The 144,179-nt window shown below is 39.3% G+C and overlaps 4 protein-coding genes, 1 long non-coding RNA gene and 1 pseudogene across 5 annotated transcripts; 4 read left to right on the top strand and 2 right to left on the bottom strand.

Annotated features, from left to right (window-relative positions):
• The first annotated feature begins 23,607 nt into the window (after positions 1–23,607).
• Positions 23,608–24,754, top strand: LOC136774125 (uncharacterized). The gene is made up of 4 exons (XR_010822730.1): positions 23,608–23,654; positions 23,754–23,903; positions 23,969–24,103; positions 24,466–24,754. It is a non-coding gene; the product is annotated as an uncharacterized lncRNA (long non-coding RNA).
• A 30,022-nt stretch (positions 24,755–54,776) lies between these two features.
• LOC136784612 (uncharacterized) lies at positions 54,777–56,199 on the top strand. The gene is made up of 3 exons (XM_066745448.1): positions 54,777–54,872; positions 54,924–56,028; positions 56,120–56,199. The coding sequence occupies exons 1-3, from the start codon at positions 54,777–54,779 to the stop codon at positions 56,197–56,199; spliced, it is 1,281 nt and encodes a 426-aa protein (XP_066601545.1).
• Positions 56,200–75,176: 18,977 nt separating this feature from the next.
• On the bottom strand, positions 75,177–76,649 carry LOC136784485 (uncharacterized). Its single transcript, XM_066745192.1, has 5 exons — positions 76,583–76,649; positions 76,315–76,458; positions 75,963–76,142; positions 75,701–75,903; positions 75,177–75,629 (listed from the first exon to the last, which is right to left on the bottom strand). The coding sequence occupies exons 1-5, from the start codon at positions 76,647–76,649 to the stop codon at positions 75,177–75,179; spliced, it is 1,047 nt and encodes a 348-aa protein (XP_066601289.1).
• A 5,124-nt stretch (positions 76,650–81,773) lies between these two features.
• On the top strand, positions 81,774–82,629 carry LOC136784408 (uncharacterized; annotated as a pseudogene).
• Positions 82,630–83,028: 399 nt separating this feature from the next.
• Positions 83,029–115,579, bottom strand: LOC136784337 (uncharacterized). The gene is made up of 6 exons (XM_066744958.1): positions 115,480–115,579; positions 115,191–115,404; positions 114,903–115,116; positions 114,554–114,826; positions 83,178–83,358; positions 83,029–83,117 (listed from the first exon to the last, which is right to left on the bottom strand). Exons 1-6 carry the CDS (start codon positions 115,577–115,579, stop codon positions 83,029–83,031), a joined length of 1,071 nt encoding a protein of 356 aa, XP_066601055.1.
• Positions 115,580–128,338: 12,759 nt separating this feature from the next.
• Positions 128,339–133,912, top strand: LOC136784251 (uncharacterized). Its single transcript, XM_066744856.1, has 4 exons — positions 128,339–128,399; positions 129,468–131,101; positions 131,225–132,488; positions 132,585–133,912. The coding sequence occupies exons 1-4, from the start codon at positions 128,339–128,341 to the stop codon at positions 133,910–133,912; spliced, it is 4,287 nt and encodes a 1,428-aa protein (XP_066600953.1).
• The last annotated feature ends 10,267 nt before the right edge of the window (positions 133,913–144,179 follow it).

Here is a 144,179-nt window from a genome sequence, read left to right as displayed (position 1 = left end):
TCGACCGTGCCGGTTTTTATGGACTCGTTCTGATGCGAGCAGTCGATGACGAAGAGCGGCCCGTACGTCAAAAAGTCCGTATAGTCGAGCATGGGTCTTGCGAGTTTCTCACCCGCGTAATAGGAGGTGAAAAACTTTACATACATGTCGTAGAGGACGGAGTAGCGGGATTTCGTGAAATCAGTGTCGAGACGATCGTACGGATAAGATTCGGAATTCAGATAGAGTTTGACATCGAGTACTTTGCAATGACTGAATTTGAGCACATCCTCGTGCTGATTACTCTTCTTGTTCGTTCTGAACGCCAGAATGACGTATCGCGGCTTCTCCAATTGCGTGGACGCTTTCACGGACCACGTGTGTCGCTGCGACTTGGGCAGAAGCGGATACTCGTAAAGTTCCCAGGCGCGAAAAGCGAGTGACAGACTCTTGTCCTGCTCGACGATACTGAGAAATTGGAGTTTCGTAATTTCGTTCAGGGTCACATGGGGTATTCTCCATTGCACTCGTAGCAGCTTGATCGACGAATCGGTGATTTTCACCGATGAGTAAATGGCGTTTGTATCGTCGCGCGCGCGAATGAGAACGAGCTCGTGACGCGCGTTAACGACGACTCGTCGATAATCCTCGCAGAATCCCAGCAGCATTTTCAGGGGCATGCAAAAGCTGAAATTCTTAACAGCCGCCTCCTTTTTCAGCCGGTCTTTGCCCGTTGCGACGAATCATCCGGAATGACGTAGACTGGCGCTCTCCACGGTGCTCAGGGAAACGAGATTCTTCAGAGTGCTGGTAATACCGACGTTTCTGCATCGGTTGATCTCGAAACCGTTCAATTCATAACGGATCTCGTCGAAGAGAAAAGCCGCGGAATTGCAGTCGAGCGTAACTATATCCTCGTTGTTGGCGCTCGCGTCACGCGTGCCCTCCACCAGCTGACCCTCGACGTAGAGATAACTCTCGCACGGCAGGAGTATCAAATCTTGCTGCTGTATGGGAATGCGAATCTCGTCGCTGTTCGCCAACGAGGCGTTCGCATACGGATTGTAGGCATGCATCTCCATTTTGGTGATGCGATTGTCGTAGGTCAGCGGTGCGGTGACGTTCAAGGGATCTGCCATTGTTCCACTATGTACCTTCGCCCAATCTCTTCACGGTGAATCCCAATGATTGTAAAAATTCTATATTTCTTCTCGTTAGCAAGAAGCTCCTCTTGTCGCGATTTTCACTCCGATGAACCGGTGTATTCGACTCCACGTAGGACGAACGACTAGCGAACGTTTCATCCAGTTTCATCGCTTTATAATCCTCGTTACTTTTGTAAATTAACATTTTTCTTAATGTGCAATCTTATGGTAATTTCTTCACGTCCAAAGTCTACGAGACGATCGTCCTGATCGAGGATACGTAACGTGAGACGGTCGATTACTCTGACGATGACCGGTAGATAAATGACGGTTTTCGGTGTCTCCGAGATTTTATAGCCCGGTGGTACGCTGGGAAAGAACTCGTGAATAATGTGTCGGGGTTTACCGTTGGTGTATGCACCACCCGCAATGTTGCACTCGATGCGTAGAATATTTGTTTTCACAATGTTCACGGTTTCGTCGGATTCAGCCTGGGCGTTCGGTTCGATCACGCGATTCGACGAGAAGCCCAGTAGTGAGCCAATGTTATTCGGTTTTCCAAAGACAATCGAATATTTACAGAATATTTCACTCTTCAGTGTATTGTTATTCGCTCGTAGAAGAATAACGCTGTCAATGTCGTCTTGAATTTCGTGTCTCGCAGAAATTTGAGCCTGCAAATACTCATTTATCGCACTCAATTCGTAACAGCCTCTGGGTATCGTCAGTACCTTATCGTTATCGTAGTAGATCTTATTATTCGTCTCGTCCACATTGGCTATCGAGTTGTACGTTTGCATGTCCACGAGACCGATCTCGTACCGATCGTCTTGCAGATTGATCGGGGGAAAGAAATCTGAATTTAATACTGATTTACGATCCGATAATGTCACGGTGAAAGACATTTTTTTTTTTCAAAGTATCTGTTCTCGCAGGAATTTCACGCACAACTAACCGCAATTGCTTTTATCGTACGATTGATATCGATCATGATTGTAGTAGATTGTAACGTTAGGACCAAAGTAACGCACACATTCTTTCGGCGGTTTCAAATTTCCAAAGGAATCGAAATATACGACGATGTCGTTACGCTTGACGTAGGCTACCCAGTGGGTACCAGGGCCGCATTGATCGTCGAGATTCACGATCGCGCACTCGTTGCACCGCGGCCCGTCGAGCGGCAGAGATGTGCGCATAAAGACTCCACGGAAGTATGGTATGCGTCGGCAGATGCGTGCCAATTGTATGTTACTAGTAGCACCAGAATCCGGAAGGAGAGCTTCTACATTGCGACGAAATTTCCCCTCATTCATTTTCTTCCTCTTATTCGACCGTTTTTTTTTGTTGTTTTTTTTTTTTCCACCTCCACGGTTTCCCTCTCCGACGACTCGCTTGTACGGTCTCAGATAAAGACCTCGGCCTCTCTCGCGCGACGCTTCCATCGCGCGATTGTGACGTTGCATTTCCCGCAATCGTTCTCTCTCAGCTTTTGCATGGTTTACAGCCGTCGCTATACCCGATGCTCCACCTGCCAGTGCTCCGACTGCACCTAGCAGTGGGAGTATAGGTATTATACCGCCCCGTTTCCTCGGCACTCGAATTCTTCTCTTCCTCGTAGTAGTACCAATTTTTTTCTTGTTGTTGTTGTTGGTCTTTTTTTTAGCCGCTACTGCTTTCTTCATCGCGACAATATTATGTAATCCCAAGCCAAGTTTACGCTTAGCATTCATCGATGCCCATACGGCTGTGTCGAACGCGCGTTCACCCAAGGTTGCGTCTCTTGCGGTAGTACGTTCACGCGCTCTCCTCGCTAGCACTTTATCCGCCTGATGACGCTCCGGTAGATCCTCGTTGTGCCAATATGCTAAGTCGTGATCGAGGCAGGCCTCGTCCAGCGGATTTATACCACGATCGCCGCGCTCCAATCTTTCGCGAAGTCGAGTACCGGGCCCGCAATAATTGTAACCGGGCACGTGCAGCTCAAATGGCAATTTTTTCAAGACTTTATTGAAGAACGATCCAGACATTTAGAGCAACTGCTTCTCTTGCTGACAAACGTAACAGTCTTTCATCCGTCTCGGTGGTCCGTCGTGGTGAGTGGTATTAGGTAGATTGTAGTGTTGCAAGCAATATTGATATTGCTGCACATCAGAGTCCGCGCGAATGTGCCGAGGTAATCTTTCCCACACACTCGCGATACTGTCTGGAAAGTACTCCAGCAATACGATCTTCGGTATGTGTTCGAGCTGATGATTCGTCAAGTTCTGCAGGGAATCGACGACGACTAGCATGAACGCCATCGTAATGGCAACTGACCGAATAGTTCCGTAAATCGTGAAATATAAATGAACGATACAGCTGTTCCCGAAGGTTAATAGCGAGGATGCATTTCGTGAAGCACGTGCCGACTATTCGCGTGACAAATTTGGATGCTCACGATGCTACCACGCAAATAAGAAAACGCCACGGATCGCTATTACCATCTACGATACGCTGCATAGTTTGCGGACCGTCGAATTGCGGTAAGACAAACGTGTTGCTGAGCCTCATTAAGAGTCCGCACGGTGTGAGATTCGAGAACCTGTACGTCTACTCGAAGTCGCTGCAGCAACCGAAGTATCGATATCTGGAGCAGCTTCTGCAGGACACGGAGGAAATTGGTTACTTTCCATTTTCAAACAATTACGAGGTTGTGAACGTCGCGGATGCAAAGCCGAACTCCATTCTCATATTCGACGATGTGGCCAACGACAAGCAGGACAATATAAGGGACTACTTTTGCATGGGTAGACATTCCAACATCGATTGCTTCTACCTCTGTCAGACTTATGCGAAAATACCAAAGCATCTGATACGAGATAACGCAAACTTGCTAATAATATTTAAGCAGGATGGAACTAATCTGAAGCATATTTTCAACGATCACGTCAACAGTGATATGTCGTATGAGAAATTTCTCACATTGTGTTCGACCTGTTGGAGTCGCGATTACGGTTTCTTAGTAATAGACAAGGATAGCTCTCTGAAAAACGGTCGATATCGCAAAGGTTTCAACGAGTACGCCACGATCGAGTGAACGGCCTTGCGAGTGTCAGGCCGGTAAGGTTTCACGATCACGGCATTAAGTGTTAGTTTGATAGTGGAGTGCAGGCCGTTCGGATCACCGTGTCAGGTTGGTTAAAACCCGTGTCGGTTCGGGGAAAGCTGTTGTATACAGCATCGCAACAGGTCGGTTAAAAACCGTTCAATTCGAGGAAAGCTGTTGTATACAGCATCGCGATGGATGAAAAATCGCTTCTGAAGAGGATCGCCAAGACGAGCGAGGTCATTCGCGACAAGCATCGTGCCTTGAAATCGGAGAAGGCGATAATGGAGAGCAGTTTGAACGAGACATTCAAGCCGATAGTCGATCCATTGAAGAAACTCGTTTCTCAAACGGAGGATAACACAAATAATAATAATAATTCGTTTGTCAACTATAAATTGAAGAGGGGAGCCTACTTCACATCGACACCGTATAAACGAGCAAAGAATCTTAGTAGTAGTAGTGAAACTATTACGAATCCATTGGATTTCATGACCGACGACGACGACGACGAGTCTTCTATAACCGATCAAACGTCGCCCGATTTGAAAAAAAGTTTGCTAGAAAAATTAAAAATTGATGAAAAAAATGAACCAGGCTTGTTTGAACATGTCTTTCAACATATTCGATTTCATCCGATCCCTGGCAAGTATATTAAATTACTTCTGACCGATAGGGATAACTTGATTGATCGTGCATTTGGACCTCTTTATAAAAATGAACAACTGACGCTTGGGAGATGTAAATTTGATATTAGTCATGAAGGAGATATTATTCTCGATAAGACGTTATACACCGGTACAGTAGGTACTTATGAACTAGTTTTTATGAGAGAACCCAATCGAGCTATTATAAAACCCGAAGATTTGGAACAATACAAGAGTATTCTCAATCAAACTAAGGCGCATAAACTGTTAAACGATACTTTAAAACAAACCAAGGGTAATAAAGGTGTAAAATATACAGAAATTATGAAACCATTGCTATTGGGAAAACCAATGTTACCGCCTGATCGGTTACCATCAACATCAGGCGCAAGAAAATCGTCAACGTCTGACGCATCAACATCAGGCGTCAGTAAAGCGTCAACATCATCAAAAAAAAAAGAGGGTAAAGGTCTTATGCGTGTCACCGAAGGACCAATCAACTACGTACATTGGAACGATCCGAATGAATTGATCGAACGTTTGAGACTTTTGATCGCATCGGTGGCTGCCGGTAATACGAGTCATCACAACGAGATACAGTCGATAATCGAGGAGTTGCGCGACGAGGATCTTATCGTATAAAGAAAGTTGCACGTTACATTCTTACCTCAGTGTAATATCAACGTCTTTCGGTAGTACGAGGTAAAAAAAAATTAAATGTCTGATTCCTGCTGTTGTGAAATTTACATTTGTTTAACATACATCGTAGAATGTATACTCTCGACATTACGAGCCATCAAAAAGAGGAATAACGAGCAACAACAAGAGACTGAATTTTGAATAAAAAAAGTGACAGTAGTGCATTTGAAATGTCGATAAATATATTTGGAATTGGACTGGATGGTGAGAGTAGGAAACACTTTCACGAACCAAATTTAGAACATTTACTGCTCGAATTTAAACAATATTTGACAATAACATTGAATAAACATAATGAACAATTTGAGAAAAAGATGGACCAAATTTTGCAAACAATGTGTGAAAAAATTGGTGAGAAATTGAGTAAGCAAGATCTGATACTTGAAACGGACGGAACTATCAGTGTTAATTTATAAGAATCGTCGAGCAGGAAAAGAGTCTGTCTATTTTTTTTTTTGAAAAAAAATGAGCAAAGAAAAGATACAGTTGGTGGAGGAGCTCCATGCACCGGCGAGGATAAATTTTCCACGCAGAAGAGTCATTGTGCGTGGCTTCGACGATCTCTGGCAGGCCGATCTTGTTGATATGCGCAATTACGTCGATGCGGGTCACCAGTACATTCTCACTGTAATCGATACCCTCTCGAAATACGCTTGGTCGGTGGCATTAAAGACCAAGAGCGGCAGAGAAGTGACGACGGCAATGACGAGAATCCTAAAGACCGGCAGATGTCCGAAAAATTTACAGACCGACAACGGCAAGGAGTTTTACAACGGTGATTTTCAGGCGTTGATGAGGAAACGCGGGATAAATCACTACTCGACCTACAGCGTGATGAAAGCGTCGATAGTCGAGCGTTGGAATCGTACGTTGAAGACGGAAATGTGGAAACGATTTACGCTGAACGGCAATTACAAGTGGCGCGCTATGCTGCAAGAGTTGGTGGATGCGTACAATGCGCGAAAGCATCGTACCACGGGAATGCGTCCCGTGGATGTGAAACTCGAGCATGCAGATAAGCTACTCAAAACAGTATTCAGTCACATCAAGGTCGCAGGTCGTTCCAAATTCAAAGTCGGCGATTTCGTACGAATTAGTGAATACAAGCAGATGTTCGCCAAAGGCTACACGCCCAAATTGGACGACCGAAATATTCGAGGTGGCGAAAGTGCAGAGGACCAATCCCGTTACGTATCTCCTCAAGGATTCCAGGGGTACGGAACTGTTGCGTGGATTTTACGAATACGAGCTTTCGAAAACTTTCAATCCCGATGTGTATCTGGTGGAGAGAGTATTGCGCAGAATGGGCGATAAAGTGTTCGTTAAGTGGCTGGGATTCGACAGGACGCACAATTCCTGGATAAATAAGAACAATGTTTTATAAGAACAATGTCTTAAAGGAACTTTTATTAAGATGTATCATTACAAAAAATATATGTATTCTTAAAATAAATAAATAAATTATTCTTTTAGACTATAATGCCCCAGGGTAGAGTCGCCGCGGTGCCGGGTGTAACGAAACGCTTGTCGTCGTACGGACTGAGGGCGACCTTTCTCTGACTGATCGAGAAAACTCGGTGCAGCTTCGATCTAATTAAATTTTGATTGCGAGATTGTACGGTGAAATTATCCAAACAATCCTTGTAGTCGTCAAATGTTATATTTCTATCGATAACGTAACCTTTGACACCTTTGGCTTTTTTGGTAATTCTCGCACAGTCCTGCACCTTGAAAGTATACATTTTTGCCCTCAGTCCTACGAACTCGGTTATGATACGACCATTGTTCTCATCCTTCATCAAACCAGGTATCTTTTTGTTGACGTGCGGCAAGTCATACGGATTGTCGTCGGGATAATTGCTGGTGTCGAATCGCTCGAGATCGCGTTTCATGTACGAGTAAACGTCGTCGCATTCCACGCTGTATATCAGACTGTCCGTGTCGGTATACATCGCTCTACATTTACCGCCGAATGTAGGAAGCATATAGTCATAGTGAAATTCATACAAGCAAATTTTTGAAATATCTAAAATACTCATTCCCACGTAAATGGGTTTATCAAATTTCGTGGACAATTTCGACAATTGAATCGCGACCAAATTCTCGTTGAAAATCGCGAGACTGTGAAAATTCGGTTTGGAAATCAGGCTTTCCGCCCCGTATCTTCCCTCCCACTTGGTTGCGAGCCTCAAGTCAACTCTATTCCTCACTTTCTCCATTGTTTTACCGAAAACCGCGTTGTTCATCAACTTGAAGAGATTCCTCTCAAATTCGTTAGTGGACGCGGTGCGCAAACGCGTGTTCAGCTCGATGTAATCGCGTAGCCAGGTGGACTGCTGAAACTTTAAACCGCGATGTATACGCTTCAGTATGAGTCCATTACGCATACATTGTTGCAGAGCGCGATAATGTATTACGTAACGAGTCTTATCGTTTAAAGTGGTCAGCAGCTTCTCCTGGCTCGCGCCCGGCGGCTTCTCGCGCACCATGCAGAATGGTAGGTCCGCGTATTTGTCGTGAAGCTCGCGCGGATACTCCAAATCGACCTCCAAAATATAACCCTCGGATGATCCGTGGGTATAGCGGAGACATCGAGATTGGCAGCGTCCTCCATCCATTGGAATCCATGGGTGGGCAGCGGCTGACACATTGCCCACCCATACAGATTGTTTACGTCGTAATACATGAGATATTTCGACGGTTCCGCCGGATCGTAGTCCCGCATGTACCGATTGTTGGCCCTCTCGTAACGATGGGAGCACTGACTCAAACCACCGCGTATACCGCGCTCCACGAACAGCAACATATCCACGTCCGTGAAAAGCTCCAGCCTGATTCCCGTATGCTTCAACATCGCGTCCCAGGTGAAGCCCGGTAGCGTATAATAATGGGCTGGATCCAACTCATAATTTAGCATGCAACTATCGCGAAAACTTTCGAAAACGTCGGCCAACAATAGTACATCGGTCTTCAGGTACAGGTCACTGTACTCCACAAGTGTGCGCATCTGGAATTTGGTCCATACCTCTACGGCATGATTGTATGCTTCCTCGCTGATATCGCTGTCGGTCAGTCTGTTGCGAAACGACTGGCGCGGTGGTAAAGCCGTCTCTTCCAATCTAGCCGCGCTATCTATATAGTCGTAAGGAAAAATACCTTTTCTCGTAAGCAAGTTAAACTGCTCGACGCTTAAGTCCGAAAATTGTGACCTCAAATTTGTCAGCTGAGATTCCGCCAAGTACGAGCTCAATTTGTCCAGACTGGAGGCCATAAATTTGAACGAATCGATAAATCTCAGCCGTATATTATAATTTCGCAGATATTTGGTGAATGAAATGTATTTTTCCTTATGTACAGGCAGCAGATATACCGATCCCTCGTACAAATTAGCGATCGTCTCGAAAATGAAATGTGAATCATAGCCGGAAAAATTGTGGAAAATCACTGGAATTACATGCGAGTCTTTGAAATTTAAATTACAATTATTGTGAGCCGGTCCTGTGTATCTGCCGGTCAGATGATCATGATCGCGAATTCGTAGTTGATTCGGAAGAAACGGCTTTTTGCATATATGACAATTGGGGTCATTATAGTGACGCGATCGTTCGGTAAGACTAAGATCACGCATGGGTACGATAGTGTCCAGTTTCTCGCTCGCGATGCGCGCAATCACTTCGAGCTCGCGTACGAACCATTCGATGCAATCGGCACCCCGATGAGCATCGTATCTCGAGAGTGACGCATCGCGAGCACTTTTTAAATAATAGCCTACACTTATAGGTTCATGCTTCTGATAAATATCACTATTGTTCGATTGTTCAACTTTTGATAAAATGCACTCGAGATCCGCGTATACGACGAATGGCACTCGTTCCCCATTTTTGATGTTCTTGAAGGAAACCCAGCGATCCTCGGACTCTCTCGGTAACATTAATCGGAGATTATCGTTGAGCCGCGAGCAATCCTGCTCATGCGACTCCAGCCTCTCCACTGTGCGAAAGTAGTGAAGACATCTAAAAAAATAAAAAAAAAATAAAACATATGCAGTTATATTTGTATCATTATTAATACATACCGATCGCATATATAATGTGCAATTTTGTTCTTGGTGAATTGGCTTCGTACCAATCTCGAGAGATTCCTTATGGACATGAAATGTCCTGCTCCCTGTTCATCGTTGACGAGAAGAAGATTGGCATGCCTCGATCTCTTCTTCTTCGTCACCTGAAGAGGTACGATTTTTGCATCGATATCATTCTCCAAGGTAAAGATGTTGACCGACACGTCATTATCCGTCTCGAATTTCGGGATCTGTTTTAGCGTAGTCGGAAAGGTTAGGCTACCGACGTCTAAAACCGTCCGAAAATGTGGATAAGAGGACGTACGATTTGGATGAGCCGTAGGTTTTGCCGGATAGAGTGCCGCCGTCACGGACCATGCGAAACATGCATTATCACTAGTTTCTAAATTTATCAGAGCTTTCCTACTTGTGATAGCGGATGGCAGATTAATTTTACTACCCGCGTGCAACGGGTTAAAACGATTAATGTTAACTATTAAATAATGAATTTTGTGCAAAGCCCATCCACTATCACGCTCTTGAAATTCACTTAATTTTTGCATAATAACGGCTAAAATGTTTTTCCTATACCAATCACTAAAATTATCAGTCTTGTACAATGTAGCATTAGTCGTGCTAATGTTTTTATCATCACTATTGTCCTTAAAGATGAATTGTCCGTTAAATACACAGTTAATCTTAACACTATTTGCACTTACAAATACCTTATCTATACGCGTACGCACTAATACTTCCGCGTCTACTAAAAAATCCTTAGGCTCTATATAATTACTATTAACTACCATGCCGCTGCATATTCGACTTCGAAACGCCGAATCAAGCTCCTCCCAGGTAAGTCCTTGTACGTCATTGCTACAACCAGCCCCTGATTTAATATAATTCAATTCTCTCTGCGCTCGTAGCAACAGACACTTTATACACGCGATTTCAGCGAAATTCTTTTGACGCGTTCCAACGGGCAAAGCTCGATCCGCGTTGCTCAATCGTCGAATATGCTCGCGACAATCCAGTACCCACGCATCGTACTCATTCGCACTATTAATTGTAAAAAATTTTCTTCGCAATTCAGTCGACATTTTGTGTGTGTTTCTTAAAGAAATGACTCTGTAATACGGTGAACAACAATAAATTAATAATTGCGAATGCGTCTCTCGCGAAGAGTAACGCTTATATATATATCGAATAGAGAATGGAAGTAGGGGTATCTACACATCCCATTGTTTCATCCGAAATGCATACTGACATTGATATACATTGTTTTTTTTTTCAGATGTCTTTTATTCCTTTATATATTGATCATATACAGATTTCATATAGTAGACATTTTGCAGTGAACATATACCATAATGAGTCATACATTTGGGTAACGGTGGTTCGAAATTTTTACTCCATCCAAGACTAAATTTACCCCACTTACACTCCTTCGCATTGTATATATTTTCTAAGTTGCAAATTTTTCTCAACCAATCATATTTCTCCCGTCCTTTCACGAAAATCCAATCTTCATCGTATGACGTTACATACTTTCTTATTACATCTTTATGCTTGTAATAAGGTGAATGACCGTCGGTCCAATTGAATCCATGTCGATTAAAATAAAGCCAACTTTAAAAAGAAAAAAATCATATACAAAAATTACATGTAAAAAAATAAAATAATACTTACTCATTCTGTTCTCTCTCGAGATCGCTCAACCAAGCTTCTTGAAATGGTGGTGAAAATACATTGTGATACACTTCATTATCACGCAACACCGCAAATTCTTTAACTATAAAAGTTTTGTCGGTCAATACAAAACCTTGAAAATCAACGAATGTCGGTGTCATTATCGTCGTCGTCGTCGTCGTCGTCGTCGTCAATCGCTCGATGCAAGAATGAACGATCTTTTTTTTGTCGCATTTAAGAAAATTTTTTTCCCCCTCCAACAGGGGAACAAATAACGTATTAAAATTTAATGTTTTTAAAAGGAGGGGATAATTTCTAAGAAATTTTTTTCCCCATTGTTACCTATAGTTTCTTCACAGTATAATACAATAGGGAAAAAAATATCTTCTAGAGATTAAGAAAGAAAGGACTTCTTATCAAATGTAACTTTATATTTTAAAGAAACGATAAAATCTTTCTCTCTACGGAGATATTTCTTCGAATGTTTCATTTCAGTTTTTTTCTTCATCGAGAATAGCACGAGCGCAACAATGTATAGAATAACTCACATAATGGATATAGAAGGTTTCTTAGTTTATAAAAAAGAACTTAAATATAAAGATATAGCTATAATTGATTGAAAAAGTAACCAAATTTCTTACGCATCGTTTCGTTTGCGTGACAGTATGAAAAATCTTAGTGAGAAAGACAAAAAAACTGTGTGGTATTTGCTCAATATGGTTCATGGTATAAAATATAGTGATACGGGATTCGAGAAATACGAGCAGGAGGATGTGGAAGATTTTATTAGAGGTTGCCTAACGTGCGAGAATCCCGTAGTAGCCTACAAGGGAGGGAACATTGAAAAAAATCTATTGAATAGGATGAATGTGGATAATATTAATTTAGAAGTGTATGGTTGTCCTAAGTTTAAGGATTTAATTAAATTATATGATTTTGAAAAAACTCCGTGCAATTTACACGTTCGAGAGAAGAACTTGGACAATGAACGTATCCACTGTCCTTACGAGGAGGTGTCAGTTTTTGCCAAGTGGATAAAAGTAAATATGTGATTCTTTGAAAACTATTTAGAGAAATAAAGAGGAGAACACAAGTCCTCAATTCTTCATTCAATCTTATACCGTTGTCGGTGCTGCACACAGGAAAAAAAAAAAAAAATGAGCTGCGAAAAGTGTAAATTAATCATGATTCAAGAGGATATTGTTCCTCTTTCACCCACTCTTCCCAGAGAATTGACAGAGGAATACGTCAATCGAATTAACGATTTTTTCAATCGTTACTTCGAAGAGTATGAACGGAAACTGCATCTTTATTTGCATAAAAACTGTAAGTATTTATTTTTTACATTTTTTTCATAATTATTGTTTGTTTCTTTGTTTTTTTTTTAAATAAAGTGAAGAAAGACGAAGAGAAACAGGCTGAGGAAAAAGATATTGAGTTAAAGGAGACGAAGAAGGAAGAGGAGGAGGAAAAAAATATTGAGTCAAAGCAGACGAAGAAGGAAGAGGAGAAAAAAGTAGAGGAGGAAGAATGTAAGTATTTATTTTATCTTTTTTTTACCTTTTCATAATTATTATTACCTGTTTGTATTTTTAAAATAAAGTGAAGAAAGACGAAGAGAAAGAGACTAGGGAAGATATTGAGTCAAAGGATATGAAGAAGGAAGAAGAAGAGGAGAAAAAAATGGAGGAGGAGGAGGAGAAAGATATTGAGTCAAAGCAAACGAAGAAGGAAGAGGAGAAAAAAGTAGTGGAGAAGGAGGAGGAAAAAGATATTGCTTCAAAGCAGACTAAGAGAGAAGAAGAGGAACCACCACATTTCTTTTTCTTTTACTATTAAATTATTTTATCTAACAAATTGAAAAAATATCATTGTAAATTAACCTCTACTATTTCTTTTATCAAATAAATTGAAAAATATTATTGTAAATATACCTTTTACTAATTCATCTGGAGTTAACGGAAAGAAACCTAATACGTATTGAGAAATGGATATAAACTTCTCTCCGCATTGATAATGAGATGTAAACTTCATCCGAAGTGGAGAGAGAAAGCTAATATGTATTGATAAAGATATGTAAACTTCATCTGGAATACGTAGAGGAGAGCACTCTTCACTTCAGTCTTCAGTGAGACATCATGAGCTCCACACGACCAATAAGCTTACCTGACAAGAAACTAACATTAAAAGATTTAGAAAAAAAATATTGCAAACCAGTGGCAATAGTAAGGCCATTTCGGCATAATGAAGAGCAGCAGCAGCAGCAGCAGCAGTCAGTTCTAAGAGGGTATCGCTTGATACTTGAACAGCAGCAGCAGCAGCAGCCACTGCGGCGACCACATTCGCTGCCCGTAGCCCTGCAGATGCCGCCCGCAGCGGTGCAACCTGCAGCGGACCAACCTCCAGCGGAGCAACCTGCAGCGGAGCAACCTGCAGGGGAGCAACCTGCAGACTCGCGTAGGAGGCAATTGTTATTACGGTTACGTAATATGCAGCCTATGTGAGCTTGTGGGTTGTATGACAGACAGTCACCACCACCAAATCGGTAAGAGTTAATAAAAGTCAAAGACTAATAAAAAATATAAAAAAAAAAAAAATGGCTTAATAGCGAAGGAATCTCGCATTCACTTTTTCTCTCGCAGCGATTTATTAAATCGTAGTACTACTTTTGTTCGACATAGAGTGCTTTTAATGTAGTATAGAAGCTACTTAAATAATTTTTTTTTTTTAATTATAGATGCTGTTGCTGTTGCTGTTGCTGTTTTTATTGGAATTCTACAGGACGTACAATTCCTGGTTTATTTATATATTTTTATAAGTAAATTTGTATTTCAATAAAGAGAGTTTTTTATGCCGAAAGGCTTTTTCCCTTACATTGGTGTTTCTTCAATTACCTCTCCACCAATCCACTGTACCCTGTAATATAACTATTGCAAATAAAAAAGAAAAAAAAAATGAAAATCATAACATAAAACCCTTGAAGATCTCCATTCAACCGACATCGGACGATGCTTCGACTGAAATATTCCAGGGGGATCTACAGCTTGAAAACTGTTCTGAATGTTGTCGTGTTTTTCACATACGTCCCAACCACTTTTCTGAAGTTAAGGTCACGTAGGCTCCGCTCTTATTACAGAGCGGATGGTAAGTATCTGCGACGATAGATATACAAATGAATATGACGATCGTCAAAGATACTGTAACATAAATAAGGGGGAGCGATCACTGCATCGCTCTCTACGAATGTACTTTCTCTCTTTCTCTTTCCAGTACTAGTCCATTACGCATACATTGTTGCAGAGCGCGATAATGTATTAAGTAACGCGTCTTATCGTTTAAAGTAACCAACTGCTTCTCTTGGCTCGCGCATGGCAGTTTCTCTCCTTCTCTCTCTCTCTAAGGCGTTCACTGCTTAACGTAAGAGGGGGGAGGCCACTTGTGTACCCATGTGACGTCTCCCCTCTTACATGAAATTCCTGTAGTGGATCTGCGGATGGGTGCGTTCATTCTAGTTTGTGCATTTGAACCGAAAACTATCAAGGATTCTTACTATTATTTTTAAAAAAACAACAAAATGTACGAAGATATTTACGCACATATGTACGATTTTATTTGGTATCTTAAACGGATAAATCCGGATAAGAAACTTTTGGAGCAAATTAGAGACCGTAAGTTACAACAAATTAAATAATATTTTTTTTTTTTTTTGGTTATAAAAAAATAATATATATATATTTATTTTTGAATTATCCGCTTACAGTTTTAAGGGATAAAATTATTGAGAAGGAGCACAAAAAATATATACGTGAGGGAATTAAATTCAGGAATGCTCACTGGGAAGAAGAGGTGACACGAAATTTAAATTTCCAGGAGGATTTCGATTTCTACGGAATCCGTTGGATGCAGGAAGGAGTTTGGGGGTCACCCAACCTCCAACACGAAGACCCTGATGATGAGGAAGGGTGGCCCCCAATTAGGAGCGATAAATATATTATTAATTTTTTTAATATTTAATTATTATAATTTTTATGTGTATATTATTAAAAATTCCAAATATTGTTCATTTCATAACCTCAAAATTCTATTTCTCTTTCTCTTTCTCTTTCTCTCCTTCTCTCCTTCTCTGCGTTCACTGCTTAACGTAAGAGGGGGGGAGGCCACTTGTGTACCCTACGAGTTTAACGTCGGGGGAACGCGATAATGCGCACAACCGCATGCGCACAACCACACGAGGAGAGGAGGCAATTCCCCTACTTCCCCTACCCCCGCGGGACCCCGACCCCCTCGCCACCCGGTCCCAGAATGCTTACAGCTACTCTACTATAGATATATACATATAATAGTCGAATATTGTAAGTTTTATGTCGGGACAATGGGAACTCAGTGAAGCGTGTGCTAATCGGCTTAGTTCCGCGCGACTGGGCACTCGCGGTTTCCCCTAGTTTCCCCCTCAATAGTTTTTCTACACGTAGATTTCCTATGTCGAAATCTTCCGTATTAGAAATTAAAGATGATTATTTCGGCTCGAAATAAGACCGGAATATTCGACTAGAATTATCCGTATCTTATAACAGATACGGAAAGGCTATAAACACATGAAATAATATGAGCATAAATCATTAATGCTCGTTGCGATAATCCTATCTGAGAAAACGTTAATTTCGATTAAATTCGACGATTTAAATATTAATCGCAAGATTCGAGAGCATAACCACGGTAGAACTCCGAATTGCCAAACAAAGGATTTGGGCTGGAGACAATAGGAGTTCGAAAGGAAACAGATATGGAAAATAATATGACTCGAATTAAAATAAATTTAAGCCGAATTTGCGAAAGGCTAATTCACCAAATTCTAGCTTACATCTACCTTATGCGGGTATTGTGATTCGCGCCAAATAATGAGACTTTAACTCCGATAATTCGAAGTCGAATTTGTGAAAGGTTATTTCATCAAATTCTAACTTCTGTGGGCCACACGTTGGGCGCCAAAATTTGCTACACTACAAAAATTTTGGCTGACCCTTGGATATTCGTAGACTGTAACTCAATCGAAACCGAAAACGTAAGTTGGGCGCCAGGTTCACTAAAGAACCACTGTACTGTAGTGATCGCAAAATACGGTAATCGTCAAACTATAATACCAACTAGCTCAGTGAGTATAAGGTTAGGATTGCGTAAGCGGAGAGTGGGTGAGTTCCTGAAACGTAAAAAAAAACGGAAGGATTTGGCAGTTCGGGTCAAAGTACTACACACTATATTCGATAATAAATTCTCTATATTTCCGTAAAGACATCGCTGTATATGTCATATCTCTTAGCGCATAGATCGTTCTTCGTATTCTATAAACTATAATTACGGATGGCCTGGAAGACGGTTTTTCGGAGCGCTCGGGATTAATCCAACGAATTTCTCTACTAAGCTACTAACTAATAAACTAAAGGCCTTCTCAAGGCAGGTGTTTCTCCTGCGACCTTTTACCAAAACGTAACGATACTTTCTCGAGGAGAACCGAACGGAGTAGCTCCTTTCGGGGAGAATTCACCTCCGGGGTTCCTTCCAACGAGAAAAACGAACTGTAATCCCACGAGGTGATCGAACGAGATAGCTCCTTTCGGGGAGAATTCGACCTCGGGATGCACCCCTGGTTAAACGCGACAAACTATACTAAACGTAACGAAATCCGAATATGACGAATATCCCGAACACACTTTACAACCGAATTCGATCCACTAAGCGCATATCCGAATTGTCGGAAACTACAAGACTTTAACACGGCATTATATACACGGTATTCGATAAAAGAACTTAACGTAAATTACATATAAAATTATATACATTTCCCATCCGGAAGCCCATAGATGACTTGGTCCTCGAATTAATTGCGAATCTCAAAGTGTTCTCGACGATAGACTATTGTTGCAATTGTCAATTTATGATTCAAACTCCCGATTCACGCATTGTGGGAGCAGGTTTAACTCGTAATTCGTGGGTTTTTGGCGGTTTCACGGCTCTCAAGCGCGTTTTCCGAATATTACTCGTAGTATACGGATTTCTAGGAGATGGTACTCCCGCTAACCTTTTTCGTCGAAGCTTATGAAGGCGGCTGAATCCCTCGACGGGAGCAAAGTAGAGCAGAGCAGAGCAAAGCAGATCGAGCAGGGCAGAGCAGAGCAGAGCAGAGCAGATCGAGCAAGGCAGAGCAGATCAGAGCAGAGCAGGTCAGAGCAGGGCAGAGCAGAGCAGGGATGAGTAGAGCAGAGCAGAGCAGATCGAGCAGAGCAGACCAGAGTTGAGGAGAACAGAGCAGAGTTAAGCAGAGCAGAGCAGAGTTGAGCAGAGCAAAGCAGAGTCGAGCCGAGTCGGACCCAATCGAGCAGAGTAGAGTAGAGCAGAGTCGGAGCAGCTTCCACACTTTTCTAATCCCACGATACGAGTCTTAAATTCGCGTCTGACCTCTTCCAGGACTAAAGTACGAGTTTCGCCAAAATCGCGTCCGATCTACTTCAAGACTAGATTACGAGTGTCGCAAAAATCGGGAGACACCAGCAACGAGCTGTTGGTCCCTTACCCCCAATTCTTAATAACTCTAAATCTAATTGGCGGAGCCGCGGAAGTTATTGGTACCACCAATCAGACCCAAGATCCGACTTCTTCCGAAAATTCAACTTGAATATTCGGGAGCCGCGGAAGGCCGTAGTTCGTTAGGCCCATTTAACACACGACTTATGGGCCACGATCGTTACTCTACTTTTATGACCTATCACTCACCGAACTTTATACTGTGGTTCCGATGATAGGTAGGCCAAGCGTATAGGACATGATATTATGGCCTTGATAATATGACCATAATATGTCTCAATGTTCTATAGATAGATATATATATATATCTTTTTAGTGAACATGTACTATCTTAAAATAGTACATGGTCACAACTCTATCCTCCCACGAAAAAGAGACCGAATCGAGGTCGAACACCCCTCACCTCACTAAACGACGATACGCGAGGACGTAACTGGATTCGACGTAAACGTCAGACGGATTCGGTAGCTCCTCGTCCCAAGTGCTACGTGAATCTGTAGTAGTCGTAAGTCGGCATTTTCAAAAACGAAAAGAAACGCTATATTCGAGATGGGCTATTTACACGATAATATAACGGTAGCTTAATACTAAGCGGTATACACGGTACTGCAAAATATCTGTACAAAATAAGCGTGATACGCACTGTAATGTTCTATACTAGACGAAATTATCTACACGGTACTGTACGGAATCGAAAAGGTATACACGATAAAGAATATACTTCATACAAAACGTAATCGTAATCTATACTAACTGTAGCGATATACACGATACGAATCGAAATCTGTACAAAAGCAAACTAAAGTAATACGATACGGAGTTCACCGAAACTCAGAATCGTAAGAAAACGTAACCTAAAGAAGAGAAAGTATATACAAAGAACTATACGAGAATCCACACGTAACCAACATAATATACTGGTCGCAAATACTATTTCACGCAATTACGCTATCGAATCTCGAATACTCGCGAAAAAGAGGAAAAAGAAAAAGAAAAAGAGAAGCTCCAAAAGAAGAATTAATGTCTCGAAATCACCGTATTCCCAAGTTAGGATTCCCGTGACCCTGGTAAACCTGTAAACGGTAGCTACGGTAGGGAAGAAAATGATATTAGTTCCCGATGCATGAGTCCGAGGTTGGTGATGTTCCGAGAGGTCGGTGTGTCTGTCAGCATCAAAAATAAAATGGACTCTAAACTCGTTACTGTTCATATACATGTCTTGATCTGGAGAGTTCGAAGGAGAGAAGACAATTATATACAAACAGAACGAAAGATAGTCGTCATAGGACATGGAACGTCACTCTCTACTTGATTGTGAGGTTATCCTGTAACGGACGGTAAACTGGGGTCGTTAAATCGGCAATAGTTCGGGAGATAAAAAGTAAGAGCGATAAGTCCCAACACAACAATGAAAGGAAGGGACGGACAAGATTACTGAGACAAAACGATACGCGAAGCTTTACGAAACGATACGCAAAGCTCTACGAAGCAATACGCGAAACGCTACGAAACGATACGTAAAACTTAATCCAAACGATATGCAAATCTTAACTATAACGGTATCAAAAATTGAACTGTACGCAAAATTAGAGATATCTTGGCGGCGTTCGCACGAAAATAAATTTGGCCCCATGAGCACGAAAAGATACTCTAAATCTCGAAACTGTAACGGAAACGAAACTTAATCCTAGCGACATAGAGAACAGCGAAAAACTGAGACAGGTACACGGAAGGGTAAACGAAAAGCTTGAAGTTACTCAATTGTCGCGGGATAAAAATGACGTAAGACTCTACGAAACGCACGACAGTAACTCACTTTTCTTTGGTTCGTCAGGTCGGTAAAAAGGTTCAGTTAGATGGGTTAATCCCGGAGCCCGTTTCAAAATCGGGATTCGTTCGTCTAAGAACGTTTTTAACTGCTCGGACTCAGTATCGGTGAGAACACGGAGAGCATTGCAGCTATAAAAATTATCCTGAGCATCCACGAAGCGGTAGTAGTGACTAGGATCGTCTCGGTAACTCCACGTTCGATCCTGATAATTAATAACAATCCCGAATTGTTGTAAAGCATCAATACCAAAAATAAGGGGTACGGCCAGAGACGGAAAGAAAAGCGTAGGAACGACTTGGCTACGACCTTCTATTTGATACTGTAGTGGGTAACATTGCGATAGATTTTCGCGATGTCCATCGGCAGTCACTATCGTAACCGGAGGAACCGTAGAAGCATTAACATCGGCCGACGAAATTTTTAAAAGACCGGATTTACCAATGAAAGTGCGCGATGCGCCGCTATCAACTAAAGCTAAGAAAGAGTGGCCCTGAACTCTAATCTGTATATACAAAAGGGCGGTAGTTAGCGAGTATATTTTCTCGATACCGGACGAGAAATCTCGCGAAAGGCGACAAGAGTTTAAGTTGACCGCAGGAAATTGTGTATGCGATAATCTAGTGGTTGGACACAAGCCGGTATTTATCGTGTCCCGGGTACGTTTCCCGTACACTTAGGACAATTGCGCACCGTAACTCCCTCAAGACCGCATCGGTGGCAAAAGAATCGCGAACGAGGTTTTGGACACTCCGAATATCGATGTCCACGTTCTTTACAATTCCAACACGCGAAGTCGATAGCGAAGGACGACTGTGGTTCGATAGGTTCTGACACGAACGGATTAGTAATCGTTCCCGAACTCGACGATATGGAAGGTGCAGGTGACGGTATATCCTTCACGGCTTTTAATTTCTTAGGTTTCTCCTGTGCTATCAGTACAGGTTGCTCCTCAGCAGCCATGGCGGTACGCGTACGTCGAGCGGGTCGTCTGAAAGCTAAATCGGGAAAAAGAGAATGTTCCGGTAAGGGTGGTGCTCGATACCGGCTTTGACGAGCTAAACTACTCTGGATCTGGATAGCGCGGGATTCTAATGCATCGAAAGAGATGATATTATTGATATCTATAAGCGCTTGGATGCGTGGGAGCATGTTCGTATGCGCCCAAATGATCCACTCTTCTTCCGACATGGGAGGTGAAACTCGTTCTAATAATACCCGAATACACGTGAGGTAATGGTCTACGGGTTCATCTTCCGCTTGTGTACGTTGGGCTATTTCCACCCGCAAAGATACCTGAAGCGAACGAGCCCCGAAACGCGAACGAAAGGCGCGTTCAAAATGTACCCAATTCTCCCAATCTCGTTGGTGACTCCGAAACCAGTGGAGAGCCATATCCGACAAAAGCAAAGGAAGGTACTTCAATAATTCCGCATCCGGAAGGTCGAAAATAATGCGAGTTTCCGCGATACGCGCTAAAAAAGCTTCTACATCTTCACCGGACTTGCCGCTAAACGAAACGTTCATTCTTTTCAATGTAGAATGTAATTGGTTGAATTGCGCGGCATAGTCCCTATTCGCGAGAGGTCGAGGAAAACGCGGTGTCTGAAAGTGACCTCTATTAGGGCGGCGATATATTTCCCTCGGCTCTTCCGCTTCGGGGAAGTATTCTTCCCTTGGAGCAGGAGCAGTCGGGACTGCGGATGTAGTACGCATCTGCAAAACCACATCTCGCAGCTGACCAATCATGTCGTGCACGTCCCGTTTAAACTCGTCGAAATCTGCACGAGTGGGAGTGGACGAACCTCGCGGAGGTGAAAGCGACCGATCTCGAACATCCCTAGACTCAAAGGGTGCATGGTATTCTTTCCTACGCGTCCCGGCACGAATGGAGGTATAAACTTCCTGCGAAATTGGCGTAGGAGTGTCTGGTCGCGTAACCCGAACTGGATTCGGTATATCTTCAACTAATTCTAAAGGTTGTACGGTAATAGCAGCTTTCTCCAAAAGCTGGGAAATATCCATAGCTGCACGCGTAGTTTGTTGAGACTGGGTACCCGGAGGAATACGCGGTAATGCCGAACTCTTTTCACGCGCAAAGTGCTTTCGAAGCCTCTGACGAAGGGTGGGTAATATGCCCTTATCGTCTAAACGATATTGACTGAGGATCTTCCGAGCCTCCTCCTCTGTTAATTCCTCTATCCATCCTAAATTACCGAAAGTCGCGGTGGCCATCACTAAAATGAACGCGAAAACCGAAAAATAATTACTAGAAAATGTCTATTTCCCGAAGAAAATCGAAGGAAAAGCAACAAAAAGATTTCCGCGTACGCGTTACCGAAAAGGAATACACACACAAATGGGTAAAACACAATTTAAACCATTAGTAATTCCTGAAAAGAAAAGGCAAGGTATACAAAAAATAAAGAAAATCCTAATTGGGAATCGAAACGATAATGTTCTCGATTTTATTTATATTCGGAGGATTACGGAAATGCAGCTCTGACTAATGTACGGAAGTCAAACCTTCCCAAAACAAAACAAAATAAAGTTAAATATGGAATTACTAAGTGTAATTCGCGACTAAATAATTTAATAATCAATAATTAATAATTAATAATTAATTTATTAATTAGCAGGCGCAATATTCCGTAAGTGTCCGTTATCCAAGTTCCCCTGAAAGTCGCGAAAAACAAAGGGAAAAATGCTAAAGTAATTTCGTAAAGATATCAAGAGACACGGTAGTGTCTCGACGGCACGTACAGAAAAAAGTAGATAATGACATGTATATACGGCCGTCGAGGCACTACTCTCTTATACAGCAAGTTTGGCTGTCCTAATTTTCAAACCGATTTTTCTTTGTGAATAATCCACTATCATGATTTAAGCAAAGCTTTTCTTAAAATGGTTTTGAACGAGCTTTCATTTAAGCCCATAAACATTAAAATCGGTTCACGCAATCCAGAGATCTCATACTCTGTTAGCTATATATATGCCGAAGTTGAAATTCTTCTCCTTCCTTTCTGTATGTCTCGGGCTGATCTGTATGTCTCGGGCTGAAGTTGGCTGCTATATTCACCTGCTATATTCAATACCGGCATAACCCTAAATTTCGATCGATTTCGATAGAACTGTCAAAATCAAAATTACTCTGTTGGGATAAAAATAGTATGATATAATTCAAAGTGTAGATAATTAAACAAACTAAAGGAATAAATACATGAAGGAGTCTGATGGAGAATCAGATAAGTAACACAACATTGTAAAATATATTAAAATTTAATATTTTGTGGTACTTTGTGGGATTTTATTTCAGGTTATAAATAAAATATTTTCCTTGTATGCACCTCTGATTTGAAGTCATACCAGTGCCAAATGCTCTAACAATTCTTGGAAATACCCTGTTATTGAAGAATGTAGATTAACGAAAATTGTAAATGAAACAGAAGGATGAGGTTGTTACGTTCACTCATAACCAACACACATGGTGGTGTTTCAACAACAATTAACATAAACGTTTTTAAGAAAAGTAAGTACATTGTGAAAAAAATTAGTTTAATTAAAGCAAAGTTATATACAAGGTATCCTTTCATAGTTTGCAATTTGATACCAGACCAGTGCCAAATGCTATAACAATTCTTGGAAAAATGCAAGCACCAAAAAGTACTACCATAGTTAAAGAGGAATCAGTTACAGTTCCAGTGGATATTACTACTTTTTATAATAAAATAGATAATGAAGATAGTGCTGCCATGTGTTGCTGGAAAACAGAGCTTTGGTTTAATGCAACTACGGAGTACTGGTTGAGCAATGGAATCAGTAGTTTGAAATGTGATTAACTGTTGATGACTCAATGATATGTCAATTTACTAGCGAAAGAAAAAGATAAGCCAATTGTTCATTATCACATGGTAAAGTATGTGTAACTCATTCAACCGCTTAAAATGTATGTAATTAAAAATTAATTGTTTATTTATTTATTTTTTAATTCAGCTCAAGCATGTATTAAAATATAACAATTACTTTGTTGAGTCTCTCTTTCCAGATGTACTTCAAAGGTTATTGAAATACCCTGTTATTCAAAAATGCAGGTTATTGCAGATAAAACAGATAAGGATAATCTTGTTACATTCACTCATAATTAAGACACACGGTAGTGTCTCAATAGCTATAAACATAAACATTTTCATGTAAAGTAAGTACATTGTAAAAAGAATTTGTTTAATTAAAACAAAGTTATATATAGGCATTATTTCATAGTTTGCAGTTTGATGCCAACCAGTGCCAAATGCTATAACAATTCTTGGAAATACCCTGTCATTGGAGAATGCAGATTAACAAAGGTTGTAAATGAAACAGAGAAGGATGAGGTTTAAACATATGCTAAACATCCAGGTATGGAAATCAATAACAAAATTCATGTTTAAATTTTTCTTTTCTTTAAACTCATATGGATTTCAACTGTCCGATAGGTTATATCATATATAGAAACAATTTTCCATAAGACAATAAATCTTTCTTATTACTACGATTAAAGAAAAGCAGATAAATATTTTCTAATCGTTATTTAATATTCAATTATAATATAAAAAAGTATTAAAACCATATATTTACCTACGCTTCCCCAATCAGAATAGAAAGAAATTATTATTATTACCAAAAAAATTATTCAAATTTAATTTTTTATAAGAATAACATTGATTTTTATAATATAATATGTAATATATCTTTTGGTACTTAGTGAGATTTTATTTCAGATTGATTTACAATAACATGTTTATTGTGTCATTGTGCAGGGTTAAGCTGTAATATTTAATACAAGAAGTCAGAAATGATTCCAGTTTACCATAGAAAGAGCCATAATGCAAAGTTAATGTTGAGAGTTAAACCTAAGGAAAAGGTGGAGAAATTAAAAAATTAATTTGGAAGCCAATTTTTAATAGCGAAAGGCTTGCAGGTGATTTTGGGCATAAACCCTTTGAAATATATAAGTCAATTAAATCATAATTTTAATGATAACGTCATCTAGAAATGAAACAATGAAAAGAAGTCATCATATTAATATTTTCCGTGCAATAGAATTTACAGTGAATAACTTTGCGAAACTGAAAGCAGTATATCCACAAAAGAGTGGCTTCCATTGTATAAATTGGTGTATTTCCTAGTTTATATTAATGAAAGGAAAATATAAATGGTACTAGTGTGCTGGAGAAAGTGCCATAATTCAAAGTTGATATTGACGGTAACAGCTAAGAAAATGATGGATAAATATGAGCTAATTTATAAGAAAATCCTTAAGAGTGAAGTGCTTGCAGGTGATTTTAGGCATACAACTTTGGAATTAGAAATCACATAGTTGATGAAAATTATAATAAATTTATGTAGATGTGTAAATATGAATAGAATTCATGATTGCAATATTTTACATGTGATCAGGCATATGGTGAATAAAATTAGGAAACTGAAAGCTGTATATTTAATAAAGAGAGGCATCCATTGTATAAATTGGTGTATTTCCTAGTTTATACTAATGAAGGGAAAATATAAATGGCACTAGTGTGCTGGAGAAAGTGCCATAATTCAAAGTTGATGTTGAGGTTAACAGCTAAAAAAGTGATGGATAAATATGAGTTAATTTATAAGAAAATCCTTGAGAGTGAAGTGCCTGCAGGTGATTTTGGGCATACAACTTTGGAATTAGAAATAACATAGTTGATGAAAATTATAATAAAATCATGTAAATGTGTAAATATGAAAGGAATTCATAATTTCAATATTTCACATGTAATAGAACATACAGTGTGTAACTTCAAGAAACTGAAAGCAGTATACCTAAAAAACATAGACTTCCATTGCATTAACTGGTATATATTTTACAGTTTATATTAATGAAAAGAATATATAAATGTCACTAGTTTACCAGGGAAAGAGCCATAATGCAAAGATGATAGTGAGATTAACACCTAAGAAAAAAGTGGATTTAAAGGTAAATTTAGAAACAAATTTTTGAAAGCGAAAGGCTTTAATGTGATATTGGGTATATGATGTTGAAAATATAACTCAAACAGTCATTGAATCCTATGTTAAATGCCTCTAAAAGTGTAATTATGATAAGAACTCATCATTGTAATAATTTGTATTATATTTAATAGATTAATAAATTAATATCTCGAATTGAAGCTTTACATTATGGAACGATGAGAACATTGGAAAATGTTTTATTAGATTGAATTAGTTAAAAGAATTTTTAGTTTTAATTCCTATATTCTTACAAAACGTTATAAGATCCCACAAAAAACAAGCTTTGCTTGTAAAAAAAGGACGGCAAGTACATAAGTCGTATCTAGTATGATTAATATATAGTAATATAAAATATTTTAATTAAAAAAAAGTAGTGAAATCCAAATGTTAGGCAAGTATAAATTTTTTCCATGGCGAAAATTGAAATTTAGAAAAAAGTAAATAGTAATACAAAAATTACTTGCCGGGCCCGTAATATTCATGTGTAAGTTGCTATCTTGCAATATAAGCATTGCTTCTCGTAAGTTAAAAATGTGGCTATTTAATACGATTGCATACAACGGGCCTGGCAAGTAATTTTTGTATTACTATTTACTTTTTTCTAAATTTCAATTTTCGCCATGGAAAAAATTTATACTTGCCTAACATTTGGATTTCACTACTTTTTTTTAATTAAAATATTTTATATTACTATATATTAATCATACTAGATACGACTTATGTACTTGCCGTCCTTTTTTTACAAGCAAAGCTTGTTTTTTGTGGGATCGAAATAAAATTAAATTCGCTTGGCGAATATATATATATACATATAATAGTCGAATATTGTAAGTCCTATGTCGAAACAATGGGAAGTCAGTGAAGCGTGAGCTAATCGGCTTAGTTCCGCGCGACTGGGCACTCGCGGTGTCCCCCTAGTTTCCCCCTCAATAGTTTTTCTACACGTAGATTTCCTATGTCGAAATCTTCCGTATTAGAAATTAAAGATGATTATTTCGGCTCGAAATAAGACCGGAATATTCGACTAGAATTATCCGTATCTTATAACAGATACGGAAAGGCTATAGACACATGAAATAATATGAGCATAAATCATTAATGCTCGTTACGATAATCCTATATGAGAAGACGTTAATTTCGATTAACTTCGATTATCTGAATATTAATCGTGAGATTCGAAAGCCTAACTACTGTATAACTCCGAATTGCCAAACAAAGGATTTGGATCGGAGGCAATAGGAGTTCGAAAGGAAACGGATATGAAAAATAATATGACTCGAATTAAAATAATTTTAAGCCGAATTTGCGAAAGGCTATTTCACCAAATTCTAGCTTATATTTGCCCTATGCGGGTGCTATTATTCGCGGCAAATAAGACTTTACTCCCGATAATTCGAAGTGGAATTTGTGAAAGCCTATTTCATCAAATTCTAACTTCTGTGGGCCCCACGTTGGGCGCCAAAATTTGCTACACTACAAAAATTTTGGCATACCCTAAGATATTCGTAAGCTGTAACTAAATCAAAATCTGTAACGTAAGTTGGGCGCCAGGTTCCCGAAAGAACCACTGTACTGTAGTGACTGCAAAATACTGTATTCGTCAAACTAAAATGCCAACTAGCTCAGTGAATATAAGAGTAGGATTGCGGAAGCGGAGAGTGGGTGAGTTCCTGAAACGTAAAATGCAAAAGGATTTGGCAGTTCGGGTCAAATCACTACATACTATATTCGATAATAAAGTGTCTATATTTCCAAAAAGACATTGCTGTATTTGTCAGACTTCATAGCGCATAGATCGTTATTCGTATTCTACAAAACTATAACTCGAAATGGCGTAGAAAACGGTTTTCCGGAGTGCTCGGGATCAATCCAACGAATTTCTTCACTAAACAACTAACTAATCAAATAAAGGCCTACCCAAGGCAGGTGTTTCTCCTGCGACCTTTTAACTAAACGAAACTATACTCTCGCGAAGAGAACCGAACGGAGTAGCTCTTTCTGGGAGAATTCACCTCCGGGGTTCCTTCTGACGAGAAAACGAACTGTATGACCACGAGGTGATCGAACGAGGTAGCTCCTTTCGGGGAGAATTCGACCTCGGGATGCACCCCTGGTTAAACGCGACGAACTGTACAAAACGTAACTGAAATTCGAAACTGAACGAATATCCCGGTCACTCTTTATACCCGAATTCGACCCATCAACTATACTGTAAGCGCATAACCAATTTCTCGGAAAATACAATACTTTAATACGACATTATATACACGATAAACGATAAAAGGACTTAACGTAAGTCATAGATAAAAATTATGTACATTTCATATCCGAAAACCCAAAGACGACGGTGTCCTTGAATTACTAGCGAATCTCAAAGTTTCTCGATATTAGACCATTGTTCCAATTTCTCATTTATGTCCCTAATTCCCAATCCACGCACTTTGGGAGTATGTTTAACTCGTAATTCGTGGTTTTTGACGATTTCACGGCTATTAAGCGCGTTTTCCGAAGTTTACTCGTCATATAAGGATTTCTAGGAGCTGGGACTCCCGCTAACCTTTTCCGTTGGAGCTGGAGAACGACGGCTGAGCAGGATAAAGCAGAGCAGAGCAGAGCGGAGCGGCGTCGAGCAGAGCTGAGCAGAGCAGATCGGAGCAGAGCAGAGCAGATCGGAGCAGAGCAGATCGGAGCAGAGCAGAGCAGAGCAGGGCAGAGCAGAGCAGGACAGCGCAGAGCAGCGTCGAGCAGAGCAGGACAGATCGGAGCAGAGCAGATCGGAGCAGAGCAGATCGGAGCAGAGCAGAGCAGAGCCGGGCAGAGCAGAGCAGGACAGAGCAGCGTCGAGCAGCGTAGAGCCGAGATGAGCAGAGCAGGTCGAAGCAGAGCAGAGCAGAGCAGCGAGGAGCAGAGCAGAGCAGCTTCCACAGATATTCACTACGTCTTTTCCGGAATACGAGTTGCCGAAAATCACGTCCGATCTTCTTCAGAACTAAGTAACGAGTTGCCGAAAATGCGTCTGATCCTTTTCAGAACTAAGATACGAGTGTCGCAAAAATCGGGAGACACCAGCAACGAGCTGTCGGTCCCTTATCCCCAACTATTCGTAACTCTAAATCTAATTGGCGGAGCCGATTAAGCTATTGGTACTACCAATCAGATCCAAGGTCTGACTTCTTCCGAAAATTCAACTTGAATATTCAGGAGCCGCGGAAGGCCGTAGTTCGTTAGACCCATTTAACATATGACTTATGGGCCACGATCGTTACTTTACTTTATGACCTATCAATCGCCGAACGTTATACGGTATTTCCGATGATAGGTAGGCCAAGCGTATAGGACATGATATTATGGCCTTGATAATATGACCATAATATGTCTCAATGTTCTATAGATAGATATATATATATATCTTTTTAGTGAACATGTACTATCTTAAAATAGTACATGGTCACAGTGTGTACACTACAAATTTTAATTGTGTTGTTTTGATGCACATATGTGCATTAATTTCTTGTAGTCGTTTCCGATCCAGTTCAAAGGGTGTTATTTCTATAACACACTACGAAATGTTTAATTTTACACATTTTGAAGCGAAAAATATTTCCTAAAAAGTGAGACTCGTTTACATTTACACTGTATGAAATTGTCTCTGACTCTCTTTCTTTTATACTTTATACTATTTCAGCTTCATATAGATTTTCAAATATACGTGTAAATTAACACACATTGCTACTGGCATGAAGATCCTATATCTCACAGAAGTATGTATATATATGTATATATTGGATATATAAGTGTATATATATAGTCATGACGTACCTTCTAACTGAACTATATAATTTTTCCTTGAGAAAAAACCACAACCTCTGACAGGATTCGAACCTAGGACCTTGTAATTACTATCCCAGCGTTTAACCCACTCGGCTATTTGCTCCTTAACAAAGTATAAGCTTATAATTGAAGTTTTAAGGGCGCCCCGTCATAACGAACAGATTTTGGAGTATAACTCCGATATTTTTCAAAATATAATATGTTAAAATATTAGAAAATACGAAAGGTTTTGTGCAATTTAGGGCAAAAAATCTTTTTTTATTCCAGAGATACGAGCGGTCAAATTTTGCATTTTTGCTGTTTTTGATAAAAACACATAATCTTTGAAAATTCATATCTCCTAAACAAATTAAGATAGAATATTCTGGCTTAAATTAAAATACTTAGAAAGATTCATAATATATCAGAAAAATATAAGAAAAATAGTTTGTTATAAATTTGTAACACCATTAACAATTATAATAAACATTTAAATTAACTTATATATTGCCACAATCTGACAATTTATACAAAAATCAAGAATGTTCCTTGGGATGTTTTCTACAGATAGAAAAATTAAAATATGTATACGCTTATGATTTTCATAGTGAAAAAAAAAACGATTTTATCACGACGCGATCTGCCAAAGCTTCTGCCTGTGCGCGTCGTGATGCAATCATTTTGTTTTTCACTATAAATAAACACCAAGAGAGTATATTCATTAAAATATTTTTATCTATAGAGAACATCCCAAGGAACATACCTTCTTTTTTTTATCATTGTTAGAGTACGGCAACATATTTGTTAATCTAAATGTTTATTATAATTGTTAACCCTTAAACCGGACACACTCTATTCGGTACCCTCGAACCGGACACATGGGTCCGTTTGCATTAACATCATTTTAAGTGATATAAGATTACCAAAAAATCTATAAAATTTTTATAGGGCTTTTTCAATATCATAGTTAGCTATTTAAATCATTTTCATATTCAAAAACTAATTGCGTAAATGAAATTTAATTATTAATAACATCTGAAAAGAGCATGATCAAAATGTTGTAGACAAAAATGACCCCTGTATCCGATTTGAGGATTAACGGTGTTAAAAATTTATAACAACCTATTTTTCTTCAATTTTTCTAATAAAATATGAATCTTCCTAAGTACTTTGGTTCCAGCCAGAGTCCTCTATAGGGGAACAGCACATTATTGTATATCACATATAATACACTTATAGTTTACAGTGTTGTGATTAATAGCCCAGCGTTTAACCCACTCGGCTATTTCCTCCTTTACGGAATACAGGCTTGGAATTATATTAAACTACCCACCTTAGAACACACTCATATGTGTAAAGTGCAAAAAATCTGTTATTTCAATTTTCAGGTATTTTTTCTAAATGAATTTTTTTAGTTGTCACATAAATAGATATTATAATTGTGCTTACTACACATTGAAAGATAGCAACCTAATCTTAATAACCCATTAATATACAGGGTGATTCTCTAACGGCGGGACATAGGAGATTCGTGTTAGTTGACTATAGCGCTCAGGATGATGGTATCTGAGAGCGCTGATTGGTCAATATCATGTAGTGCCAACATGAAATGGTCCGTTACCAATAGATGAATAAGAAAAATGAGACCCATTCGCCATTTTGGAGTGGAGAAGTGTTTACATGCTAGTTGTAGCAGAAAGAGGTGTGAAATGGAAAAATGTCAAATAGTGAGGTTATTAAAATAAAAATGGAAAATAATGAATGGAAAGTAAGAATATTCGAACTTTCCATTCATTATTTTCCATTTTTATTTTAATAACCTCACTATTTGACATTTTTCCATTTCACACCTCTTTCTGCTACAACTAGCATGTAAACACTTCTCCACTCCAAAATGGCGAATGGGTCTCATTTTTCTTATTCATCTATTGGTAACGGACCATTTCATGTTGGCACTACATGATATTGACCAATCAGCGCTCTCAGATACCATCATCCTGAGCGCTATAGTCAACTAACACGAATCTCCTATGTCCCGCCTTTAGAGAATCACCTTGTATTGTAAAAGATAAAAAAACAAAGCTGACTGATAATATTAAAGTATAGGACAACTTGTATATGAGGCAACCCTTAACGAAAGAGCAATTCTAATGAAGCTAATTATTATTGTAATAAAGATTTAATAAAATTTTATTGAATGAATTAAAAATATTATAGCTTTATTATTTGTTAAAAATGAATATATCACATAAAGAAATATTTATAATTTAGTATTGTAAAGCATTTATTAATTTTAGTACAAGTAAATTTTTACAATTAACTTTATTGCATAATAGTTGGTATTCTAAAAATTGTGAACAATTGGAGTAGGCCGGTGGGTAGCTGCGATTCCAAGTGAAATATGAGGCAAAGAGAACTGCAATTATCTTCGTTGAATTGGGTTCTTCAATTTGCACCATTATTTTTTGGTCTGCTACTATGTAAGCATTTGAGATATTATTGTCAAGAACGAACACAACTGCCCGGGGTGCTTCGGATTTGGTAGTAGAGAGTGAATGTGCTGAAGTCACACACATCGCCTGTAAATTTAATACAATATAGTAAAATAAAGTCAATTGTTTTTGTTAGTCCTATTTTTAATATATATACATACCTCTTTTATTAAAATCAATGGTTTGATATTTTTTGATTTAAATTTAGTGGACAATATATCATTGTACAAGGCAACAAATATTTTCAAATTATTTATTTCTGTAGCCTCTATACTATTTTCTAAATTCACATAATTTGCTAGTTTTTTAATTGTTTCATTAATTTTATTATAAAGCTCTTTTTTCTTTAAATTCTTTAATTTGAGAAACTCGTACAAAATCTGGAAAAATAATTATAAGCAAATGAATGGAATTACGAAAAAAAAAATACATATAATTTAAATTTATATATAACCATTTTAGAATCACCAAGTGAAGGATGTTTATTAATAATATCCGTGATGCGTTCAGCTTCATTTTCAATCCACGGTCTACGATTAGGTAGTGTAGTTTTCAGCAATTTTTTAATATGCGAAACATTTACGCCTTTAGTATATTTTTTTTCAAGTTCTTTTAATTTATATTGAGTGTCTGTTTCTAAATTTTCCATGCTATAATAAAATATAAAATAAATTAGTATTCATTATACTTTTTAAGTCCTTAACTGTCAGTTGCCAAAGATGTTTATTTGTTTCATGTTGCCCCAATCCAAACAGTCAAAATATTCAAAATGCTAGATGCTCATAAATTTATTTAACTGATGAAATTATTACTAAATGGATTACCTAGATGTTACAATATATTTGTATATACTAAAAATGATTTTCTGAGTAATAAGAGCACTACCTTTAGTGTAAATCAAAATACTATAAATTGTTTATCACTTAGAAGTTCCATCAGTTTATTAAATTTTCTATCAAAAATTTTCAATAATAAGGTAGTTTGAAGTAAATTTAGAAAAACAAACAACTTTGAAGGTGGAATTTAAGGAATTAAGAATGATATTAAAAAGCAATAAATTGTATTAATAATTCAATTATGTTACTAGACAAATACTCACAAATCAGTATGAACTACTGAACATCTGTTTGAGGGTAATTCAGACTTTCTATTGTCAGATTTTCGTCCCCGACTAGTCTTTCCTTTAATATTCCTCCTATGATTCCAGATCCAAATACTAAGAAGTAGTTGCACCAATTTCTACAATTTGTGTAAAATTACATAAATAGCAATTATTAAGTTACATTAGTGGCATTTTGTAAATTTGCTACAGGTTCCAACCATTTTATTTTCTTCCATGATGGAAAATAATTGCTAGGATGTATAGCAAAGTTTGTAAATACTGTTATGTAAGGCAAATATTAAAATATAAATTATACTTACACATCCACCCTTGTCTACTGCTAGTATTGGGTGGGCCTGAATTATTTGCTGCGCTAAATTGGAATAATCTCTCCTTTTTGGTGCTTCATTAGTAGTATGCCATAGAAACGATCCCCAATGAGCAATAAAATACTTTCTATTTTGTGGGGTTATACCATCTTCATCAAATCGTTTTTTTAAATCAAAAGAAAATTGTGGCAATGCCCCATATATTGAAATGGAACTATTTTTTTTAATATTTTCCTTCTGCGTAGCCTGTACAAAACAATCAAAACAAAACTCAACTAGTTTATTTCATGATTGTGTTATTAGCAATGCATAGTAATATTTTGAAACTATGTTGCAGACTATCAATTCTTTTTCCACCATCGAAAGAAATTTGGTTTTGTAGCCTCCATTCCAGAAGACTATTGAGTTTTTGAAAAAATGCTAACATTCTTCTGGCATGGAAATCTGAGCGTTACATTTCCTTTCATGGCAAAAACAGAAAAGTTGGAATCTATAGGAATATTTCAAAAGGTTGCTATACAGCGCAGTAAACACCTCTTATATTCTATTAGTAAAAACTGTATGGTTCAAGAAAGGTATGAACGAACCTTTCGATAACAATTTTCAGGCTTTCATTAATCCTTTGTCCGCAATGATTAGACTATATTCAATGCTTTATACACAAATATGCGTAACAGTTTCTTAAAATTGGATTTGTTTTCTTTCACTGTTCCATTGTACCTATTCTTATAAATGTGGACAAAAGTTGAAAAAAGCTAGTAAATAATTAGTAATAGCTCTTTTGAACAAACTTCTAAGAGCATAAAATTTATATATTGTCTAGAAAAATCAAGTAGGTTATAAAAGTATTAAAACCTTTTTGAAAATTTAATGATTATGCTGTGCCCTACAATAAATCTTTAAACTATTTTATGTGCAACCTACCTTTTCATCAAAGGAAATTTCTGAAAAATTCTGCGACAAATATTCAACGTCTGAAACACCAGGAGACATTAAAAACACGTTCACTTCACTTTTATCTTCTATTGTGTCATTTTCAGTAATTTCACGGAATATTTTATTTTTTTTCTCTTTAATTTTAAATATTATATTTTTATTTTCCATCGCCTTGTTTAGAGCGATATCTGCTTTTCTTAGCTTACGTAAACAGCTTTCTAACATTTCTTTATCGGACTTTTTTTCATTTACATTATAACTTATTTTTTTTATAAAATTATCATTTTCAATTATACAATATATTGTTTTATTCATTTTACCAACAAGTATAAAATTCTAAGTTGATCTTGAATTTGTATACTGTAAGAATAGGAAACATAAATTGAATCAAATCAAAAATATGTTGGTCACACTGCCGCAAGGGGACCATTAATGCGCAGGCGCGTGAGACTACACTTGCTTTTTGGCCTTTAAATTAAAGTCTTGCGCACATTATAGTTATTTGTATTAGCTGGTATATAAATCTCTAATAGTACATTTACTATCATCATTGAAAAGTTCCAAAATACATTATTTATATTATATAACAATTGAAAAATCACCAATCAAATTGGTGGTATTCAAGCTAAGAGATTAAAAAGCAGTTGTTATAAAGGTTTACCCTGTTCAATAATTAATAATCGAAAGAGTTATGAATGAAGAACTTCCATTTTCCTGCAACATGTGTTATTTTGCATGTGCGACGAATAAACAACTAATGGCACATGTTGTTAGATATCATTCGAACGATAAGAAATTTAAAATTAAATGCACGGAAAAAGAATGCGGATGGACATACACCAAATGGAAATCGTTTTGCCAACATCTACGTAGGAAACATAAAGTAGATATGAATGACATGAATTCATATGATAATTTTAATACTGCAGCAGGAAATTATAATTATAATGATAATGATGGTAAGAAAGTAATAATCGCACGTATATATTGGTTTACCCATTTCGGAGGGGGCTGAAACGTCTGTAATTTGAAAAATTCGATATATTACATATTCACGTGACATTTCGAATAATACCTGTTATTAAATTCCTTCAAAATGAGTACGAAATAGAAAAATGTTAATAAGATACAAAAAACACTATTTACTGTTGTACTTTAATATGAAATTATATATATAGGAATAGATGCAGATGAAGTTACCGCAGATTTCAATAAGAAGGAATGGTTAGCACAGTATGCAGCGCAATTTATAAATAAATTAGGGAAGAGAATAATGTATCTAGCAAAACAATGGAAAACATTATTGATTCCGTTACAAATTTAATAGACATTTATGCATCCATACTACTGGTAATTACTTAGATTTATTCTTTAAAATGAAAAACTGGATAATTAAATTAGATTCAGTTTTCTATGAATGTTATTTTATTCTGATAAAGGTTAAATTTTAGTGTTAATAAAAAATAAAATTGAATATAAAAAATCTTCATATAATTAATAGTTTTCACAATTTTTGAGAATATTCTTTTAATTATATTAAATATAGTCATTTGCCAAAGAAATAGGATGTAATTCTTTATATGAAGTGCATCACTTATGCAAGCAAGACAATAGATATTAAAAAACGTATTATCTCTATAACTATAAAAGGTATTATAATTTTGCATTAGGCCTATATCTGAATATAATTAGTAGAAAAAGAATGGAAATATCTTATGCACAAACTCTATAAACTTTTATATATGTAATTACAAGTCTTCTTGCATCTTAGTTCTAGTTCATTTTATCTAACAGACTAATCGTATATATAAAACTTTATTAAATTCTTTTTAGAAAAAATGAAATGAATGATAACATTTTTCTTGTCTTTTATAGCAACAAATTAAAAAAAAGCAACAGTCAAATAATTATGGCATAAAATATGAAGATGTCGAGTCAATATTCAAAGAAGAATACCCAGCTTATATAATATTTTCGTCAGTTTGGACTAAGAAAAACTTAGATACATTTCTTATTGAGAAATGCAACATGGTCCCTTCGGTAGATCTTCCAATAGCTAAAACTGTTCACACAGTGGAAAAAAAAAACATTCAGCACCAACATTAATTAAGACAACATGCAATGCTCAAATAATATCATTAATAGATAATTTGAAAAATCTGCTGAATAATAAGGTAGTAGAGAATTTGGCCTAATAATAATATGACCTAATAAGATTATCGCCTAAAAACGTTAACTTCACATTGGTGTTGATTAAATCGTCTGAATGTCTAAAATCGAGGAGCTGGCAACGTTGGACTGGATGGTTGTCATTTGGTTTGTGTGCGTGAGTATCCATGAGTTGGGATGGGTATAAGATGGAAATTCAGGCATACCATTTGACAGAGCAAAATCTGAAAACTGCAGATTTAGGTTGGAAACATTGCGATAAAGTGACGTGATTTCGTAAATGAGGCTGAGTGGGCTGAGTCAAGAAATTGTGAAATAGAAGTACATACACGTGGTTTTGACAGCTGGTGCAACCTGTGCATTAAGAGTGATTAAGAGTGAGCCAAAATGGTAATAGAAGCCGCCGACAAAGCCAAATGAAGTGTTGGTTTCTTCTGAGTGTTTATCATTATATACTGTGTTAAAAATTCTATAGCCAAAGAGAATCTCACTGGTAATTCAGAAGGAGAAACAGTTTCCATGGATTCACTGAATCATTGTGGTTTACGGTTCCTACTGGCTATGAAAGATTACAATTATATTATGAAGTTTTTGCTACTGTAAGAGCTCACTTTCAAATGCAAGGGATCTCGACAAATATAAACCAGTTTGAGCCATCCATTCAGAGTCCAAAGATGAAATGTTACAACTGATAACATGTTACGCCATAGGTCAACTAAAATGGTCTGTGCTTAAGTAACCAGGTATTTATTGGTGGATAAGGAGTAACATAGTTTTCAGATGATGCGTAGAGATAATAGCCAAAGCAGCTTTCCAATAAAATCAAAATCCAGTGGACGCAGCAATTTATTATTTGGCCAAGGAGAAGAAAAATCTTGTTTGGTGTCTTTCTACGAGTCAGAGAGAGCTACGAAACAATGCCAGCATTCATGTATAATAAATTTGCTGAGAATGGTGCTGGTGAACCTTTAAGAGGGGACGATATGGCTTCACCAAATATAAAGAGGATATTGTACGAGGAATTTTTAGGATGTGAGAAGGAAGGACAAAATAAGGATATGCGCTAGGTCCATCTTGATTGTTTCCTGCGTAACAAAGGCCCTCTGAATATCGAAAGACCATTCGGGTTATCTAAATGAATTGCTGTTAACCAATGTCTGTACGTTCTATTCCCAACACAATGATTAATTATTTGAAATTACAAAGGACAAAAGATAAGAAATCATATCTCATTAATCACTCTATTACAATTTATTTATTTAATGTTTTGACTAATATACTGTTTTCACAGTGTTTCAGCAAATCCAAACATTGTCAAATGTTATGAATATTTTGTGTATAAACCCATTGCTTGTCATACAATATATATCGTCTCAACAGCACAAGATAAGAAGAAGAGTCATTCCGTAGTAATTTCTGATTTTAGTTATGGTACTGTAAATAATGGGCTGCTGGATGAACAATTCATATTGGAATATAATATGACGCTACTGGAACAATACACAGTTATACTTTACCACTGTACACGCACACTTCAAAGCTGCGGTTGTCCTGCTGTAGTATTTACAGTCCTATCCAAATTGCCTAATGAAATAGTGCATAATAATAGCGAGAATAATTCAAGTATGTAATTTTCCTAATTGTTCATGCCGTTATGACGTGTTTATTTTATATTATGAATTTATTTTAATATTAAATTACAGGCGTGCTTAATAGTCCCAGTAAGATCAAAGTACAGGATTCTATGTCAATTCTTCTGCTTCGAATTTGTAATCCCCATGCAGAAATGGATTAGAATTATTAAAAGAAAGAATTGTTATTCAAGTATTATTTAAATAAGATCTGAATGTATCAATTTAACAATTTGGTTGTGATTTTTCAAACTTGTTATATTAAAGCATTTCCTTTGCTGTTTTAGGCCCAATAAATTTTAAATGTTTTTGACTTCCAGTATTCTGTTTGAATAACTATCCTGCATTAATAAATGAAGATGGATGAAAATCTTTTATATTGGTTCTAAGTAGATTACAGGATAATGAATTAACCTTTCAATATAATTTTCTTTTCTTCATTTAGATTACGTTGATATATTATACTGTCAATTATAAAAGATTTATCGCAATAGGTACTTTACAAACGAAGGCACATGATATACTTCTTTTATTTGTACAAATAATGATGTTTATAAAAATATCAAGGCTCGCGAATGGAATCATTTTAAAAAGCTTTTATATATATTAAAACATATTCAAGAATGATTCTTTACTATTCTTGACATATTTCTAGGTTTAATAATGCTGGCGCCAAATTTCTAGCAACCGCTAATTTATAAATATCTGCCTTCTCCTCAAATTTTGCATAATTTCCGTATGCATCCATTTCATTGTAATAGCTGGAAACTATCATTGGACGAAAAAAGAACGTCTTCTGCCTCCAGCAATGGTATTAGGTCAGTCAAAAGAATCAGCCAAAAGCTAGGAAAATGAAAAATAAAGCTTAGTAGTCGTATTAAAATATACAAATTGTTTAACGAAACCAGATAGAAATATCTTACTATTTAGGTGTTACATTTGTAAGATTATTTACCTGATATGGTTATGTGCGAAAAAAGGATTTGGAGCAAATTTGAAATTTCCCTCTGCCTATCCCTTCTCTAGTTCTCTGGACGTTGGAAGGAGACGGGGGTAGGAGAAGGAACGGTGAGAAGTAAGATTTTGAGGAAAAGACAGTTGGCGTTAGGTTCTTGTAATAGAGAGTTAGATTGATTGTTGCTGGTAAAATTGGATTCGGCTTTTCTTTAATCCTGTCATTTTTATTTCGAACCTTCACAAAATCCCAAAGTATGAAAAATCCTTACACATTGAAACCAAAAGGGCGACCAATGAACTTGTTGCATCCTTGAACTCCCCATTTTCATTCTTTTTTTGAAATTCACAATATTTACCTGGAATAAAATAAATTTTATAAGTCAATACAAAATATACTCCATTTGCGTTATTTTTTGTATTAGTTAGGTATAAATTTCACCAACCTAAAAATGTGATTCTTTAACTAGCCAGCATACAGGATCTTAAGTTCTCAAGTAAATCATGACATTCCTAATCGCCATTATCAGTATAATGCCTCAAGAATTGATCAGCGTTATAAGTAATAAATCTATTATCTTGCGCTTTCAATGCTCAAGTAAGAGCATTTTCCATTTGTCCTTGTTTAATGCATTTAAATCCCTGGATCTTGCAAATACTAGTAACTAATACAAATTGTTTTTATATCTATTAATTGTCAGTATCAAAAAGCAAATTAAATTAGTTACCAACATGATTCATGTTATTATCCTTGACAAAATCTATTATTTTAGATATTCCAGATTTACTTCCCATTGACAGTGATTGCAAATGAATCTCTAATCTTGCTTTGCCTTGCTTTTCACAATGCATCAGGTAAGAAGCAGCAAACCACCCATTCTCATTCATGCTTTTTATCTTTTCTATGATCGGAGGTAAATTGCTTATTATCAATGCAAGGGTAATGATATCTGCTAGCCTGCTTGCCTGCCATTTCTCTGCTACTTTGTTAGCATGATGAGACAGTTCATGAAATTTACAACAGGTTAATGAGTAGATTAGTTTAGCAACCAAAAGCTCAAACCAAGTTTCTGCATACTCAGCAAGCCCCAGTAAAATTGTTTCATCCCTTAAAGCCAGTTTCATTAAAACTTATAGATTTCTATATATCGCATATGCTTTAGTATTCAAATTGGAATTATGATCCATTTGCCATAGTTGAAAATGGGCAGTGAATTCATTCATTGAATAACCATCATAAACATCATATACAGGCATTCATTTGAGTATGCTTATAGCATTGTTAAGGTCCGGTCTTACGAGTCTCGATTAAATTAACATGGTGTAATAAATGTCACGCGGAATGTATATAGACTAATTCATAAGATATATTCTACGTTACATGTAATATAGCATAATTAACTTAACTGTGACCTGTAAGACCGGGCCTAAAACCTGCGGCCGTATTTATAGACGTCACTCACACTCGACTTAGGTTTGGATACTATAGTTTACGTGACATAAACTGTAGCATTTTAGGGTTCCTTAAGTTCGAGGGGTGTTTATAAATACGGCCGCTGGATGATCATATCTATAGTGCTGCTCCAGCAAAGCACAAACTACTTCCAAATGACCATGTAAAGCACAGTCCAAAACTGTCTTTCAATAATTAATATTTTCCAATTCAGCATCTATTATATTTTGTGCCGAAACGAATACAACTGCTCTTTTATTTCTAAGAAAGTGAAATTTGATCCATCTCAAGAATTTTGTTAATGTCACATTTCCTGGTGTCACATCCAAATAAAGAATTTCAGTTAGATGACAATTACATTGAACTCGTAATAAAATTATCCAACAGGAACATTTTATAATAGTAAAACAATGAATATTAATAAATCAATTATTATTTAGAAAAGGTATATAATTGTTAAATATTTGAATGTATACAGACATACATCAAATAGATTACACAACCTTATCTTTTTGTGTATAAACGTGAACATCTACATTACTTCAAAATGGCAAATTGTTGAAATATTTCAAATTTATTTTTGCCATAATTTATAGGCGGAACTTAAGTTCAAGAAATAGATTAAGACCGGTAAATTCTACAGTCATGTTACACATATTATACATTTCAAAATGATCTAAATTATAACTTTTAAATATGAATTTCGACACTTGTATTGAGTGCAAACTTTTATACATCTAGGAGTAATACCAATAAAAATTATTCAAATTAAAAGCTAAACAAACCTGAATTATTAATATTTGAATCACCTATATTTCAAAAAATTTCAGGTGTATAGTTTAGAGATTGTTCTAAAAATTCGGCAATTTTTCTCTGCAGAATTATATTATCACTATCTAAAATGAAGTATCGTTCTAAATATACCCAAGCATTAGCTAGCCATTTTGATAGCTTATCAACAGTTTGTTTCTGCACACAAACGCCCCTTCTTAAATGGTTAAACGTGATTTGATAGTTTTTAATTATTTGTACAATTGTATCTGAAAAAGTAATAAAATATTTATGTGTGTATATATATATATATATATACAGGGTGTACCACCGAAGGCGCACCAGCCTCGAAATGACCGTAAGAGGACGGATAGCGCGTGGTGGGGGTCGACGCATAACATTGGACGGAGTTAGATAAAGCGCGAGTAATAGATGGAAAGGCAGGGCTATACGCTCCTATACGCTTTGCCTATGCCTTCCCCCCTCCCCCATCAACGCGACACCAATAGTCACAGTCTCTCTCTCTCTCTCTCTTCTCTCTCCCCGCGCCGTTTCCATTTCTTTATTTTCATTTACCCAGGAGGCGTTTTCGTCCTTTTCTTCTATCAAGTCAATTCTTGCGGATTACTAAACACATTAATTTTTAGCATAAAATTGAAAAGCGTTAGCAATCTTTCTCACACCACCTTGAGGTAGATAGCTAGGCGCGTTTTTTTTAAAGTGGTTTCCCCCGGAGGCCTAATTCACTGAATAGAGCTAGCCTATAAATTCTCAAAACATCCCCCTCTTTGTTGAGAACAGAGGTTAGCTCTTCGACATCTTAATCCATTCGACTACTTTTTGTGGGGACACATAAAGCGTTTAATGGAAAATCAGCGTGAGGGTAGAATGATGGAGGTTCGTAAAGAAATCATTGCGGCCTTCAGAACAATCACGCCGGACATGGTGAGACGAGCAACACGCAACATAATTCGAAGAGCTAACCTTCGTTCGCAGCAAAAGGGGGGATATTTTGAGAATTTCTAAGCTATCTTTACTTTGAGTTATCCAGTGGATTAGGCTTCCGGAGGAAACCACTTAAAAAAAACGCGCCTAGCTATCTACCTCAAGGTGGTGTGGAAAAGATAGCTAACGCTTTTCAATTTTATGCTAAAAATTAATGTGTTTAGTAATCCGCAAGAATTGACTTGATAGAAGAGAAGGACGAAAACGCCTCCTGGGTAAATGAAAATAAAGAAATGGAAACGGCGGGGAGAGAGAAGAGAGAGAGAGAAAGAGACTGTGACTATTGGTGTCGCGTTGATGGGGGAGGGGGGAAGGCATAGGCAAAGCGTATAGGAGCGTATAGCCCTGCCTTTCTCCATCTATTACTCGCGCTTTATCTAACTCCGTCCAATGTTATGCGTCGACCCCCACCACCCGCTATCCATCCTCTTACGGTCATTTCGAGGTTGGTGCGCCTTCGGTGATACACCCTGTATATACAGGATGAGTCAGATAATTCGCAGCAGGAGGCGTCAAGCGGAGATCCTCTTGAAACCTCGTAGTGAGGGCTAAGCGCGCGAAAAATCGCGGAGAGAAAGAGAAAGGATGACTGATCGGAGAGATAGCGCAACGCTACTCACGTTTCTTCTCTGTCACTCCTAGTAGTCTCTGGCCGGGATTCATAAACAGAACTTGAGTTCAAGCTCACTTTGAAACCTATAAGGTGTGTTACGTAGACTATAGATTATACCCGTCATAAGCTTGTACTTGAGCTTAAGTTTCATTTATGAATCCCGGGAACTGTCTATGCAACGAAAATACACAAAATTCATTGGTTGATCGCTGCTTCTCACTCGCTACTGTTGCCTCTCTCTCTCTCTAGCGACCAATGAATTTTGTCAATACGTCTTTCATAAAGAGAGACTACTAAGTTTAACAGAAAAGCAACTACAGTAACGTTGCTCTGTCTCTCTCTCTCTCTCTCTCTTTCTCTCTTTCTCTCTTTCTCTCTTTCTCTCTTTCTCTCTTTCTCTCTTTCTTTCTTTCTCTCTCTGATTGCTCATGCTTTCTCTATCTCTCCGCGGCCAATCGCGCGCTTAGCTCCCATTACAGAGCTTTAAGAGGATCTCCGCCTCTTGCTGTTAATTATCTGACCCACCCTGTATATTAAGGTGTCCGATACAATAATTTTTTGTTTTCGATTCATGTCTGTAAATTTGATATAAAATCTATTAAAATTGGATGAAAAATGAGCCTTAGTGATATAGGTAATCAAAACAACTGCCAACGAAGGTTTGAAAATTACAATGGAATTCACGATCGAAATTACGTATTTTGACTACTTATACAAATTGTAAGTTTTTCATTATTCAATTCTTTAATATCATAATGTATATACTTTACCACTCAGGTTTTTAGAAAATGTAATGATATGAATGATTATTTTTACTTGTTTACAATTTTGTTTTTATATGGGTTAAGATTATATATAACAACATTTTGCAAGGAATATGGATTAATAATGTATCTTGCATAATTTCTCCTTAAGGCTCTCGATATCGCACCTTCTCTGACTCTTGAGATAATAGAATATGCAAATATTACGAATAATTTTTTAGACATTTTTTATTACATGGTTTTTAAAGATCTATACTACTTGCAGCATAGTAATAATTTTTGTTTCATATTTATTAACTCTTAAAAGTAAAAAAATAAATACACCGAAAGCGAGATTTTTCAATATACAATAATAATTCATTTTCATCGTAAAACGTTGCTTTAAGCTGTACACTGAGAGAATAAAAATTTAAGAATTTCGATAATGGTTTGCCAACAATTACACTCGATTGCAAGATGATAATATTTTAATTTTTTTAAGTATAATAATTGTTAAAATAATAATTATTACAGTGTAAATCACTTAATTCAGTGACATTATCTTTACAACAGACAATAATTATCATTTTGCGATTAAGTGGCTAATTGTTTTCTTTTTTTAATACACGTATGTATGTGTGTCTATAAACTTACACATTCTCGCTTCTATATCAATGTGACGATGTACACGGAGCGAATTACGTGTATAATTGGAGGTGTGCACACATTTGTTATGTAAAAACATGTTTTTAATTATTATTAAATAAAAACAAATAACTACCATGTTATCCACGACGAAGTTTATGTAGTAAGTGTTTAAAAAATTGGGAGAACTTAATGATTTTTTGTCAATAAACGCCTTGTTTTCAAATTATACTATTCTTACGAGTACCCATATAGTACGAAGTGACTTAAAAGATATCTTTTATCTTTTTTTTAGTCAGACGACTAAAAGATGTCTATAAAACAACTTTTAGTTAAGTGTGCTGTATGGGTAGTGGCTGAGCCGAAGAAAATAATTATATTAAAACATTTTATATCGCGCTGGTAGAACGACTTAAGCGAACAAAATTTAATTCTAATACTTACAGAAAAATTTGTGCGCAGGTGGCTTGGTACCTATCATTCCTTTTAAATATTTATGGTACCTTTCTTGGGCATTATTCGTTCTATCAATTGATTTATAAACCGACAATATCTCCGGAGAGGTTTTAATAATCCATTGTCTTCTATAATAAATTATAAATGGACTTATGATTTCGAACAATTCTTCATATTCCTCAGCTTTCTCACATAGATTAACAAAGGCTTGTCGAATTAAAGTCGGTGGTAAGAAGCATAGATTTATAAATTTTCTGATAAGCCGTTTCAAAATATTGCCATCATTTATATCCAACTCTTCCAATTTACGGTGGATCTTCAATTTTTTCAGTTGTTTTCTAATATTCTGTAAATGTTTATGTAATTTAAATTATCGGTATTTCTATAAAAAGTATAGCAAATCAATGGAAGATGAAATGTAAAATTAACATATGATATGGTCGAAACTTTTGAAAACATCAAAGTGAAAATTTACCGAACTTCAAAATTGTTTATCTCCGATTTCTGATAATTATCGAAATAGATTATACAAGAGAATATATCATATTTCAAAAAACAAATATTCATTTCAATATTTGTAAATAGCCAAAGGTTTTTAAAATATTGTATAAATACTATATTTAAAGGGTAAAAAATGAAAGTTTTTGTTTAAGGAATGTGAAACGCAGTTTGTACAGCTTTGAAATATTTTACACTTTGCACTCGCAAAAAATGTTTTATTTATTGTACAGTGTTTCTCTGATGTTTATAATTTTTGTGATTTTTTAGATTATTAAAAATGAAATAACTTGTTTAATAATAAAGAGGGATAATTCTTTAAAGAGTAATTCGAAAGTTATTACAGTAGTGTATTAAAGACTATTAATTTTAAATATTAATATCATTAACGGGATCCCTCAAGCCCTCTGTAGCCAACATTACGGAACGAAAAACGAGGGAGAATTGTCCAGCGTTATTTTTCGACCGATTTCAATGTTTTTGGGCTTGTTGGAATCGTTAGGTCTGGCACCTCGTCATAAAGAAGCCCGATTTTTCGATTTTTTTTGCGTTTCAATATTATTAATGCGAATTTTTAAACAATTTTTTTTTCATTTTTTGGAAAATAAGGCTTTTTTATGTCAAGGTGCGAATCCTAACGGTTCCAACAAGCCCAAAATCATTAAAATCGGTCGAAAAATAACGCTGGACAATTCTCCCTCGTTTTTTGTTCCGTAATGTTGGCTACAGAGGGCTTGAGGGATCCCGTTAATCCCTTCAATAATGCACAAAATTATGAAGCAATCAAATTTAAAAAAATTCTTTTTGAGGTTTGTACTCGTATAAAAAGTTTAAAAAAAATCATTACATCAGTTGAATCACATATAATTAAAAAGGCTTTCAAATAAAAATTCAAATGCGATTAGGTAGACTTATGTTGTATCATATTTTGAACCAGGGAAATAAAATTGTTTTTGGAATGATATAGAAAATAATTTTTAAGACCCTCAGTTGACAGATAATTATGTCTGAATTGATATCTGGCAGATGTTTACTTACACGCAGCAAAAACTTAAATACTATACATTTGTTTTTAGTATTATTGCCGAATTTGATAATAATCGTGACCAATAATATCGAAAGAAAAAATTAATTATAAAATTAAAAAACTCTTAAATATTTGCACTTACATATACAAAGTGAAAATAACATCCTTTAACGTCGCACATTGGAAATACGTCTTGTATTGAATTTTGTATTGCGACTTCATAATCACTCATAAAATTTACTGGGGACATTTGCGGGGCGAAATGTCTTTTTATCATTTCGAATGTTTGGACGTACAATCTTCTTCTCTTTTTTGACATGATTGCCCATGCAATGGGGATAATCTGGAAGAACCATTAATGACCAATTAAGAAATTTGTATTTATAGAAAAATTAATTATTAATTAAAACATTCAGCTTTGCCAAATAACTTTAATGTTAATACAACAATTATGTATATAAAGTAGTGTATTTGTTGCATGATGTAATTCAGCATAGTTTAAAACTATCTATTTTTTGAAATATAAAAAATTTAAACCAGAATATTGTTTTGAATATTAATTTAAAATATAATCATCATTTTAACCTGAGGAGATTGAAGACAAATACTCTTATGTAACACCTATTATTTTTTACAAATTTTACGTTATTTTCAACCAATCCCATAAAAATGGAAAATAATTTTTAAAATGTCCACCGGCTGTTCAGCATAAACAAAGAACCCCGAAGAATAAAAATTTATAAATGGAGTATTTCATTGGGTGCATCCAGAAGCATAACCGCTTAAGGAGGCCTCAGTGAGCATTTTCATCTGATTGGCGAAACTCAAACTTACAACCAATCAGATGGGATTGCTCAGTAAGCAGCTCAATGAGCGGCCCAGTTCTGGATGGCCCTATTAAAAAAAATATGTTTAAAATTGTAAAGCACGGACATTAATAACAAAATTATTAATGTTTTAAGGTTTTTTGAAGGGGTTAGACCATTCTAGAGACGTTCCAAATAAGCATATTTTGTAATTTTTTTTTAGCTAAACTGTTTAATTTATTAATTTTTCAAAATAGCATTTTAATTATACAAATAACATGTACAAAATAAAATTATGGGTGTTGTGTGTCTGTCTGTCTGTGTGTGTTCAATTTTCTAAATCTTAAAATGTCGAAAGTACATCATTTCTCGACTGACAATATTTATTTTACAGTAAGTTACGGTTGGAAAGGTAAATCCTACAATTTATTATCTACAATAAAAAATATTAAAAATTTCGATTTCATATTTAGCTTATGCAGAAGAATGTTAGGTTTTTTAATATATATTTATATTTGACAAAACGGCACATTTCAAAACACAAATGTAGATAAGTTTAAAGTAGAAATCAAAAGATAATCTATAATAACAAGAAAATTATGTAACTAATAAGAAATTAAAAAGCGCAAATATTTCTTAGCTGTCTTTGTTAATGGATTTTCTAGTGTTAACCGATCCATGAAGCAAAGCTATCGGATTGTACAACTGATGATACCCCTCGATTGAAATAGTCTTTAATTGTTTATATTATTTGTATAAAATCCAAACCTACAACACTTTTTGAAATATTTATTCCAAGATAATTTAATAATTTTTGTACCGTGTACATAAAACTGTAGGAATAATTGCAAACGCGTAGTGAAAGGTGTTTGAGTTGGATAAAAATATCATTAAGAAGGAAAAGGGAGAGAGGTTGCTGATCGGAGGTGAGTTGTGTAATTATAGGATAGTAATTTAAAATATGTAGATAATAATTAGCTTTTTAGAAAATGATATATTATTGGCAACGCCCTGATATAATTAGTTTTAACGTTTAATGAAATATAAAACGGACAGGTTTTGAATTATGAGTCAAAAAAATATAAATTTGTTTGACAAACAAATTTGGTGCACTCTCCGCTGTCTCACCGCTTTTCTTCACCACGAGGAATCAGGAAAATCATTCTTGAAACTGAAATCACTGTTTATAGATTTTTTATTGTTTCCTATCTCTCTCTCTCTCTCTCTCTCTCTCCTCTCTAGCTGAACAATTTCATGTCAATCAGGTTATACCAGTAAAAAATAACTTCACATATGTATGTATGTTTGCAATAAGAATGTAAATTTCTTTGTAACAAAATTTCCACTGTACTTATGAATATAGATCAAGTAATAACTAAATAAACCCATGCAGCACCAAGTGACTTAAATACATCTTTTATGTCTTTTAGTAAATTAGACGACTAAAAGATGTCTATAAACAACTTTCAGTCAATTGTGCCGTATGGAAAAGTTACATTCTTTTGAAGTTGCGTTAAAATAATTTTATAATAAGTATAAAATAATAAAAGATTATATCTCTTATTATTAAAAATAATACGACTTTCGTTTTAAATAAAAATTGTTTTTTTTTTTTATTAAATATAAAATGAACTCTACCTTTTCGTAGCGTTTAGTCATGACCGTCAGCAACTGATAAGCGCCTTTTACTTGTGGTCTGGTTTTATAAGTTGCGTCAACAAAAAAACACGTTGCATCCTCTAATATGTGCTCGTTGAATTTTTTGCAGCCAAATACAATGGAAATGTTATCATCCTTCAAATTGTCGACATACGTAAAAATGTCTAACTTATATTTAATATTGTTAGACTTGAAATTTAACATTTGTTGCCAAATTTCGTTATTATTTAAGAGGATATCTATTTCGAAAATATCTTTAGGTAAGGGAGGCCTACATAGCTCACACCATTTTCGCAAACTATACTTTATTTCATTAAATGACAAACATTGTATTTCATTGTGAAAACTGAAATGAAAAATGACATAGAGATTATGTGATGGCTCACTTCTAAAGAAGAATATACTTTTTGCAGTATACATTAAAAAAAATTTTTTTTTCTTAACCTTTTAGCTTACAATGACGTCTCAGAGACGTAGTAAGTTTACCATCCCAAACATAAACAAAACGTCTCAGTGTGTAATCGTAATTATTTATGAAACATCTTGCAAAGTTAATTGTACCGTTAGCGTATATATACAAATGATAAGACATTTGCGATTTCGAATGCTCAGTCAATTTGTTTATTACCCTACGCGTGACCAACCTTGATGTCATTTTTGGCATACACAGTTAGAAATTAAATCATAAGGCAAGGGATTAAAGGTCCCTTTTAACCTAATGGGGTCAGTCGGCCGAATATAATCTTGTGCAATTTTTGAAAAATATAGAAAATTGATATAGTTTTCTTTTTATAATATTGGAACAATAAAAATAACTCTGATAATACGCGATAGTTTCAATTAACCGTTGACAAAATCTGTGAATTAATAGATTTTGCTAAACCCAATTTTTAACATTCTATCAATAAAATAGTGTTGTACCTGGATTAATCGATACTACACAGATTTGTTTTCTATAATAATCATTTAATTTATTAAAAAATGTTTATTTTCTACAAATTGCACGCAATTATTACATAGGCTTATATCACAGTAGAACATTTTTTAAAAATTTGTTGAGCTAAACAGCTCTGCAGCCTATAATATCATAATGAAAATCGACGAATTTCATCCGGGATCATAATGTCCTTATTGTATTTTTAAGGATATAAGCTAACATAGCACATGATAAAAAATTTTCCACATGTCGACTTCGTGTTTCATATAACCGGATGTATTGCAGCCTATTATATCCAGAAAAAAGAAAAGCTTTATACAGGGAATCGCACCGCCTTTATTCTTTTTAACGAAGTTTTTTAATTGAAAAATAAAATATTTTCCACATGTAGCATTTAAAGAGATACTCGCAAAAATTAAAACACATTAAAATGTTCTATAATTGTTGGAAATATATACGAGCATTATATGAGAGAATCCGTATTATCAGATGTAAATGAAACAGAGAGAGATTAGGAATTAATTAGAATATATAGAAATAATTAATAACAGTTTCGAAAATTCTTTAGGTAGTTGATTTAAAAACAATAAGATATTTTATAATAATAAAAGAGAGCATCGTTTGACAAACAAGAAATATTACATACTTTTGGCATAAATCATTATAAATTTCTCTTGGGGTTGATAAATATTCCTGAGAATACTGAAAGGCTTTTTCTCTTAATTTGGCAATTTTTAAGTAATCGACGTCGGCTTCATGCAAATTATGATTATTGGTTACAATCATTTGATCATCATCTCTTTTTTTCGCTCGGCCACTACATAAGCGATCTTTGCATCTGAAATAACTGAAATATAAATTGAATGTAATTATTATTGTAAATTTTCATTCAGTTAGTTGTTTCTAAAATTGTGCATTTAGTTGGAATAAATTCAAAGCTCATCGGAAACAAAACGGGTATTACTTTGTAACGTCTAATCATAGCAAAGTTATAGAAGTAACTGTTTAGATTATCAATAATTTCAAATACGAAATAAATTATTTTGAAGTGTCTTGGTTTATTATTTGAATATTGATAAATTCAAATTAAAAACAATAATCAAATTCAGTGTGTAAAAGTGAATTTTTTATAATTTTTCATTATTTCATTAATTACATTTGTTTATTTCATAGATATATCATTCAAATGGATAAAATATAGTCGACACAGAATGTAACTGTAAAGCAGGAATATTTTTTTGCAAGCATTTTGCAGCGTTGTATATACGAGTGTATTTATAACGGAGGAACATAGAAGATTCGTGTTAGTTGACTATAGTAATCGGGTTAATCGAATCCGAGATTGTTGATTGGTCAGTTTCGTGTAGTGTTAACATAAAATAGTCTTTCACCAATAATTGGATACGAAAAATAAGAGCCATCCGCCATTTTGATGCGTAGAAGTGTTTACATGCTAACGTAGTTGAATGAGGTGTAAAAAAATATTTTTCTCCGCGCGCGATGAAAAATAATCCTAGACTCGATCCTCTGGGATTCCGCCATTGGCCAATGCCTCAACCAATAATAACTATGCGCTTTAAGGGCAAACGCAACGGAATTTGAAATCGAAATCCCAATTGAATGACAATTCACGAGAAGTCCCGTATATGTAAAGTAATTGACGCTAGCCAATTTATTTCTCGAATGTTTTATTTATTAATCTAATTTTAGGAAAAGACAATGTTATTTCTACAAAATTATAATATAACGATAGTTAATTATATTTGAAAAACTTACGTAATACATTCCCCCCTTGAATTTATATATTTCCGGAGTATGTGGTAGGTAAACCCTTCAAAATAAACTCCGCTAGTTTTCCTAATTTTGTAATTCTTTTTATCCACAAATATACGCTTGCGGCACTTTTTGTGAAAAACGCTCAGGTTTTGATTAATATTCATATTACGACTCGAGCAAATCCGCACGACACAAAACTTCAACTGAATTATTACGTTACTATGGAAAAGTTATTCAATTTTTATTTAGATATATCGATTTCGCTCAACTAAATGACAATTGAGACGAAATGAATTGTTTCTAATCGAATATGTTCAGGAATGAAGCACCCAATACGACCAAACAACTTTATATAAAGACGATGAAATAATTGTAAATCTAGTCTCTAATTTAATTTGCTTTTTGATACTGACAATTAATAGATATAAAAACAATTTGTATTAGTTACTAGTATTTGCAAGATCCAGGGATTTAAATGCATTAAACAAGGACAAATGGAAAATGCTCTTACTTGAGCATTGAAAGCGCAAGATAATAGATTTATTACTTATAACGCTGATCAATTCTTGAGGCATTATACTGATAATGGCGATTAGGAATGTCATGATTTACTTGAGAACTTAAGATCCTGTATGCTGGCTAGTTAAAGAATCACATTTTTAGGTTGGTGAAATTTACACCTAACTAATACAAAAAATAACGCAAATGGAGTATATTTTGTATTGACTTATAAAATTTATTTTATTCCAGGTAAATATTGTGAATTTCAAAAAAAGAATGAAAATGGGGAGTTCAAGGATGCAATAAGTTCATTGGTCGCCCTTTTGGTTTCAAATGTAACACCTAAATAGTAAGATATTTCTATCTGGTTTCGTTAAACAATTTGTATATTTTACTACGACTACTAAGCTTTATTTTTCATTTTCCTAGCTTTTGGCTGATTCTTTTGACTGACCTAATACCATTGTTGGAGGCAGAAGACGTTATTTTTTCGTCCAATGATAGTTTCCAGCTATTACAATGAAATGGATGCATACGGAAATTATGCAAAATTTGAGGAGAAGGCAGATATTTACAAATTAGCGGTTGCTAGAAATTTGGCGCCAGCATTATTAAACCTAGAAATATGTCAAGAATAGTAAAGAATCATTCTTGAATATGTTTTAATATATATAAAAGCTTTTTAAAATGATTCCATTCGCGAGCCTTGATATTTTTATAAACATCATTATTTGTACAAATAAAAGAAGTATATCATGTGCCTTCGTTTGTAAAGTACCTATTGCGATAAATCTTTTATAATTGACAGTATAATATATCAACGTAATCTAAATGAAGAAAAGAAAATTATATTGAAAGGTTAATTCATTATCCTGTAATCTACTTAGAACCAATATAAAAGATTTTCATCCATCTTCATTTATTAATGCAGGATAGTTATTCAAACAGAATACTGGAAGTCAAAAACATTTAAAATTTATTGGGCCTAAAACAGCAAAGGAAATGCTTTAATATAACAAGTTTGAAAAATCACAACCAAATTGTTAAATTGATACATTCAGATCTTATTTAAATAATACTTGAATAACAATTCTTTCTTTTAATAATTCTAATCCATTTCTGCATGGGGATTACAAATTCGAAGCAGAAGAATTGACATAGAATCCTGTACTTTGATCTTACTGGGACTATTAAGCACGCCTGTAATTTAATATTAAAATAAATTCATAATATAAAATAAACACGTCATAACGGCATGAACAATTAGGAAAATTACATACTTGAATTATTCTCGCTATTATTATGCACTATTTCATTAGGCAATTTGGATAGGACTGTAAATACTACAGCAGGACAACCGCAGCTTTGAAGTGTGCGTGTACAGTGGTAAAGTATAACTGTGTATTGTTCCAGTAGCGTCATATTATATTCTAATATGAATTGTTCATCCAGCAGCCCATTATTTACAGTACCATAACTAAAATCAGAAATTACTACGGAATGACTCTTCTTCTTATCTTGTGCTGTTGAGACGATATATATTGTATGACAAGCAATGGGTTTATACACAAAATATTCATAACATTTGACAATGTTTGGATTTGCTGAAACACTGTGAAAACAGTATATTAGTCAAAACATTAAATAAATAAATTGTAATAGAGTGATTAATGAGATATGATTTCTTATCTTTTGTCCTTTGTAACTTCAAATAATTAATCATTGTGTTGGGAATAGAACGTACAGACATTGGTTAACAGCAATTCATTTAGATAACCCGAATGGTCTTTCGATATTCAGAGGGCCTTTGTTACGCAGGAAACAATCAAGATGGACCTAGCGCATATCCTTATTTTGTCCTTCCTTCTCACATCCTAAAAATTCCTCGTACAATATCCTCTTTATATTTGGTGAAGCCATATCGTCCCCTCTTAAAGGCTCACCAGCACCATTCTCAGCAAATTTATTATACATGAATGCTGGCATTGTTTCGTAGCTCTCTCTGACTCGTAGAAAGACACCAAACAAGATTTTTCTTCTCCTTGGCCAAATAATAAATTGCTGCGTCCACTGGATTTTGATTTTATTGGAAAGCTGCTTTGGCTATTATCTCTACGCATCATCTGAAAACTATGTTACTCCTTATCCACCAATAAATACCTGGTTACTTAAGCACAGACCATTTTAGTTGACCTATGGCGTAACATGTTATCAGTTGTAACATTTCATCTTTGGACTCTGAATGGATGGCTCAAACTGGTTTATATTTGTCGAGATCCCTTGCATTTGAAAGTGAGCTCTTACAGTAGCAAAAACTTCATAATATAATTGTAATCTTTCATAGCCAGTAGGAACCGTAAACCACAATGATTCAGTGAATCCATGGAAACTGTTTCTCCTTCTGAATTACCAGTGAGATTCTCTTTGGCTATAGAATTTTTAACACAGTATATAATGATAAACACTCAGAAGAAACCAACACTTCATTTGGCTTTGTCGGCGGCTTCTATTACCATTTTGGCTCACTCTTAATCACTCTTAATGCACAGGTTGCACCAGCTGTCAAAACCACGTGTATGTACTTCTATTTCACAATTTCTTGACTCAGCCCACTCAGCCTCATTTACGAAATCACGTCACTTTATCGCAATGTTTCCAACCTAAATCTGCAGTTTTCAGATTTTGCTCTGTCAAATGGTATGCCTGAATTTCCATCTTATACCCATCCCAACTCATGGATACTCACGCACACAAACCAAATGACAACCATCCAGTCCAACGTTGCCAGCTCCTCGATTTTAGACATTCAGACGATTTAATCAACACCAATGTGAAGTTAACGTTTTTAGGCGATAATCTTATTAGGTCATATTATTATTAGGCCAAATTCTCTACTACCAATAATAAGCAAGTACAAAATAGCATAAATGAATATTACCATGATGAACAAATAATGCGCACTGTTCTAGACGTATCCTATTATCAGGAAAATAGCTTTTTTTCTCAAAACGAAAATGCTTTGGGAATAATCTTCTATTACGATGATTTAACTATAACCAATATTGTTGGTGCTAGTGCAAAAACTCATAAATATTCAATGTTCTATTGGACGTTAGCCAATATAGATCCGAGATTCCGTTCATCGCTGGACGTAATACAATTGTATGTAGTTGTAAAGACAGAATACTTAAAAAAATATGGTGCTTTAGGGAAACTTCTGAGGCCTTTCATTAATGATATTTGCACCCTACAAACGACAGGAATTACCATTAATGTTGGTGAAGGTAAAACTAAGACACTCAAAGGTTCCCTATTGTTTTGCGCTGGAGATACTCCAGCATTGGCAATGTTAGGTGGCTTTAAAGAATCCACTGGAGCTTATCGACTTTGCCGATCTTGCACAGCGACGAATCATTCATGGAAATTGGGATTTTGCGATCGTCAGTTTACTCCACGTAATATTTCAAATCACGAAAATATTTTGCGTATTATTAGTGCCGAAACAAATACATCAGCAGCTAAAGCATTTTGGCAAAAATATTATGGCGTTAATAGCAGAAGTCCATTAATGAATGTTGAAGCCTTCGACATTACAACATGTCTTCCACAAGATGCCATGCATGTGTTGATTGAAGGACCGTTGGAAATTGCAATCAGATGTTATTTAATGTATCGCATCAAGATCAAAAAACTATTTACGATAAGAGATTTTAATCAAAATCTTTCAAATTTTGATTTTAAACATTTAAAAAAGGACAAGCCTGCTATGGTGGAAGCTCATCATTTAGAACCGGCTGGTAGTTTACGGAAAAGTGCGACCCAAATATTAAATTTAGCACATATTTTGCCATTCATAATTGCAGAATGGATAGTTGATTCTGCAGGTTCTGATCTCGAAGAGCATACCTCCTGCTATATTTTAATGTTGCAAATTGTGAATTTATGTCTCTCATTTGAAATTAGCGATATTTCAATTCAACTTTTAAGTTTGATGATCGAATCATTTATTTTAAGTTTTCGAACGTTATATCCTAACTTTTTAGTACCTAAATTTCACTACATGATACATATTCCAAGATACATTACACTATTTTGACCCGCAAGGCAACAGTGGTGTTTTCGATTTGAAGGTAACCATGCCTATTTTAAGCGACTAATGCCAGTTGTACGAAATTTCAAAAATGTAGCACTTACATTAGCTTATAGGCACCAAGCTCGTTTATGTGGCAAACTTAATTCCAGTCCTGGGATGCCTCATAAGAAATTCTTATATCAAGGTGATACCGTAATGCCAGGGAAAACTGTATCACTAAGAAATCATCCATTTGCGAATCTTTTTGACAGTTTTATTGTTGAAACTGAACGATATACATGTAAATTATTACAAACATCTAAAATCATAGTTCATGGAACTGCATTTTCGGAGAAAAGTATCATACTATTAAAATGTATCGATGATAGCATGCCAGAATTTGGAGAAGTTAATGAAATATTTATATATAATGATGAAAAATTACTTCTAATTTCTTTACTTGAAACAGTAATGCATGAACCGAAATTAAATGCGTATAATGTTTTCAAATCGGTAAATAACGAAAAATTAGTTATAAACATTAGAAATTTAATATTCCTACATAATTTATCCGCTTTTAATGTATTGAATAAAACTTATATTCCACTCTTGTATCATGAGCGTACTGAATTTTATGGTTAAAGCTATAACAAAAAGTAACAAGTGTAAGAATAATAAATAATTGGCATATTTTTAAGAATTATATTGTATAATTTATTATATGCATATATATATATATATATTTGCCTTCCAACCAATGTCTATAAATTAGTATAAACGACTACAAGAAATTAATGCACATATGTGCATCAAAACAACACACTTAAAATTTGCAGTGCACTTATCCGCGTTAAAATGTGTGTAATTTTATAAATGTTTAAAGTGTGTACTTCTCAAAAGTGTGTAAAATGTCATTATGTGTGTTGTTTAACACATTAGGGATAAACAACACACATAATGACATTTTAAACACTTTAAATATTTATAAAATTACACACATTTTAACGCGGATAAGTGTATACACTGCAAATCTTAGTGGGTTATGGTATATTGCGCTATAACTTAACGCTACAGAATCTCTATTTATGTTCCGTAAGCTTAACTTTTTTTTTTATTTTCAAACTTCAATAGAAGAACAATATAGAGAATATCAATTAATAATTATATAAACATAAGAATCAATTGCACATTTAAGTTTTTTACTCTGCAAACCGTTTATTTTCATGTTCACCCACTCCCTAAATCTGAATAGGTAAATACATACTTGTTCAGATTTATGAAGTTCATTACTAATTTATAGACATTGGTTGGAAGGCAAATGTATATATATATTAGGGTGGCTATTAAAAAAAAAATTTTCCGGTGCTTTTATTTTGTTAAGAATGATGAAAAAATAGAAATCGCATTTTTTTAGATTTTTTTGAAGCCGTTAAATGGTGCCGATATCGTTTTTAAAGTTAAAAATCCGATGTTCTTCCACTTTTTCGAGGTTAGATGTAAACCAAAATTCCAATAAGCTTTTAATTTGTCAAAAATTATGAAAAAAAGAGATCCTCGAATTTATAGAATTTTTTGAAGCCGTTAAATTGTGCCAATATCGATTTTAAAATTAAAAATTTAGATTTATTGAAAACGATTTAACGTAATTATAAATTAATATTGTGCTTTGAAAAGTCCTTTAGTTAAATTACAAGAATATGTAATAAAAAAAACATTAATCTAGCACAATATTAATTTATAATTTTGTTAAATCGTTTCCAATTAATCTAAATTTTTAATTTTAAAAACGATATCGGCACCATTTAACGGCTTCAAAAAAATCTAAAAAAATTTGATTCCTCTTTTTTCATCATTCTTAACAAAATAAAAGCACCGGAAAAAATTTTCTTGTTTTATGGCCACCCTAATATATATATATATATATATATATATATATATATATATATATATATACAGGGATGTTCAGATAATTCGTATCAAGGGGTGGGGGCCCACTTGAAACGAGTCGAAGCCTAGCAGTAATGCCTATGCGCGTGATTGGCCGATATGAGAAAGTGAAAGGTTGATTGGGTAGGGAGGAGGAGAGCACGCTACGCGTGACGTTTCTCTGTCACTCCTGTTAGTTCCCTCTCTTTCTCTCTCTCTCTCTGAAACGTAGCTTAGCTAGATTGGCTGGCTGCTAGAGTGAGATGCTATTAGAAATGAGCGAAAGGCAGCGATTTTACGAGATGGAGACGTACACTATTCAAAACTGAATCATGTACAGGTATAGTTTCTGCTTCCCTATACTATCTTGTAGCAAAAATGCTTCTCGCAAAATTGATTCATGTCCCATCTCAACTCCTCTATACTATCTTATAACAAAAGTTTACAGACAACAGCAGACGAAACGCGACATCAACAAATATGAAGATGACGTTTCGGACTTAGTAAAAGCATTATCCAAAAAGCATATTATTTATTTTGGAAACGTAGAGATGTCGAAAAATGGAATGGAAAATAATGCAAATATTGTGCATATATATAATATTATTTATCAAGTATAAAAGGGAAGAGGTCGGATGCAATTTTCAGCCTATAAAGAGGAAAAAGCATCAGATAAGTATCGGGAGCAGCAAGTCAGAAGAAAGACTAATTTAACAAGGCCAAATATTCTTTAATCTTCCTTTTGATTTACTGCTCCCGATACTTATATGATGCTTTTTCCTCTTTATAGGCTGAAAATTGCATCCGACCTCTTCCCTTTTATACTTGATAAATAATATTATATATATGCACCATATTTGCATTATTTTCCATTCCATTTTTCGACATCTCTACGTTTCCAAAATAAATAATATGCTTTTTGGATAATGCTTTTACTAAGTCCGAAACGTCATCTTCATATTTGTTGATGTCGCGTTTCGTCTGCTGTTGTCTGTAAACTTTTGTTATAAGATAGTATAGAGGAGTTGAGATGGGACATGAATCAATTTTGCGAGAAGCATTTTTGCTACAAGATAGTATAGGGAAGCAGAAACTATACCTGTACATGATTCAGTTTTGAATAGTGTACGTCTCCATCTCGTAAAATCGCTGCCTTTCGCTCATTTCTAATAGCATCTCACTCTAGCAGCCAGCCAATCTAGCTAAGCTACGTTTCAGAGAGAGAGAGAGAGAAAGAGAGGGAACTAACAGGAGTGACAGAGAAACGTCACGCGTAGCGTGCTCTCCTCCTCCCTACCCAATCAACCTTTCACTTTCTCATATCGGCCAATCACGCGCATAGGCATTACTGCTAGGCTTCGACTAGTTTCAAGTGGGCCCCCACCCCTTGATACGAATTATCTGAACATCCCTGTATATATATATTATAACGAGTCCTTTTGTCTTCCCATTATATAAAATTGTCAAGTATGATTTCCGATGGCTATAATCGTCCCGGTACAGGGAAGAATAGTGCTCCTCATTAAAGTAGGAGTGTTGGGCGCCAGATCAGATTTCATGATCAAACCACCCAGAAATTCACTTTCGACATTCTTCCATCTCCAGCTAGTCAGGATATTGTCTTTGGTAGAGGGGCAGGGTTAGAAGGATGAGACAACCACAGGACTAGGTACTTGCGCATTTAAACGAAATAAGCACTAGATAATACTGGGGTCATACGATTTATTCTTATCGCCAATTTTCCCCATAATCAGTCTTCTAAATACCATTCTCAGTATAATCACTCTCTTTCTCACCTTCGCACATACACCGTCATACACACAGACATACATACAGTCGTACATAGGCTCGCGGGTCAAAGGAGCGGGGATTTTTCATGAATCTATTTCTCCTGCGTCCCTCCGCATGACGAGAAACTCCCGACCTCGGAGAATGAGTCGTCCCATATTATAATCAGCCACGTCCAGTAGGAGGCTTTCTCGACGAGCCAGGTCATCTCGACTCGCAGGGGAGGCCCTAGGCACTCACCCCCTAATTGTACCGTTCAGAGGGGCCCCGCCAAGAAGGGATGCTCGGAGAGAGGTTCGCGACAAGGTCAGCCAATACCCCAACCGACTCCAAACTTTGGCAGCGCCGAGGCACCGACTCCCTACCCTCCTCTCCGATCGGACATCCCTAACCGGGTTGAAATCGAGATGACCGGCTCGCGCTCTCCACTATTGACCAACCGACGGTCCTCCTTCTCCCCCATCTAAACGGAAAGGGCACGATTTCTTCCCACGGGAGAATTATTCTACCTACGCCTTTCGGCTGGGGAATACCTGGGGAGTGGTGTCCCGAGTCATCTCGACGGCCCTGAGACGAGGGGACCTCTACACCCTCTCGCCAACTCCCGATTACTCTCACCCACACACCCGAGTGATTCTCCATAAGGGATAATTCCTCGTCGGAGTGGTCACTCTCGGGGAAGATATGGGGAACATGACGGGGAGCCCCGTATCGAGAGTGAACCGGAACACCTCCCCCCTCCTGGGCCAGTTCACCCAACTAGCCTCGCCATGCGGAGTACATCCGAAAATTACACCACCCTACCTTACTCAAACTCGGTCCGGAGGAATCCTTTGGTCGGCTCGTACACCCAACTCCTCGCAGCTACCGACCTTTTCATCTATCGGTGGCTTGGTACAATCCTCGGACGTCTCCTTTCCTCCTCCGCCGAACTCCTACACCTCGGACTGGCTCTCCATCTCGGATCCTGGACGATCCTGCTCGATCTCCTGAGCCATCCGCTCCGCTCCCTGTCTCCAATCGAAGAGAACTACTCTCCTGCTCTCAATAGTCTCATTCCCCACTTGATTCTTCCCCACTCCGCTCCTACTTATTCCGGGATCGGATCGATCTAATCTAGTCATTCGCTGGTCCTTTTTCCGCGTCCCAATTATTGGCTGATTATCATACCACTCTTCTAGCGGCGACAGGTGTGGTGCCGCCTACCAATTGAAAGGCCCATGTTTTCAGGATGGGTTCTTGGCTGGTAGAATCTTCTCGTAGATCTTTCCGTCGTATCTTTCGGATGGGAGTGGGTACTGGGGGGCCTTTCGCTCAAGGTTTTTTTCTCCTAAATTCCTCTTCTCGTCATTGTGGTCATCCGTTACTGATGCCTATTCTATGTCCCATACTACTACTTATCCACCCCCGCACCTAGAACCGCGAGCCGCCGTCTACTATCCTGCTCATTCATTCTACATACATGTCTTTCCCCTTTCTTCTTAGTATACGGAACAACATCCATTTCTGGCACTCAAAGTGCTGGCTCGACACAATCTTAGATAATTACAATAAATCGTGGGGGGTGAAAGGAGGGAGAGTCGGTGGATTTATTATGTTCCCCTCTCGTTACCGAATTCCGTTTCGAACTAACACATTGGGACGGGGAGACTCCAAAAACCGCGTCACAACTCCCCCCTCCTTCACCAAGGGTACCGCATTATACCCTTGCTATTCTAGGTTTTCCAACCGTAGGTTAACTCTTTGATACTCTTTCTCCCTTCTTAGGGGATTCATCTCCTGCCTCTCCCGGACCGAGCTTCCCTCGGTAGGGGAGGTCCGAATTCTTTTAGACACATGATTGGTTCTCCCATATTGGGGATTCTCAAAACTAAAGTCTTTGCTCCTTCTCACTCCCTCTCTAGGGGATTCGTCTCCGCCATCTCCGAGACCGAGCTTCCCTCGGTAGGGGAGGTCCTCTTATCCCTTCTACATGTATTCTACCCGATGCGGGGATACTTATTAACTAATTTTAACACCCAGGTCGGGGAAAAAAAAACAATGATACATACTTCCCGTATAGCGGGGAGGATTTATTCTATATTTAATAGTCGCCCAAATGAAGATGGGGAGTTATAATATGAATACAAAGAGTTGCACCCGATGCGGGGATGATAGGTTTTACAATAATAAGGTGAACTACCGGGCCGCCGCAGCTTTGGGATAGTTTAGAAAGGTGTGTCCTCTTGCCAAGCATAGGAAGCAACGAGGTCGTCCCCTGGTCACTCTTCTAATTGGTGGTGATCCCGCCTCGCCCTCGACCTGGTAGTAATGGATTCTTCTCTCGATAATCCCTTGATCACCCTCACGCCGGGTAAACTGGCGAGCGCTCTTGTAGCACTGGGCTCCCTCTGGTAGGTTTCTCCTAGTGACCGTGATCAGCGCTGGTGGATCTTGGCCCGAGTCCTCTCGACCATTGACCGGTTCTCTTCGGAGAGTCGACGAGGAGGTGGATGGTAATTCCTGGCGGGCTTGGAACCCCGTGGCGTTTATCCCCTCTCCTGAAGATGGTATCGGGAGTTGGAGTTGTTCTCTACAACCCTCCTGGTTTCCGTTCCCTATTTCGTGCTGACCTCTATTTTCTTGCCTCTTCCCCTCGAGTTCAACCAGGAGCGACAGCAGCTCGGTTTGGGTACTCCTTTCCCGGTTTGGAACTGTTTTTGGTGCTGTCTCTAATTCTTCTGTTTGAGTTTCTTTTTCGTTAGGACCCTGGTAATCCGTGACGATCGCCACCCTGTCCGTCTGGGTAGCTTGATCTACCTGGCCTACTTGGATTGAGACGAGGGGCGAAAATTCGCGAACCGGGTCGGTATTTTCCTTCAGCAGGCGCGTCAGGCTATCTGTTACTCGTTCCTGCAAACTGAGATACCTCTTACACCATTTGTCGATTTTGCCTAGGAAAGGCCACAGTGGTCGGCTCGGATCGGTGCCGTCGGGGTCGGGAGGTTCACCCTCAAAGTCCACCTCCTCGTCACTGCTTCCCACTGGCTCTCGGATGATGGTCTCAGGCTCGCTCTCCTCTGCTGCGAGGTCGATGATCTCGAAGTCGAGGGTTGTCTCCGGATCAGTGGCTTTGGCCCTGGACTTTGGCCTCATTAATGGGACATCCGGGGATTCGTCTGGAGGAATTCCAAACTGGTCACCTTTGAACATGGTGGTGATTTATCGTGGTTCTTCTTAAAAGAGAGGACTACCCCAAAGACCCTTTATTAGGAGACGCAGTCCCAAGTCTCGTCTGAGGAGGAGTGTTGTTCTCACCCGCTACGGGGACGACACGTTCTTCTTCGTTCCTTATCTCCTCGCCCGGGTTACTATGTTTCGGGGACAGGTTAGCTGGAAAGTAGGCTTTAAGGTAAGTTACATGGGATTAAAAGCGTTTTCGCGAAGCGACATCCTCCAACTCGAATATAACCGGGGAAATGACTCCATGCACCCGAAAGGGCCCCTGGTATTTTGCTACGAGTTTGGCGGAGAAGTTTTTAACGCCAGACGACAGGCAATGGGTTCGCGACAACACAAGACCTCCTTTTTGGAAATTGACCTCGCGCCGACCCTTGTTATAGTGTTGGGATTGCTTAGTGTACGCCTGATCCAATTTTTTAACTACCCATTCTTGTATCGCTTTTAGTCTCAACATACGCTCGCTCCACTCCTCCTTGGGCTCTGAGGGGACATCTACGCCCTGTTGAAGTCGGAAACACTCAATCGGGGATAATTCACGCCCGAGGTTGAGGAAGGCCGGGCTGAAACCCAGAGTCGTGTGTCGAGCTGTATTGATTGCGAACCGAAAGTCCGCTAAGTGGGAATCCCACTCCCGGTGATTCTCACTCAGAAAAGCTACGATCATAGTCTTCACTACTCGATTCACCCTCTCGACCGGGTTGGCTTGGGGGTGATATGGCGGCGTCGTCGCGTGGTGTATATGAAAATCCTTGCACAATTCGTTAATCACGCGGTTGATGAATTCCGTACCATTATCTGTGAGCAAAACACGCGGTGTTCCCCAGCGCGAAAGTATCAGGTCTCGGAATGATTCACTGATCTTAGGTCCCGTGGCCCGTCGTAGTGCACATAATTCCACCCATTTGGTGAAATAGTCTTGGAATACGATTATGTAGGCAAATCCTTGCCGACTCGGTGGAAATGGTCCCATGATATCCGCAGCCACATAATCCCAAGGTTTTTCCACTATCCTTCGACCCATCATTCCCGCCGGAGCCCTCGCTTCAACCTTGGTTCGTTGACAGATGTCGCATCTCGTGACGTGATTATGTACATCCTTGAACATACGTGGCCTGAAATAACGAGTACCCACGCGGCGATAAGTCTTATCTATCCCTAAATGTCCTGCTTGAGACTCGTTATGACATTCTCTGAGTACTCGGGGTTGCCACCGCAATGGGACAACCAACTTCCAAGCATGGAGATCGGACAAATCAGGTTCACAATCGTCAGATGGACGATGCACAAAAAGTCTACCCTGTCTTACTCTCCAATCCCGGTACTTTTGAGGCTCCCTAACCACTGCCGCACATTTTCGAGTATACCAGTCGTCACCAGGGTCCTCAAGGTTACTTTCGTTAAATACCTCTCCAACTTCAGTTGTTGCCAGAAGGTAGTCTACCCCTGTACTCTGGGAGACTCCACTAGTTATCGTTTCTCCCTCTTCTTCATACATCCGTGACAGAGCGTCCGGCACATGGTGAAGCGCTCCCTTACGGTGGATTATTTCAAAATCGTATTCCAGCAATTCCAACGCCCATCGCGCCAAACGTCCCGTCGGATTTTTCACATTATGCAACCAGCGCATACTACTATGGTCTGTGATGACGGTAAAGTGGGTACCCTCTAAATACGCCCTGAACTTCTTAATGGACCAGATAACCGCCAGACACTCTAATTCTGTTGTGGTATAATTTCTCTCCGCATCGTTTAGAGATCGACTCGCATATGCTATTACCTGTTCTTGACCCCCCTTAGTTTGTGATAGGACTGAGCCTAGCCCGATCGCGCTCGCATCCGTTTGTAGAGTGAACGGAATTTCGAAATTTGGACATGCTAGCGTGGGAGCGACAGTGAGATGGTGACACAGATCACGAAATGCTCCCTCCTGCTCCGCTTCCCACTCTCTGCCACGGTTGATTCTTCCTAAGTAGTCGATTAATCGGTTCGCTTTTAGTAGCGAAGTTCGGAATAAACCTTCTTTACCACGATGCCATTCCCATGAATCTTCTGACCTGCTTTAGATTTTTCGGTGGAGGGTATTCTAAAATAGGGGCAATTTTCTCGGGATCCATTCTAAGACCGTATCTGTCTACGAGGAAACCCAGATAGCGTACCTGAGATTTACAAAATTCACTCTTATCGGGGTTGATCCGCAACCCTGCCCCCGCTACTCGGTCGAACACTATCCTTAACCAACGTAGATGGTCATCGAAAGTCTCGGTTATAACGATAATGTCATCTAAATATGCAAACGCGTGAGGCTCTAATTCGGGACCGATCAATTTGTCCAGGAGACGCTGGAAGGTAGCCGGGGCGCCGGTAAGCCCGAATGGCATACGGAGGAAATGGAACAGTCCTCTACCGGGGACAGTGAAGGCAGTGATTTTACGACTGGTGGGTTCCATGGGGATTTGAAAGTATGCCTGGCTAAGATCGATCGCGGATATATAACGAGCTGCCCTTAACTTTTCCAAGATACTCTGCATATAGAGTAGCGGGTATGCATCCTTTTTCGAAACCGCGTTAACTCGTCTGAAATCCAAACAGAAACGATAAGATTTATCCGCTTTACGGACCATGACAATCGGTGACGACCACTCGCTACTCGAGGGCTCGATGATTCCCTCCGCTAGTAATCGGTCTACTTCCTTATAAATAGCTTGTTGGACAATTGGGGAGACTGGGTAATATCTTTGTTTAATCGCGGTGGCCTCGCCCACGTCTATCCGATGTGTCGCGAGATTGGTAACACCTGGGGCAGCCAACAGTCGCGGTCGTTCCGTCTCCAGGAATAGTTCTAGGGTTCGCTCATCGTCCGAATTCAATTCGCTGAGTCCCATACATACCTCCGAGTATTTTCCGTCTATACCCGGAAGTCGTATCTCTTCTTTGGCTTCGACGGGGAAGACGACTTCACCCGGGATACGGGGATCATCAAAAGGACTCTATTCGACCTCCCAGTGAAGGGGAACCTCGTTATCGCTCTCGAGTGAGAGTAACGCCCATATCCTTTCCTCCCATGGCTCGTTCCACGGGGACTTGGGGATCTCCGCTTCACCACCCTCAAAGGGGAAGCTAATGTCGGGTTGGGAACTGAACCACCAACGATGTCTCGAGAAGTCGACAACGATCCCGAAGGCGCGGAGCGCATCCAGCCCCAAAACACAGGGGACCGCGAGCGGGGAAAAAATCCTAGCTCGAATCTCGCGGCTAACCACACCCAAGGTCAAAGGAAGTGAGATCTCCCCGCCTAATTCGGTTTCCCTCCCATCGGCAGTAGTCACGATACTCCTGGGTCCGACAGACACGGACAACTCTAGCTCGGACAGCATTTCTACCCCCTTTTCTCCCAGGAAGGTGCTCGTAGCTCCGCTATCTACTAGAACGGGTAGAGGAACGTCTTCCACCAACGCGGCAAGATACAACAGCGGACCTTTGCGCTTGATCTCGAAAAGCAAATCGGACGGTGGGGTTATTAGGGGACTACTTATTTCTTTAAGATCGGCCAGGGGCATGGTCAATGGCCTTCCGTCGCGTTTCCCGGTCTACATGAACAATGAGCACTTACTACCCCGTCCTTGCCGCATCGATAACAGAATATTTTTCTAGTCGTCGATGGACAATTTCTCCAGGAATGTCCGGTTTGTTGGCAATTCCAACATTTTAAAGGTCGCCGTTCTAGTATCGGGGTTCCCGAGTCGATTCGTTCGGTCGAGACCCGGGCCAAGTTCAATTCCTCCACTGTCCCTCCCTTGAGGTAATCGCCCTCTATGTCGATCTCTGTTAACTCGCTTACCATGGCAGTGGTTCGGCGGGGAGCACGAGCAGTACGTGCGTTAGACGGGCAAGCCAGTTCGGGATATAACGTTCTATCCGGAAGAGGGGGGGCAGTGTACGTATGCGCGGCCCTCATGGCTTCCTCGACTCTACAGGCTCTTGTCTCTAGGGCATCAAAGGAATAGATCGCGTCGATGTCTATGGCCGGTTGTAAACGCGGGATCAAGTTTTTGTAAGCCATCCACACCCACTCCTTCTCCGGCCACGGGGGGCGCAATCGGTCCAGCAAATTCCGGATACATACGAAGTAATCTGCCACGGGTTCTCCCTCTCCTTGGGTACGTCTAGCGATGTCTTGTCTTAAATTGAACTGCGCGTTAGGTCCACCGAACCGAAGCCTAAAGGCACTTTCAAAGGTCGGCCAATTTCCCCACCTCGTACGCAAGCCCCTATACCATTGTAGGGCGATACCGGTTAACGCGTATCGCACTTAATCGAGCATCATAGAGTCAGATATGTTCAATGGGATTCGGACATCAATTAGTCGCAAAAGGAAAGCTTCCGAATCCTCCCCCGCCCTACCCGAAAAACTGATCTTCAATCGACTGAACATTGAGCAAATGGCTGAAACCTGATTCGCCAGGTTTTCACGCGAGTATCCCGTGGTTCCATACGCGCTTGGAGGCGGCACGGCGTGCGTCGAATACGCCACGTAAGGGTCTATAGACCCAAACGCATCATTAGATGTCGGGATTCCCTGACTGATTCCCGGAAAACGATCTCCTAGGGGACGAGGTTTACCCACCCGGGTTGGTCTGAATCCCTGATCTCCCGCAGCACACTGGGGATTAACATAATTGGCGGTCCCTTTAACTGAGGCCTGAACAGTCCCGTTCGTCACGCGCCCAGGCTCCGTGCTCTGTGTCGCAGGTACGAACGATACATATGGATACCGGGTTCTCCTTAGGCCCGGGGAAGTCGAGTTGATTACCACCCGTTCGGGGACCGATCGATCTATGCTTGGGAGAGAATAACCCTCACCAGGATGTTGATCGGACTCTCCCTGTGTGGGGAACAAAGACTCGGGGATTTCCTGTACTACAGGCTCCCGACTCGACGCCTTACTCCCAGCCGTAAGAATCAGCCCCCCCTCTGTCATCCTACCCCCTTTAGGCAATACCATGGTCAACCGTTCCATCAACGTGGCAAGCTGTATTTCCAGTCGCGAAATTCGAGCGCAATCTCGCCGTGACTCAAGCATAGACACATCCACCGTGCCGTCACTCTCCGACCGCTCCCCATGATTCCGCGCAGGAGGTTCTGACCCACCTTCCCCGCATTCAGAGGCCCTGCCTGCGGAAGCGCGACATCATCTGACTGTGCCGGCGAATTCGAGGAAACTCCCGTTGGTTCTGGGACCACTAACTCTCGCCGACCCGAAGTCTCTAATACCGGGGATCCCAATAAGTTCCTGGCCGCTATCTAGTCCTGTGCCTTTAAGTAATTATACAGGCGTCTACGCAGGGTCGGTAATACCCCGTTCGTTGGCTGCCCGAGGGTAGCTAGCTGGGCCGTAGCCTCCGCGAGATTAAGGGAATTCACCCACGCAAGAGGGTTCGGCTCCTCTGGGAACGCGTCGCTAGGCGTTAGATTGCTGGTATTCGGATTACTCATTTTTTTTTCTATTACTGGCTTCGTTAGGTGAGGATAGGTCCCATCAAAATTACTCTACTCGGGGAATACCTACTAGTCGGGGAGTATACACCCGTGTTCTCCCGTGACCACCCTCACTCCTTCAAGGCAAAGACAACACACCACACACACTTGGGGAAAATATCACCCAGGTGGATATAAGGTGGACTCTCTTCCTTGAGGGGATATAGGGGAATAACACTATTTTTCGGGGATTCGGCACCCGATTTTTTTTTTTTTTTTTTTTTTACTGTAAATAAATTCCGTAAACGGGAGTAATCAAATCCGCGATCTACCTAATTTTACAAACTTTCTTTATTTATTATATCTCGTACCCAAACACCAGGTGAAGGCTAATTTAGTCCTATATAGGTACGCGCACGAACACGTGGAAGATATCGCTTTCTTACTATTAAGTTAGTAGTTCACTATCTAAAATAATAATCTTACTATATACGGAGATTTGGAAACGACTTACTTTATTCCTTTTTCCCCTAAGTCTGCTATCCCGGTCTGTTTCCCTGAACTTAATCGGTACTCCCGGGTAGGTTGCTTTTCTGGAAGAAGGACCCTTCCGTTAAGTTCCTCGCCACTGGGCCTTCTCTTGCAGTCTTCACGGTCCACCGTTTGGTTTAGACAGTCCCAACAATCTTCCCGATTAACACTTTATTTGTAAACGTTGGGGTGAGTCTCAATAATTGAAGTCACGTCTTACTCCTCGTAGTGCTTACTACCGAATGCTCTAGTCGGTCGCGCTGCGCCCAGGAGGTGGGGATCGCGGACCAATCCGTGTATCGAAAATTGTAAATAAACGGTAGCCGGCGAATGATCGGTTGCCTCGCGAGGTGTTATTGTCCGAGGATTAAGATTTTGGAAAGTCGTAGAATCAAAACAACGACGGTCCTACAGCCCATTCCACTTGTACTATAGCCCATCTCCCAGAATTGGGGATTAAATGTTTTTCTTAGCATTTACACTTTTTGTGTGTTGTCTTGTTCGGATATTACTTACGACGCGACCGGTAACCGGCCAACTACTTAACCTAGGATACAATTATAAACATACAACACAAAAACTTCCGTACGCTCTTTCACTCATAACATTCACTCGCTTAGCAACTGGAATTGGTAATACGCAAATAAGCAGCCCCTATTAAGATGGTTATTCATCCTCGTGCCCCACGTTGGGCGCCAAATTTTATAACGAGTCCTTCTGTCTTCCCATTATATAAAATTGTCAAGTATGATTTCCGATGGCTATAATTGTCCCGGTACAGGGAAGAATAGTGCTCCTCATTAAAGTAGGAGTGTTGGGCGCCAGATAGGATTTCATGATCAAACCATCCAGAAATTCACTTTCGACATTCTTCCATCTCCAGCTAGTCAGGATATTGTCTTTGGTAGAGGGGCAGGGTTAGAAGGATGAGACAACCTCAGGACTAGGTACTTGCGCATTTAAACGAAATAAGCACTAGATAATACTGGGGTCATACGATTTATTCTTATCGCCAATTTTCCCCATAATCAGTCTTCTAAATACCATTCTCAGTATAATCACTCTCTTTCTCACCTTCGCACATACACCGTCATACACACAGAAATACATACAGTCGTACATAGGCTCGCGGGTCAAAGGAGCGGGGATTCTTCATGAATCTATTTCTCCTGCGTCCCTCCGCATGACGAGAGACTCCCGATCTCGGGGAATGAGTCGTCCCATATTATAATCAGCCACGTCCCGTAGGAGGCTTTCTCGACGAGCCAGATCATCTCGACTCGCAGGGGAGGCCCTAGGCACTCACCCCCTAACTGTACCGTTCAGAGGGGCCCCGCCAAGAAGAGATGCTCGGAGAGAGGTTCGCGACAAGGTCAGCCAATACCCCAACCGACTCCAAACTTTGGCAGCGCCGAGGCACCGACTCCCTACCCTCCTCTCCGATCGGACATCCCGAACCGGGTTGAAATCGAGATGACCGGCTCGCGCTCTCCACTATTGAGCAACCGACGGTCCTCCTTCTCCCCCATCTAAACGGAAAGGGCACGATTTCTTCCCACGGGAGAATTATTCTACCTACGTCTTTCGGCTGGGGAATACCTGGGGAGTGGTGTCCCGAGTCATCTCGACGGCCCTGAGACGAGGGGACCTCTACACCCTCTCGCCAACTCCCGATTACTCTCACCCACACACCCGAGTGATTCTCCATAAGGGACAATTCCTCGTCGGAGAGGTCACTCTCGGGGAAGATGTGGGGAACATGACGGGGAGCCCCGTATCGAGAGTGAACCGGAACACCTCCCCCCTCCTGGGCCAGTTCACCCAGCTAGCCTCGCCATGCGGAGTACATCCGAAAATTACACCACCCTACCTTACTCAAACTCGGTCCGGAGGAATCCTTTGGTCGGCTCGAACACCCAACTCCTCGCAGCTACCGACCTTTTCATCTATCGGTGGCCTGGTACAATCCTCGGACGTCTCCTTTCCTCCTCCGCCGAACTCCTACACCTCGGACTGGCTCTCCATCTCGGATCCTGGACGATCCTGCTCGATCTCCTGAGCCATCCGCTCCGCTCCCTGTCTCCAATCGAAGAGAACTACTCTCCTGCTCTCAATAGTCTCATTCCCCACTTGATTCTTCCCCACTCCGCTCCTACTTATTCCGGGATCAAATCGATCGAATCTAGTCATTCGCGGGTCCTTTTTCCGCGGCCCAATTATTGGCTGATTATCATACCACACTTCTAGCGGCGACAGGTGTGGTGCCGCCTACCAATTGAAAGGCCCATGTTTTCAGGATGGGTTCTTGGCTGGTAGAATCTTCTCGTAGATCTTTCCGTCGTATCTTTCGGATGGGAGTGGGTACTGGGGGGCCTTTCGCTCAAGGTTTTTTTCTCCTAAATTCCTCTTCTCGTCATTGTGGTCATCCGTTGCTGATGCCTATTCTATGTCCCATACTACTACTTATCCACCCCCGCACCTAGAACCGCGAGCCGCCGTCTACTATCCTGCTCATTCATTCTACATACATGTCTTTCCCCTTTCTTCTTAGTATACGGAACAACATCCATTTCTGGCACTCGAAGTGCTGGCTCGACACAATCTTAGATAATTACAATAAATCGTGGGGGGTGAAAGGAGGGAGAGTCGGTGGATTTATTATGTTCCCCTCTCGTTACCGAATTCCGTTTCCAACTAACACATTGGGACGGAGAGACTCCAAAAACCGCGTCACAATATATATTAACAAAAATATCAATTTAATAAACTTATATATAGAAATTGATTTATTTCGGTGCATAAAGTCAATAGAATATGATTTTTTAATATCGTACAATATTTATTTATTAGCTGCTTAAAATGAGAAAAACAAGAAAAGGACAATTGTTATATCTGACACTGCATTGTATAGATTTGTACCTTTTATTTCTACGAAAAAAGAAACAAATTAGATGGGTTAACAGGAGATGGCTTGTTAGACCCTTTAATTTAACAAGAGATGTAAATGGAGATTACGCTACTTTGTTTCAAGATATAAAAAATGATGTACAACTTTTTTATCGTTATACGAGAATGTCAAGAGTACAGTTTGAAAAGTTATTAACAATGGTTAAACCTTATCTAAAAAAAAGGAGTTTACGTGCTTTAAATCCTGAACTTAGACTGTTAATAACTTTAAGGTACGTCTTATTTGTGTAATTTTCCTAACACACTATTGGAAACAATAAAATATTTATAAGCTTTTCAACACATCTGGTCTTTTGTAAATCCCACCTATTTAACTTATTGCATTTTCATTCTGTTATCAATGGTATTAAAAAACTATATGAGAATCTTGTTACATATTTTTAATCCTAAGATTTTTAAAAAGTTTTCTATTAAATTTAATATCAATGTTTATTATATTGCAGATATCTAGCTACAGGTGACTTATATTTTACGATTGCTATAGCATTTCGCGTTTGAGAGTCTACAGTTCGATCTATCGTAAAAGAAGTTTGCGATGTTTTAATAAAAGTTTTGCAGCCAATATATCTCTCTCTACCTACAAAAAATGAATGGAGAAATAATGCAAAAGGATACTGGGCAAGATGGAATATGCCAAACTGTTTAGGTTCCATAGACGGAAAGCACATCCGATTACGCTGTCCTCCAAATTCTGGTAGTTTATACTTCAACTATAAAAAATATTATAGTATTGTACTTTTAGCCATTGCTGATCATCTATACAGATTTGTCTTAGTTGATATTGGGGCATATGGAGGTAAAAAATACAAAATAAATAGTTTATTGTTTCAGCATAATTTAGTTTTACCTGTGTAATTAATTTAATTTATAGGAAATAGTGATGGTGGAATATTCAGTGATAGCAATATAGGCATCAATTTAAGCAATAATAAATTAAATATTCCGGATGGAGATATAAATCTTCCTCATAGTGATTTGAAGACCCCTATGTTTTTTATAGCCGATGATGCATTTCAGCTTTCTAAAAGAATTATGAAACCATATTCCAGCAAAAATTTGCAGTATAGTCAAAAAATATTTAATTATAGATTATCTAGAGCACGCAGAACCATCGAAAGTGCTTTTGGAATTTTAGCGAGCAAATGGAGGATACTTCATACTGTTATTTGCGTATTACCTGATACCGCAGACATAATTGTTAATGCATCCGTATGTCTGCATAACTTCGTATTAAAGGAAGAACAGAAATGCGAAAGTAAAGATTTCAGCAAAGAATCAAATTTATATTTTAACCAGGTAGAAAATACACTAATTTCATTTATATACAGTTAAGTTATTGCTTAAAAAAATAACTATTTAATAATGGCCGTTTTAAGAGAAAAATGTTTCATTAATTTTATTTGATTAATTTATATGTATAATTGTATGATAGATAAATTTCAGTGTATATTATATTTGATGTTTTCAACGTTCCTGTATTGGTCCTGTTCTGTTCTTACTGCAAGCTGCAAGTATTGAAATTCTATCATTTGTGTTAGTATAGTATATTCTTGGTACTTGAAATTTACTTGCAGTAATAACGGAACACGACTATAATATAAAATTTGTTTAACACATTATACAATTACAGCGTTGAAACTATCAAATCGAATGCGCTCTGAGTTATCTTAATAATAGCCCGTCTTAGGCTTTTTCATTTCTTTAATATTATATTTTAGTCAAGTTTCATAAGCATCTAAAGATGATACTATTAAAAACAAACCTTTTTATTAAACACTGAGAACATTTATGTAATCAGCTTCTATAAAATTAATACACTACTCTATTCAAAGGCTGTTTATACTTTATTTTTCATTTACTAGAAATAACACAATTCAAATATTTCAGAATTTTCTGTGGCTTGATGCGGCAGATGCACCTAATAATGAAGAAAATAATTATGCTTTAAATGGTGATCGTCAAAGAAATACTTTGAAAGACTATTTTATATCTACAGCAGGTCAAGTACAATGGCAGCACGAATATGTCCAAAGGGGTGCATATCGAAATAATGAATAATAGCAAATTAAAGGTATTGCTTGTTTAATAAGCATTCAGAATATATTTTTAAAAATACTTTGTTTTGCATAGGTTCGTGACAGTATTACTTTGGTTGGAGAAATATATTTGAGAGTTCTCTTAGAGAGAGAAAGAGAGAGTTTTGTGCCTTCACCTATGTTAAATTGATATAAATGCAGTCGTTTAAATGTTCTAAGGAAGATTAGAGGAAAATTGTGATCTTATCATTATTATATATTTTTAAAATAATTGTTGCATTTAAAATATATCATGATATTAATGATGCATATGTCTATTTATTACTTTTAATATCATACCAATTTGATATAATAGCTGATCTAAGTAAAAAATGAAATTGTTATACAGGGTGTCCAGTAATAGGGTGCCAAGCCGGATACCCCAGTTAGAGCGGCCGATTCTGAGGAGAAAACTCTTATGAAATTTTTTCGCGAAACCCTTAATTTAGAAGTTATTAAGGGTAGAAATTATTAATATTTTATTCGTCGAGCAGGAGAAGCGAAAAATCCGGGAATCGGATTGGCAGACAATTGACGCACCAATACACTTTAATTAGTATATCATATTACCATATGATCCAATTGAAGATCTGGCAGTAAGACATAGAGTGTGTGGGGAAGGGGGGAGGGAGGTTGTGAGACTGAGCGTGGAAAAACAATTGAACCGAAGCGCTCAGTTTCGAGTGTCGGCCAACAATAGGCTTGAAAAAACCGAAATATGAATTACGTTTAATTGATCAAAGAATATTAAAACTCTTACAACTTCAATTAAACGTAATCAAAAGGTTGATTAGTGAATAGAAAAAATTGTGGTGATGACAACGAGCCTAAACATGACGTAGATACGACAGCTTTTGATTAAGTTAACTCGTAGTTACCTATAATTATTAAAACTAATAAATGTCGCATTTACACTGCGATTAGACTCAATTTCATCGTAAAAAATGCATCGATTTTTTGAAAAATATCTTTATTACAGTTGTATTTGGGCTATCTTTTCCCCACCACCTTGCGGTAAATAGCTTGGCGCGTTTTTTTTATAGTGGTTTCCCCAGGAGGCCTAATCCACTTTCCTAATTTAATGTAGGAGCTGCTCAAAGTGGCGACCGTTTTGCTCCGAGCATAGTTCGCTCCTTCGAACTATGTTCCGCGTTGCACGGTGTACCATATCTGGCGTAATAGAACGGAAGGCCGCAACAATAGCATCGCGGACTTGCTCTTCCGTCCCATTACGCCAGTCCTCTACCAAGGCCTTGACGTGGCCCCATAAAAAAAAATCCAGTGGATTTAGGTCCGGGGATCTCGCAGGCCATGTAATAGGGCCACCACGGCCCATCCACCTCTCCGGGAACATGTCGTTCAGGGTGCTTCGCACGTTCAATCGGTAGTGCGGAGGCGCACCGTCGTGCTGGAAGATGAGATTATTCCACACGTGGAGCGGCACATCTTCCAGCAGGACACCGAGTTGTTCCCTCAGAAAATCGGCGTAAACTTCCCCGTTAAGCCTCGGTGGTAGAAAATACGGACCGATCTGTAAATTTAGAAAGAAAAAAAAACGATTAGTATAATCAGCCGAATGAAAAGGATCTTTTAATTACTTACGATATTATTTCCAATGAGGCCTGCCCAGACGTTGACCGTGTACCGATACTGGAACGCACATTCACGAGCGGCATGGGGATTTTCCTCTCTCCAAACTATGTAGTTTCGAGAGTTGAAAATCCCATTCGGCGTGAATGTGGATTCGTCAGTCCACAGTATCCTGTCGGGGAAATCTGGATCCCTTCGGCATTGCGCAATAAATCCTAATTAGAAAACATTTTTATTAATTAGCTATCTATATTAAATCGTATTTAATTGAAACCGAAAATAATAGTCGAAGTTACTTTGGCAGAAGTGCACCCGACTTTCAAAATCGCGCGGCAGTAGCTGCTGGACGCGGTAAAAATGGTACGGCCGCAAGCCGTTCCTATGCAGGATTTCTCCAACTGCAAATTTGGATAAACCAAATTTGTGTGCGGCACCACGCAAGCTGTCTTGCTCACTTAAAAAGTGTTGGATGATTTCATCCTCCAATTGTACACTGATATTACGCGATCTGGCATGATCACGGTTAACCCGTAGGCTCAGTCTTTCGCGCGAACATCGCACAATATTTAAAATCGCGCGTCGTTTCGGGTGGTATTGACGATTAGGAAAGCGGCTCGCATACAAACGCTCCGCGGCACTTGCGTTTTCATTCGCCATACCATACGTTATCAGTATGTCCGTCAATTCTACACTGGTTAAATTTTCCATGACTATTTCAAAAAATAAAAAATGCAGGAGGTCTCTACAATTCGGAGGACTCGCTACGAATGCTGCGTTGATTTGAAAACATACAAAATGTAAACAAATGTTGCGCTTGACGATTACAACAGTTGAACGTTTAAAATACTTATTTTTTGCATTTTGTTTTTAGCAAAAAAGGAAATAGTTGTTTACATTTTGTATCTTTCAAATCAACGCAGCATTCGTAGCGAGTCCTCCGAATTGTAGAGACCTCCTGCATTTTTTATTTTTTGAAATAGTCATGGAAAATTTAACCAGTGTAGAATTGACGGACATATTGATAACGTATGGTATGGCGAATGAAAACGCAAGTGCCGCGGAGCGTTTGTATGCGAGCCGCTTTCCTAATCGCCAATACCACCCGAAACGACGCGCGATTTTAAATATTGTGCGATGTTCGCGCGAAAGACTGAGCCTACGGGTTAACCGTGATCATGCCAGATCGCGTAATATCAGTGTACAATTGGAGGATGAAATCATCCAACACTTTTTAAGTGAGCAAGACAGCTTGCGTGGTGCCGCACGCAAATTTGGTTTATCCAAATTTGCAGTTGGAGAAATCCTGCATAGGAACGGCTTGCGGCCGTACCATTTTTACCGCGTCCAGCAGCTACTGCCGCGCGATTTTGAAAGTCGGGTGCACTTCTGCCAAGGTAACTTCGACTATTATTTTCGGTTTCAATTAAATACGATTTAATATAGATAGCTAATTAATAAAAATGTTTTCTAATTAGGATTTCTTGCGCAATGCCGAAGGGATCCAGATTTCCCCGACAGGATACTGTGGACTGACGAATCCACATTCACGCCGAATGGGATTTTCAACTCTCGAAACTACATAGTTTGGAGAGAGGAAAATCCCCATGCCGCTCGTGAATGTGCGTTCCAGTATCGGTACACGGTCAACGTTGGGCAGGCCTCATTGGAAATAATATCGTAAGTAATTAAAAGATCCTTTTCATTCGGCTGATTATACTAATCGTTTTTTTTTCTTTCTAAATTTACAGATCGGTCCGTATTTTCTACCACCGAGGCTTAACGGGGAAGTGTACGCTGATTTTCTGAGGGAACAACTCGGTGTCCTGCTGGAAGATGTGCCGCTCCACGTGTGGAATAATCTCATCTTCCAGCACGACGGTGCGCCTCCGCACTACCGATTGAACGTGCGAAGCACCCTGAACGACATGTTCCCGGAGAGGTGGATGGGCCGTGGTGGCCCTATTACATGGCCTGCGAGATCCCCGGACCTAAATCCACTGGATTTTTTTTTATGGGGCCACTTCAAGGCCTTGGTAGAGGACTGGCGTAATGGGACGGAAGAGCAAGTCCGCGATGCTATTGTTGCGGCCTTCCGTTCTATTACGCCAGATATGGTGCACCGTGCAACGCGGAACATAGTTCGAAGGAGCGAACTATGCTCGGAGCAAAACGGTCGCCACTTTGAGCAGCTCCTACATTAAATTAGGAAAGTGGATTAGGCCTCCTGGGGAAACCACTATAAAAAAAACGCGCCAAGCTATTTACCGCAAGGTGGTGGGGAAAAGATAGCCCAAATACAACTGTAATAAAGATATTTTTCAAAAAATCGATGCATTTTTTACGATGAAATTGAGTCTAATCGCAGTGTAAATGCGACATTTATTAGTTTTAATAATTATAGGTAACTACGAGTTAACTTAATCAAAAGCTGTCGTATCTACGTCATGTTTAGGCTCGTTGTCATCACCACAATTTTTTCTATTCACTAATCAACCTTTTGATTACGTTTAATTGAAGTTGTAAGAGTTTTAATATTCTTTGATCAATTAAACGTAATTCATATTTCGGTTTTTTCAAGCCTATTGTTGGCCGACACTCGAAACTGAGCGCTTCGGTTCAATTGTTTTTCCACGCTCAGTCTCACAACCTCCCTCCCCCCTTCCCCACACACTCTATGTCTTACTGCCAGATCTTCAATTGGATCATATGGTAATATGATATACTAATTAAAGTGTATTGGTGCGTCAATTGTCTGCCAATCCGATTCCCGGATTTTTCGCTCCTCCTGCTCGACGAATAAAATATTAATAATTTCTACCCTTAATAACTTCTAAATTAAGGGTTTCGCGAAAAAATTTCATAAGAGTTTTCTCCTCAGAATCGGCCGCTCTAATTGGGGTATCCGGCTTGGCACCCTATTACCGGACACCCTGTATATTATAACTTTAATTATTTTTATTTCATATTTGTTTAATACAAATTATTTTACAGCTACAATAATATCTAAATATACCATGTTTTATTATTAATTTAAAATATCATAACAACGCAGTTTATTTTTTATTAAAGTAAGAATTTCTTGACAAATGATTATATATTTTACATAAAATATTTGAAAAATTATACATTTGTAATCTTTTTGATGCTATTTATTTCAATATAATAACAAACATCAAATTAGATAGAATATACAGTACTTACACACTTCTAAATACAATTATTTAAATACAATCATGTTTTTAATTAATAAAGAAAATTTTATAATATCCCAAAATTATCACAGAATTGAAATAACAATAAACTATTATTTTAATTAAATTTTCAATATGCTTAAAGTTACTGCTTTTTAAGAATTATTGCATGTATTTTTCACTTAACGAAGAAGTTAATGCATCCATTAACATTTTTCGTCTAATATCTTTCTCTGTCTCCGGTACATTATCAAACTGAGCTTTTAAGAAGTCAAAGAAGGCATCATTTACGGTTGAAGAATCTTTTTCCATAAAATTAGAAATTCGTTGAGTTAACTGAATAATAGTTTGTTCAAGCTCTTTCGTTTCATTTAATTTCCTCTTTTTCAACATGGGTGCTGTATGTTCCTGATTCAAGTTTGCAGAATTTATAGAATTATTATTATTGGATGTGTTGCTTCTCTTGTCATTATTATTTAAATAAGAAGCATTGCAATCATCGTTATTTATAGCTGATAGTGGGCAATTACTGTATGTACTGGAATTAATTATATGTATATTATATAGTTGTATTAAACAACTAAGTTAATAATATTTTTACCTTCGCCTCTTTATACAATTATCTAAAAATGACATTTGTGCAAAAAAATTGAATTTGCTACGAGGCTTAGAAGCGCTTCCGCTTTTGGATTCACCATCAATCTTTCTTTTTTCTTTTACATATTGGTCTCTTAAGCTTGTGCACCTTTTTTGGCAATATGTCGAAATATACATTTTATCTGAAAGAAACCTTTTTCAATAATATAGTTATATCCTATATATCATAACCACTTAATTGGCAGTGCTAAAGATCTTTGATTTTGAATTTAGCTACATTTTTTGTCGTTGGAAATTAAAATTTAATTCGTTATATATGCTGCAGCATATATTCTTTTAATACTAACCTTTACAATGTTCTATCATTATGGCAGAAATTTCATTCCACGCATTTTCTTTCATTAAACGGTTCTTGAAATTGCTATTGCTTTTATTATATAAAAATGGTCTCTCTCTATACAGTTCTATCAATAATTCATCCCCAGACTTTTCCATAGTGGTAAGACATTCTTGAGGATCAATTTCAGGGTCATCAATGTTATTATTTTCATTATCACTTTCATGAAGATAATAATTTGAATAATAATGATCAGACATATTTAGTTTTGAAAAAAGTAAATGGTGACAACCAATTGTATAAATGATTTAAATAAAGTTAAATACTATTTTGTACTACCTAAAAATTGTTAGTACATTAAATATATTACTTAATTAATATTACGAATTAAGTGAAATGTTTGGAAAATGTATAACTTAATTACTCTTGATGTAAATAATAGTTATTAAACAGAAAACAACAAAATATGCATATATGTATGTATATTCACTTATGCCTCTTAGTATAATCTTACCTGTAAGTTGTAATATGTAATTATGTACTTATTGGGAGCACAGAAAAAGTTCAATTTCTAAATAGGTTATTAAATTGATATTTATTAATATATTTATATAACCTACGGTATTCTGTTATATATTCAATTTTGATTTCAGCCTCTTATTTATGATTTCTCTTCTCTTTATTTGATCAGCTTTTGTATGAAATAATTTTAATATTTTCAAAATACGACATAAATCCCGCCAGCGTGCAAAAGCGTCCGTCCAATTCAGTGATCGTTGCTTGTCTCTTACGGATTACGTTTTCTCTGCCTTGAACCACGTTACGTTACGGAAACCGTAAAGCGTTTACGTACAGTTCTCTGCCATCACCCTTATACTGGAGTGAAATCTGTAGAGGGGTTCGGAAATCATAGTACAGTCATTTAGGTGCACTTTAAGAGGGGACTTTTCCACCCTAAAATTTTAAGGTAAATTTAGGTAACTTACTATTAAGGCAGGTATATTTAAATGTAACTACAGACGTAACTGTGGCAAACAACACTAACGACTACACCATACATTTCTAATCGTCGTCAATCATAAACAATCATAAGTTTCATAGCAAGGTCATATACATATAATAAGCCAATTTAATGTTAGCTGGGAAACGGTCAGAATAACGAGGATAACTAAACTGAATTATATATTTAAAAAAAAAGTAAAAGTAACAATGGAGTGTTGTAATTTATTAAAAGGAAGATATAAATTATGCACAACGGAAGAAAACTCGCCAATATACAGGGAGGTTCTCTAACAGAGGCATATAGGAGATTCGTGTTAGTTGACTATAGCGCTCAGGATGATGGTATCTGAGAGCGCTGATTGGTCAATATCATGTAGTGCCAACATGAAATGGTCCGTTACCAATAGATGAATAAGAAAAATGAGACCCATTCGCCATTTTGGAGTGGAGAAGTGTTTACATGCTAGTTGTAGCAGAAAGAGGTGTGAAATGGAAAAATGTCAAATAGTGAGGTTATTAAAATAAAAATGGAAAATAATGAATGGAAAGTAAGAATATTCGAACTTTCCATTCATTATTTTCCATTTTTACTTTAGTAACCTCACTATTTGACATTTTCCCATTTCACACCTTTTTCTTCTACAACTAGCATGTAAACACTTCTCTACTCCAAAATGGCGGATGGGTCTCATTTTTCGTATTCATCTATTGGTAACGGACCATTTCATGTTGGCACTACAGGATATTGACCAATAAGCGCTCTCAGATACCATCATCCTGAGCCCTATAGTCAACTAACACGAATCTCCTATATGCCGCCGTTAGAGAACCTCCCTGTATGATTCCCAAGGATGTTTACTTCTGCTTGATACAATAAGTAAGTAATAAAATATTATTTAATTTATAAGAGAAAAAGTTATATAATATGTTATTATTATTTTATACAGATGGAAGCTTAATGTCAGTCCCTCTTTCAGAAGAAATTGCAGAATTTTTTGATATTAAAAATACAATAAGCTTTAATAATAGTGATTGTGTTGAAAATACATTATCATCATCCGAGACTAGACCAGATAGGCAAAGCTTTGAATTCGCAAATTCATTGGCAGGGCCTACTACTCAGAATTTAACTCATGGTATAAATTTATAATACGTAAACTTAGTAAAATCAATAATATTTATTATGACCTGTTAGAATATTGATTTTCAATTCTTTTAAAGCATCTTGGAAATATGAAAATGCTATAAGGTATTTGATTAACACTTGGAAACAGCATTCAAATGATTTCAAAAGCAGTAAATATAAAGCTGCTGAAGTATGGAAAAACATTGCTGTATGTCTTAAAACTGAGAATAATCAATGGATGTACACTGGTGTACAATGCGAAAATAAATTTAAATAATTACGAAAAAGATATGTTAAGATAAAAGACCATAACAGAGAGTCGGGCAATAGTCCAATGACTTTTAAATTTTATGAGGAAATGGAAGAAATATTGGGAAATAAACCTTTCGTTGTACCTGTGTCTTTGACCTCAAACTTAAGAAAGCGAACACAAGTTACAGGGCAACAACAAAGCAGTGATACAGAGAATGAAGATAATCTAGATGTGTATAAGCCTCATACACCAAAAGAAAAGAAATGAAAAACAAGGGTGCAGAAAGAATTAGGAGAATGGTCTGTTGCTTTACGCGAAGATGCTAGACAGAGAGAATTAGCAAGGGAGCAGCGTCATAAAGAACTTATATCCACATCAAAACATGCCATCACAGTATATCAAGAAATGATGAAAAAACTAATTGAGAAAATTTAAATAAATACAAAAATAATTATATGTTAAGTTTATATATAAATGTGATTTTGGTTATAAACATGTGATCTTAAGCTAGGTAAATAAACCGTTTTATTCGTTAGATATTACCATTGCACGCCTCAATTATATTATTTTGTATTAATTTTTCAAGTAATATTTAATAGATTTTCTTCATTGTTTCTTGTGTTCTGTGATATTAGAACAGTTATCTTAGTGCTTCTAAAGTTTAACAGATATAACTAATTAATCTGAGTTTTACATATATTTTAATATAATATTTTAACTCTATGAAATAATTAAATAACAAAAAGAATATATTTTAAAACAGTTTTATTCATTTATACATATATACATTCAGTACAATTAAGAATATAAGTCAAATAATTACATTATTATTTTTTAAGTTATTAATGCAGCCAAATAATCACGCTTTGCAGAGCCATCAGTATCGATTACAGGTATGTCATCTTCGCTGTCATTTAAGTTTCCTGAATGCATTGTAATATTGTAATTCTGTTCGACAATTAATAATTGGTTACGTCAGAAACCAGAATTTCCTTCTATACACAGATTGTGTAATACACAACAGGCTAGTATGACATGAGAAATAAGATATTGTATGCTCATATCTAAATATTTGAGTCTGCGAAATCTTCCTTTTAATAGAGCAAAAGCTCTTTCCACGACTTGTCTCATTTTGGATAACTCATTGTTAAACTTGATTTTAACCTATATAAATTTAAAGTATACATTAGTAACTGGAAAGATAATAAATTTAGGTAAATAATAGAAAAAATTGTCTATCTTAAAACTATATACTGTGACGCTACTGGCTATCCTTGGGGATAGTATAGAAGGAGAGGGAGGAGTGATCCCTCACCGATCGCGTTCACGTCCCAATAGGCGACTTCCTACAAGACCCGGGCGCCTTCGATATACTTTTAATAATACTCGAATATTTATTTTTACAGAGGGGGTTCTACCCCTCGTACGCGAATGTCGGGGGTGGGGTGCTAATATAACAACTCAATAACTGCGGTGAACTCTCTTTATTATAAAGTCGGTTATTGATACACTACTCGGTTCCCTTTACACGTTCTGGGTGCGTTACGCTAGGTCCTAAATGGGGACGCGGCCTAAGAGGTGCGAACGCGGCTGAAGTCCCGATGACGTACTAGCTAGCCTCGCGCTCGAGCCACTAGTTGGCGTTCGCGGCGGCCCCACCGAGTCGCGCGGTACTCGCGCGCCACCGGCGGATCCCTAGGTTAACTATTACTCGACGCTACGCGGATAAGTCCCTCTTTCCGCGCGTGCGCGTACCGCGACGGTTATTCGCACTCACTTCGTTCCTGCGTACTTAAACACAACAACGACCCGGATTGTTTACTCCCGCACGTCTAAGGTCGCGAGTCCTCCCGATAATTATGCTAAGTCCGCGGCCTTGACTGACTGAAGGGAACGTCCCTGTCAACGGTCAAACGCACAACGAATCAATGTAATCGCGAACACTTCTGCTAATTCGCGCTTTTACTCTTTGGGATATTCGTTATCGGTCCGACGGAATGACCACTCCGCTAAGTTGCCCGCTTACCCGTGACAGGTGAGCTGGGCCAGCGGTTCCCTATAAAACCGTTCGGTGCTACGAGCCCTAAAGCCCTAGCACACCCCGGGACGTCACAGGACTATAATACAAGACGAATAATCACCCTTACTTCAGCTTTCTAGGGCTGGCTATCTTCTTTCTCTCTGCTCTCTCTCTTTCTCTCTCTGGCTCTGGTCCCTCTCTCTCTCTCTCTCTCTCTCTCTCTCTCTCGTAAGTGGTTGACTGTCTGTCGTACTGTCTCTTTACTAATTTGTACCTCTGTACTGCCGTAATTTCCCCATGGGGGTTTTGTTGCAGCCATCGTAGTACCAAATCTCACGCTACCTTCTGAGATATAAATTATCGTGGTGCTATTTTTTCCTGAGTGGATATTTTGAGACAAATATAGGACGACTGGTTATAACCTACAAATTTGCATATCACTCTTGCCCGCTATCAGCCGCCTGCGCATGCCTACATCACGCAGTACGTTCATCATCACACCGCTTAAAGTCGCTATCTACTGTTGTGTAGCCACGACCTTCCTGAGTTTCGACTACACAGTACATATATGAGACATAGTGATATTCACTATAGTCTAGTCATCACGATCGTCATCAACGTGCTGACACACCTCTACTGGCTGGTTTCTTCATACTAACATGCTTGCTTCAGACCACGTATTTTTAATCGCCTTATACACTTCTTTATTTTTTTAACTACTTATCTATCTACACAGCAACTTAATTTTTACTACGGACTTATATTTTTTAACTATTTATTGATTTACCTACGTATTTATTTATTTATATATTTATTTATTTATTTTCTTATTTATTTATTCGCTTGAAGTAACTTATTTATTTATTTAGTAATAGTTTTTATCCTGGCGATCTTAAAGTCAATAATTACACGGCTGTCCATTGACCTTTGGCTAAGTTGCGTCGTTTTAACACTGCGTTGTCCTAATTTTTAATTAATTATTAATAGTATCGTTCATTATTAGTGGCAAAATGCCGACTGTTAACTGCGCAATATGTGGGAGTTTTGTTGGCAAATCCGACTTAACGAGGTTTTGTGTTATCCCTGAACATGGGTTACACACCTCGTGCGCTCGTCGTGAGCTGAAACTCAGTGCTAAGGACGAAATCCCTGCGTACTCCTGTAGTATATGTGCCAAGTCGGTAAAGGCTAGCCCTGTCATACAGCCTTCAATTACTAACGTAAACAAATCTGTCAATGCGTCTACTGTATCGGCAAATAATACTAATGCTCCTCAGCCAGCTGAGCCTTCACTGGCTGTACTTTTTGCGGGGATAAATGACCGACTGGATACTATCACTTCTAAACTGTCAAAAATAGATGAGCTTTCATGTAAAGTTGATGCCTGCATCTCCAAACTCGATTCTATGGCCACACGTATCACAGAGGTTGAGTCCGCGGTAGGTGATTTAATAGACACCTGCGATCAACTGAATTCCAGGGTCGGTGCACTTGAGCTGACCCCGCGTACTGATTCTTCTCTGCATACATTGCCCGTTGATTTTCAAGCCAGAATTAGTCATTTGGAGTTTGACAGTACTAGAACTCAGTTGCTTTTCTCAGGCATACCGCAAAGTAAAGATGTTACGGATGCTCAACTGATCGTTAGGGCGCTCGGTGTCCTCAAGGTTAACTTCGGGCCTGAGGTTATTGTTAGTACTCGACGTCTTAGGGCCACTGTACCTGACAAACCCGGAACTCTTAATCTTCAGTTTATAAATGTAATCACCGCTGATAGGATTATTGCAGCAAAGCGTGCACTGATACATTTTACGGCTAACCTAATTGATGCTTCATTTAGCAAGTCCAATGTTTATATTAATAGGTTCCTGCCTCCTGCATTATATAAACTATTGGGTGACACCAGGTCTGCAGCACGGAGGGCGAATCATGAGTTCGTCTGGGTGGATGATCGGGGTAATATTAAGGTTCGGAAAAATAGGTCGTCACCTATCATTAAAATCAATTCTCCTTCTGACTTCGCTAAAATGAACTTATGAGGCTCTTCCCCCTCTACCTCACTTACTCGCTCAAGTGCAATAAAAGACTTTTTGATTGTCTGCCATGTGAATGCGCAATCGATACCGGCGCACCTCTGTGAATTTAGGAAATACTTTATTCATAAGACATATGACATTATTATGGTCTTTGAAACCTGGCTAAATTCAGTGATCTCTGATGTTTTTATTGCTCTGCCAGGCTACAACGTTTTGCGTTGTGACCTTACTCTTCGGAGGGGTGGAGGGGTCTGCATTTTTTACCGTGATGTATTTAAAGTCCGATTAATTTGTTCATCTTTTTCCGATACTTATAAGCCACATGTTGAATACTTATGCGCGGAATTGGTGACCTCTTCCTCTAAGCTATTTCTTGGTGTAATATATAGACCTCCCCGTATCGCTTTTAACCAGGATTTGGAGGACTTACTTATGGACTTTCCTCAGGACTATGCCTGTAAGATTATTATGGGAGACTTAAATACAGATCTTTGCTCTAACTCTCCAGACTGTAGCTATTTGCGCCGTACTATTGTTACGTACTGGGTAGTCGTGGCCGCCTATCGGTCGGGTTTCGCGCTGACTAGACACGACAGTCTGGGTCAGTAGAAACGCCGATTGAGCTTTGCGACTCACAGTACAATGAACTAAAGTATTACACTCCGAGCGGTAAGAATGTAATGAATTGGCAGAATTCGGGGTGAATGATAGTGTGTATAAACACACGTTGGAACAGCAGATTTGACACAATGCTATGTATTTTCAGATATTACAAATGTACTTACAATAAACACTAAATATGCTGTATCAGCATTCGCAGGATTACTTACTAGTCGTCACAACTATTGGAGAGACTAGACTCTCCTATGGTTGTGGATTACTCGCACTTAATTAATTATGATCAGTTCGTAGTAGTTACGGGTATCTTTCAGAACGGTACGTGTTAGGCACGACTGAAAGATGAACACTCGCGACAATTTCTACACGACTTGTTTTCGGATTGAATTATACTAGACTTAACTACCAGTACACGGCGACTGGGCAAGAGATTTTAGTTAGAATACGGTGGAGTACTCTGCTCCCGTGGAACGAACACTAGAGTTACGACCTTGGAACGCGGATGATGCGGCAGCGGCTAAGCTTGCACAGAATAAGACTCGACTTGAGGGTCGCGGAACTCGCATATATGTAGGAGGCTTAATAGGTCATGTGTCGTCAGTAGCGCCATGATCTTTCGACACATGACGACCAAAAAGTCTCCACATCCACGGCCGACGCCCAAGGTTTGACGCATTTCCGGAAAAGAATTCCGGGTGTCAGCAATGTGCAATACTACCGGTATTGCACACGGACGCGTGCGATCTACTTTGGTTCGATGAGGTGGCTGACCCCAACGTTACACCTCCCCCCTTAGATGAAACATTGTCCTGTGGAGGTCAATGTTTCCAGGATGAGAAGTATGGGTCAGGCTAACTGCCGACAGTTTCTAAAGGAATTCGGTACTTATTAACTAAAGGGTAGCGAGTCCCGTGGCATCGCTATTGGTTCCAGGTACGGCATACTCTGCACATGTCGAATAGGTTGTTGAAATGGCATGCTGACGGTGCGTACCGGAAGCATTGGCATGCTTTCGGCTGCTATCGTTGGAGTGCTTTGAACTCTTATAGAGGTGGTTGACGTCGGGCTGGTATGCGCAGGTGTCGGATTTCGTTTAAACCACAGGGCCGCAGCGATTAATATAATGAAGATAAAAAGAGATCCAGATGAAGCATATGAGATGATGGATGCTCTAAGGGTAGTGGAATCTTGTTTCTGTAGGTCCTTTGCTTCTCGGGCTATGTCCTTGAGGGCTACGCTGTTTTTGGATAGATTCCAGTCCTCCAATGGTTTACTCTTAATAGGCTGTATTTTTATTAATTTTTGTAAGGCTGGTATGTGACCTTCGGGTAGAAGTTCAGGGAGAGGCATCGGCTCTAGGGCTTCGAAGTGAGTAACATCGGACACCATCAGGGTTTGCAGTGATCGTAGCTGAGTAGATGTAGTGTCCGCGAAGCATCCTGCTTCTAATTGGATAATTCCATCTCCAAGGATGGTTTCAGTTCCCCGTACGTTTCCTTGGCAGATGAGGGTGATTTGTTCCGGTTTTGGGAGAGAGTATAGCCAGGTTCGGGGTTGAACCAAAGGGGTCCAGAAGGGGCCGGTGAAAGAGGCAACCCTGATGTCGCAACCAGTCCACTGGGTGGTGTCATGGTGCTGGAGGATGGATATCTCACATTCCTGGTTGTACGCGATCTTATGAAGAGGTGCTCCAGGAGCACAGTAGTAGGTTTTTAGGTGGTGAAGGCAATGGGATAGGGACGCGGAAGGGATATTGGAGTAAAAGCGTTGGGAGGAAGAGACGGCTAGATAGGGATGGGCAGGTTGGATAAAGGTGGTGATAGTTTGGTTATCAGGACGAGTATGGTGGGTTGGGTAAGGATATGTTTTATACAGGTGATATTCTTCCTTGTTAAGGAGAGGGATCTCAATCACGACCACCAATTGTCCCTTGTAGTGATTAATATGTAGGTGAGAGAGTTCCTGGATGTCCTCCATCAGGAGTTCCTCTTCGTCGAAAGGTAAGGAAAATCCAGTCCTGTGGGTGGCTTCTTGCAAAGCCTGTTGTAACCGGGTAGGTGTTAGTATCATGGGGTGCAAGATTCCACGACGAGCAAAGAGAACGGCATCCACTAGGAATAAAATGCTGGTCCTATATTTTTCCGCGTACATTTCCATGTGTCGGACGTAATCTTGATGTACTCTCGCGTGTTTCTCTTGCTCGAGGGCGTCATTGGAGAGAGCAATAGCATCAGCCAAGGCCCTGGTTTGGCCTTGAAGCTCTTGAGTGTTATTATTTAGGTGATTGAGAGCATGGTGCAAGGCTGAGAATTCTGACTGTACCACATGCGTCTGTTTTTCTAGTAGATGAGCGGTGTGTGCTCCCTTCTCTTGTAATTTTAAGATTTCGCCGGTGTAATATTCGCCGTCTTCCTCGGTCAAGGTACCAAAAAGGGTTTTGGAAAGTCCTCCGATAAATCCTAGAGGAGCGCTTCTACGGTTCCGGCTACGGTTTGTAGGACGTAAGCCTCGGCGAAGTATCGAGGCAAAATGCTCGGTGTCGACTATTTTGCGTCCGATCTCCTCGAGTTTGCTGTTGTGGATGCAAGAGTTGTTACCCTTGCATACATAGAAGATAGTTTCGTAGAACTTTCCAAGATTAGGGGCTTGACTAGTTAGATTGGCGATGTCGATGGTTGTGGCGACCTTCCATAGTACAGGATAATACTGTAAAGTGGCGATCTTCTCGAAGAAGATGCCAGGATTATGTTTTAGATGAGTGATGTTATACGCATGGGTCCAGGAGATCTGCGTGATGCTGAACATCATTATAAATAATATATTTATAATGGTAATCATGGCGAGTTCAGTCGTGTGGTGCAGTGAAACTCGTGCGTCACGAAGTGGTGTTGCAATCGTGAGCAGAGTGGGAAATTTTGGTATAAAAGTGCGGTATTGAGGAGGAGCGATATTGTTCTGGTTAAATTTTTGGTGGCCGTACAGAGTGGCAGGGTGATAACGAGGAAGAAGGAAAGGAGACAAAATAAAGGTTCACGAGATGGCGAGAAGAAACAATAACGCCCACCTTGGGTTTAAAGGAGCTAGGCGTGCTGAAGGGGCATCAGTATGTACCCGATTTGGTAAGTGGATTGAAAGATATTGTCTTCCAAGCACCCGTGATATTTTATAGCGATTGATAATAATCCGTTTATAATTTTAGTGGTAGTTTTGGACTTGGCGGGGATGCGAGAGATCAGGCGGGAGAGGGAGTCCGACCGGAGGGTCAACGTGTGGATCGGCGAGAGGGAGCTGGAAACGTGGTCCTTCCGGGAGGACTTCGACTGGTGGGGCCTGCGCTGGCTCCAAGACAGCCGTTGGGAGCGGATAAACCTTCAGGTGGAGGACCCGGAGAGTGGCTGGGAGCCAGATCTGACGGAACAGGAGGTGTTAGAATGGCACGGCCTGGCGTAGATTAAGTTAGAGGTTAAGAAATAATTGTATATAATAAAAGGAAAGGGTGTAACAATATATTGAAACGTAAAAGAATATGTGCGTAACAGATGATTTAGCAATCCCCTTCTTTCCAATTCCCATTATCCCTCCAGGGGTTGAGTCTTTGGATCAGGAGGTCGGGGGGTATGAGATTGAGTCCGGTGTCTGGATTTTCTTGGAGAGAAAAGGATTGAGATCGGATAGGAAAGAGATGTAGGGAAGGGTACAGGAACTGTGAGATGTAACTATAGATTGGATGAGGTTCCGTTGCTAATTAGGGTAAGCGTTCTTTCCTTGCGTAACCCCACAATTTCTTAGTAGCTCCTTTCGTTGTTGCTTAGCAGGGCCGTCTCCAGGGCTCCTCGTCGTCCCGGATATGAGTGGAGCAGTGAGAGACTAGACTGTAGAGAGCGAATAGCCGTTCGAATATTGGCTTTCAGCTATCTATCGTCGCTAATATCTAAGTAAACGATAATTAGGCAGCAAGAGTAGTTCTATAACAGGAAAGTCATGCCTGCGTTAGATTTCGTGGTTAGTAGAGTTGGTGATAGGAAAAGGGGGTATGGAAGCAGGTTTTAGTTTGTCCAGGTGTTTGGTGATGGGAACTCCGGCGTCGGTGAGGATGGTGGCGTTGTGTTGGTCGTTGATTGTTTCAATGACATATGGACCAATATACTGGGGGTCTAGTTTATGTTTTCTAGGTTCTTGGAGGACGTAGACCAAGTCTCCCGGAGAATAGGCGACAACAGCGGCGCTCCGGTCATAATATTCTTTAGATTTTTCCTTTGCTTGGATTTCGCGTTCTCGAGCTAAAGCGTGCAGCCGGGTTAATTGCTGAGCCAGCTCCCGTGCGTATGCGTCGTAGGTTAATAACTCCTCGATCGCGTAGGCGGAGACGGGGGACTGAGCTTTTCGTCCATAAATCAATTCATAGGGCGTAAACCCTGTGGCTTCATGCACAGAGGTGTTATAGGAGAACATGGCGAAGGGGATGAATAAATCCCAGTCGGAATACTGGTTGATATTATGTTTTAGGTATTCGGTGAGCACTAAATGACTTCTCTCTAGGGATCCATTGGTCTGGGGTCGATAACCGGAGGTAGTCAAGTGTTTGATTTTAAAAAGAGAGGTTACGCCTTTGAGCAATTTTCCTAAAAAGCTGGTGCCTCGATCCGTGAGAATGGCACGCGGAAGTCCGAATTGGGCAACGAAATGCCTTGAAAATGCGTCAGCGATGGTAGCGGCGCGAATGTTAGGTATTGCGACAGCAATGCAAAATTTAGTCAAATTACATTGCATAGTTAAAACATGTAAATTTCCGGAGGGCGTAACTGGAAAAGGGCCTACGGTGTCCAAGGCTACCTTATCGAAGGGGGCACAGGGGGTGTCAGTTATGAGCATTGGCAGTTTAGGTTTTACGCGAACCAATTTCTGCCGTTGGCAACTATCGCAGGAGCGTATAATGCTCTGGACGTCCTTATGGAGACCGGGCCAATTATAATGTTCCCTAATTCTATGATAGGTCTTGGTCACTCCCTTATGACCTCCAACTAAGCCTCCATGATACTCCAGGATGATGTGTCTTCTCATCTGAACTGGGGGAGTCACTACTTCTCCAGTGCAGATAGTGATTTCGACATCGTCATCGTGGAATGCACGGGAAAAGACGGAGCTCAAATATCGCGACGTCAGCCGGGTGGTTCCGAGTTTATACGGACCGATGCTGAACTTTGTAATGTTATTCTTATGGACAAATTCGTTTAACTTTTTCAGAGAATTAAGAATTTCTTCGTCGCTGGCGGGAATTAACTCGCTGGGATGGGTAATGACTAAGATGATCTTGGTGGTTTTGTAGGAAAAGTCATGGATGGACCCAATAGGAAAAGGATGACCTTTTATGGTTTTCAGGTCGAGCTTTCCAGTCTCTATGAGCATTTGGCTAATGGGGTCTTGAAAGGAACAGTCAGATGCGACCAGATGGACAATGTTGTTAGGACGATGGCATAGAACATAATCAGAGGTTTCTATGTTACATCGCATGGGGTTAGGGGAAGAGCTAGATTGGAATTTTTCGGAGATAGGATTGGGTTCGATACTGATGAGACCAGGATCTAGAGATGGATCGTATTGAGAAGGTGGCATGGTTTTGGTTTGGGTGGCATCCACTACGGTGCTATCCGATTCGGCGTCGGAGCCAGAGAGTTCTTCTTCGGGTTTTTCGAAATCACTGGGTATCCACGTGGATCGTCCTATGGGTTTGATCTTATCCGGAGATGGGAGAGTAAAGTTTAGAGGTTCGGAGGTTGCGGTGGGTGTGATGCAAGAGTCGGAGTCGGTTTCCTCATCGGAATCGGTGTCTTCGTCCGATGATTGTTCGTTGTGGAGGGACGTCAAAAGTTTATGAATTTCTTCTTGGCTAGAGCTCAAGTCGCTAATAATAGAACATTGCTCGGTGGTCAGAGGGGTACATTCGGCTTCAAAAGAATCTCCGAGTACACTGGGTTCCTCAGGGACGTCTTCCAGAGGATTTTCCGGGTTGGGGTCGTCAGGGAGAGACGTTTCTTCTAGCAGGGTTGGTAACATGCTAGTTGGGGGCCGGGAGTCGATATTGGTTGAAGGGTGACCTTCGGTGGAGGTCTCGAGCTCGGCAGAAGAGTCTAATTCGGCATAATTAATAGGAGGAGCGGCTGTCTCGCGGCGACGACTTCTCAGACGGGCACCAATTGATTGGGAGTCTACCGGAAGTAGTTTTTGGTGGGGAAGGTAACTGGGGTCATCACGGAACACGGGCAGAGCAATCGGCACCGGATTTCGCGACAGAGCGTCAGCGTTACAGTTAGTCGTTCCTTTCTTATAGATGATTTCGTAGTCGAACTCCTCTAAACAGAGTTTCCATCTTTGGATGCGGTTGGTGGGATCGGTTGCCTTGCTGAGCCAGACGAGAGGTTGGTGGTCGGTCACGAGAGTGAATTTTCTTCCGTACACGTAATGACGGAACTGCTTTATAGCATATACAGCTGCCAGTCCTTCTTTCTCAGAGGTGGAATATCGAGTTTCCGGGTCGGTAAGCGTTCGAGATGCGTAGGCTATGGGTCGATCGTGTCCAAGCTTTCCTTGGCTGAGGATAGCTCCTATGGCAAATTCCGAAGCGTCGCAGGTGATGATGAACGGGATCTGGAAGTCGGGATAGGCCAGAACTGGAGCTTCGCACAGGCAGGCTCGTAAGTCTTCAAAGCTAGCTTGGGCTTCCTCGTTCCAAGTAAAGGTGATACCTTTCTTGAGCAGTTGAGTCAGGGGTTTGGCTCTTTGAGCAAAATTTGGAATAAAACGTCGGTAATAACCGGCTAATCCTAAGAACTGCTTGATGTTCTTGGGGTTGGTAGGTACTGGAAATTTTCGTACAGCCTCCACCTTAGAGGGAAGGGGCTGGACGCCATTCGGGTTGATAAGGTGACCTAAATAAGTGAGTTGTTGTCTTAGGAAGGCACACTTTTCCGATTGTAGCTTGAGACCGTATTGTCGAATTCTGCCGAATAAGCGCTTGCATTTTTCGATGTGTTCAGGGAGTGTGGCAGAAAATACAATAATATCGTCAAGATATACAAAAAGTTCTTGTCCTTGGAGTCCTTGTAAGACTCGATCCATAAGGCGCTGGAAGGTAGCAGGGGCATTCTTGAGTCCAAAGGGCATCCGGGTATACTCGTAATGTCCGAAGGGAGTAGAGAATGCTGTTTTATGCCTATCCTTAGGATGGAGGTGAATTTGGTGGAATCCACTGGCCAAGTCGAAAATAGAAAAATACTTAGATCCTCCTAGTTTGTCCAGGATGTCCACTATGATAGGTAGAGGGTAGGAATCTCCTACGGTTTGTTCGTTTAATCGACGGAAATCGGTAACTAGGCGCCACCGTTTCTTTCCTTGAGAGTCAGGCGCCTTTGGTACTATCCATAGAGGAGAATTGTAGGGCGACGAGGAAGGGACTACTATGCCATTCTCTAAAAGGACGTTGACCTGGCTCTGTACTTCGGAATGTAGTGTTTCTTCAATTCGGTACTGTCGGATCTTGAAAGCGGCTCCTCCGGGGGTATCGATTTCATGGTAGAGATCGGCCTGGTTCTCCGTGTCGGGTCGATCTCCCGTCAAATAGAATATGTCAGAATACTCATGAATTAGTGACTTAATCACGGTTTGAGCTTCTGGATCTTCCGGAGGGGTTTTGAGGAACAGTGCTTCTAAGGCTATAGTTCTTTCCTGCGGTTTTAAAGGTTCAATTCCGTGGGTATCGTCTTCGTAGGGCAACTCTCGTCTAGGGTCTTCGCCTAGGTAGGGAAGAGTGATTGGAGCGTCTTCCTCCGGAGATGATGTTGCCGGCGGGCTTATGGTAACATTAAGGGACTGAGGAGGGTGATGAGAGGCGTTGGCCTTAGTACACCCTTCTCTGATACTTAGGAGCTCGTCACTATTTTTGAATGGTAGAGGCCTCACTGGTTTACTAGAGGTAACCAGGGACCGATGTAACAAGGATATCTGTGCCTCGGTTTGGTTGAGGAAGGGCATCCCCAAAACTCCGGTGTAAGGGAGGTCGAAGTCTTCTATGACTTGGAATCGATGAGGTTCCTCATCGATAGTAAGGGTTACCGATCCTACTACTTCCAGTTGTCCTCTGAGACCTCGGAGGGCCGGGAAGTCGGGGTATTCGAGGCCAATATCTTCTCGAAGGGCATTATACACTATGATGTTAATGTGGGAGCCTGTATCCACCAAAAATTCTCCGTCCAAGTAGCTCAGTTGGGGAACTTTCTTGAGTACTAAGGTCGCGTGAGGCGAATAGCTTAAAATGGCGGGTACAGGTGGCGGGTTTTTACTCTTTTTCTCGGGTGGAGTTAAAATTTGAACGGACGCGGTTTCTATGATGGGTTCGTCGACGCGTCGTCCGGGCGAACCTGATCGTAGTTTAAATCACCGGTCTCTTCGACAGCCTCTATTACTGCAGTTGTGGGAACATGGGCGTTGGAAGGATAGGCAGGTGAAGCTCTACAGCTGGATGCTCTATGCCCAATCCTTCGACACCGTCCACAGGTGAGCTCTGGATCGTAGGGTTCAGACTGTGGGAGTCTAGGGGGTCGAGATCGATAGTGTTGATCTGAAGGAGGTGGATAACCATTAGGTCCGGGTGCAGGAGGAGGTTGAGGATAGCGGGGGTAAGGAGGGTAGTGGGGAGGATGAGGAGAAGGATATGATGAATAATACGGGGAAGGTTGATATGCATTTGGATTTTGGGAATAAGAAGGGTAATTAGAGTGATCGAAGGCTTCTCTTCGTTCTATACCGAATTCTCGTAAGCGCGCGTAATCGCAGGCCTCTTGTAAATTTCGGGGGTTTCTGGAATACACGGGGGTGTAATATTCTGGAGCTAGTCCATCCATGAATACTTCCAGAAACTCCCGATCATTGGGTTCCTGTATCAAATCGAGCGATTCTGACCCGTATTTGTTTTCATAAGCGGCATCAAGGTCAGCTTTTAGGCGTTCAGCTCGGTCTATATAAGAACCTAAGGCTTCGTTCGGGCGCATAGCTAATTTTCCACATTGCGTGACTAAGTCTATGAAAGTCCGGGGAGGTTGAAATTTTCGTCGTAAGTGAGTGATCAAGTCCTTGATGGTAGGGAACCGCTTACCAGTAACGCTCACACGAGCAGAACCGATCAACTTGGCTAATACCAAGGGAACAAATTCCAGACGTGCGGCGTCAGACAAGGTAGAGTAAATATTTTCTAAATTTTCTATAAAAGGTCCCAGATCGTCTCGGGAGCCATTGTAAGATGGTACTGGTTGGAGTTGGATTAAAACCTCTCCGCGGGGAGAGCAAATTCCGTTTGAAACATTTAAATAACCGGACGTGTTTCCGCGGTGGCTACCGTTAGCGGGTGGAAGAGGTGGAGGTCCGGGTGGTGATCGTGTAGGGGTGAAAGGCATTTTATATCGGAAGTTAGTAGAAAAATTTGAATAAAACTGTGTCAAACAAGCTGTTCACACCCTGAGGAAATTCTGTAGAAACGGAATTTCCTGCGAGATCCCACCGCTGTCACCAGATTTGTTACGTACTGGGTAGTCGTGGCCGCCTATCGGTCGGGTTTCGCGCTGACTAGACACGACAGTCTGGGTCAGTAGAAACGCCGATTGAGCTTTGCGACTCACAGTACAATGAACTAAAGTATTACACTCCGAGCGGTAAGAATGTAATGAATTGGCAGAATTCGGGGTGAATGATAGTGTGTATAAACACACGTTGGAACAGCAGATTTGACACAATGCTATGTATTTTCAGATATTACAAATGTACTTACAATAAACACTAAATATGCTGTATCAGCATTCGCAGGATTACTTACTAGTCGTCACAACTATTGGAGAGACTAGACTCTCCTATGGTTGTGGATTACTCGCACTTAATTAATTATGATCAGTTCGTAGTAGTTACGGGTATCTTTCAGAACGGTACGTGTTAGGCACGACTGAAAGATGAACACTCGCGACAATTTCTACACGACTTGTTTTCGGATTGAATTATACTAGACTTAACTACCAGTACACGGCGACTGGGCAAGAGATTTTAGTTAGAATACGGTGGAGTACTCTGCTCCCGTGGAACGAACACTAGAGTTACGACCTTGGAACGCGGATGATGCGGCAGCGGCTAAGCTTGCACAGAATAAGACTCGACTTGAGGGTCGCGGAACTCGCATATATGTAGGAGGCTTAATAGGTCATGTGTCGTCAGTAGCGCCATGATCTTTCGACACATGACGACCAAAAAGTCTCCACATCCACGGCCGACGCCCAAGGTTTGACGCATTTCCGGAAAAGAATTCCGGGTGTCAGCAATGTGCAATACTACCGGTATTGCACACGGACGCGTGCGATCTACTTTGGTTCGACGAGGTGGCTGACCCCAACGTTACACTATAGAGCTTTCCTCACTTCACCTGGTTCTCTACCTACCAACGCACCATACCTCCACGTCACACACTTGGCTGGATGTCAGTATTATAGATAGTAGTAAAAAAGTGCATAATTCGACTCAAGTAACTATACCATTTCTCTCAGGGCATGATCTAATTGCAATTCAATACAAAATTTCACTTAATCCCCCACTTCCTCCTTCTGTTGTGCGTGGTAGGCGATGGGCAAACCTTAATACTCCGGAGGCTACAGCTTCTCTTGCTAGTTTTAACTTTGATACGATATTTCTTTCAGGCTCTATTGATGAGTCCGTATGCATGTTAAATAATTTATTAATATCTCATTTGGAGAACTTCGCTCCTAGTTACACTTTTCCGCCCAAAAAGCCTCTAACTCCATGGATAACCAGTTGCATTAGAGTCAATTGTAAATAGAAATAGGCTACGGCAAAAATTACGGCGTCTACCTCCTGGATCTCAAGCCTGTGTGTCGTTGCGTATTGATTATGTCCTTCTTCGTAATAAGGTTCGTGATTCTATTAAATCTGCTAGGGATAAGTTTTGTCTCAACTCCATAAATCGATGCCCTAACCCTACATCCTTATGGAAATGTCTTCGTGGCCTTAACATTATTCCGCGTGCTCAACGCAGTGCTGTGACCAGTTTTACACCTGACGAATTGTGTGCATACTTTTCCAGTGTTTTCAAGCAGGCGCCAGCGGGAACTGGGCCATCTTCCTTCCCAGTCGATTTAGTACCGTTGCCCCCCTACAATGATGATAATTTTTATTTTTCTCCTATTGATCTACCTACTTTTCTTAATTTGTTTCGATTCTCAGATTCTCATTTAGTTGGCAGTGATCTGATTCCCTCCAGACTCCTAAACACTTGTTCATCTGTCATACTGCCCACCTGCCTTCAAATTTGCAACCTCTCCCTGTCATACTCTTTCTTCCCTTCTAGCTGGAAACTTGCTTACATTACTGCGGTCCCAAAGGTTAAGAATCCTACTGAGCTTGCTCACTTTAGACCTATTTCTATCATTCCTGAGTTGTCTAAAGTTCTAGAGCGTATAGTGCACAAAGATATCCTGTGCTTTCTTAAAAAGTCGAACTATGTTGATGAAACTCAGTATGGTTTCTGCCGTGGCCGCTCTACTCAAGATGCCTTGATCCGGCTCACGGATTATGTACGATTGGGTATTAACAGAAGGAAAATAACCTTGCTTGTTCGTTTTGATTTTTCGAAGGCTTTTGACACAGTCAACCATATTGTTTTGCTGCGTAAGCTCTCAGCCCTTGGTTTTTCTGGTCCAGTACTGCGTTGGTTCTGGTCTTATCTATCTGGTCGTAAATGCGCTGTTCGATGTGGTGACTTGATTTCGTCGTGGCGCTCAGTTACGTCTGGTGTACCCCAGGGGTCTGTGCTTGGCCCTTTGCTTTTCCTGTTGTACACTGCGGATGTTAATGCTTGTTTCGCTGACTATCTCCTCATACGTTATGCTGACGACATGCAGGTTTGTGCTCAATGTGCCCCTCACAATTTAAACCAGTGCATTGCCAGTCTAAATGTAAATATTACTAAATTTGTAAGCTGGGCTAAATCCAATGACCTAGATCTTAACTCGCATAAAACCTCTGCGCTGATTCTCGGTTCCTCTAGGTTCATTAATGCATTGGACTTTGACAGTGTCTCACCGATCATTGTTGATAGTTTACCTATACCATTCGCTACTTCCGTACGTAGCCTTGGTATTACTATTTCTCCTACCTTGAATTGGAGGGAAACTGTAACTGATACTTGCTCTAGAGTCTATCGTACCTTATACCAACTTCGATCTAGCCAGAGTTGCTTATCCACTGATTTGAGATTGAGACTGGTCATTGCGCTTATTTATCCCATACTTGATTACTGCTCGCTTGTGCTAACGGACATAAGCCTGGTTGAGGGTATTAGGCTTCAGCGAGCCTTAAATGCGTGCGTGCGATTCGTATATGGTTTGAGAAAGTCCGACCATATTACGTCATACTATAGGGGTGCCAGTCTGCTGAAGGTGGCGGAGAGACGTTTTTACTTTCTTGGCATTACCATCTATAAAGCCTTCTACATGCCAGAAACTACAGTCTTTGGTAAACTAGTTCAGGAGCTTGTCTATCCGGTCACTCCGATTCGTAACACTAGGCGTATTGCCTTGGACCTTAAAATGCCAAATTGTAGAACGGCTGCATACCAATGCTCTTTTATTTCTACTGGTGTTCGATTCTGGAATTCGTTACCTCCTTGCATTCGTCAGACTGCCACCCTTACTAATTTTAAGGATGCGTTGTACCGCCATATTATTAGTGTGACCCACACATAAGTTCTGTTCTTGATGCGGCTCTATTTTTCTATCTACTATGTTTTTATTTATTTATTTATATACTTTCACTCCTATGTGTTGCACTAGTTGTAAGATAATTAGGTACTTCCTAGTTATCCTCTATGTTAAGCAAATCTTCTCACTATCTTTTGTACATGTGGGGTTTGTCCCTTGTATGATTATAAATATATCTATCTATCTATTGTAACGTCCAGGCCGATAATTCTAAATTCTTAAGCGTTCCCAAAATATTTTTTTTCCCTTTTAAATAGATTTGTACTCTAGAGTAAATGAAACATTGTTCCGATACTTTCATTATTTTGTTCAGACCGATCGATAGCATCCCTTGAAGTTGTTTCATGAACATTTCGGTTCATTTATTATCTTCCTTGCGTTTAGGAGTAAATGTCTTATTTATATTTAAAAATGTTTTCATTTATCATTTCCCTTGCGATTAGGAATAAATGTCTTATTTATATTTAAGAATGCTTCATATTTCCAAAACGTGCCAGCGATCGTCTTACCATCGCGCCGTGCGGACCCAATTCTCCATATTTTTTCCCTTTTCTTAGAAAGGAATCAACTAACTCGATTGTTAGATGATCTTCCCCTTTTCTCTGAAAAGAATTAATTAACTCGATTGTTAAATAATCTTTCTCATCGTTTTTCTCTTCTTTCTCTGTTGGGTAATCTTTCTTTCACTGTTTTGGTCATTTAAAATGCTAGCGCTTTCCTTTAGTCGGGAATAAAAGATTGCAAGCAGCAAATTAGATTCATTTCCTAAATGTCTAAAATCTTCCTCATTTTCAATTCTCCATATTTTTCCCCCTCTTAGAAAGGAATTAATTAACTCGATTGTTAAATAATCTTTCCTTTATTCACTTTCGATTTTCCATATTTTTCCCCTTCTTAACTCGATTGTTAAACAATCTTTCCTTTATTCACTTTCCATTTTCCATATTTTTCCCCTTCTTAACTCGATTGTTAAACAATCTTTCCTTTATTCACTTTCGATTTTCCATATTTTTCCCCTTCTTAACTCGATTGCTAAACAATCTTTCCTTTATTCATTTTCAATTTTCCATATTTTTCCCCTTAACTCGATTGTTAAACAATCTTTCCTTTATTCACTTTCGATTTTCCATATTTTTCCCCTTCTTAACTCGATTGTTAAACAATTTTTCCTTTATTCATTTTCAACTTTCCATATTTTTCCCCTTAACTCGATTGTTAAACAATCTTTCCTTTATTCATTTTCAATTCCCCATATTTTCCCCCTTCTTTGGATTGACGTATTTAACAAATACTAATTTTGTTCTTTTCTTTTTCTTCTCTTTCTCTCTCTTTATTTGTTTCCTGGAACCCCACCGTTAGTCACATTACTCGCGATAAGGGTTCCTCTCAGACGCTAGTCAGCGGATCTCACGCTTACTGCCTTATGCCATTCTATTCCATCTCTAATACATCCTGTGTCCAAATTTTTAATCACCAAATCCATTCTGTCACCAGCATGGCCCCAAAGGAACTTTTCGTTTGTGAGCGGTTACTATACAAGTATGTTAGGACCAATCCAGCCCAAAGGATCTGTGCCTATTGCGAGGCCGCCCTTCCGGATAACAAACGAAGTATCCTAGCAACAATTCGCCAACACCGTCTTAAAGCTGCAAAAGATATTAACCACATCTTTTGCAACATCTGCCATAGATCATTGCTTTTAATCGCCCCACTTAACACATGCCTTTGCTGCAAGCATGCTTTTTATTTGCATAGAGAAACCCTTCAGCGAAAAGAAAACAATCGAACCTTTGTAAATTCCATTATCTACGAAGATAGATATTGGAATTTCGATTTTCCTAACCCCAATAAACCATGGGGAACATAATTGCGATAAAATATTAAGCGTTTTTCCTCCGTAACCATTCGGGCATTTTTCCTTCACGCTTAACTATTTTAACGTTTTTTTTTTCTTCTCCGTAACCATTCGGGCCACCGTTTATATAAGTCCAACCATAGGAATAAGAAACATTAGATATCAGGTCCCATGAGTAACGGGATATCGAACCACAAGTAGCCACGTGCATACTATTTTTTTTTTATAACTTGCCCTTGGAAGCGGTCAACCGTTTAACAATTTAATTGTTATGGGTTTTTTTACCCTAAAACGGTGATCGTTTTCCTCTCGCAGTTTCCTCCTTTTCCTTTTTTTATTATTACTTTTCTCTCGCGTCCGGATTAGGACACATTTTGCTCATGCGACGGCTAATGCCGTATTACTCTTTAAATTTTGTTAATATTATTTAATAATTGCGTTTAGTTATAAGTAAACGATTGTATACAAAAGGTGCAAGCTCAGCACCCTTTGTCTCATTCTCTAGCGTACCCAAGCTTAGGCAGTAGCGCCTTCTGATTGGCTGAAGACGACGCGACGTCCTCCCCCCAGCTAATTATTTAAGAGCGGAGCGGATGGGCGCCGCATGCATTCTTTCATTCATTTTCAAGTTAGACTCATATTTTTTCTAAATTACTTTCACTCATCTCGTACGTCTTCGATTAAGTAAAATTCAAGAATTTGCATAAGTTTCGAACCTAGTAAGTGAGACAAAGCTTCGCGTTATAATTTTGTTAAAATACAAACGAACAATTTTTTTTTTTTATATTTTTTTTTTGTGTGTAACCAAGCGAAATCATTATCAAATTAAAATTTTTCTCGCTAATTGACTCAGTGCACACTTTTCTCTTCACCAAACACTCACACAATCATCCCTGGTTCCCTACGGCGACGACGACCGTAGTCCGAGAAGCAGCAACAGGAGAGTCTCCCTTCTACCTTCTTCATTGTTTTTTTTTTATTATTGTTGTTCATCACCAGGTAATATTTGAATTATATTGTTTTCAATTTTGAATTTCACTTTTCCTTCTCATTTTGTACGCCCAGGGTTTTATTTTTCCTTACCTACGACGCCTTATTTAAAAGAATAATAACGCTACCTAGAGGCTCAGCAATGATATGAAATTGTAATTGAGCATCGTGTTAAATTTAATAATCGTACAACTCTGGACGTTACACTATCTATCTACCTCTCTTGCCCTGATAGCTGGCACTTGGGCCGGTACACTCCGCTGTCCTGTATGGTTTCGCGGCCGGGCTGCAGTCGCTGCAATATCACTTGCACTGGGGTGCTTGGTGGCGGCTGTGGCTTAGGTCGCGAAGTTATATCGGCGGCGGGGAATGCTCCGGGCACTGTGTCACCTTTGACTTCTAAACTACGTGTGTCGGGGCAGTCCGCGGGAGCAGGTAAGGCCCTGCGCCTGTCCCGCCGCTGCCCCGCTACACCCATCGCGCGGCACTAGGGAGCCGACAAGTTATCGATCCTAGATCAATACTTATCGGTTGATAACTCCCTAGTTCATGCGCGACCCGCCTATCTAGCGCTTGAGATTAGCAAAGCGCTAGATGGCAGCTATTGTAACGCTGCGGGAACGCAACGTTACAACTCCCCCCTCGTTAGGACCAACGTGGGGTGGCCAACTTCCTCCCGGTTGAAGCCGGCCTCTGGGGTGTTCCTATCTCCATCTAATTCCTTCTGGTGCGCGCAATCCTACAATATTACAATAAAAAAATAACGCTCGCTTCACACACATATACTTTATTACAAAAAAACATTCGGCCTCCATACAATATATAAAAATAAAAAAAACAATTATCTAGCTCGATACAAAACAAAAAAAAAATAAAAAAACTCTATACAAAACAAAAACTTAAACACTAGACGCGGACATGGACACCACACGCTCATGAGGAGGAGGTCCTCCTCCATCGCCTCCTCTTCACCAGTGATGATAGAAAGCGGGTATTCGTTCCCCCCACTATGCAACCATAGGCTCACTACGACTCCGAAAGCCTTCTGGAAATTCTGGCATGCGTGAGACATCCCCACTCGTGCCCCTTCTCGTTGATCACATATACCATCACAGCGATGCATACGTGTCTCGGCATCCGTCGCTTGACTTCGGCTAGTTTCGTTGAACGTAAGTACGAAAGAGAGCGGTATACTTTTCTCGGACCTCTCTTTCTCGCGCTCGATCTTCGTTCGTTTAGCCAACGAGCAAAGCCGTGCTAGCCGAAGCAAATTAAGAAATGTCTTTTCTGGCAGCTATGATAAAAAAGCTGGCCACGTTGAATGAATATTAAAATAATATTTATAAGCAGCCATTAACTTATTAGATTTTATAATAAATAAGGAAATGCGATGATTTTACGTAACATTGATCAATTTTGTTGAGACTCATATGTTACGTATTATTGTTAAAAATATTTCATTTTCTTAATTTATTATTTAATGTAGTAGATTAATGGTAATAAAAAAAAATCATTATGAAAACAAAATTTAAAAAAATTGCACGAGTCTTCGGGATTCGAACCCGAGCCCGCGATAACAGCAGGCAGTCACCTTCCCATCTACGCTATGTTAATTTTTTGGCAGCTTAGAAGCAAAATCGCAAGTCGCTTATTAAAGCGATGGAACCTTTCTCTATTAAGTTTAATTTCCAGAAGAAAGTATTAATTATAATCTTAAATTTATTTACTTCGTATGTCTTTTCATAATAAAACAAAATATTTTTTTTACATATTTCTAAACATTAATGACTTTAATTGCTGTTGCTTCAAAAAGTGACTCTAACATTGCGGAGAACATTTTTGAAAGCTGCAGAATTAAAAATAAGTAACCCAAGAATCGTATTTGGTATTTAATATGTCATTCCTATTGCAATCTATTTAATTTAAAATACCTCATAAATAGAAAAACGATTAATCGTTCTTAACAAGTAAAAGCACGTGGCTGACAGAGATTAAGTCGATATTTATAATAGACAATATATGAAAATAAATAAATAAATTGTGATCGATTTTTTACATTTTCAAATAATAGTATCGCATAATTAAAAGAGTTAGTGCAAAAGTGGATGAGCTAGTCTAAAGGATCGATATCGCAATTTTGGCAAGTCATCGAATAGTTCCTCCCGATCTTTCTCCTTTAATTTTTACAATTTCTGAGAAATAAGCATCGTTTGCTAATTTTGATTTTCTCCTTCCGTACGAACATTAAGGTACGGGTACACGGCGCGTGAAGTGCCTTTTTGAGCCGGAAAAATTGCTTTTATCGAAAAAAGTTGTTTAGACATCGTAGAAAGTAGACATTTAGGGCTACACGTAGATATGCTTATTTCTCAGAAATTGTAAAAATTAACGGAGAAAGATAGGGAGGAACTATTCGATGATTTGCCAAAATTGCGATATCGATCCTTTAGACTAGCTCATCCACTTTTGCACTACCTCTTTTAATTATGCGACACTATTATTTGAAAATGCAGAAAATCGATCACAATTTATTTATTTATTTGTTTGTTTTCATATATTATCTATTATAAATATGGACTTAATCTCTGTCAGCCACGTGCTTTTACTTATTAAGAAAGATTAATCGTTTTTTTATTTATGAGATATTTTAAATTAAATAGATTGCAATATGAATGACATATTAAATACCCAATACGGTTCTTAGGTTACTTATTTTTAATTCTGCAGCTTTCAAAAATGTTCACCGCAATGTTAGAGTCACTTTTTGAAGCTACAGCAATTAAAGTCATTAATGTTTAGAAATATGTAAAAAAAATATTTTGTTTTATTATGAAAAGACATACGAAGTAAATAAATTTAAGATTATAATTAATACTTTCTTCTGGAAATTAAACTTAATAGAGAAAGGCTCCATCGCTTTAATAAGCGACTTGCGATTTTGCTTCTAAGCTGCCAAAAAAGTACCATAGCGTAGATGGGAAGGTGACTGCCTGCTGTTATCGCGGGCTCGGGTTCGAATCCCGAAGACTCGTGCAATTTTTTTAAATTTTGTTTTCATAATGATTTTTTTTTATTACCATTAATCTACTACATTAAATAATAAATTAAGAAAATGAAATATTTTTAACAATAATACGTAACATATGAGTCTCAACAAAATTGATCAATGTTACGTAAAATCATCGCATTTCCTTATTTATTATAAAATCTAATAAGTTAATGGCTGCTTATAAATATTATTTTAATATTCATTCAACGTGGCCAGCTTTTTTATCATAGCTGCCAGAAAAGACATTTCTTAATTTGCTTCGGCTAGCACGGCTTTGCTCGTTGGCTAAACGAACGAAGATCGAGCGCGAGAAAGAGAGGTCCGAGAAAAGTATACCGCTCTCTTTCGTACTTACGTTCAACGAAACTAGCCGAAGTCAAGCGACGGAAGCCGAGACACGTATGCATCGCTGTGATGGTATATGTGATCAGCGAGAAGGGGCACGAGTGGGGATGTCTCACGCATGCCAGAATTTCCAGAAGGCTTTCGGAGTCGTAGTGAGCCTATGGTTGCATAGTGGGGGGAACGAATACCCGCTTTCTATCATCACTGCTCTTCACTCCTTTTCTTTTCCTCCTTCTCCCGTTCCTTCCTCTCCTTCTCCCTCTTCCTCGCCTCCTCCTGTTTCCTCTTCTCCCTCTCCTTCTCTCTCCTTTTCTCGACGGCAGCCTTTATGCGCTGCCGCCGAGCCTCGTCCTCCTCCTCACTCTTCTTCTTCCTCTCCTCCGCCCGCCTCCGTTGCTGGGCCCGTCCCTGACCCTTCCGGCCACCCCGACGTCCTCGGTGCGCCTTCTTTTTCGGCTTGGGTACAGCCGGTTCGACTGCCGCCGCTGGTGGCAGAGAGGCCCTCTGCGCGGGAGGATGAGTGCCCGTGCGGTTGCGGGAGTGGCCCGCTTCCCGCCGGAGCATCTCATTCTCCCGACGCAGACGGCGCATCTCTACCTCCCAGCCGGCGGGCTGCGGCCCGGTGTACCCAGAGGCCTGGGCTTGGTGGTAGGCCGGAGGGAAGGGGGTACCCCGCTCCGGATAGCAGGGCGGAGGGAGGGAATAGCCCTGGTGGTAGTGGCGGTGGGAGGGTTCTTGGTGGTGGTGGTGGTGGAGCAGTGGCTGGGGGTGGGTGGGTGGGCCCACTGCTGGTAGGGGGCCCGGCAGGGGAATCCCCTGGAGCCAGCAGTGGGTCACCACCTGCTGGAGGTATGGATCCATCTGCAATGGGGAAGGGCCTCGTCACGCATTTCCACAAAAAAAAAATATAAACAAAATCGCGCGACACACACATTCATCCATTCACACACACAAGTCCGCACTCAGGTTCGCGAGGGTTAGGTTGGGTCTCGACGTGGACGCAGGCGTGCCGTCCACGTAGACGGGGCGGAATCCGACGAGCCGCTCACGATCGACATTTTCCGTTTTCCCGGAGTCCCTTTCCGTTTACCGGTCGGTTTTGGGGAAGGTGCAGGGTCGTCGTCCCCTTCCCCCGCAACGGTTTCCTCACCCGGTTCCTCGACGTCCGGAACGCAAAACGACGCAACAAACGGTTTTAGATCCGAAACGTGGACCTTCGGATTACTACGGCCTTGATTGTCAAGCTCGTAGACGAGCGGCGATATTACGCGAACTATTTTAAGCGGACCCTCGTACGATGGTGCTAGCTTCGCAGCAAAATTATCAGCAGATGACGATAATGGTCTGCCGCGCCGCCACACCAAGTCTCCTACTTGATACCTGACATCGCGACGGCCACGATTGTAATAGCGGGCTTGACGGGCACTCGCTTTTTCTATCTCTACCTGCACGATATCATGAATCAAGGGAAGGCGTTTTAGTCGCGCCACCCAATTTTCGGGGTCGCTCCTAAGTATTGTACGAGAACCTTCAATCTCTCGCCGTAGATTCGGAGTAATTACTGTGTCTCGACCGAGGTTAAGTAACGCGGGAGATACTCCAGTCGACGAATGCATCGCGGAATTAATCGCGAAGCGGAATTCTGCGAGATGTACGTCCCAGTCTCGGTGGACGCTCTCTACAAATATCCTAATCATCGTTTTAATTACCCGATTCACGCGTTCTACCGGGTTAGCTTGCGCGTGATACGGCGGAATAGTAAATTGCCGAATCTGATGCTCGTTTAGAAATTTAGTCACTTCCTTATTTACGAACTCGGTACCGTTATCGCAAAGAAATATTTCCGGTGATCCCCAACGGTAAATATCCAGCTCGCTAAAAGCTTTCAAGATGCTTTTGGCGTCAGCTGTGCGGATCGCTCGCATTTCCACGTAACGACTGAAGTTGTCGAGGAAGACTACTACGTAACGCTGTTGGGCCTTACTCGGTGGAAAGGGGCCCATGATGTCTCCCGCAACCACAGTCCATGGTCGCTCCACTACCCGAGTTCCAATAAGTCCTACAGGGGCAAGCTGTACAGCTTTATGTTGCTGACAGACTTTGCACCCGCGTATGAATGCTACGGCGTCTTTGAAAACTCCCGGCCAATAGTAATCTTTGCAGATTCTGGCGTCAGTTTTCTGAACGCCAGCATGTCCTGCGGAAGTATTATTGTGAGCTTCCTGTAGGGCTAAAAGTCGAGCCTCTCGCGGGAGGACTAACTTCCACGCATCATAATCGCGACCTATCGATTCGAGTATCACGTCCGGCCGATGGCAATACAGCCGGTTTCCCTCAACTTTCCAGTCTGGGTAAGCCCGCGGTCGCTGAATTACTTTTCCGCGTCGTGCTGTATACCACGAGTCGCTCTCGAAGTCGATACGCGACTGTGTGACCAAATTTTCGCTCGAATTTTCGCTATTTTCTTCGTTAACCGCGGAGACGCATTCATTTTCGGTGCCTACTGGGAGGGCGCGTGATAATGCATCGGGTACGTGATGTAATGCGCCTTTACGATGGACCACATCGAACGAATGATGTTGTAATTCGAGGGCCCATCGACCTAATCTCCCTACTGGATCTTTCAAGTTATGTAGCCAACGCAAACTACTGTGATCCGTGACAACCGTGAAATGATAGCCTTCTAAATACGGTCTTAGTTTCCGAATTGCCCACACGACAGCGAGACACTCCTTCTCAGTCGTCGTGTAATTCCGCTCCTCCTTGGACAGTACTCGATTAGCGAATACAATCGGATGCTCTTCGGTTCCGTGTCGCTGAGTTAATACTGCTCCTATTGCATAGTCGCTAGCATCTGTCTGTACTTGGAAAGGTCTCGAAAAATCGGACCTTGCCAATACCGGGGCCGAGCACAGCGCTTCCTTCAATCGCTCAAAGGAAGTCTGTTGCTCTTGATCCCAATGCCAGCGCACGCCTTTATGCAACAACAAGACGAGTGGAATTTTGTCCTTCGACAGGTTGGGTAAGAAGCGTGCATACCACCCAACCATCCCTAGGAATCGGCGTAGTGTTTTTAAGTCTTTTGTGGCGGCGGATAATTCATTAATGGTGAGGTTCGCTCGGGATCCGGAGCTAAACCATTACGGTTTATCAGATACCCAAGGAACCGAACTTCCGACCTGCAAAATTTACTTTTCTCGCGATTGATTTCTAAACCCGCGAATCGAATAATGTTTAACACACGCTCTAACCATCCTAGGTGTTCCGCGAACGTGTTCGTTACGATAATTATATCGGCCAGATAGACGAACACATACGGATCAAATTCAGGTGGAATTAACTGATCCATCATTCGCTGGAACGTCGCAGGAGCATTCGTAAGACCGTACGGCATACGCCTAAATTGGAAGAGTCCTTTTCCGGGTACTATAAACGCTGTAATTTCCCGACTCTCGTCTCCTAGCGGTATTTGGAAGTACGCTTGACTTAAATCTAACGTCGAAATGTATCTCGCGTGGCGGAGTTTATCGGGAATGCTATCGATATGCGGAATCGGGTACGCGTCTTTGCGCGTTACCTCATTCACGCGTCGAAAATCTATGCAAAATCGATATTTTCCCCCCGGTTTTGGTACTATAACCGGACAGCTGGCCCACGCGCTCGTGGAGGTTTCAATAATCCCTTCACCCAATAATTTATCGACCTCTTCGTGCGCTACTTTATAGATCACCGGCGACACTCTCCTTGCCGCTTGGCGGATTGGAGCCTGACCCTGGACATCTATATGATGTTTGACCAGGGTAGTCGCCGGGACTGGTCCAACTATCTCGGGGAAGTTATCACTTAGAAACTTCTCTAGTACCACGTTTTGCTCGCTAGTTATTTCAGCGATAGCAAAACACGAAGATACGTGTGTCTCATTTGAGCTTGTCGCATTTATTTTCGCGAATCTCAAATTTACTCGGTCGCGCGTTTGCCATAAATCGCGCGAAGTATCAATTATAACTCCGAATAATCGGAGAAAATCCATACCGAGGACACAGTCGTAGTCTAAAACCGGTACCACGCGGAAATAAATTACTTTCTTTGTTTTTCCTAACTCCAATTCTAGCGCAATAACCCCAATTACTCGTGTTTCTGTAACATCGGCAGTACGCATTACTCTATCTTGCGACCTGTCAATCTTCGCTTGGATTCTTTCCAGCGTTCGATGTCCGAGGTACGATCGCGATGCTCCCGTATCTATTAGTGCAGGAAAATTTTGTCCAAATAATTCTAACTGCAAATAATAGCGGCCATCGGTATTTGGTTGATTAGGGAACGCATCACTCCGAACACAGCGACGAGTTCGGAGTATGATGTTCCCTCTTCCCCCTACCAGGCCAAGAGTCGCGGTGCGCTCCTTGGGCAATAATTCGTCCAAAGCACACAAATGATCTGATAAACTACTCGGTTCTATTTCGTTTATCGACTCTTCGGGGTCATTTTCTAATGAAGGTCGTTTTCCTACTTCTGAGGTAAAGCTACAAACGCTCACTTCACTAGAATCTTCAGCGCTGAGGTCCGGTCGCGTCGAATTAGGCTCATCTTCTGACTCCGAGGTCGAAGAGCCCCGCAAATCTTTTTGTTCGCATCCCGACGCGTCATCTTCGTAATCCGTGCTACTCACCGATGAGTCCCTCCACGGTTCGGGGTCGGTGAATCGTACCGTCCTACCCGATGCACGAAGACTGTCAGCCGGGCCCGCGCGAGCTTCCTCCGCGAGCTCTACTGCCCGTTTCCCGGATTTCTCGCATTCCCGTATACATTATTCAATAGGCTCTGACCTATTGTCGACACGGACGTTGTTGGTGGCCACTGCGCTTGATTATAAGACAGCGTGGGTGTGGTCACCGGTTGCGGTGGCATCGGCGCTTGCATCCCGGCGGCTTGTTGAGTCCACCAAGGTGCAGGCGTAATCGCGGCTTGAGTCGGCTCACGCGAAGGACACTCTCTCGCATAGTGTCCTCTTCCTCCACAACGATGGCATATCGCTGCGTCGCGGAATTGACCCCCACGATCCTGATATCGCGATTGACCCGCTACGTGCCCTCCCGGCGCTCGTGAGGAGGAGGTTGGTCTTCGCTGACCTTGTTTTGGAGCTGCAGCGATAGCACCTAGCTCGTCCGACGAACTGCTACGGTGTCCGCTATGGCTTGAGCTCTCTTTCCTACTCCCTTTGTCAGAATGTCTTTGGGACGATCTCCTAGACGATTTCTTAGGAGATTCCCGCGAACTATCTGGCCCTGAGCTAGAGTCGCTGGTCGATCCAGACGAGCGTCGTTTGGAATTACCGCGCTTTCCTCTCCTTGAACGCGACTTCTTCTTTTTCGGCTTCTCCTCGTCCGATTTCTTCGCGTTCTTGCCGGTTGCGTCGCTTTTTTTCTGTTTTTCGGGCTGTTTCTCGCTTTTCTCGGAAACTGCAGAGAGAGCTTCACGATTTTTACGCGACGATTTATCCTCTTCGCGCGTTTTCGTAGCTCCAGGCGGTGGTTTGAACGCCTTATCTATCTCCGCGTTCTTCTCAATTTCCCGACCTATTTCGCGCAAACCCGTGAATGAATCGAAATCCCTACGAAACATTCTACGGCGGTAATTGGGACGTAGGTTTCGATAAACCAGTTACAATTGAACCGAGATGGAAGGGGTCGGCCTAATTTCTTTTAGAATCGACCGGATACGCACTAAATACGCTTTGATCGATTCGCCCTCCCTTTGTGTCTGTTGTCGCGCCTTCTCCCATTTCGCATCGTTATCCTCCTCATCCCCGAATTGGCTGAGGAAGGCCTCGCGGAAGTCACGCCATTTTGAACAGGAGCTGCCTTCGACCTTAAACCAGGCTTTGGCTTCCCCGCTCAACACGACGGGGAGGGTTTCCCTGATCTCGCTAAACGTTAGGTCGGAAACATTGCGGCAATGTTCTAAATTCTCTATAAAGTCTTCGACGTCGTCAGCATCGTGATTTTTAAATCGAATACCCCATTTCCGGAAAGCATCTATTACCCGTGTTCCTCTCCAGCTGGAGTATCGTGAGCTAGACTCGCTCGATCTTTCCGAACTCGATGATCTATTTCGCGATCGGTATTCAGAGGGTTGTCGAATGCGGCTAGTCGCACCCCGGCTTGCTCCCGGCGAATCTCTACTAATTTCGCGGGGTTGAGGCATCTCCGGTGCCCTTTCGACCGGTGCAGACCCTTGCGCTCCTGCCGACTGATACGCAATTACTAACTGCACGATGCTAGCTAGTAATTCGGGCGGAACCGCTCCTAATGCGGAATTTCCCGCTCCTACCGGCGCTTTTCTTTCCCTCGAATACTCCGGGTTCGCTGGGGTTTGGTCAGGTGGTCCCGCAGACCGCTCATCAAGATCACACCTCCGGGAGCCCGACCTGTCTGAATCCGATTCAAACGTAACCCCTCGTTTCGGTTTCGGCGTTAGTTTGCGATTTTTATCAATACATGTCAAATTCGAGTCGCTACTCTCTTCTGACATGTTTATCTGTCGCGACGTTTCCCCTCCCCGCGGGGTCTCAAATAATTCACGAAGCGCATCTTCCGATTGCCGACTTAATTTCGGGTTCGTTTTCGGTGTCGCTAATTCGTCATCGTTGGTTTTTATCGCCGACGGTGTTGGAAGCGGCTGAGGTGGGACGGCGGGGTGGAATGGTTCCAATTCATCCACTCGCGGATTCCACTGAGCTGCTTCCGGTCCGAAACTCTCACGTAACCTATGACGCACAAATCGATCGCGTAGTTGATCTTCCGAGCTATCGCGTGTATTTAGCTCCGCGTCCGTCAGAGCAATGATTAATTTACTACGCGGCATATTTTTCGCGTACCGTCGTAATTCGTTACGTTCCGTTAATATTTCACGATCGCGTACTGATATTCCACTCGATTTGTCGGAATCCGACATAATTTACTACTTCCGATACTAATCTCCCAAAACAACAAAAAAAAAAAATTATTTCTAATCCCGCAAAAAACTACAAGAGAAAAAAAAATTCTATCCTCGGTAGGGGTGCGAGAAAAAAATGTATTTCCGCCACTCGACCTACTATAAAAAAATTGTTCTTAATCCCAAAAAAAATTCCTAAAAAAACCTATTCTCAAATCCAAAAAAAATTAGCACTCTACCCCGCGTACGAGACCTCACTTCGTGGGCCCCACGTTGGACGCCAAATTGTGACGCTACTGGCTATCCTTGGGGATAGTATAGAAGGGGAGGGAGGAGTGATCCCTCACCGATCGCGTTCACGTCCCAATAGGCGACTTCCTACAAGACCCGGGCGCCTTCGATATACTTTTAATAATACTCGAATATTTATTTTTACAGAGGGGGTTCTAACCCTCGTACGCGAATGTCGGGGATGGGGTGCTAATATAACAACTCAATAACTGCGGTGAACTCTCTGTATTATAAAGTCGGTTATTGATACACTACTCGGTTCCCTTTACACGTTCTGGGTGCGTTACGCTAGGTCCTAAATGGGGACGTGGCCTAAGAGGTGCGAACGCGGCTGAAGTCCCGATGACATACTAGCTAGCCTCGCGCTCGAGCCACTAGTTGGCGTTCGCGGCGGCCCCACCGAGTCGCGCGGTACTCGCGCGCCACCGGCGGATCCCTAGGTTAACTATTACTCGACGCTACGCGGATAAGTCCCTCTTTCCGCGCGTGCGCGTATCGCGACGGTTATTCGCACTCACTTCGTTCCCGCGTACTTAAACACAACAACGACCCGGATTGTTTACTCCCGCACGTCTAAGGTCGCGAGTCCTCCCGATAATTATGCTAAGTCCGCGGCCTTGACTGACTGAAGGGAACGTCCCTGTCAACGGTCAAACGCACAACGAATCAATGTAATCGCGAACACTTCTACTAATTCGCGCTTTTACTCTTTGGTATATTCGTTATCGGTCCGACGGAATGACCACTCCGCTTAGTTGCCCGCTTACCCGTGACAGGTGAGCTGGGCCAGCGGTTCCCTATAAAACCGTTCGGTGCTACGAGCCCTAAAGCCCTAGCACACCCCGGGACGTCACAGGACTATAATACAAGACGAATAATCACCCTTACTTCAGCTTTCTAGGGCTGGCTATCTTCTTTCTCTCTGCTCTCTCTCTTTCTCTCTCTGGCTCTGGTCCCTCTCTCTCTCTCTCTCTCTCTCTCTCTCTCTACCTCTCTTGCCCTGATAGCTGGCACTTGGGCCGGTACACTCCGCTGTCCTGTATGGTTTCGCGGCCGGGCTGCAGTCGCTTCAATATCACTTGCACTGGGGTGCTTGGTGGCAGCTGTGGCTTAGGTCGCGAAGTTATATCGGCGGCGGGGAATGCTCCGGGCACTGTGTCACCTTTGACTTCTAAACTACGTGTGTCGGGGCAGTCCGCGGGAGCAGGTAAGGCCCTGCGCCTGTCCAGCCGCTGCCCCGCTACACCCATCGCGCGGCACTAGGGAGCCGACAAGTTATCGATCCTAGATCAATACTTATCGGTTGATAACTCCCTAGTTCATGCGCGACCCGCCTATCTAGCGCTTGAGATTAGCAAAGCGCTAGATGGCAGCTAGTGTAACGCTGCGGGAACGCAACGTTACAATACATACATCAGTCAAATTCCCCCTAATTATATAAGGTGTAATACACCACGTTAAAAGTGGGTATGCTTTATCTCCTATAATATATTCATTATTTGGGAAGAACTCAGAATAATTTTCCATTACACATTTCCATAAGTCTGAGTTTCTAAAAATTCTGCAATCATTCACAGAACCCGAAAAGCCAACAAAACAATCTGTAAACACCAACTCCGCAGTACAAACTGCTTGCAAAGTAATAGCATATGTACATTTCCTTGTTCTGTACGATTCAGAATTAACCTAAGTAAAACAATTTGATTACTACTAAACTTAATTAAAAGATAATTAAAAGAGTATTAAAATAAATTGGTCTTACATGTGGAGCAAGAATAGGGATGTGTGTTCCATCGATAGCACCTATAACATCAGGAAAATTACCAATCTTGTTAAATCCACATTTTACTGCAACTAGTCGTTCCCTTTTTGGCCATAAAATTACTTCATCTGCTATGTCATTTAGGGCTTTAACAACTCTAAGAAATGAGTCATGTAAAGCAGACTTTGCCATATTAAAGCGATCAGTAACTGAACTAAAATATTTATTTATTCAGTATAAATATAACAAGTAAGGCTACTTCTTATACATTCATATTAGTTTACATACCGAAATGAATCTGGAGTTGCCAGAAGCCAGATGACTGATAGAAGTTGATTCCTCACTGGAATCATAGGTCTTCCTTGTCTTGAAATTTGCGTTAAAAGTGGTGTTAATCTTTGTTCTAAATTTTCATATACACTTCTGGACAGGCGAAAATGTGAACGAAACACTTCATTGCTATATCTAGGAATTATTTCATTGAAATAAGGCTCTTCTCTTACTTAACGATAGTTTCGATTTTTAAATCTTAAGGAAGCTTCCATGAAATTAGCTTCTTCTATAATATTATTGTCACTATCATCACTACTTTCTTCATGAAGAAAAAAAGTTGTTCTTTTAAATTGTTCACCAGCAGCTACTGCAAAGGCAATAATTTCTTTCTTACGCTCCTCCATAACAAATATTAAATACTATTTGTGGTAAATTCACATAAGAATGTGCTATACCACAAAACTCTTAACGGTGGAATTAAGGTTTCAATTTTTTCTGACGATCCCTATCATAATCGTTTAAATTTGATGTAGAATTTCCCGCCTGTACTGTTCGGAAAACCATTCTTAACCTAAGTAAATCCTACCCCCACCACCATTTATCCGATTCTACTTAACTGTACTCGCATGAAAAGTTTCCGAACAAAGCTTAATTCATTAGCAAACAAATCGATAGCCACGTTTGTACAATGACCGGCAGAAATGGCGTCCCTTGATGCGTTTAGGAACCGCATTTTAGGATCCTTCACTGTATACTCTATTCTGCTAGGCGGAGATAGGGGAATGGAACGCGATAACTATAGTAGTTAGTTTATCTCGCTCTAAATGCGTGAGTGCGAGAGAGAGAGAGAGCTTTATACGACATAGCAGGGCAAGCCAGGCGTCCCGAGGCTTATTTCTATCTGTGCCATTGCCTATGGCTATCTCTCTCGCTCGGTAAGAATCATTCGTCCGTCCTTGTTTAGGTCAGTTCTACGCCAATGGATACTCTCTAAAGAAGATTTTCTCAGGCGACACCATTGAAGACTGCGATTACAGCGGGGATTTTAAAATACTGTGGACCTGTCACTGTCAAACGTCAGTATGAAAGATTATTGTCGCTTACAGCGTTTGGTGCAATTAACATTATAAGTCTGGATTATTATGTGATATTCTGTAATGCACAAAAACAAATGCCGAAGAAGCGAGCTCCTGCTCATATGGATTAGATTACAAAAAAAGCATAAATATAACATTGTATATTTTAAGGTTTGCAAAAATATGTTTGGAGGCAGTAGCAATGCTTCCAAATAATTAACAAAAAGAAAAGATAATAATGCTTTTAAAACGAAAAAAAAAATATCTCCCGCGGGACTCGAACCACCGACAAAAGCGCTTTAACTAATCTTCGAGGCAAGCGACCTAGCCATTGAGCCACGAACTCTTCATGACCATTGATCAAGATTTCTTCAATGTAAATGATATTTTAAACTGAAGGATATTGAGATATATTATTATCAATGTGTAACGATTATAAAAATATTTCTCTAATAATAATTAGTTAAGTGTGCGCGTTTAGGATATTATTCTATACATGTTAAAATTTAAAAGAAATAACTCTTCTTAGTCTGATTAATAAACGAGTGAATTTTATTAATTAAAATTATGTTATATTTACAAGAAAAGTTACATAAGTGGAAACCAGTATATTCTTATATTTAAATGAGTTTCTTCTATAATGCCAATAACTTATTGGTTTAAAAAATTAAAAGTAAATTAACATATGTATATATATATGTGCATTACAGAATATCACATAATAATCCAGACTTATAATGTTAATTGCACAAACGCTGTAAGCGACAATAATCTTTCATACTGACGTTTGACAGTGACAGGTGCACAGTATTTTAAAATCCCCGCTGTAATCGCAGTCTTCAATGGTGTCGCCTGAGAAAATGTTCTTTAGAGATTATCCATTGGCGTAGAACTGACCTAAACAAGGACGGACGAATGATTCTTACCGAGCGAGAGAGATAGCCATAGGCAATGGCACAGATAGAAATAAGCCTCGGGACGCCTGGCTTGCCCTGCTATGCCGTATAAAGCTCTCTCTCTCGCACTCACGCATTTAGAGCGAGATAAACTAACTACTATAGTTATCGCGTTCCATTCCCCTATCTCCGCCTAGCAGAATAGAGTATACAGTGAAGGATCCTAAAATGCGGTTCCTAAACGCATCAAGGGACGCCATTTCTGCCGGTCATTGTACACGCCTGGTCTAAGTTCTCGGGCTGTCGCTAGCCCATCACTCGTGCTATGTGTTATCGCCGTCACTAAGGTTTCGGTTCTCGGTTTCAGGGTCACTGTCTGGGGAGCTGAGTAGTGCATTTGCCAGCTGTGTCCTAGCATTGTAATTGAATGATCTCGGTTTACCGTGTAAACATTTTTCTCCCAGAAATCTACACCTAAGATTCCGTCTGCAATTAATGGGAATGAACTAGGTATTACCTGGAATGGATGCAGAATTATATGTTTCCCTACTTTCATATGTAGTTCCACTGTTCCTGTAGTAGTGAATGGGTAGTTTCCTAATCCAGTAACGGTATTTTCCTTTTGGTTGATCATCGTTCTTCCTTGGAGAACTCCTGCCTTTACGATAGAAATATCAGCTCCTGTGTCAAAAAGTAACATAGCTGTTCGTTTTTTAAATTCATCAGCTTGAACTTCAATTAAAAATCTATGTGAAGAGTTCTGTAATACGTTTAGTCTCGTTGTGTCGAGTCGTACTCGTTCCTCTGCTTGTGACTCTGCGGCACTTATTTGCTGAGTGGATTCCCATTGTTTTTTCCTTTTTAAGGTTCGGCACTCTTGGACTGTATTTCCAGGTTTTTTGCAATAATTGCATACATCAGATATTTTATTTATTGATACTCTCTTATCTTGAGGTTTTTTAGCGTTAGATAATCGTGCGTAGCAATTTTTCGCGAGGTGTCCCTTTCTGTCGCACCTTTCGCAATGTAGATTATCATTTTTCTTATTGTTACCTGTATGGGAACCTTGTTGAATTCCTCTCTTGTTATGATTAGGTTCATGATAGGATGCGTAGGTGCTATCTTCTTCTATAGCCATAGAGATAGCTTCTTGTAGAGTGAGGCATTTAGAAGCCTTCACTATCGTTGCAATACGCGAATTTAGACCATGATTAAATTGTATCAACGCTTGTTTTCTCAGCAATCCTTCTATTGCGGCATTACTGTCTGCTCAATTTCCTGGGTCCAAGCTTAACTGTAATAGCTCAGTAAGCAATCCTTCTATTCGGTTAGCGTATGGTTTTACTGGCTCGTCTTTTCTTTGACGGCTAGTGTATAGGTCGTTTTGTACGACTGCTACAGATCGTTTAGGCCTGAATATGGCTTCTAACTCTACGACTAAATCGTCGATTGTGTCAATGGCCCTTTGTTTAAGTTCATGGAACGCTCTGGCTTTTAGACTCGAAAATCTAATGAACTGTAATAAGTCGCTCCGATTTTTAGGGGCTATACCATCGTGAATAAGGTATGCTGTACTTATAAATGGATTTAATCCATCTGGATTCCCTGAGAAAGTGGGTAACATTTTCGTAGCTGTATCGAACGAGAATGGGGGTTTCGGTTCATTTTCTAATTGAGTTGATGCTTCCCGTTCATGATCTGAACCGTGGTTTAACGGCTTAGAGAAAGTCCTTCGTGAAGGTTTCTTTATTGTGGAACTTCCGCAAGGTCGCGGTTCGTTTTCTGTTGCATATAAAATTGCATCCTGCCGGATACGTAATTGTCTAAGTTCTTCTCTTAGCCTAGCATTCTCTTCTTCAAGAGGATTGGCCTCTCGTCGTTAGGTTTCAGATAGTCTGTTTATTTCAGTCGTTATTGGCGATTGAGACACCCTTGGGGCAGGTGTTACAGGTAGTCTGGTATCCAGAGTCCTATCTGTATTTTGTTCAGGAACCATGTTTGGGTCATGAAAAACAACACGATCGCGATTAGCCATTATAGAGCTTCCGCGCCTACGAATAGTAACGTTGCGTCTAAGAGCACTGCGGTCTACGCTCCCAACTAATGGATTTCGGTTTGTGTTTGTATTTGATGTGCTAGGAAATGCAACGGTATCGGTCACTTCTGGGCTTTCCGAATCGAATAGTGCACGTTCGGTATTTTCCTGCACTTCATGCAAGAAGGAAGTTACTTCGTCACTGATAGAGACTTGATTAAATAAGCGCCTAGAAGTTGCTGTAAGATTTGGAACCGATTGAGTCCGGTCAAGGTTTCTATCGTCTTGACTCATGAGAAAATTTTCCTCTAAAATTTAATTTCGCTCGCGGGGCTCGCGGGGCTCGCGTTTACAATGATTCGCAAAGTAAATAGTTTTGCTACTGATTTTTTACAAGTTGGAACCGTACTCACCAAAGATCCATTCTTCTTCAGTTGAGTCCTGATGTCGTAGGTCCTCTTGTAGATTCCTTGAGTAAGCTGGTCGGTGATGTTGAATCCTCTAGGATAGGCTGATCTTCCGAATGAACGAGGTCGAAATGTTGAGACTGCGATAATGATCGATGAATCCCTTGAGGACTGGAGTACTGAGGGGTTGACTTGAAGTGAGAATTCCTCCAGTTGTTGCCGTCGTAGTAGTTGGTGAGTGTAAGGAAATTTCCTTTCTTTTTCCTGCTGCTTCACCAGTCGATAGATCTTTCAGCCTATCCCACCGCTGCCACCACTATTGTTATAGGTTCACACCGTGACGAACTAATTCAAGTACTTTTGGGTACAACTAAATTTATTCAGTCCTTGTAGAGTTATTTTACAATGTTGAATTATAAAGATAAATTATAGTTATACAGGGTTTTAGAGGTTTTAAATAAAAAGATTATCTATTTGAAGTTAGATTGAATTTAGAGTAACTTGGGAGCTAATGCTTGGTTAAAGTCAGTTGACTTGTTCTAGTTACTGCTGGGCCTGGACTGATCGGTCAGGAACCTAGCAGTCAAGTCGTTGCCTCAAAATGCATCGATTCTCATGACCATATATGGTATGGTTTTAGGGAATCGATCGTGCGTCAATGCTTACTAAGTCGACCGTGCGTCAATAAGACGATTGTTCTAATAGCTGACTAAGACTTTTGGCCACGCGCAATCTGAGGCCCTGGCAACAGAGAAGTACTGTTGCCTAAGAAGGAGGTTCAGGTTGCATACGAATGACGCCACACGGCGCTTGGTTAGAATGCAACCGAACCCTTTTTGAATTTAACTAACTTTTATTAATTAAATGTTTTAATTCTAGTTATTGGCTAGTTGATAGAGTAAAGTAGTATAAGTAGTTATATGTATATAACAATACGTTTATCTATGAGGCTGTAACACCAACAAGGAAAGCAAGACATAATTTCAAGTAACAGGGTTAGGGTTTTCATGCACCGCCAATGCTCCGCCTTTTATTGGAATGTCTGAAAAGCATATAATTTATTTCAATGCTTTCTGTAATGTTGGGAGCCAGAAAAGCATGAATAACTCCAGTCGTGCACGCATCATGGCAGACGACTTAGCGAGCGAAGGTGTGTGGCACTAGTCTACATGCACTAACACACCGCTGGACGGCAGGCTATCGCGGCCTGTTCGTGTGAGCAGTTACCGCAAGCAAAGGATATATTATTTGTTTTTTTGGGAAACTAGGTTATGTTTTTCTACAAATATTACAGATTTGATCAATTTCAGAAATAAAAAAATTGAAGTATATATATATTTTTATATATTTATTATTTTGTAATTATGTTTATAGTAATCAAATTGTTACCGACAAAAGTAACCACCATTGCAGTCGCAATTTGCATTTATTGTAAGCCATTGTAACAATTAAATGCAAATTACGACTGCGGTGGTTGCTGTTGTCGGTTTCTTAAAAATATTGGCAGCTGTTGTTGCCATTGCTGTTCTTGTGCTGGCGCTTGTGGTTGCCACTGTGTTGTTGGCGGTGTTGTTGTTGCCGCTCTTGTTTTTTGCAAGCAGCACGCCGCTCCCACTTTTCGCGGCCTTTTTGCTGCATATAATCTCGGATTATTTGCTCTTTGATCTGTCAATTGAAATAATTAGTTATTTTTTTATAAATTATTAAAATTGTAAAATAGGGAATCTTACATTTTCAGCCATAATTAGGGCTTCGGCAACTATAGGTGCAGCAGGAGGCTCTTGCTGCAAAATTTCATTTTGCACGGGAGGCTGACCGAAGAGCTCAGGTGGTGGCGGTGCCGCCTCTGGCTTCGGTAGCTGGTATACCGGTTGCGGTAGGGGAGGCTGGAATGCCGGGGCTAGATCGGCCGGGGGTGGTTGGGCTTCTTCTGCCTGTGGTGCGGGTGGTATCTCGGCGGGTAGTGCCGGTTGTGCGGCATCTACTTGCCGCGACCCTGACCGGCGACCACTTCGCCGTAGTGCCGGAAACTCTTCTCTGTTAGCCATCTGGAAAAAAAGTTATTTTAATTAAAAACTGCTGAAAAAAATGTAATATGTAATAATAATTTGCAGAGAGATTTTAGCTATGTCTTCTGAAATTTCAGCTTTATTTATCATAATGTATGTGGATGTATACACTGTGTACAGTATAATCTACGGGTAGAAAAATCTAAAGTTGATGATATTGCTGCGTGTTTTTCTTTGGCTAACTTATATGGAAGTGTGCAACACATGTATGTATAATGCTACACATTCTTATAAGGAACCTGTCTGAATACATTTCGCAGATAACAAATACTTTCGGTTTTTTGCCCGCAAACTGATACTGCCCGCACTGTATCAACCCACTGTATTGATAGCATATATTGCAATCATTACTTGTGAATCTATGCAAGGAATGTAGAAAATTAGACAGAAATAGAAGAAAATATAGACGTGAAAGTCACACAGCACATTTTTCAGTCTGTTTGTTGTCTATTTGCAGTTCTGATTGGTAAAAAAAAACTACTGAAAGGTCAGAAGACATGTAGAAAGCAAAAATAGCCAATAAATTTTTCATACTTACTTTATCTGTAAATTCCTGTTACTGGTGCGATGGTTCTTTCGAATCTGCATAAACAGTGATCATGCTCCTTCCTCTTGCCCCCACTACAGATCTTTGGCGTAATAATTCTTGCAATCAGCCAATCAGAAAGGGTGACATCGAAAATTGTTTGAAATATTAATTCATTATTTATATCCCGAAAAGTAAAAAAGTAGTTTTTTTTATCGTTAATCGAAATAATTATTTTTATGTTGAGTTCTATCTCCTTCCTTCTATTTGAAAGAAATAAAAATTATATTTTACGAGGAGTTTCCAGATTTCTATTTTCATCTTTATTATTAGGGAAATAGTTTCATTTTTCCAAGTATATTTTTCTACCTTAAAATATTTTAATAATATGCTGTAATCATAGTGCTTGTGCTATCCAATTTACATTATTCTTTTTCAGTAAACGGTGTATTCAATATTGTGTTTGAATGTATATGACATTGCACATGTATGTGTGGCGAATTTGCATGGACATAGTAAGTGACGTTTTCAGTCTGCGATCAAATGTGTCCAAGTGAACAAGTGTAAAGTTTGTGCAGTTAATTTATTATTTGTAACACTCACAGGATCGCAGCAAATCGCAGACTTCCATCAAAATAAGGTATGTTTTCTACAAATATCATAATAAATCCTATTCTTTACGGAATTTTGCATAATTTCTTATTTCGGGAAAAGTAGCGAATTTCACATATCGTCATTGCAATCCATTGTTATTTCGAATGAAATTAGAATGGATCAATGACCAAATAACACAATTTTTGTGTTACCAGATTAACCTTTTTATTGAATTGAACTTTTGTTCAATTAAATAAAGAAATATATACATAAATCAGCTTGAAAACATTTCATTGCTGAAAGTTGTTTTTGAAAAGATTTCTAGCAGGTATATTAAAATGAAATACAGTGTTTTTTGAAACCTTTTGCATATAATTAAATAATTACTAACCTTTCTTTATTGTTTAAAAATGCAAGATAAGGTATAAGCTTTTTATGACATTGCTTGTCTTCATCTTATTATTTCTATAGCGGTTAATAATGTGAAAGGGAAATAAAATTTGTTAAAATAGTATATCATAAGATATTTTGGACCAAATCATGAAAAATTGTGTATGACAGAAATTTTATTCCAATTTTCAAGGACTAATCCAGTTAAACATGCTGTGCATTAATCTATTGTCAAGAAGTTATAATAGAAATAGGTTGCATCTGTTTTCTCTTTACCATATTTTTCGTACAGTTTTATCAAAAGGTGAAAACATTTTATTATGTTAAGCCGATGGATCAGTAAATGGATAAATATATTTAATTCTTCTTTCCCTGTGTTACGTACCACTTAACTTTGCTTATCTAATTCTAAAAACCTACTCTTAGTCCCTGCATTGTTTAAGGGGTAGCCTTATCAATATAAAAATTAACTAAAATGATTGTTCCAAAAATAATGTTTTTATACCGCTATCTAAGATCTTTGTATTTTGCTTGGCTTCATATTTCAAAGTTATTATCACAATTTTGCTAACTATCTTGCAATAGCAAAGAAAAGTTGTATCATTCATAATTACTTCTCTTCGCTATTGTAAGATGGTTTGCCATATTGTAATAACACCTTTCAAATATGAGGCCAACCAAAAGACAGATCATTGATAGTGGTACAAAAATCTTATTTATGGAACAATCATTTTAGTTAATTTTTATATTGATAAGGCTACCCTTTAGAAAAAACAGGGACTAAAGGTAGGTTTGCAGAAGTAGGTAAGCAAAGTTAAGTGGTAAGTAACACAAGGATAGAAGAATTAAATATTTTTATCCATTTACTGGTCCATCTGCTTAACATAATATAATGTTTTCACCTTATGGTATAAGTGTACACAAATAAGGTAATCAGGAAAGAGATTTAACCCATTTCTATTAGAGCTTCTGAAGATAGATCATTGAACAGCATGCATGACTGAATTATTCTTAAAAAGTAGAATAAAATTTCTGTAACATACAATTTCTCACAATTTGGCTTAAAATATGTATTCATACTATTTTGTAATAAATCTTATTTCTGTTTATGACTGAAGATATTAAAATAAGGAATTCTTTGTTATTCTTATAGATGATTTTATCTTGATATTCAGTAACTATGTTTGTGCGAAACAGTGCCCCAAGTTGGCTCCGAACCTGTGGTCAGAAAGGAAGGTCTTATTCTAGAGTAAAATATTCAAGGCAGAGGTAATAGGTAAAAGTGTTTTTTATTCAAATAAATAAACAAAATATACAAACGTTTACAAAGTATTTTTATGTACAAGAAAAACCGCGATATTTACAATGGCGAAGGCCTAGGGAATTTGCTGCCGTTAAATTCTGGGGAATTTCTTTTCGCAGAAGATTCCCCAGAACCCCAAGACACAAAATTCCCCAGGAGGGAACGCGGACTTAGAAACTCCCTGACTGGACAATTTTTCCTAGGGTATTCCCTAGTAAAATCCCCAGCCACGGGAGGAAGCGAAGTAGGAGAGGTGGATTTAGGGAAGGGGAAGTCCCCTTACCCCTCAGCCCCCTTCTCCCAGAGCTATGGTGGCTCCGAGCCACCCCAACCCCTAGGGTGAATCTACCCCTCCCACTACCCGACTCGTCGAGAGCCCTGGATTTGAGGGTCGGAACACTGGGTCCGAGGTAGTCCTCGGAGGCAGTGTGGAGGGGAAGGAGAGGGTGGACTTCTCCCGGGCAGTCCCCGGAGAAATTTTCCTTAGGAGGGAGGAAATGCCGCAGAGGGGTAGTCCCCTCTTGGTTGGCAGTGAGTGGTGGGTGATACTTACCAAAGTATGCTCCCAATGAGTTCGCCAGTGGAGGCGCTCTTAGATGGCCGTGGAGGCGCTGCCGATGAGGCGTCAAAAAAGTGGCGATGAAGGCTTCGGAAACTGCTGCTGTTGCTGCTGCTACGCAGGCTGTCGAGCGAGTTTGGGGTGCGATGGGTCCTTATCAAGGACCCATCTATATAATTACGCGACACTAATCTTGCCAGCGAGAGAGCTGCCGCGGGCGCTGGCCACCTAGTGGCCAAGCGCGCAAGTAGTGTCGCTTCGCGGCCGCGACGCGCCAGGGCCAGAAGACGCGCAAGCGCGCCGCGGAGAGAGAGACAGATAGAGCGGCTAGACGCTGTCGGTCTAGCCGTCTATTGTGAGCGCAATAGAGATGGGAGATATAACAGAGAAATGCGGAATCTACTTCGCAACATTTTCTGCTCCTCCCAATCTCGAACAATGTTAGTTATATTTCCAAGATTTTATGCCCAAAATCACCTGAAAGCTCTTTACTTTCAAGGATTTGCTTCTAAATTCATCCCTTTTTTCACCTTTTTCTTATCTGTTGCTCTCAACATCAAGTTTGCATATAGCTCTTTCTATGGCAAACTAGTGCTATATTTAATTTATTTTGATTAATATAAACTAGAAAATATAGCAATTAATATAAAGGAAGGTACAGCCTCTTAGATGTAATGCTTTTTTTTCTAAATTTATTCATTGTGTGCTCTATTACATTGAAAATATTACAATAGGGAATTATTTTCATTGTTACACTTATACAGGGTTATTGATTATAGGGTGCCAACCCGTAAAATCTGAAAAGAGGAGACGATTTTATGAAAAAAATCCTAATAAAATTTTTTAATATGATTAATATTTACAGAGTTACATAACAATTTGTTTGAGCGAATGATCTGTATAAATTTGTATGCAGCTCGGTAAATATTACAATATAAAGAAACTTTATAAGAATTTTTATAGCTACAATAATAAGGAGGAAATAAGTGTAATAACTTTCTCTTATATTGTTGATATTTTTTAAGTTACAGAATAAAATATTTATATTTAATTTGGCTGTTCAGATAGCCTACATAAGTTTCTATGTAACTCCTTAAATATGAACAATTTGCACCACACTATAGAATATCTTTTTAAACATATGGTAATTTGCAACAAAAACGTTGAGGGAATTTTTTCGTATCATTCACGATCTATCGAGTTACTTAACAACATGTTTTGACTACATATACTGTAATGTTACTCAATAAATATTAATAATACGAAAAATTCACAAGATTTTTTTGTTACAAATTAAAATATCTTTAAAAAGATATGCTACACATTTTTTGAAATGGTTCATTTTTAACGAGATACTGTGACGAAACATCCGCTCGTCAAATAATCGTCGTTATGCTCTGTTTTCTCCTTGCTCTTGTAAAAGGGAGGTGTTCTGCGTTTTGAATTCTCGCGGGCAATCGCTCTGTGTGCGTCGCTAGGGCCCGATCATCTTCGGTCTTATTCGGGGCGGCTCGGTTCGCTTCGCCAAGTCGATCGAGTAAAACTATGCGATCGCTCTCTTCCGTCGAAGCCTTCAACGTAACAACATCGATCAATCCGAATTGTAATAGCCCGACGCCTAGTTCGCGGGGGCTACCGTTTTCACGAGAGTAAAGTTAAGTCATTTATTGTATTCATTATAATAATTCAAGGGTTTTTCCCTTTAGACTACGGAAATAAAAGTATTGTTTGTTTGTCCGTTAAATTCGGTATATTTTATTTTATTGTAGATCCAGTCTTTCTCACTCGTATTATTTGAACTCTAACTAGATACTCTCATTAACTCGACAAATTTTCTCTTAAGCACAGACATTTTGGTCCTTCGAGCCGGATACGAGTGGGAAGGATTTGCTGTTTTCAATATCGTTATTTGCACGTTTAACTAGGTTAAATTATTCTTTTGCATAATAAGTTTCCTACATAATTCATTGCGTTCGCCAAAAGAATTCTGCATAAACATATTTAAATAATTATAATATTACTGTCTAGATTATATATATATATATTGTTAGTAGCGATTAAGATGTTTTGAAACCTCCTCTATTTCGATAAACAAGTCGAAGCGAGTTTGAGCGAGGTTAAGCAAGTCAAGCGTGTTCTTGTTTACATTTTCGAAATTCGAAGAATCCTATAAGGGGTAAACGTATTCGTTTAAGATTTTCACGTTAGCTTTGAAAATGGCTCCGGTAGCTTCGCGTAAGCTTATCATTCAGCAAAGAGACCGTTCGCAGAATATTTCGCGTATTATACCTGCTATCCGATCTTTACCACGAGATTGAATCACTAAGGCACTATTGAATGATAGGCGTGAAAAACTAAAAAAATATTGGCAAGATTTCTGTAACTGTCATGACGAAATCATCACACGGGATGACATTCAAGGTGATCCTTACATATCCGAATCGTTCTTCGCTTCTGCCGAAGGCATACGTGACGAATGCAAGGACGAGCTTGATAGAATGCTTATCGACTGTCCTGAGGACATTGCGTCTACTTTGACGGTAAATAGCAGCAATTGTGACGCGAATCAACCGGTAACCCAAAGCTTGCACCTGCCCAAAATAGCATTACCCCATTTCTCGGGAAACTACGAGGATTTTGACGGCTTTGAAAATCGATTCACGTCATTGATACATAACAAGTCTCAAATTTCTAATGTCGACAAACTTCAGTTCCTAATGGGGTGTTTAAAGGGAAGCGCGGCGGATTTTATAAAGGATGAGCCGGTGACCGACGTGAATTACGCATCAACCTGGCAAGCGTTGAGGGAACGCTTTTCTAACTTACGACTACAAGTGTATCACTTAGTGTCGAAATTAATCAAAATATCACCTCTTAAAAAAGAGTCTGCCATAGAATTGCGGGAATTGGTCGATGAAGCTTGCCATAACATTCGATTGTTAAAAAATCTTGGCCGTCCGGTGGAATACTGGGATGATTTGTTAGTGGTTCTAGTAAGCAAGCGTCTTAATCCCACTTCGCGCAAGGCATGGGAAACTCATCTAAATACGAGGGTGCTAGGGCTAAACCTTAGTGAAAACGTTCGGACCTGTGTATTGTAACGTCTTGTTTGCGGTCTGGCCGAGTTAGTGTTTTCGCTTAGTTTATTGCCTAGAAAGAAAGACTTGCTAACATTAGACCTCGGTGTGCCAGGGGATAGGCAGTGACCGAACGCGACGCACAAGGCACGCGGAGAGGTTGGGTGGCCAAAGTGAGTAGACAAAATAAAAGAAACTTGAACTTTTGAATAACACTGATTATCTTTAATAATGACGAGTAGTCAGCGGACTCATTTATCTCACACAATATGGTATTCCCTGTTTTCCATAGGTTAATTCACCTCTATTGCGTGATTCTAATCAATATTGGGCGCCAGCCCGCTGAACCCCTCGCTGTATTCTCCGTGGCTGTCCAGCTGAGACTCCTTCTACAAAAAAGGGGGGGGGGGAGGATTGCCAGACACTCGGTATATTTTACCTATATATAATAAAGGAGAAACAAAATAGTGGGGAGCGCGGAACCGACCGCCGCTACGCCGTGGTCGAGGGAGCAGAAACAACAAGAACACTAATATGGCGTCCCTCCGCCGACCGTGTCCCACCAGCCGATGGTGTTCTAAACGCACTCGCTTCCCGGATCAATTTGTGGCCTAATCGGCCCTCAGTTGGCGCTTCCCTAATTTCCCCCTTTTTTTTTCACTCTTAGATTTCAGAACAATGACCCATCATAAATTCATCCGGGAGACACGATAGCCCCTTTAGGTCAGTCCGACAATACTTCCATAACACCGGTGATTCGACCGGGACGTCGGAAAAACTACGATGTACCGCGGTTCGAGGAAAAACTAATTCTCTACTAATAAGACATCTGGCTCCTCCTGCGAAGAGCCAGATCTACCTGTACTTAGTGGAGATACGATCATGCAGGATGGAGTGTGCGTTCTTGGGTTGCTGCTTCCCGCAGTCCCCTCATGCTTCACGCAGGCTCTAGTCCTAGTGAATCTGCTGCTTCATTTTCTACAGGTTATTCTACTACTCCAAGTCAGCACTTCTCACCACACACACTACCCGAGACTATAGGGTTCTAAGGGATTCCCTTAGGGAGTTCCCTTACCTTTTTCGATATGGGAAATCTTCAAACGCGACAATGCAAAATTCTTAATTAATTTAAGACTCAGCGCAACGACTGTGCAACAACGGTCCCGAATCTAGAGTGAGTCTCGTTACGCCGGCACGCGACACGAGGCAAGCGGCGCATGCGCGCATCGATTTCCTAATTGATCTGCGACGAGAATCGATAATCGCGGAAACAGGCAGATGGCGCCGCCTCTCCACTTCTCGCAACAAGTCGGAAGAAGGATCATTAAAAACTAAGGGACGGGGTTACACCTCGTCACAGTATCGAGAAAAACTCCGCCAACATTTAAGGAACTTGTAGAGTTTCTAGAAGGTACCATTGTGGCTCTCAGTTCAGTCACGGTCAATTCTACCTCGGATAAGACTTTTAGCTCGGAGGGTCGACATGTTCAGTCGAAACATAAGCCGACTGTTAAAGTTCACCATGCTGAACTCCACTCAAATAAACATTTCAAGAACCCTAGTAGTCTCAAATGCCCAATCTGTTCGGCATTTCATTATGTTGGTCGTTGTGAAAAATTCAGAGCCTTGTCGGCTCCTGAACGTCGAAACGAAGTTCGTCGTATTGGCGTATGCTTCAACTGTTTTGGCAAACACATGTTAAAAAATTGTCAATCCAAACATGTCTGTAATAAGTGCCAAGGTCGACATCATACCCTTCTGCATGTTGACACTCCTTCTCAAAACGTCATAGATGATAGAACATCTACTTTGACAGTACAGGCTGAACCTGGTACATCCGCATGGCAACGACAGATCGGCTCTTTACGAGCTCACTCGACTCTCACAGTTTCTCAAAGCCTTCTACCTACGACCCAAGTATTTGCTGTCAACATTGACGGCTTGAAATTAAAGGTTAGAGCCTTACTTGACCAAGCTTCAAAAGTCACATTCATTTCCGAATCCCTTGCACAATCCCCTAGTCTTACGAGACAGCGAGTTTGTATACCGGTTGTCGGAGTTGGAGCATCCAAAGGTGTTACGGCTAGATCGTCAGTAACTTTTCGGATACAATCAATTGTCGAAGACTCATTTGTGTTAGTAGCTCATGCCTTTGTTCTTCCGAAACTCACTTCTTTGCTTCCTTCTGAACATTTGTTAATAGCAGATTCTGCGGTGCTTGATAGCCTCAGCTTAGCCGATAACAGATTTAACATGCCTGGGGAAATAAATATAATTTTAGGAGTTGACGTTTATACCGCAGTCATTCGTCAGGGTCTTCTGCGCATTCACAATCATGATTTGATTGCTCAAAACACTTCTTTAGGTTGGATACTTTCAGGTGTTTTTAATTCACAACTTCCTAGCTCTGCCAATTTAAATCGGAATATCGTTAAGGTTTCCGCACTCCATACTATTGAAGAGGACATGGGAGAAATCTTAAATAAATTCTGGCACATCGAAGATATCCCTGACCTACGTTGTAAACTCAGTCCCGATGAATTGCTTTGCGAGTCAATCTTCGTGAACACCCATTATAGAAGACCTGACGGTCGGTATGTAGTGACACTCCCTTTAAGGTGCGAGATCCCGGATGTTGCTGAGGAAACTAGACGATTAGCATTAAATTTATTTCATTCGTTACTGCGTAGGTTTGATCGAGACCCAGAGGTAGCAAGTGAATATCGAAAATTTATGAAGGAATATCAGGAGTTAGGTCATATGAGGCTTTTCAGAGGAGAAAAGATGACAACAGTTAGATCATGGTATCTCCCTCACCACGCGGTATATCGCCGGGAATCAAAGGGGATAAGGGTAGTTTTCGACGCTTCTCGTCGCACAGCCGATCAACATTGTCTGAATAATTTTATTTTAGCGGGACCATCTTTACAAAAGGATTTATCTCTTATACTACTTGGTTGGAGAAAACATAGATTCGTGTTTACCGCCGATATTGTGAAGATGTTTCGGCAGATCGCGGTCGATGAGAGAGATCAGCATTTATAACGTGTCATTTGGTCTCCCAATCGTGAACAACCTCCACGTGACTATGCTCTGACTACCGTCACCTACGGTTAGGCATCTGCTCCATTCCTAGCTATTAGGACATTACAGCAATTAGCTATTGATCGGGGTACTACTTTTCCTCTCGGTGCATTTTGTCTGAATCATCACACTTATGTGGATGATATATTCACGGGGGCTGATACTCTCGCGGAAACGTGTGAAATTCGGGATCAGTTAATAGGCATCTTGAACGAAGCGGGGATACAGTTAGACAAATGGGCAGCGAATAACTCGGAAATACTAGCGGGATCCAATGTGTCGATCTCTGCTTCCAACACTGACACATCTATATTATTGGATACAGCTGTCAAAACTCTAGGTTTGCTTTGGCAACCTTTAGCAAATTTCTTTTACTTCAATACTCAGATTTCTTATTCATCTTCACAAGCAACGACAAAACGCTCGATTTTGTCGTGCTTAGCGCGGCTCTTCGATCCACTTGGGTGGTTAGCTCCCGTGGTAGTAAGGGCAAAATTACTGATGCAGGATCTCTGGATTCAGAAGATCGACTGGGACACTCCGCTCCCTTCTGATATAGTAACTCGCTGGCAAGGGTACTGCAGTGACCTCTCACGAGTTTCAGAAATTAAAGTTAGTCGTTGGCTAGGAGAATTACATACTTCTAATTATGAACTTCATGGTTTCGCAGACGCATCTATGCGTGCTTACGCGGCTGTAATTTTTCTTCGTGTACCCGATTCGAAAGGAGGAGCTAGAGTTTCTTTGTTATTAGCGAAGACAAAGGTAACTCCTGTAAAAACAATCACTATTCCTAGGTTAGAACTTTGTGGAGCAGTACTTTTAGTCAGGTTATTTAAACATTTAAGAAAATTGGAGTTTTTCAAGGACATTCCGATAACAGCATGGCTGGATAATCGTGACGCGTTAGCCTGGATACGAAAACATCCTTCGCAATGGAAAGTATTTGTTGCCAATAGAGTCTCTTATATACAGACTGAATTGCCATCAGCTACTTGGAAATATGTCTCCACTTATGACAATCCAGCGGATGCAGCGAGTCGCGGATTGGATCCAATCTCTCTAAAAAATTCAGATATTTGGTGGCAAGGGCCTAAATGGCTTCAATGCTCAAAGGATAATTGGCCCGAGCAACCAATAACAACAAACCCAGTTGAACCTCAAGTGCAGGTTTTCACAGTTTTAAGAGGTAACGAAGAAGACACTCTTTTGTCCAGATTTTCCTCATTGTCCAAACTATTGCGAATAGTGGCCTACTGCTATAGATTCATAGACAACTGTAGGAGACGGAAACTAGGTAAACCAATGATATATAGTTTTCTGGCTGTTCCAGAATTGAATAAGGCTCGAATTGGAGTCATTCGATTAGCTCAAAGCTCAGCGTTTTGAAAAGAGCTATTCTGCCTAAGGGCTAAAAAACCACTTTTGCGACGTATTCAATTATTAAAATTGCATCCTTTCCTCGACGAAAACGGTATAATTCGAGTAGGCGGACGTTTGATACACTCTGCGTTGTCTTTCACGGAAAAACATCCTCCCATACTTCCAAAAAGATCCAATTTAAGTTTACTTTTTGTTCGGCATGCCCACCGACTCTCTTTACACGGCGGACCAACGCTCACCTTGAGCATCTTAATTCAACAGGTTTGGGTTACCGGTGCAAGGAATTTAGTCAAACGACACATTCGAGCTTGCATTCGTTGCTGTCGGGCGCAACCTCGATTGTCAACACAAATAATGGGAAATCTGCCCTCGCTTAGAGTTAGGCCTTCTCGGACATTCAGTACAACAGGCCTCGACTACGCTGGACCCTTCTGGCTAAAAATGTCAAAGGGTAGGGGTCAAAAATATTGTAAGGGTTATATCGCGTTATTTATATGTTTCTGCACGAAAGCGATTCATTTAGAGGCCATAAGTGATATGTCAACTCAAGCATTCATAGCTGCGTTTCTTAGATTTGTAAGTCGTCGAGGGTTAAGCAATAAGATATATAGTGACAATGGGAGCAATTTCCAAGGAGCGAGTAAGGAACTGCAGCAGTTGTTTAGAGCATCTTCGGAATTCTACCTGGAGGCAGCAGACCAGCTATCAGCATTGGGAACATCGTGGAGCTTCATACCCCCCAATTCTCCTCATTTTGGAGGGCTCTTGGAGGCCGGAGTAAGAGCGACAAAACACCACCTGCTCCGTGTGATAGGCGAACATCGGCTTACATTCGAAAAGTTCTCCACCGTGCTGGCCGAAATAGAAGCGTGCTTAAACTCACGTCCTCTGTATCCGATATCTGGAGACATTGATGACCTCTCCGTATTGACGCCGGCTCACTTTCTTACCGGAGCCACCACGAACCTGCTACCTGACTTGCCTTGTACAGATGTGGCCGATAATCGACTTTCTCGATATCAGATGCTGACCAAAATCCAACAATGCTTTCGGAAGCGTTGGGTAAAGGAATACCTACATCATTTACAGGAGAGGAATAAATGGAGAGGCCCAGCTCAGAATTTTGCTGTGGGACAACAGGTTATTGTGCAAGACGATAGATATCCATCGTCCAAGTGGCCAATCGGACGTATTATGGAAACTCATCCAGGGAAAGATGGCCTGGTACGCGTAGTCACCATCAAAACCGCTTCTTCCATTCTCAAGAGGCCTATCGTTCGACTTAGTCCGCTACCAATTTGTATCGAAGACAACGAAGGTAGCAAGGCGGGCGGTTAACCCGTTATATTCGTCGATATTACGAAGGCGGGCGGGATGTTCTGCGTTTTGAATTCTCGCGGGCAATCGTTCTGTGTGCGTCGCTAGGGCCCGATCATCTTCGGTCTTATTCGGGGCGGCTCGGTTCGCTTCGCCAAGTCGATCGAGTAAAACTGTGCGATCGCTCTCTTCCGTCGAAGCCTTCAACGTGACAACATCGATCAATCCGAATTGTAATAGCCCGACGCCTAGTTCGCGGGGGCTACCGTTTTCACGAGAGTAAAGTTAAGTCATTTATTGTATTCATTATAATAATTCAAGGGTTTTTCCCCCCTACCCAGTTCGTAGGGGTTTTTCCCTTTAGACTACGGAAATAAAAGTATTGTTTGTTTGTCCGTTAAATTCGGTATATTTTATTTTATTGTAGATCCAGTCTTTCTCACTCGTATTATTTGAACTCTAGCTAGATACTCTCATTAACTCGACAAATTTTCTCTTAAGCACAGACAGGAGGGGCAGGCGCCACCTGTGTGACCCCGCGATCATTACGCGTAAATGTTTGATCGCAGGTCGATAGGGGGTCGATCCGCGCACGCGCGACAGCAGCTATCCCGCGTGCCACTGTTCCCCAATTCACTAGTAATTTTGGGACTATTGAGCCCGGACGTGTCCCCCTGCTCTCTATCTTGTCGCCGTCGAGACACCGTTTTTCGGTAAGGGCATATTGCCCTGTAGTTATTTCCCTGGACGTGATAGTGCATATTTAGTGCATCCATTAGTAGAACAGGAATTTGGAGCATTGCAGGAGGCGTAGCTGTCAACCTGGTGGCGGAGGACCCGCACGAGAGCATGCAACGTCCTACTCTATCACTATAGCCTGAGTAGCATTAGATCCCAGGTAAACCTGGTTTCTCCGTAGGAGAAATCAGGACTTCTTCATTTCTTTCGTTTTATTTCTCTTTCCTTCCCTCGAGCTCCGTCCGGCGTTAGAAATCAGTAAGTGTTTGATTTCGCGGTACTTCCTCGACCCGTGGAGGACGCATTAGTTGGGATATTGTTCCCTATCATTAATTGTTACGTTGCTTATTTTGGAAACGGTCTACAGAGTAGAGGGCTAAGGTTCATGGGTCGTGAATCGCGTAGGGAGCCCCTGTATTTTGGGAATACGTAGTAGGACGAGGTGTAGTCCCTCGTCGGAGGAAAAGCGGTATCGAGCCCTCTCGAAGTCCTCCCAACGCGTGCCCGTGCGAATCTCCCTTCTCTGGCCCTTTCCCATATTATTTTCAGATAAATTTTATGGAGCGTCTTGGCCCACACTTGAGATGAGTCTCCAGCCGGCCAACCGCGGAGGTCTATTATAGGAATTTCCAGCGAACTGGCGCCCAAGACTAACACCATCGGGTGAAATAATTAATTACACTGAATGAATGAAACATAGAATTCATGTATAGCTTCATTTTTGTTCGCGGAAATAAAATTGTGTTTCTTATATCTTAAACATTGTACCGGATTTTATTTAACATCTCCTGGCCATAAAACCTCCGTGTGTCTTGTCGTCTGTTTCTGGTCCCTGCCCTCCCCTAGCAAACCAAGGCCGAATAGCGTTCGATTTAAAATTTTTTTTTAGGAAATCTCCTGGAGCGAAAACGCTGTTCGAGGCCGAGCCGCGAAACGTGACGTTACAATACATAACAATTTATGTAGTTTATCTGAATAGCCAATTCTGATTTTAATATTTTGTATTGTAACTTGATAAATATCAACAATATAAGAAAAAGTTATTAAACTTATTTCTTCCTTATTATTACATATATAAAAATTGTTAATGAAATTTCTTCATATTGCTAATATTTTCCAAGCTGCATAAAAATTTATACAGGCCTTTCGCCCTAACAAATTGTTATGTAACTCAGTAATTATTAATCATATTAAAAAATTTTATTAGAATTTTTTACTTAAAATCGTCTCCTCTTTTCAAATTATCCGGGTTGGCACTTTAAAACCTCTAACCCTGTAGATGATTTTATCATAATATTCACTAACTATTTTATTTATATTTCCAAGACTTTATGCCCAAAATCACCTGAAAGCCTTTCATTTTTTAAGATTTTATTTATAACTTATTCCGTTTTTCACTTGTCACCGAAGTAAATCTCTTAAAATCAGCTTTGTTTTTATTCTTATTTTGTTAAACCAGGGTTACTTCTAACTTTCTTCAGAAAAACTATAATAGGAAATGCCACAGAGAATATCATTAAAGCGTCTGTTTCTTAGATATTCTTCTTTCAATTTTTCCTACTATTATCCAACATATAACGATCATTTGCCAAATATTCAATTGAAGAAATGCTTTCATAAGTTTGCATTTCTGGAGGGTCTTATCATATAATAACATTCATTAACTATTGAATTTTTAATACGAAGTATTTTAGTCCAAACTAATTTACAAATCCTTTACTAGCTTTAATGACATTAAAGTTAGCCACACACTCCAGGCACAAGTTGGAGAAAAATCGAGAAATGAAGCAAATTGAATAAAAATTTTTTTTAGTAATTAGAAACTAATGCAAATACCTGTCGCTATTATAATAAATATTTATTTAAGCAAATAATCACAAAAAAAATTAAACGAGGAAGTCAAATACCCACTCTTATAAAAAATTTTAAACATGCCAGTGAATTTTTCTAAATTTTTTCGACTACGCAGCCTTGAAGGCCATTATTCTGGGTAGAATAATGTTATTTTCACGAGGGAGCAAGACCCTTTTAATGTTTTTTATAAAGAACATAGGCAGAAATGCATCTGAGAATCCACGTTTTTCACAGAATTCACTGATATTTTAAATCTTAACGATATCGCTGAAAAACATGGATTCGCAGATGCATTTCTGCCTATGTTCTTTATACAAAAACATTAAGGGGTCTTGCACCATCATCAAACTAAAATTATTCCACCCAGAACTTAATGACCTTCAGGATGCGTAGTCAAAAAAATTTAGAAAAATTCACTGGCATGTTTAACAATTTTTTATAAGATTGGGTATTTGACTTCTTCGTTTAATTGATTTATTTTTTATTATTTGGTTAAATAAATGTTTATTATAGTAGCGATACGTGTTTACATTAGTTTGTAATTACTCAAACATTTTTTTAATTCAATTTGCTTTATTTTCGATTTTTCTCCAACCTGTGACTGGAACTTGTGGCTAACTTCAGTGTCATCTGGCTTTAAATTTATTCCTTTATCATATTACTTGCAAACGACAACATTAGCTCAATCCTATTACAATATGATATCTTTTTTTATCTGAAAAAAAGAAACTCCGCAAAGAATCACAAAATAAAACATACTTTTTTGACTTTGTAATAATATACTTATCAATTTCTGCAGGCTTCTGTAGTAAAGTCAATGGAGCGTGACTTGTAGATTTCTTACTTCACTATTAACTTGTTCAACATTTCATTTTGTTTTTATCTGAAGAAAATATCCTACAATGCACAACAAAATATATTGTATACTCTAATTATACATTTATATTACATACTTACATAGTTAATCTGCAGACTCTGCTCTGTCAATGAAGGAACGTAAGCTGTAATTTACATGAACTCGTTTATATACGTTAGGTTTTTGGATGTCTACAATGTTAACGATTGTTTCTATCCATTACTTGCACCTATGTACGACATCCGATTGAATTTACTAGCTAATTGCAGGTCGAGACATTCACAAAGGCCAAATTCAAGGCGAAACATCCGTAAGCAGCAACTTCAGGGTGAGACAATCACGTATACATATTTAAGAAGAAATTAATAATATTTTGAGTATATCGGAGAATAGAGATATGGGATCTCTGGATTCCTTTAACCATTATTAATGTTTAATGTCCTATTTTAAAGCTCCTTGAAACCCTTTTTAAGAAAACCTACGGTTAAATCATGAAAATGCGTAATTAACAGGGATATATCAACTCAAAAAACACTTGTAAGAAGGGGTGGCAATGAATTAAAATAATACTTAATAACAAAAAGGATTGAAATGGAATTAGATAAATTCGGTAAGCAATGGACTTGATCAATATAACATATATTTAAAAAATACAAAAATAAATAAAATGCAATTACACATTCTTCGATAAATAAATATTTCAAATGCCATTTAAAAGTTTGAGAAATCATTACAAAAAGCTACTTGCCGGGCTTGTGGTTTATTTATATACTATATGTATTATAATATCGTTAATATGCAAATAAAATATTGTTTCTTGTAAATTAATACTTCGATATTTTATTCAATCTTATAAAGCATGTACTTGGTAAATATTTTGTCGTAATGATTTCTTCCACTTTTAAATGAAATTTCATATATTTATTTATCGAAGAATATGTAATTGTATTTTATTCATTTTTCTATTTTTTAAATATTTGTTATATTGCTCAAGTATATTGCTTGTCGAATTTATCTAATTCCATTTCAATCCTTTTTTGATATGAAGGATTATTGTAATTACTTGCGATCTATTTCTTACACGTAAGTGTTTTTTGGAGGCATCTCAAAACTTTTTTCATTGGTTCAAATATCTTAGGCCAACATTGCACAGCGCATGGAGAGACAACCCACTCACGTGTCAGCATGTGAGAGGAACGCGGGGCGACCGACAGTCGTAACGTTTTCCACTCGCTATTTACTGCAAGTAAGGCATGCCATTTCATGCGCCGCATAATTAATGTCGGTGAAATATCGAACGTTGAATGAACGTTTTTAAGAAACAATTTCTTGAACAGTTCCGGAAGATGGAAATTTCCCAAAAAATTATTCCAAACACTACTTCGATTCAGTAACTGAGTACGAAAAGAAAATTTGATGCAAAATAACAACCGCGCCTTAAAAAAACTCTAATTCTTATGTAAAAAAAATTAATTTTTTCCAGTGTTCCTTTAGATAGAAAATTTTCCAAAAATTACAGTAAACACAATACGGCGATTCAGCAATCGAATGCAAAAAGAAAATTCAATGCAAAATGAAATATGCATCTTAATAAAACAAAATGCATTCTTTTTATAACAAACTGAATTTTTCTAGTGTACCGTAAAATGGAAAATTCTCCGAAAATTATGCTAAACACTACTTTAATTCAACAATCGAGTGTTAGAAGAAAATTGAATGCTAGATAAAAAATGCCTTCGATAAAAAGCTTTTTTTTATGCAGAAAAAAACACAATTTAAATTTAATTTAATTGAATGCGCATTTTTCATTTTGCATCGAATTTTCTTTTCATACTCGATTACTGAATCGAAGTAGTATTTACAATATTTTTTTGGGAAGTTTCTATCTTCTGGAACAGTTCGAAAAATTGTTTCTTAAAACGTTCATTGAACGTTCGAAATTTCACCGACATCATAATTACGACCTTAGGAAATTCTGTTTTACTATATAACACTGCTTACACACACACAGTTGGGAGTCGGCTCGAAAATATTGAACATTTTTTACTTCGTGTCATAAAGAATTTTATTTCTTCAATCTGCAGTTTAGAAAATCCTTGAAGAGCTCCTAAAGTTTCGAATACGAAAGAGGTCGGAAAGATCATTATTATTGTAAAAAGTGATTGATAAATGGATTTTTTTCTAGATTTTCTTTAATAACTCGATTGCTATTGATCGTCTCAAAAAATGTTTCCAATGAAAGTTGTTCACAATTAAATCTCAAATTAGACAGGTAGGTTTTTAAAATTCATTTTTTTTTGTTATTTGCAAAATCATTAGTAAAATGCAGGAAATGGAAAGAAATTTAAATAGTGAAAATGAATATAAAAAATACTTGATCGCTACTAAAAGTTCACTAAAAGATGTCTTTTACTTAGTAGGATATGCCATATAGATCATATTTTCATATTCAAAAATGGCGGCATATTGCAAAATTATTTCTGTCAAAAATTCAAGTAACTGCCAAATATTTCCCTTTGGTTATAAATTAATGAAACCAATTGAAATCGATTGGTATTAATGTAATTAACAAATGACAAAAAGGGTATATTTTTAAATAATAAACAAAACATCTTTAACTGAAAAAACCCGTTGCTATGTCTGTATTTTAGTAAATATTGAAGTCGAATAATTTCAATAAAATCTACTCCATTATTTATAAAAAAACCATGAATTAAAAAATAATCATGACGATTAGTCTAATAGCAGTCGAGAACATTGATTCAAATCTGAAAACTTCCTCTATTTGAAATAGATAGCTGGAGCTATTTATTTCAACTATAAAGAACTCCTGTTTAGAGCTAAATTAGTTCAGAACTCTTGATTTTTTATACATGGATGTCAACTTCACACACATTACTGTTTCGGCTTTTTAAATTACTTGCCGTCGAGACCACCGTGTCTCTCGATACGAGTGTATATTGATCTTTTTTCAATAATTTAAAAAAAATTAATTGATCGTTCAATTTATTCATTATTATTTTTTAGTAAAGAGCTGCGCTTATACAAAAAAAATATAAACTGATGGAATACATTTTAATACCTATCCATTTTTTTCATACTTTAACGTTTAAAACGTTTACGTACGGAAAGTGATGATACTGAAGTTAGCCACAATTTTGCAGCTGCAACTTTGAGGAAAATAAGAGTCGAAGTAAATTCAATGGAAAAATTTTCTAGCAATTATAAACCAATGCCAACCACTGTCGTTAGTATAATTAACATTTGTTTAGTCAAATAATCAAATGATGCAAAAAAATTTAGCTGAAAATTGCTAAAACAAAAAATTTAATAACTGCTCTTATTATAAAGCAATTGCAAGATAATAGTGAATTTTTATATTTTTTTAACTACATAGATTTGTAATCAATAAAACTCTGAAGAGAATAAAGGTAATTTTATTAGGGAGCAAAACCACCTTAATGCTTTTTGTGTACTGTAAACTCTCTTTTGTGGCTAACTTTACTCTTCAGTGTCATGGAATCATCCATACATTTTTTTATTTCTAATTTATCTAAGTACAAGAATCCTGAGCCACTACCTACCCTAATAAGCTCCGCTTGTGAAGGTATCGATCCCCTTCGTTAGCGAATAAATATTTTCTCGCAGTTCATTTTATTTTTATAAATAACTGTCTACTTCCTCATGACATTTAATAAAAGTTATAGTGATGGCGATATTATAAAAACTGTTTTTTAAGAAGGGGGGGGGCGGCTAGTATCACGCAGTCAAATAAATATAAATAAGTATTTTCTTAAAATATTAATTTTTGGCACATAAAGTGCAGCAGTCATACTTCGAAAGAGCAATAAGAATGGAAGAATTTGGGCCTATTGGATATATAATCAGGAACATAGTTTACATGTATAGAAAACCCTTACGGCCTAGAAATTTGATTTTCTAAATTTAACTTATGGTACTTGTTTTCTTACCGCGACAGTGGATGGAGAGGGGGATGGGGGGGGTGGACGGGGTACCATAAACTGAAACTGTCTATCTCTCTCTTGCAAACCCAATAAGGAAATAGATTTTTTCCATACTCAGAACTCTTGTAAAGTATTGCTGCTGTATTTTATCTGGCGAAAATTAATATTTAAGGAAATGTATTTTTTAAAGGACACATTTCGGGAATACTATTTTTTTAAATATGCGCAACTCTTTATATATACTAAAATACATAAAATACATTTAAAAATGAATTATATTTCAGGAATATAATAACTATTATCAGTTGTTTATATATCGAAATAATTAATTTCATAAATATACTTTTTCTTTCCCTATAGTAAAAATGAAAAAGAAATCCGTAGCTCCATCGAGAAGGATGTCTGTAAAGCGGAGGATGCTAGTAGTATACCTATGTCACCGCATCAGGTGTACGCATTTTTGAACAAACTTTTTCCCTAGATGTAGTGGGGGTAAATTTCAGAACGTACTTTTTTCCCTAGATGTTAGTGGCGCCGCCTGGCGGTGAGCATAGTAAATTTTTTTGTAGGTGGCGGCGCCTGGCGGCAAGTCTAGTAAATTTTAGTTGGTGGCGACGCCTGGCGGCGAGAATAGTAAATTTTGTAAGCGCGTGGCGGCGCGGCTGTCGTGCGCGAGGGCCCCAGCCCCCGCTGCAGCCCGGGCTGTGAGAGGGTGGTATATTGAAAAGTATGTATAAAAAAAAGTTGGATATTTTGGGGGGGGGGGGCGTCGGTATTGCCGGGAGCGAGGTAAAGTTTTTGTTCCTGCCTCTGTTACTCTAAAAGATACTAATGACACATGTGCGTGCGTGAGAGCGTGCGCACATAATCGGTTATCACCGCTGACACGTGGTTTAAGGATGCAAGTATGATTTTCCGCTTTCTTCCTCTCTCTTGTTTGTGGTTTTCAGAGAAAGAGAGAGAGATGTATAATGGTTAACCATTTCCATCCCTGAAAAGTTTAAAACAGGATACGCGTGCGTATAATCATTTAGTGCAATCTAATGATAATTAATTTCTCTCTCTATTGCGCATAGATTTTTCATCCGGTCTATTGGTTTTTATTTAAAAATAAAATGATTATGATATGAGAGTTAACCACTCATCCTCGGGAAAAGATAAATATTGTCCTTCAAAACACGTGTAGCTCCTTTTATCCTTGAAAAGTTTAAAGCAGGATACGCGTGCGTATAATCATTTGGTGCAATCTAATGATAATTAATTTTCTCTCTCTATTGCGCGTAGATTTTTCATCCGATCTATTGGTTTTTTTATTTCAAATTAAAATGATTATGATAAGAGAGAACCACCCATCGTCGGGAAAAGATAAATATTATCCTTCAAACACCTGTAGCTCCTTTTATCCTTGAAAAGTTTAAAACAGGATACGCGTGCGTATAATCATTTAGTATAATCTAAATACTAATTAATTTCTATCGTGTGTAGGTTTTATCATCCTGTTTAATGGTCTTTTTTATTTAAAATAATTATGATAAGAGAGAGTTAGCTACTCATCATTCTAGGGAAATGATATAGTCCTTAACAACAAAAAACATGTAGCTCCTTATTTTCTTAAAATGAAGAGAGAGAGTGGGGGGGGGGGGGGGGGGGGGAGATAAAAAGAATATGATAATATTGGCCACAAAATTTTTATGTATGGGTCATGGGTTCAAACACTCCCCCCACCTTAAAACCATTCAAATTTCATAAGTATGCACAGAGATGAAACGGGAGATTGCTCATGCGAGGTCCCGAGGCAATCCCTACCGGTAGGCGGCGCTGGTGTTGGCAAACGCGTGTCTCAGGTCCATCTAACCCCTAACGCCATCTATCGGAAGAGACCACGAAGCACGAGCGTTAAGCTTAGAATAGGGTAAAACATATATGCATTGTTGCCAGAAAGCGGAATAAAGAGAGAGCGGAGATATTTTCTCGGACCTCTCTGTCTTTCTCGCTGTTAGCTTCTAACAGAAGAGTCGAGGCAAAATCTTTCCGTTTCGCTTTGCCGAAAATCTACCAATATTCGATGTCATTTATATTTGCAGGCCAATGCCTTTATACATGATTTTTTCAGCATATTTATTTATCAGCATTGATTTATTTAAATCAATAATAAATTAAGGAAATGCGTATTTGATATATAATAATTATTTTAACTATAATTTCATCGTTATATTTCGCTTATTTCCGTAAAATCTGAATTTCTTTAGTTTATTATTGATTATTGTAAGTCAATGGCCATTAAAAAAAATTTAATCTTAAAAAAAAAAAGAAAAGTACCGTTCAGGAATCGAACCCGGACCCACAAATCGCCACGCTATTACCTTACCGCCTAGACCACGAGGCTTCTTCAGTGCACCGTAAACAGATAGTCTTTTTAAGGGCTTGAAATCTTCTTTTAAACCATATAAATAAACGAGCAACCGACAGCTTTATTCATTATTATTCTGTCATAATGGTACACAAATTAAGGAATAATTATATTTTGAATAGTTTTCAAAAGCTTTTCCAATAGCCAAGAACGAAGATAAATAATCAACGCTCGCAGTTTCCGTTCTTGGTTATTGGAAAAGCTTTTGAAAATCTACATTATATAATTATTCTTTAATTTGTGTACCATTATGATAGAATAATAATGAATAAAGATGTCGGTTCTTCGTTTATTTATATGGTTCAATAGAAGATTTCAAGCCCTTAAAAAGACTATCTGTTTACGGTGCACTGAAGAAGCCTCGTGGTCTAAGAGGTAAGGTAATCGCGTGGCGATTCGTGGGTCCGGGTTCGATTCCTGATCGGTACTTTTCTTTTTTTTTTAAGATTAAATTTTTTTAAATTG

Source organism: Prorops nasuta, unplaced genomic scaffold, assembly GCF_024137725.1.
Source record: "Prorops nasuta isolate Cenicafe-Biocafe unplaced genomic scaffold, Cenicafe_Pnas_1.2 PNAS00001, whole genome shotgun sequence".
NCBI classification, from domain to species: Eukaryota; Metazoa; Arthropoda; class Insecta; order Hymenoptera; family Bethylidae; genus Prorops; species Prorops nasuta.
Note: the sequence above shows the minus strand (reverse complement) of the source record. Positions and strands in the feature narration are given on the sequence as shown.

Bases quoted from the DNA above. Each gene is read 5' to 3' on its own strand.
- LOC136784612 (XM_066745448.1), top strand. From the start codon at position 54,777: ATGGATACTCACGCACACAAACCAAATGACAACCATCCAGTCCAACGT. The intron at 54,873-54,923 runs GTGAAGTTAACG...TATTATTATTAG, and splicing joins ACGATTTAATCAACACCAAT to GCCAAATTCTCTACTACCAA. The intron at 56,029-56,119 runs GTTTGATGATCG...ACATATTCCAAG, and splicing joins TATTTCAATTCAACTTTTAA to ATACATTACACTATTTTGAC.
- LOC136784485 (XM_066745192.1), bottom strand. From the start codon at position 76,649: ATGCAGGAGGTCTCTACAATTCGGAGGACTCGCTACGAATGCTGCGTT. The intron at 76,459-76,582 runs GTAAACAACTAT...AAATCAACGCAG, and splicing joins TGATTTGAAAGATACAAAAT to CATTCGTAGCGAGTCCTCCG. The intron at 75,904-75,962 runs GTTTCAATTAAA...TTTTCTAATTAG, and splicing joins AACTTCGACTATTATTTTCG to GATTTATTGCGCAATGCCGA.
- LOC136784337 (XM_066744958.1), bottom strand. From the start codon at position 115,579: ATGGAGGAGCGTAAGAAAGAAATTATTGCCTTTGCAGTAGCTGCTGGT. The intron at 115,117-115,190 runs GTATGTAAACTA...TAAATATTTTAG, and splicing joins GCAACTCCAGATTCATTTCG to TTCAGTTACTGATCGCTTTA. The intron at 114,827-114,902 runs GTAAGACCAATT...TGTTTTACTTAG, and splicing joins TCCCTATTCTTGCTCCACAT to GTTAATTCTGAATCGTACAG.
- LOC136784251 (XM_066744856.1), top strand. From the start codon at position 128,339: ATGACGAGTAGTCAGCGGACTCATTTATCTCACACAATATGGTATTCC. The intron at 128,400-129,467 runs GTTAATTCACCT...ACCTCGTCACAG, and splicing joins GTATTCCCTGTTTTCCATAG to TATCGAGAAAAACTCCGCCA. The intron at 132,489-132,584 runs GTAAACCAATGA...CGTTTTGAAAAG, and splicing joins CTGTAGGAGACGGAAACTAG to AGCTATTCTGCCTAAGGGCT.